The sequence below is a fragment of the Schistocerca nitens genome, chromosome 6, assembly GCF_023898315.1.
Source record: "Schistocerca nitens isolate TAMUIC-IGC-003100 chromosome 6, iqSchNite1.1, whole genome shotgun sequence".
In the NCBI taxonomy this organism is placed as follows: domain Eukaryota; kingdom Metazoa; phylum Arthropoda; class Insecta; order Orthoptera; family Acrididae; genus Schistocerca; species Schistocerca nitens.
In genome coordinates, this window is record NC_064619.1 from 600,478,886 (window position 1) to 600,623,064 (window position 144,179).

The following is a 144,179-nucleotide window of genomic DNA, read 5'->3' on the forward strand; positions in this document are numbered from 1 at the left end:
TCCCGTTCTTGCAGAATCATTTTCCGGCCGCAGAAATGTCGAAGATTTGATGTTTTGCCGGATTCCTGATATTCATGGTGAAATGGTCGTATGGAAAAACCCCACTTGATCTCCATCTCGGAGATGCTGTGTCCCATCGCTCATGCGCCGACTATAACACCACGTTCAAATTCACTTAAATCTTGATAACCTGCCATTGTAGCAGCAGTAAGCGATCTAAGTGCGCCAGACACTTGTTGTCTGATACTAGCGTTGCCGACCGCAGCGCCATATTCTGCCTGTTTACATATCTCTGTATTTGAAAAAGCATGCCTATACCACTCAGAACTGGGAGGACACTCCCTCAGCCCCGCTCCTCCACACGCCTTCCGCATTCCTCATGCCAGACCCTCTTGTCACCGCTAACCACGACTCGCTAACATCTGTTGGCAGTCTCCTCGGGCAATCAACACCCGAACGCACCAAGCTGCATATTGCACATGCAAATGTCCATTCTCTGCCAGCTCACTTCGACGAGTTCAAATATATTTCAGACTACTGATATACACGTAATACTTTTGTCAGAGACTTGGCTGAAACCAAGTATTCCTACAACTTCCGTAAACCTAGATGGCTATATCTTTCTCAGGCACGACAGATGCAACAGACGACGGGGTGGAGTAGGGGCGTACATACCCTCTGATTTGTCACCTACTGTACTACATACATCCGACAACAATGTAGATAAACAAGAGGAATATATGTTCATAGAGATCAAATCCCTTAACCGAAAGTGCTTAATATGTGTCCTTTACAAACCTCCCAAAGTAGGTGGGTTCGCCCGCTTCGAAACTGCCCTTTCTAGTCTCGAATCGTCATATTAACATGTAATTATAGCAGGTGACACTAACATTAATTTTCCGCGCAATAGTCCTTCCACTGGGAAATTTAAGAGGATGCTTTCTTCCTCAAATATGACGCTACTTCAGCTGGCACCTACTCATCACACGACTACCTCTCACACTTTCATATATATATTCGCAACGAAATCTCCAAACAGAATAATTCGCACCTCTCAAACATCTGCGCATGGCATGTCTGCCCATGACATCATTTTCATGACGTATTCACTAGAATGTCCTAGAAAAAAACAAAAACTGTTTATATACCGAGACTTCAAACGCATAAATTTGCCTGAACTCGAAATGAGACACAAAAAATAGTTTGGGGGATGACCTCTACTCCCCTCATGGACATAAACGACAAACTCCAAGATTTCACTAACAAAATTACTCAACTATATGACAAATACGCTCCAATAAAGACCAGAAAAGTAAAAAAGGAAACCTGCACCTTGGCTGGCTGATGAACTAAAACAGCTCATGAATCTCAGAGACGCTGCACATCGAGCATACAAGATACACCCTACACCTGAAAATCACACTGTATACAAGCAGATGCGACACAAAGTCAGTCAAGCGGTGAGAAACGCTAAGCTCAGGCATGCCTGTACATTAGCTGACAATAGATGTAGACCAGTTATCCTGTGGAAAAATCTCCGTAGTTCTCCGTTCAGGCAAAACAAAAGTTGCAGAAAATCCCATGGTCCCAGTTGAAGAACTGCAACCACAATTGAACCGCAAAAAAACAGAGAATCATTGATTACTTCATGGGGATGAAGGACTGTAGCAAAGAAAAATTCTATCTACAGCACGTCACTTGCAATACTGTCAAGAAAGCCATAATGCGGATTAGATCAGCATCTACTGGACATGATGGCATCACTATCTAGATTGATCAACTACTGCCCTCTATAACAGACATTTTCAACGATTCATTAATCACAAGTGTTTTCCCTGAGGCCTGGAAACTGGGACAAATTAAGCCACTGCCTAAAAAGGACATCGCCACAGCACCCTCTGACTACCGCCCCATTCTGCCTTCTTCCTGCACTATCAAAGGCCTTAGAATACATAGTCCACGACCAGCTCACCAACTACCTTACTACTAACAACCTACTAGACGAATACCAATCAGGTTTCTGTAAACATCGAAGTACAACATCCGCACTGATAAGGTGACAGATGACCTGAAACTTTCCATGGACAGACAAGAAGTGACTATCATTTGCTTCTTAGATTTCAGCAAAGCATTTGATACTGTCGACTTCGACATCTTACTAGCCAAACTTAGCGGTCCAAATTTCTCACCAAGTGCAGTGTAATGGTTTCGCTCATACATGACGTCTCGTCAGCAACGCGTCCTGTCTGGGAATATAAAATCACAATGGGGGCGTGTAGTGTCAGGCGTCCCCCAAGGCTCAGTACTAGGTCCCATACTCTTCTCTCTGTGTGTCAACGATGTGTCATCGGTTCTGACCTATTGCAAATATCATATGTATGCTGATGACCTTCAGTTGTATCTAAGTGCGAAACCAAGCAACCTTAAGAAAGCTATTGAAAATTTTAATACTGATCTCGATGCACTATCAAAATGGGCACAGGACATAGGACTAAAACTAAACCCATCTAAAACCCAAGCAGTACTTGTTGGTCACTCTAAGCTCATTAGCCCAAAACATCGGGAATCCGCACCATCTCTTATCCTAAATGAAACAAATATTAACTTCTCTCCCTCAGCAAAGAGTTTGGGAGTAATAATAGACGAAAATCTCAATTGGACAGAGCACGTAACTGCAGTGTGCAAAAAAGCATCAGCATCCCTTCATGTCCTACAAAAATATAAAAAACTCTTCCCTTTCGATCTGAAAAAGAAATTAGTACAAACGCTTATACTCCCAATCACTGACTACAACGATATTATCCTACAAGGTCTCTCCCAGGGAAATTCGCGACGTCTGGAACTGGTCATGAATGCCTGCGTCCGATATATCTGTGACGTTCGACTTTTTGATCACATTTCACCAGCATATGCAAAATTGTCCTGGCTGTGTGCAGACAAACGCAGAGATTTCCATACACTCTGTCTCATCTACTGCCTTATAAATGTACACTGTCCCTCATATCTCTCCTCGTCCTTGACGCTTATGTCGTAACAACATGACAGAAACACACGTTCCCATCATAATAAAATCCTCTCTGTTCCACTGCATCGCTCAGTCACCTTCTCCAAGTCCCTTACAGTAGCGGGAACCCGACTCTGGAATAACCTCCCTCGTTATATTAGATAACTTAAAAACATGTCCGCCTTCAAAAAACAGTTAATGATGTATCTACTTAAGCAACAGTAATGCCTTCCTCTGTACATGAATGCACTTCATCTCATTACTTCCCTCTTTCCCCCTCCTTAAATCTCCCTTCCCCAAAATTCGCTATACTAGTAAACATCTACTTTACACACCAAGATATTAATGTTGTTGTTGTGTTTGAGGTTTACGGGCGCTAAACAGCGGGGTCATCAGCGCCCAATATTAATGTACATCTGCACAAATCTTCATTACTACTGTCAATTTTTCTCATGTTTATCATTATTATTTGATTTTTTACTGTTACTATTATTGCTTTTATCATAATTTTGTACGTATAGCACCTGTTGTAAAAATACTGCCAGCACTTACTTTATTAGGTCTTAGTCATTACTCTTTATTCATATTGTCACTACAGTAATCTAATTTTCTTATTTAAACTATTGTCATGATGTAACTCTGATGCGTGAAATGCTGCATGTGTGAAACACTGGTCTGATGTAAGAGAGGGCCTGATGGTCCTAATCTGATCAGGTTAAATAAATAAATACCAGTTTTCTGGCGCTTCAGTGTAGCTGTGGCATCACAAAAGTCCGCTAGCCAGATCGCTTCTACATCACAAAAGGTGGCAGCCCATCATCATCAGCTCTGCGTGTTGCAACGGACCCAGTTGGTGTCTCATTTTCTATGTGTAATTTGTCCTTTATCTAATACTGATGTTATTTCTGGTTAATTCTTTTATTTATATGAATGCGCATTCATACAATTGATTCCCCTAGATGGACAATGTATCCACCTTCTTCACTGCGGATGCACAAGTATGTCCGACCTCCAATGGGAATCTCAGAGTAGTGAACTGGATAAAGTGGAGTGGACTGCGTATAAGTGGTGCTCAGTGAGAATGTGTGACGGCTGGGAGGCGTGCGGATGGCGCAGTGGATAACACACCTGCGTACCAAACAAGAGATCTCGGTTTCGAATCTCAGTCTGGTACACATTTTCACTCGTCGTCGCTGATTCTGCGCAATGTCCCGATGCTGCTGATATCTGTAATCCCTTTCTTTTCCTTTCTCCCCCCCCCCCTCTCCACCTTCAATTTACCTCCCCCCCCCCCCTCCATCTTCAGTTTACATATAATATTTCTTTTTGTTACTTTCAATTAAAATCGAATCTCTTGTTATTAAGCATCACACGGTCCTCTAGATACACAACTGTATCTATGTTAACTTTTATTACTATGTCTTTTTATGAATGTGCACATACCAGTGCACCTCTTTCTGTTCCTTCTTTTCATTTCTGTCAAGCCAGTACGAGTACATGTATACCTCACATACGGTCTGACATTGAATGGGCAAGTCAAGGCAGTCCAGTTGGACATACAAGCATTTTATTTCGTTGTCGATGAGTTACGTGATGTAACGATGGCCATTTTATATTGTATGGTCGGCTAAGTTTTTATCAACCAACGTATATTCTTCACATCTACAGCTACATCCACATGGCTGCTCTGAAAATCACACTTAAGTGCCTGGCAGAGGGTTCATGGAAGCGTCTTCAAACTAATTCTCTGTTATTCCACGCTCAGAAAAAACTAACACGTATATCTTTCCGTACGTGCTCTGATTTCCCTCATTTTATTATGATGATTTTTCGTCCCCACGTTTGTCAGGTTTAACAAAATATTTTCACATTCGGAGGAGAAAGTTTGAAATTTCGTGAGAAGGTCTCACCACAACGAAAAACGCCTTTGTTTTAATTATTTCCACTCCAAATTCTGTATAATGTTGGTGACTTTCTCTCCCCTATTTCTGATAGTACAAAACGTGCTGCCCTTCTTCTAATTTTCTCGATGTACTCCGTTAATCCAATCTGCTAAGTATCTCACACCATGCAGCAGTACTCTAAAAGAGGACGGACAAGCGTAGTACGATGTTAGAGGGACATTCAATAAGTAATGCAACACATTTTCTTCTCGGCCAATTTCGATTGAAAAACATCGTAATTTTTTTGGGCCGACGTGTAATATTGCAGTTTCAGCCCTTATAACTCCATGAAGTTCCGTTTGATGGCGGCGCTATACGTAGCCTTGAAAATGGGTCTGCAACGGAGGTGGGTTCCAAACAAAGAGCTGTCACTGAGTTTCTTTTGGTGGAAAGCCAAAGCATCACACATATTCATTAGCGCTTGCAGACTGTCTACGCTGACCTGGCAGTGAACAAAAACAAGTTGAGTCGTTGGGTGCGGCATCTGTCATCAGCGCAACAAGGTCTCATAAACCTGTCCCACCTCCCGCCTGCTGGGCAGTCGCACACAGATGTGACTTCTGCGATGTCTGAACATGCGGACACTCTATTTCGAGGTGATCGACTGATCACAACAGAACGTCTTTGTTGGTAGTGCCGACACACTCGTCCACCAGTTGGGGTACTCAAAGGTATGCGCCTACTGTGTTTCACGCCGCCTAACAGAAGACCATAAAGAGGAACGAAGGACCAACTGTACGGAATTGCTCGCGCTTTACGTCGCTGATCGTGACAATTTTTGGACGAGCATTGCCACGGGTGATGAAACATTGGTTCAGCACTTCAAACCGGAAACAGAAGAGCAATCCATGGAGTGTCGCCACACCACCTCTCCTCCGAAGAAAAAGTTCAAAGCTGCATCCTCATCTGGTAAAATGATGGCGACGGTTTTCTGGAACTCTGGAGAGGTTATTTTGTCTGATGTTCTCCCTCACAGTGCAACCTCTGCAGGATAGTATACTGCGCTACGCTACGAAAATTGAAGAAACGACTTCAGTGTATTGGTCACCACAAAATTGCAAACGAATTTCTCCTTCTGCATGACAACATAATTCCTCACGCAAGTCTGCGCTCACTAGAGGAGCTCACAAGACTTAATTGTACTGTTTTTCTCATCCACCCTACAGCACGGTTCTCGCACATTCCAATTTCGATCTCTTTGGCCCAATGAAGGATGTACTCCACGGGAAACAGTACCTGGATGATGGGCAGTTTATAGATGCAGCAATTGGTTGGCTCCGACGTCGAACATTAGAGTGGTACCACGCTGGGGGACAGGCCCACCCAGAAACGTGGAGTAAGGGCGTCGCACTGCACAGAAGTTATATTGAAAAATAATGTTTTCTACCAAGGCGCTTTCACAAGAAACGCCTCTCGTATATACCGCTCCATTTTACTAGAGTCTACGTTTCACCTTCGTATGGTAAAGCCACATGCTCCAGTGCCTTTTGTGCCCTACAACCTGCACGAAGACTGATCTCCTGCAAGCCACTCCAAGCGCCTTGGAGGTTGCAAAGTACTGGGCACATGTAATATAAATACAATTTGTGTGTATGTATTTACATATTTATTGATGTGTATGGCTATTGTAAATTTGTATGTTTCTGATTCGAGAATATATATACCTTCGATTTTTTGCTTTCTTCAAACATTTTTATCTTGAATATTATGTTGTAAAGAGATTTTTCTAAGGTGATTTTGTGTATTTTGATTGTTTACGGGTCTGAGGATGGTTGTCGCCTATAACCGAAACTAGCTCATGGTCATATTTTGTCTTACGTAAATGCGATCTAGGCATTAATAGATAACGGAATTTTTTTTTTTTGAAATTTTAACAAACTACATGAAGATAGATTTCTCCATTCCTAGTAATTCCAGGCATTACTAAATATTAGTATGGCTCCTTGGAAGAGGAAACAGATGATTCCCGTTGCTATTGTTTCCCAATCTAAGCTTCTGTCCATTTCTACCGACATTATCAGCGACAGGACGCTCTGCCTCACTGTTTCTTCTTCCCTGTAAAACTGTGCTCAAGAGCAAAATTTTGGTATGTGTTTCTACAGGTTACAGTTTGAAAATTTCAATATATTACTGTTTTCTATAGTGTCAACAGTAATGATGGCTCATAACGTGGTCTATCTTGTTCTATTCATCAGAGGTAGCTAATACTTAGTTTTCATAGTGACCATAATGAATGTCAGAATATATGTAGAGTATAATATTTTGAATAACAGTAATACTTCATTATCAACACCTAAAACCAATATATATTTTCCGTCCTGTATGGCACTACTAATGAAGAACTCTTTCCCGTCTATTTCAAGAGCAGAATTTACGTGTGGAAATAACATGGATTTTAATAACGACATATATGCATAGCAAGAGCTGATTACATAATGGTCACAAAGGAAATTATCTTTAAACATATGATCCTGATTAACATATTTTGCAAGATGTATCAGACAAAACATAAAAGAACTATTGATGTACAAATACAATAGAATACATAGCACAACCATTTGGTGTAAACATTGTATAATACTCTGAAATAGCAAACAATGTGAAAAATAACTTCCATTAAGTCCTCCCAATGACTAGCATTTGTAGCAAGGTTTTGGTAATTTTTATATAGTCCCGTTTATAGGAAGTGCTCATACATGTGCCACATTCCGCAAGGGCGTGATTATGTCTGTGAGAAAGTCACATAACATAAGCATTTCTTATAAAGAACAATTTGTGGTACACCAATATAGCGACTGTGGAAGACAAGTTTCTTTCTTCAGGGTCTGCTCCTTGACATTCTTATTAGTTGGGTTTTAAGGATTACTGCTATCATTAGTGTTTTTAAATGTTCCTTGACTGTACAAGTAAAAATAGGATTTCCAACCAGAATGACAGTACACAGCAATGTTCACATACAGAGTTTTTTCTGCTTTTACCATCTGATCTTCAAAAAGTGGCAGATGACCGTACTACAATTCTCCTCTGTGCATCCGAGGAAAACATTCCAAAGAAATCAAATTTACAATACAATGGATGGTGGCTTGGACGTTTTGAATCAATTGTGTCATATGTATTCATGTATCATTAAGAGGCTATTTTACAACAGTTTGGGTATTACTAGAATAAATTATTTTGTTGTGTTGAATAGATCACAACATACACAAATAGAACAAATAGAAGACACAACAGACATAAGTAAAGAAAGTAAATCAATATACTATATCAGTAAAAAAAAGCTTTAGTAGGCAACTAAAGACAGTACCTCTAATGGTTATTATAATATAGAAGATTTCTCGCTTGAGAACGTGTGATTCCCCACATGAAGTTGCATCTACGAAGTCCTACTTGGCAGTCTTCACTCTAAGGTGTTCTGCAAATTGGTGTAGCGTCAGAAGCACTATCTAGTAGTTTACCTTCAGCTATTAGTTGCTGATCCTGCAGCCAAAATAATAGCACTTCATATAAAATTCGTATGTCTTGAAGACCCAACACAAACTACAAAATATTCTCTGCTCACTCACCAAACAAATATATGTTTCATGTGATTATTTACTAAAATTACAATTAAAGCATGAGCGAAACGTAACGGTTTCTTATTGTGGTTCTCTTACATCCTTGTGTAATACTGACTACCGTATCTTTTATGTATGCCAATAGCATAAAGGACATGGAAGGATATTACATGGCATTCACCTGCTGTGTCAGAGGAATTCTATGTCAAGTAAGTTACTTAGTGACACTCTCAGTAACACGGGTTTGTCTGAGTAGCTGGAATGTGTCATAACTGTAGCTTCAAAAAGTAAACTGTATATTCAGTGACAGTTGTTGTCATCTCCGGGACATAGGGGGGAAATCTCACCCTTATTTGTCTCGCTACCACAGTGGAGAATCTGCCACATGCCCTTTTTCGAACGCGCCCGCAACAACGCCTCGGCAGCCCCTATGTGGCCTGCCATCACCGCCCTGTGCAGCGGCGTCATCCCGTCCACATTCCTCGCGTTAACGTCGGCCGAGGCGGCCACCAGCTGACGCACCACGGCTGCGTGCCCGTTGTCGGCGGCCAGGTGCAGTGGCGTCTGCTGCAGCTCAGTCTTGGCGTCCACCGCCGCCCCGGCCTTCAGCAGGCACCTCACAGCGCCCTTGTGGCCCCTCCAGGCCGCCCAGTGCAGAGCGGTGGCCCCGTCCTCATCCTGCGCACTAACGCCAGCCCCGCCGTCCAGCAGCGCCTGTAGCTCCCTCGTGGTGCCACTCTTCGCCTCTTCGAGCACCCTCTTCTGCATTTCTCTTGCCTCTTCTCCATATGTTAATCTGCACAGAGCAGTGAAATCCTGACATTTTTACAGGCACGTCGTGATGTAGAAATCGTACAAAAATAAAAACTAAAACTGTCAAAGCCATATGGCATTCCTATTTAGAAAATCGCATAGGTTGTGAAACAGGGCAGTGCATTGTCGCCTCTCCTTCATTTTGGTCTTGGATGAGACAACAACTAAGTGACAGAAAAAACTGGGGAAGACAAAATGAAAGCATTGGTGTTTACGGATGACTTGATGATCTGGGCAAAGAGGAGGAGGAGATTCAGGAACACCTGGATGCTTTGGGAAAAAACTGTGAGACAGTACTAGAAACTAAGCTAGCGAAAAGATTGGAGGTGCACAATTGAAGCAGATGGAAGGTGTTAGTTACTTGGGAAATATGATACAGGAAAATGGAAGAAACGAGAAAGAGGTCAGTAAACGTGGTAGACTAGCAAAAGCATTCCTACAAAGTGTTAGGAGCCTAGTTTGGAATAAAGACATTCCACAAAAAAGAAAAGTAACATATAGAAGTTTTATTTCCCAGTACCGATCTATTAATCTAAAACATGGGTAATGAAGAAAAGAGATGTAATCAGGTTACAGGCGTGTGAAATGAGGTTCCTCAGAAGTAGGATAGGAGTATCAAGGAGAGATAGGATGAACACAAGAGGATTCCCCGGAAGTCGCATGAAATAGACACGAGATGGAAACCACCAAAAGGAAGTAAAAGGGACAGATTGCTCAAAGGTGTGGAGGATTGTCTTGAAAAAGTAGGTGAGGACTGGACTAGAGTGAACACAAAAGATGGTGGGAAAACAGGACTAGATGGTGAGGCTTATGTTCAAAAGACACCCAGCCAGGGGCTGGAAACTTTTCAAGATGATGATAATGATTAGAGCTTCACAGTTAACAGTCTTGATCGCAAATTTCTTTTAATCATAGTGACCGGATTCAATCCTTAGGGATCATCTTCAGACTCTGAAATAACATACTTACAGAAAGACGGATCCTTGCAGTATCGTATATACATTGAAATACAATTGCAAACTACATATACCCAGAACGGCAGGTGGACTTCCATGGAGCAAGCTACGCCGACACATGGCGCTGAACTGACTGCTAAATGGATAGGCAGGGAGTGGTTTTAAGTAGCACTAGTCCCGCTCGCCGTTCTGTGTATGACATCAGTGCTAACCAGTCAGAAGCATAGTGAGTCCTATTAGAATAAAATGTATTACAATAGTCTATATTACTAAGATTTGAAGAAGAATTATAGTTAAAATACATCGTAAAGTTGCTATGAAGTAGATATTCGTCAGAAAATATAATCTGTAGTAAATAATTAGCTTAAAATAAACTAGTCTAGGCTGCCCTCTATTATCCGTTCTGTAAAATACGTGCTGTTGGCAAAGATATATGGAATAGCTGTCAAAGGTTGCTATAGCGATAAAGAGAAGTTACTAACAAAGATAATCTACATAGACGTTGAGGGTTGCCGTAGAAATGGCGTTCTCTATCGATGCGATATTCTGAAAAGCTGGCACAGAGTGCTGTAACGACAGCAAAGACGATCTATTTAGACGTTAAGGGTTACCTTAAAGACGGCGTTCTCTTTCGATGTGGCACGTCAAAAATAAATAGAAAATATAGTAGTGAATATAATAGTCGTTAAATATTATGTATAGTAATACGAATGGCAGAATAGCGAAACACGGGGCGTAAGTTAACAAGCAATCTTGCCCAATACGTAGGAAGGAAACACAGACACAAAGGGCAGCATACGGTTATAGATATACGGAGCTCCGTTACATCTCATGTTAAACACGGCCAGTTTCCGCGGAAAAAATGCTGCATTTGTTGCGAGACATCATGGACTATTCCACTTCAGCTGAATGGGTTGAAAATAAATAAATCACCAGGTCCTGATGGAATTCCAATACGGTTTTACAGAGATTTATCTACTGCATTGGCTCCTTACTTAGCTTGCATTTATAGCGAATCTCTTGCCCAACGTAAGATCCCGAGCGACTGGAAAAAAGCGCAGGTGATGCCTGTATATAAGAAGGGTAGAAGCACGGATCCTCAAAATTACAGACCAATATCCTTAACATCGGTTTGTTGCAAGATTCTCGAACATATTCTCATTTCGAATATAGTGAATTTCCTTGAGACAGAGAAGTTGCTGTCCATGCATCAGCACGGCTTTAGAAAGCATCGCTCCTGCTAAACGCAACTTGCCCTTTTTTCACATGATATCTTACGAACCATGGATGAAGGGTATCAGACGGATCCCATATTCCTTGACTTCCGGAAACCGTTTGACTCGGTGCCCCACTGCAGACTCCTAACTAAGGTACGAGCAAACGGGATTGCTTCCCAAGTATGTGAGTGGCTTGAAGACTTCTTAAGTAATAGAACCCAGTACGTTGTCCTCGATGGTGAGTGTTCATCGGTGGTGAGGGTATCATCTAGAGTGCCCCAGGGGAGTGTGGTAGGTCCGCCGTTGTTTTCTATCTACATAAATGATCTTTTGGATAGGGTGGATAGCAATGTGCGGCTGTTTGCTGATGATGCTGCGGTATACGGGAAGGTGTCGTCGTTGAGTGACTGTAGGAGGATACAAGATGACTTGGACAGGATTTGTGATTGGTGTAAAAAATGGCAGCTAACTCTAAATATAGATAAATGTAAATTAATGCAGATGAATAGGAAAAAGAATCCAGTAATGTTTGAATACTCCATTAGTGGTGTAGCGCTTGACACAGTCACGTCGATTAAATATTTGGGTGTAACATTGCGCCGGCCGCGGTGGACTCGCGGTTCTAGGCGCGCAGTCCGGAACCGTGCGACTGCTACGGTCGCAGGTTCGAATCCTGCCTCGGGCATGGATGTGTGTGATGTCCTTAGGTTAGTTAGGTTTAAGTAGTTCTAAGTTCTAGGGGACTGATGACCACAGCAGTTGAGTCCCATAGTGCTCAGAGCCATTTGAACCATTTGTAACATTACAGAGCGATATGAAGTGGGACAAGCATGTAATGGCAGTTGTGGGGAAGGCGGATAGTCGTCTTCGGTTCATTGGTAGAATTTTGGGAAGACGTAGTTCATCTGTAAAGGAGACCGCTTATAAAACACTAATACGACCTATTCTTGAGTACTGCTCGAGCGTTTGGGATCCCTATCAGGTCGGATTGAGGGAGTACACAGAAGCAGTTCAGAGGCGGGCTGCTAGATTTGATACTGGTAGGTTTGATCATCACGCGAGTGTTACGGAAATGCTTCAGGAACGTGGGTGGGAGTCTCTAGAGGAAAGGAGGCGTTCTTTTCGTGAATCGGTACTGAGGAAATTTAGAGAACCAGCATTTGAGGCTGACTGCAGTACAATTTTACTGCCACCAACTTACATGTCGCGGAAAGACCACAAAGATAAGATAAGAGAGATTAAGGGCTCGTACAGAGGCATATAGGCAGTCATTTTTCCCCCTTTCTGTTTGGGAGTGGAACAGGGAGAGAAGATGCTAGTTGTAGTACGAGGCACCGCCACGCACCGTATGGTGGATTGCAGAGTGTGTATGTAGATGTAGATGTAGATGTATAGTTTCATTAAGTGCCAATAGGCAGCTGCGCTACACGTAACCACAAAGAGGCGTCTGTAGTGCAGGTGTGTTCCAAGGAGAGAGCTGATTTTGTGTTTGTTTTGGCGGAAAGCCAGAGCATTGCAGATACGCAGAAGCGCTTGTAGAATGTCTATGAAGACCTGGCATTTAACAAAAGAACGTTGAGTCATTGGGTGAGGTGTCTGTCATCAGCGCAAGGTCACGCAAGCCCGTCCGATCTCTTGCATGCCGGCAATGTTGGAATGTGCGGACGCTCTCACTCGAGGTAAGCGAAGGATCACAGTCAAAAACCTCGCTGCACAACTGGACGTCTTCATTGGTAGTGCTGACACACTCATCCACCAACTGGCACTCAAAGGAGTATGCCCGCTGCGTCCATCGGCGCGTAACAACAAAGGACCAGCTGTACGTAATTGTTTGCGTGTTACAAGGCTGATCGTGGCAATTTTTTGTCGAACATCGTCAATGACGTTGAAACGTGGATTCATCACTTCGAACTGGAAAAAAAAATGGCAATTCATGAAGTGGCGTCGTATCATTTCCCATCCGACCATGTTCAAAGCTGCACCCTCAGCTGCTAAAATCATGCTGACAGTTTTCTGAAGGACTTATTCGGTTTGGTGTCCTCCCTCATGGTGCAACCTCAAGTCTGAGGTGTACAGCACTAGCCTCAGGAAATCGAGGAAACGACTTCAGTGTGTTCGTCACCTCAAAAATGCAAACTAACAAACTGAGTCCGGCCTTCAATGTGTTGCTTTTAATTGGTTTAATACATAGTGTTTTAAGGTGTATGTGGCGTGATCATTATATATATATATATATATATATATATATATATATATATATATATATATATATATATATATATATTTCCCTGGGTATATATTTGTCTCTGAATTGTAATAACATTACTGTTACGTTTCTGTTTGAGCTAACAGCGTGTCTGAGCGACACGTGTATAATTTTGAAATCAGTAGTTTCCTAAATTCTTACCAGTTATTGAGAGGCCAGTTGTTGTGTGTTTAATGCCCTGAAACGGACTCTATTGATGGTGGTACTAGAATTGCTTCAATGACAGTAATTAATTTCATGTATTAATTTTACTGATGTGTTGTAATGAGTTATTGTGTTTCTAGTTATTTAAGGCAGATGTCAGTCTGTTGTATATTTCCCTGGATATATATTTGTCTCTGAATTGTAATAACATTACTGTTACGTTTCTGTTTGAGCTAATAGCGTGTCTGAGCGACACGTGTATAATTTTGAAATCAGTAGTTTCCTAAATTCTTACCAGTTATTGAGAGGCCAGTTGTTGTGTGTTTAATGCCCTGAAACGGACTCTATTGATGGTGGTACTAGAATTCCTTCAATGACAGTAATTAATTTCATATATTAATTTTACTGATGTGTTGTAATGAGTTATTGTGTTTCTAGTTATTTAAGGCAGATGTCAGTCTGTTGTAGATACCCACTAGTTCTGGGACTTCCTCGTGCCCATTCGTGACCGTTGCTGCTCCAGTGTGGGGGTCCATGTCGAACCAGTAATGGAAATAGGTGAACGGGCGGGCGTCCGTTTTCTGAGTTTAGTTGTTGAATCTCATGAGTTTGTTTACTCAAATGAAATTTTATATGTTATATGCTAAATTAACTGAATTATTTTGGTAGTAACAATCGCTGTCGTAATGAAAGAGTACATCAGTTATAAAATTTAACTCTTTCCAGTCAATGTGTAATAGGCCCTAAGTGCCGCATTTTTATGAGTGTTTAAAATTGAACTAATTCATTTTCACATGAATGGTAAATTTTAAAGATGTGTTGTAGTTTTAGACATGTGATGCTTTTATTTATCAAGTTCTCTTGTTTAAAAGTACCAAATAAATGTTAGGTGTAACTGTCGATGGTGATTGCCTGATGTATTACTTTGGTCCAGTCCTACCACCCTATAGCCTGAAGTGCTGAGTTTGTGTCGTTGCGTAAAAGGTGTAATTACATGTTGTCTCGACACTACAATGTCTTTGTAATAGTGTTTTTTTTTTGTCATCAGTCTATTGACTGGTTTGATGCGGCCCGCCACGAATTCCTTTCCTGTGCTAACCTCTTCATCTCAGAGTAGCACTTGCAACCTACGTCCTCAATTATTTGCTTGACGTGTTCCAATCTCTGTCTTCCTCTACAGTTCTTGCCATCTACAGCTCCCTCTAGTACCATGGAAGTCATTCCCTCATGTCTTAGCAGATGTCCTATCATCCTGTCCCTTCTCTTTATCAGTGTTTTCCACATATTCCTTTCCTCTCCGATTCTGCGTAGAACCTCCTCATTCCTTACCTTATCAGTCCACCTAATTTTCAACATTCGTCTATAGCACCACATCTCAGATACTTCGAATCTCTTCTGTTCCGGTTTTCCCACAGTCCATGTTTCACTACCATACAATGCTGTACTCCAGACGTACATCCTCAGAAATTTCTTCCTCAAATTAAGGCCGGTATTTGATATTAGTAGACTTCTCTTGGCCAGAAATGCCTTTTTTGCCATAGCGAGTCTGCTTTTGATGTCCTCCTTGCTCCGTCCGTCATTGGTTATTTTACTGCCTAGGTAGCACAATTCCTTAACTTCATTGACTTCGTGACCATCAATCCTGATGTTAAGTTTCTCGCTGCTCTCATTTCCACTACTTCTCATTACCTTCGTCTTTCTCTGGTTTACTCTCAAACCATACTGTGCACTCATTAGACTGTTCATTCCGTTCAGCAGATCATGTAATTCTTCTTCACTTTCACTCAGGATAGCAATGTCATCAGCGAATCGTATCATTGATATCCTTTCGCCTTGTATTTTAATTCCACTCCTGAACCTTTCTTTTATTTCCATCATTGCTTCCTCGATGTATAGATTGAAGAGTAGGGGCGAAAGGCTACAGCCTTGTCTTACACCCTTCTTAATACGAGCACTTCGTTCTTGATCGTCCACTCTTATTATTCCCTCTTGGTTGTTGTACATATTGTATATGACCCGTCTCTCCCTATAGCTTATCCCTACTTTTTTCAGAATCTCGAACAGCTTGTACCATTTTATATTGTCGAACGCTTTTTCCAGGTCGACAAATCCTATGAACGTGTCTTGATTTTTCTTTAGCCTTGCTTCCATTATTAGCCGTAACGTCAGAATTGCCTCTCTCGTCCCTTTACTTTTCCTAAAGCCAAACTGATCGTCACCTAGCGAATTCTCAATTTTCTTTTCCATTCTTCTGTATATTATTCTTGTAAGCAGCTTCGATGCATGAGCTGTTAAGCTGATTGTGCGATAATTCTCGCACTTGTCAGCTCTTTCCGTCTTCGGAATTGTGTGGATGATGCTTATCCGAAAGTCAGATGGTATGTCGGCAGACTCATATATTCTACACACCAACGTGAATAGTCGTTTTGTTGCCACTTTGCCCAATGATTTTAGAAATTCTGATGGAATGTTATCTATCCCTTATGCCTTATTTGACCATAAGTCCTCCAAAGCTCTTTTAAATTCCGATTCTAATACTGGATCCCCTATCTCTTCTAAATCGACTCCTGTTTCTTCTTCTGTCACATCAGACAAATCTTCACCCTCATAGAGGCTTTCAGTGTATTCTTTCCACCTATCTGCTCTCTCCTCTGCATTTAACAGTGGAATTCCCGTTGCACTCTTAATGTTACCACCGTTGCTTTTAATGTCACCAAAGGTTGTTTTGACTTTCCTGTATGCTTAGTCTGTCCTTCCAACAATCATATCTTTTTCGATGTCTTCACTTTTTTCCTGCAGCCATTTCGTCTTAGCTTCCCTGCACTTCCTATTTATTTCATTCCTCACCGACTTGTATTTCTGTATTCCTGATTTTCCCGGAACATGTTTGTACTTCCTCCTTTCATCAATCAACTGAAGTATTTCTTCTGTTACCCATGGTTTCTTCGCAGCTACCTTCTTTGTACCTATGTTTTCCTTCCCAACTTCTCTGATGGCCCTTTTTAGAGATGTCCATTCCTCTCCAACTGCACTGCCTACTGCGCTATTCCTTATTGCTATATCTATAGCGTTAGAGAACTTCAAACGTATCTCGTCATTCCTTAGTACTTCCGTATCCCACTTCTTTGCGTATTGATTCTTCCTGACTAATGTCTTGAACTTCAGCCTACTCTTCATTACTACTATATTATCTGAGTCTATATCTACTCCTGGGTACGCCTTACAGTCCAGTATCTGATTTCGGAATCTCTGTCTGACCATGATGTAATCTGTGTTGCTTGAGGCTTTCCCGACGGACATATTGTATATATGGTTCTCGGGCGAGACGTCGGATGTCATAGTGAAAACTCCACAATATTTCGTCCGCGCAACTGGCCGACATCTTCAGGTGCGACGAACACACTGCTAAGGCAGGATTTTTTTTTACTTTATTGTTATTTTCACACCTGAACAATCAGGTAGGCTGGCAGCGGCATGCTACGCCGCTCTTCAGCCAGAGAGTTGACAATCACAGTACAATAATGGAGAATGAAAATGAACATAGTGACGGGCAAAAAATAGTAGGCACAGACACACAAAAAACACGGAGCCGTTCACACTCGACGAGAAAGACACTGAAAACACGTTGGCACGGCGCACATAACACTGATGAATCCGATGGCACAAGTGAACGTAGAAGCGTGACGGCGGACACTAAAAACACAAACGACGTCACACACACGAGACACAGATGGCGATGATCTCCGGCGCGCGAAAGTCCACGTAGCGTGTGCGAGTCCGGGGACCTGCCAAGAGGGGAAGAAGGGTGAGGGCGGGCGGAGAGGGTGGAGAGGGGAGAACAGAGATGCCAATGGCTGAGGAGATGGGAGGAGGAGTAGAAGGACAGGGGAGGGGAGGCCTGGGGGAGGAGTGAGGAGAAGGGGAGGAGGGATGGAGGGTCCCCAAGGGAACAGAAACAGGAAGAGGGAGGGAGGATCAAAGTTGGTAGGAGGGGTAGATGGAGGGGAGGAGGGCATCATCAGGGAGGGGGAGCTGGCAGAAGCCACTTTTTACTCGTGTACCATTGCAGGAATCGTTGTTGCTCATTAGCGAGAAGCTGGATGGGGAACTTTTAGAGTTATTCCAACATGTGCTCACCTCGACATACTTTTTATTTAATGGACAATACTTTGAACAGACTGACGGCGTCGCAATGGGTAGTCCCCTGTCTCCCATTGTGGCTAGTCTTTTCATGGAAGACTTCGAGGAGAGAGCGCTTCAGACGTCGGATTTGAAACCTACGTGTTTCTGGCGATATGTGGACGACACCTTTGTTATCTGGCCTCACGGCATTGCATCGGTGAATGTTTTTCTTGGGCATCTTAACTCGCTTCATCCCAACATCAAGTTCACGATGGAGATGGAGAAAAACGGCGAACTTCCATTCCTGGAGGTGTTGGTACGGAGAAAAGAAGATGGCACGTTAGGTCACTCAGTGTACCGTAAACCAACACATACGGACTTATACTTACAGGCCACCAGCTGTCACCATCCTTCGCAACGAAGTGGCGTACTGAGGACGTTGGTCCACAGAGCACGAGCCATATCAGACTCAGACAGCTTATCCTATGAGCTACTCCATCTGCGTACCATTTTCCAACAAAATGGATACTCCGAACGGGAGATTCGCCGTGCCTTACAACCAAAGCGGGTTACCCAACGTGAGGAAGTAGAAGAAGGCGAAGAACAAAGGGGAATGGTCATCTTGCCATACATCGGCGGTGTCTCTTCAAAAATAGGAAGACTATTGAAGAGGCATAAAGTTAAATCTGTTTTTCGTCCGCCGGCAAAACTCAGAGCTCTCTTGGGCTCATCTAAGGACAGCCTTGGCCTAAGAAGACCCGGTGTTTACGAGATTCCTTGTAGCTGCGGCATGTCGTACATCGGACAAACTTGTCGCACTGTAGAAGAGAGATGCACTGAACACCGACGCTACACTCGTCTGGAGCAACCAGAAAAGTCTGCAGTGGCCGAGCATTGTCTCAGTACAGGCCATTCTATGAATTACCTACATACAAAAATTCTCGCATCGACGAGTTCGTACTGGGACAGTGTTATTAAGGAAGCAGTGGAAATACGTAGCTCGACGAATCTTGTAAACAGAGACACGGGCTTTCAGCTTAGTTCAGCATGGGATCCAGCACTGGCCATAATGAAGTCGCTTCGAGCAGAGAGGAATACTTTTGGTCATAAGACGGACGACGATTCGCCAGCAACATAAATATTCTGTTAAAAATGGGAGGATAATCAAGGCGCCTACGTGGACGCGCGGTACTGCTTGCGGCTTCCGACAGAGGTCGCTGGGGCTGCCGATGGCAGCGCAGAGCAGCGGCGGCAGCCTCCGCGCGTGCGCCGAAGTATTTGGTTCTTCATCCTGTAGGTGGCGTTACTGTCCTTCCAGCTATCAGTTGATTTCGTCGCTATTGGCCATCGAATTTGGCGCCTCCACGCATGCGCACTTCCTGCCTAAAACTGGCATAAATGGGGAGGTCCTGGTCCTGCCTTAGCATCTAGAGGGTTGGATCCCCTCCTTCGAAAGCGTCAGATTGCAAAGCCTGGGCTACTCTCAGGGTGGAATCTCCGTCTTCGAAGATTATGTTTGTCTGTCTGTCTGTCTGTGTGCCCGCTGCTTGCTGCTGTCGCTGTTCGTTCGTTCGTTCGTCCGTCCGTCCGTCCGCCTGCCTGCTCGCTGTCCATCGCCGTCGTCGTCACCGCTGCCGCTGCCTCTGCCGCCGCCGCCGCCGCTACCGCCGCCTGCTGTTCGTCCGTCTGTTCGCCGCCGACCATCGCCGACGCCGACGCCGCGCTGCCTGCTGCACGTCCGTCTGTCCGTCGCCGTCTGCAATGAGTACTCCCACCTCCACCGTCATCTACACCTCCCCCTCCCCCTCTCCCACAGTCACTTCCTGGAGTGCCGCTCCTGGCCTCCCTCCTACCACCTCCCCTTCCCTTCCCCCACTTAACCCCCCTATCCCCTCCCCTGCTGTATACCCACACCTCTACACCCTTCCTCCAGCCTCCACACCCTCAACAGCTCCCACTCCTACCCCCGCCCTCATGTACGCCTCTGTTGCCGCCTCTGCTGCCGCCCCTCAGGTGGTTGGCTTCCCCTGTCTCACCGACCCCGTCGCTTCGTCTTCTGCATCTCCCGCACGCATCACGTCGCGCCGAGCCACCATCGCCACCACTGAACCAGCTGCTTCTCCCGGTGCCTCCACTACGTCACAGGGATCTGCCTCCCGCCACCTCCCTCTCCTCCCCGTCCCTCTCCCCTCCTCCCAGCCTCCAGTCTCCAAAAAACCCCAAAAGCGCGTCCTTACCGACTCTGCTCCCGCCACTTCCGACAAAAAATCAACACCACCTCCCCCTCCCCCTGCCGTCACCATGGACACCACCCCTCCTCCTGCCACCCATACCTTTGCCCCCATCCTCCACACCTTTGTCCTGTCAACTTCCGATCCTAAGTTCCTCGACGCTCGTACCCTCACCAAGGAAATACGAAAGTACTTACCTGGTGCTCCCATTTCCCAACTCATTCCCCGCAGGGACTCAGTCCTTATCAAGTCCCCGTCCCAATCCTTTCACACAGACCTCCTGCGAAAACTCCCACGAGTTATGTTTGGCCCCCACGCCTCTCTGACACCCTTCCTTTCCGCTTCCACTCCTTGTCAGCCCCAGCCTCCCCGTCGCCAACCCCACCTACACCGCTGTGATCACCAAGCTCAGCCCGGTGATCACAGAGGATGAAGTGTTGGTAGAACTGAACTCCCACCCGGACTTGGAAATCCGCTCTGCCCGCCATATCCACAATGCCTCTGGTCCCACCTACCTCATGCGGGTATTCTCTGAATCCGCCCCATCCATAGACCATCTCCTCACCCAGGGTGCCCTGATATACCACCGTCGCCACCCTGTTGAATCCTCCAAATCCCCTCCCCAATCGTACCGTTGCCAGTGGTGCCTGATGTACAATGACCACCTGACTCCCAACTGCAAAAACCCCCCCACCTGTCCCCATTGCAAGGCCTCCCACTTTCTTAAGAACTGCCCCAACCTCGCTGCTCCTCCTTCCTGTAATACCTGCAATGGCCCCCATCCCACATACTCCCACAAGTGTAAAGCTAAACCCCCTCCAGCCACCCCTGAACTTACAGTCCCAGTTCGTCCCGTCGATCCCCCTGTCCACGCCAACAATTCCCTCTGTCCACCCCCCACGGCCGAGGACATCATCCGGTTCATTACCGTTGTACTCCAAAACATTCATCCTTTTCAGTGCCCCCACTCCTTCCAACAAATATCCCTTGCTGCTCGCTCTGTTTTCCACCTGAACGCCTTCGCCACTTACTCCCAGAACCAAGCCCACTTCACCTTCACCCACCTCGACACCCTAGTTTAAGTCTCTTCCCTTCCCTCTCTTCCCCCCCTCCTTCCCGTCATGGCGCGGCACGAGTCTCGCATCCTCTTCCAGAACATTCGCTCCTTCCGCTCCAACAAATACCTCCTCATGCACACCCTCTCCCACCACCAGGTCGACACCTTCCTCTTGAACGAAACCTTTCTCCAGCCCCGCCATTCTATCCGCACCTCCCCCTATGTCCTCCACCACACTGACGCTCCTGGTCCTCGTGCGAAGGGTGGAGTCGCGATTGGCCACCTTAAGCATATCCCTGTCCGGCCACAACCTCTCCTCAATGACCCCACTGAACACCTTATCCTTAGCGTCTTATTCCCCTCCCTCACCATTACCTGTGCCACCATCTATGTCCGCTCCACTGCTACTCTTCCTTATGACTTCATCTCAAACATTGACCACACCTTCTCCACCTATGTGATTGCCGCCGACCTCAATATTCATAGCCGCACTCCTGCTGCCCTTCGGCGGTGGCATCAGTTCCTCTCCGCACTCCAAGTTGACCTTGTTCCTCTTCCCCAGCACACCCGACCTGAAAGTAACACTACCCCCGATGTTGTCATTGCCTCCGCCAACCTCCTTGGGCGTATCACTGTCGCCATCCTTGACCCCACAGGTAGCGATCACCTACCTGTCCTTCTCACCATAACGTCTGCAAACCGCCCCCCTCTGGCTCCGCACCCTGCACCCCCTCCCAAGGTCGTCCATGACTATCGCCGTGCCAACTGGGATGCCTACCGGGACTCCATCTCCACCCAGGTCGAAAGCCACCCTCTTACTTATCGCCATCCTGACGACATCAACCACGCCTCGTCCTTCCTTCAGCAGGTCATTACTGACGCCGTGGAGGCCCATGTTCCAACTAAAACCATCCTCCCACACCGTCCCAATCTCCCTCCACGGGCTGTCCTCCTCCTCCGTTAATCCCGCCGCCTCTATCGCTCCTTCCTGCGCACTCGTGACAGGGATACACTCCAACGCCACCGGCAAATACAGCGACACGTACGGAACCTTATTACAGCAACGAAACGCCGAGACTAGCGCCAGACCTGCACACGACTCAACGCCACCCTCCCTATCAACTCCTCCAAGTACTGGTCCGCCTTACATCGTCTTACTGGTTCCCTTTCTGCTCCCCACTACCCCCTTCTCCATAACGATCGCTCCCTTCCTGACAACCTCAGTAAGGCCAACCACTTCGCTTCCCACCTTTCCGAGGTCTTCTCCATCCCCGATGATCCCCAATTTGATTATTCTCTTTTCCCCACGGTCATGGAATGTGCCGATACCTCGGTCGCTCCACTTGCTCCTAGTCTCCAGTACTTGGGGCAGTTGCCCCCCTCCGACGTAAGCACTCCCATCACAGCACAAGACATTAAACTTATCCTCCGGTCCAAACGCAACACGGCCCCTGGTCACGACTGTGTCACCTACCATCACCTTCGCGAAAGCCCCTATCCCTTCCTGACTGTCCTCGCCCATCTCTATTATGTCGTCCTCTCTACTGGCTTCTACCCTGACCTGTGGAAGACCTCCCGCGTCCTCTTATTCCTCAAACCCAACAAACCCCCTTCTGCCGCCTCTTCCTATCGTCCCATCTGCCTCACCTCCGTCTTCAGTAAGGTCTTTGAATCCATCCTCTCCCGCCGTATCCATCAGCACCTTGCTCAACACCACCTCCTCGCACTTACCCAGTGTGGCTTCCGACCCTCCTTCTCTGCTGACGACCAACTCCTCAACCTTGTTCACCTTATGTCCCTCCAGCTCAACTCCCGTCACTCCGCCATTTTTGTTTCCCTTGATCTCCAAAATGCCTATGACCGTGTATGGCATCCCGATATCCTCTTTAAACTCCAAACCTACGCCCTGCCTATCAATTTTGTCCATCTGGTCGCTTCCTTCCTCTCGCACCGTCCTTCCTATGTTACCCTCCACAACACCAACTCCCGTATCTTTTATCCCACGGCTGATGTCCCCCAGGGTTCTGTCCTCTCCCCTCTCCTTTATCTCTTGTATACAGCTGATATGCCCAAGCCACCCCCACCAGCCCACCTTCTCCAGTATGCTGATGACACCGCCTTCCTGGCTCTCTATCCTACCCTTCAACAGTCTCAACATACCCTCCAAACCCACCTTAACCAGTTCACCGCTTGGTGTAACCAGTGGTTCCTCCGTCTCAACCCCTCCAAAACCCAGGTAATCATCATAGGCCGCACCACTCGCTCCTTTCGCCTCCATGATTTCTACCTCACCCTTTATGGTCGTCCTATCCAACTCACCCCCACCCTGAAATACCTTGGCCTCACCCTAGACCGACACCTCACCTGGACCCCTCATCTCCTGACCATCCAGCAGAAAGCCCATTCCCGCCTCCGCCTTCTGAAACTCCTGTCTGGCCGGACATGGGGATTGCATCCTTCTACCATCCTCCACATCTACAAATCCCTCATCCGTCCTATCCTCTGTTATGCCAGCGTTGCCTGGATCTCCGCCCCCACCCGCTTTTACAAGGCCCTCCAAATCCTTGAACGCCATGCGCTCCACCTTGCCTTCCATATCCGCATTCCTTCCCCCACACGGCTCGTGTATGAACTGATCCCCTTCCCCCACCTCCTCCTGTTCCTCCAACATCTCCGCATCCTTTACATTGTTCGCAGGCTTGATCCCCCCCACCCTCTGGTTTCCTCCTTCCTATCCACCCCCCGCCCGTTGCCGTGCCTCTATCGCTGTATCCCTCCCTCTCTCCACCTCCACACCCTCCATCTCCTTCATCAGGGCAATTTCCAACGCCTCCCCCTCCCGGATGACGAACTTCTCCGTGACATCTACCCTTCCTTCCAACTATGACCTGGCCTTGTCCCCCCCCCCTCCCCAGGGCCACCTTTTCCTCTTTCCTCCTTCTCCCAGAGCGGATTTTCCTCCGTCCCCCCTCCCCTGAGACCCTGCACCCCATACTTGCCTCTCTCCTTCCCACATCCCCCCCTACCCGGCCCTCTTCCGTGCGCCCCCCGCTCACCTCCCCCATCTCTTCCCCTCCCTCCCTTCTTCAGGTCTCCCTCATCTCCTAGCGCCTAGCAGATCCTCTGTATTGCTCTTCATCAGTGTGCCACATCAGTGTTGTTTAGTGCTGTTTCTTGTGTGCGTCTAGAGGTGTGATTTTAATTGTGTCCTGCCTTGAGTTTCGCCGTCAGTGTTACGTTATGTGCTATGCCATCCGTCGCTACCTTTATGCTCCAGTCATGCTGTGCCTTGTGTTTCTTTTAACCGTTGCAGTGTGTGGCTTTTTGTGTGTGCTACTTTTTAAACAGTTTTTTATCTCCATTTTACAGTCACCCCGTTTTTTGTCTATTGCCTTCCATGATGTTCCCCTTTTTTATATCTATGTTCACCTTATTCTCTCCTTTGCTGTTTTTAAATGTCTTCTATTGTTTTGTTCTATGTCTTTCGGCTGAAGAGCAGCGCCTATGCTGCTGCCAGCCCGCCCCGATGGGGAATTGAAATACAATAAAGGAAAAAAAAAATCCTGCCTTAGCAGTGTGTTCGTCGCACCTGAAGATGTCGGCCAGTTGCGCGGACGAAATATTGTTGAGTTTTCACTATGACATCCGACGTCTCGCCCGAGAACCATATATACATGATGTAATCTAATTGAAATCTTCCCGTATCTCCCAGCCTTTTCCAAATATACCTCCTCCTCTTGTGATTCTTGAACAGGGTATTCGCTATTACTAGCTGAAACTTGTTACAGAACTCAATTAGTCTTTCTCCTCTTTCATTCCTTGTCCCAAGCCCATATTCTCCTGTAACCTTTTCTTCTTCCCCTACAACTGCATTCCAGTCGCCCATGACTATTAGATTTTCGTCCCCCTTTACGTACTGCATTACCCTTTCAATATCCTCATACACTTTTTCTATCTGTTCATCTTCAGCTTGCGACGTCGGCATGTATACCTGAACTATCGTTGTCGGTGTTGGTCTGCTGTCGATTCTCATTAGAACAACCCGGTCACTGAACTGTTCACAGCAACACACCCTCTGCCCTACCTTCCTATTCATAACGAATCCTACACCTGTTATACCATTTTCTGCTGCTGTTGATATACCCAATACTCATCTGACCATAAATCCTTGTCTTCCTTTCACTTCACTTCACTGACCCCTACTATATCTAGATTGAGCCTTTGCATTTCCCTTTTCAGATTTTCTAGTTTCCCTACCACGTTCAAGCTTCTGACATTCCACGCCCCGACTCGTAGAACGTTATCCTTTCGTTGATTGCTCAACCTTTTTCTCATGGTAACCTCCCCCTTGGCAGTCCCCTCCCGGAGATCCGAATGGGGGACTATTCCGGAATCTTTTGCCAATGGAGAGCTCATCATGAGACTTCTTCAATTACAGGCCACATGTCCTATGGATACACGTTACGTGTCTTTAATGCAGTGGTTTCCATTTCCTTCTGCGGGTACACCACTAATAGTGTAGCAATCCAAAATAGCTTCATGCCTCTTGTCGGGCATCTGGCAGAATGACCTGATGGAAACCAGCCACGATGACTGCAAGACTTGTACACTGTTTCACAGCCCCAAAAAGTCATCTGAGTTTTGTGCTTCCGCTGGTGTTCGTCATATGAAAATAACCCCACAGGAAATGAACATTTTGAAGGTAGACTCATGGGACAGCATTACAAATTCAAGATATCAGTGTTAAGAGTCTGGACCTATGTGATGGACGACAGTCATTCGAATGCCAGATCACTTATCCAGGATTTTATTTACCTTGATTCTCCAAATTACTAAATCAGACTACTGGAATGGATAATTTAAAAAGGCTATGACAAATTTCCTCTCTGAATATCTCGTCGTCGACAGGGCGTTAATATCAAGTCCTCCTTCCCTCTATCCTCCCTTCCTTTCTTAGTGTAACATTCTCCTCAGTCACCTGACGGATACGGTGGGCAGCTGTTTGCTTATTATGGTGTGGTGCACGGGAAGGAGTCGCCGTTGACTGAGTGCAGGAGTGCACAAGATGACTTAGAAAATTTTCTTGTGGGTGTGATGAAAGGCAGCTTGGTCTAAACGCAGAGACGGAAATGTAGAGAAGCATCTCCAAGAGTTGCAGACAAATAAGTCTCCATGTCCAGATGGAATCCCAATTCGGTTTTACAGGGAGTACTCCGGGGCATTGTTCCCTTATTTAAGCTGCATTTATCGTGAATGTCTCACCCAGCGAAAAGCCTCAAACGATTGCAAAAAAGTGCAAAAGACTCTTGCATATGAGAAAGGTAAAAGCACTTACACGCACAATGACAGACCAATATCCGTGACATCAGTTTGTTGCTGAATTCTTGAATACATTTTGAATCGGATATAATCAATTTCCTTGAGACAAAAAATATTCTCCACAACTCAGCAGGGATTTAGAAAGTATCACTCAGGCGAAACTCAGCTTGCCCTTTCCTCAAATGATAGTATACGAGCTATGGATGGAGAGCAATCGCTGGCTTCTACACTCCTGCATTTTCGGAAAGCGTTTGGCGTGGTGTCCCAATACAGTTCGTTGACGATGGTCCGAGCAAATTGTTGAGATTCCCAGATAGTCGCTCGAACAGTTTTTCTACATCTACATCTACATCTACATCTACATGGATACTCAGCAAATCACATTTAAGTGCGTGGCAGAGGGTTCATCGAACCACCTTCACAATTCTCTATTATTCCAATATCGTATAGCGGGCGGAAAGAATGAACACCTATATCTTTCCGTACGAGCTGTTATTTCCCTTATTTTATCGTGGTGATCGTTCCGCCTTATGTAGGTCGGTGTCAACAAAATATTGTTGCATTTGGAGGAGAAAGTTGGTGATTGGAATTTCGTGAGAAGATTCCGTCGCAATGAAAAATGTCTTTCTTTTAATGATTTCCAGCACAAATCCTGTATCATTTCCGTGACACTCTCTCCCATATTTCAAGATAATACAAAAGTGTTGATTTTATTTGAACTTTTTCGATGTACTCCGTCAGTCCTACCTGGTAAGGATCCCACACCGCGCAGCAGTATTCTAAAAGAGGATGGACAACGTAGTGTAGGCAGTCTCCTTAGTAGGTCTGTTGCATTTTCTAAGTATCCTGGCAATATAACGCGGTCTTTTGTTAGCCTTCCCCACAACGGCGTATAGGAAGCTAGTACGACATATTCTTGAGCACTGTTCGAATGTTTGGGATCCCCACGAGGCAGATTAAGGGAAGACATCGGAGCAATTCCGATGCGTGTCACTAGATTTGTCATCGTAGGTTGATCAGCACACAATTATTATAGAGAAGCTTCGTGAACTCAGACTGGAATCTCTGGACGGAATACGACGTTCTTCTGGCAAGACACTATTACGGAAATTTACAGAACCAGTATTTGATCTCTCCTTTGGCAAGTATTAGTCCCTCATTCGCATCTGTGAGAGGGGACTGCTAAGGAAAAGATGACCATGAGAAAAAGACTGAGTAACCAATGAAAAGTAGTGGCATGTCACATCAAACAAGTCAATCGACTGATGGCCCAAAAATAAAGCAGATAAGCATAAGAAATCTACATAACTGTCGTTATTTTGTACTCAATAGTACTTTCATCAGCGTTTTCTGTTATTATTGATAAGTGAGAAGGTTGTTTATAGATCACACAAACATATCTTATAAAAGCTCGACAAAGTATTAAAGCAACGTCTGAAATGGTTTGTTTTGATTTTTTTAAGGTTTACTTTTTTGAAAGAATTACGCCTTCTGGCGCTCTGTGATAAATCTGTGTTGTTTCTTTTATTTTTACTATAACATTCCTCTGTTCCACATTAGTAATCAACAGTTATTGAATAAAACATGAATTAACATGTGGCAGTTTCAATTTTGCTAAACATAGTATTTAGTTTTAAGTAACAGACATGAAGACAACTACGCAGAACAAAAGTGTTCCGTAAATTATGTGGCCGTTTACTTGCGTACATCTTCATTCAGTTTATAGATGGTCCATCACTTCGGGTTTCTAGGAGAATTAGCTAGACACAGATCACATGCGAAAAGCGCTCCAAATGAGGTAACGCCCGATAGGTATGCAATACACCTAATGCACAGGTAACACTCTTACGATCTTAGCTGACTAAGGCTACTAGGAAAACTACCGAAGTCCATGCTTACTTATGAAACTCTACAGTAGCCTATGGTAGTTTTACAACTCTAACATTGTCACATGTTAGCGTAGTCTGCCCTCTCGTCTTTTGTCATCCCAGTCAACTGCATCTTCTTTTGTGTCACTGTGTGACCCTTCTGTCGTCTTCTCACTGCAGGTTGTGACATAATCAACTATGTATCTTCCCACAGCTTTAACAAACACTGACGTCTGCACCCACCTCTATTCCAGTCATGATGGGATATAAACAGTCACCTCATATTAATTATTCCTAAACATTCTTCATATCATTCCCACTTACCCTGCCACTATGGTGTCTTTCTGTCAAGTCTAGTATCATATAGTACTGTGGGGCATAGGAGAAAAACACCATTGAGTATAACGTCTCGTCTTCGTTCCTAAATATTGACGGCATTCTGAATAGCAATTGCTACATCAGGAACTTTCAAAGCTCAAAGTGACGCTCCTCTGTCTGGAATCTCCTCATGCCATATTTCAACATGACAATACCCACCACATGCAGACCTTCTCAGGCGACTGACAGATGCCACAATGCCTCTGGTCTGTATGTTCTAACATACTCCTCAAAAACATGAGTGGGATATGCTCTTCAAAGTTCCAAAGCAAACATTGCCGATAGTTGGTGAACTCAACACACTAACTGCAAGGCCAGTCATTTCCTTAGGACATACAAAGGTCTTCCTTTGACTCCATGCTACGAGGTTCTGACAGCAGCACAGGAAGGCTTCACACTGCAGTGAATTCTGAGAGTCACTTCTGCAATCCAAAAACCTTTTATACTTTCCTGCACCCAACTGGTGGTAAAGTTTATGTATGTCATGTTAATCCATTTTTATTCAAGTACCTAACCTGACCTGATCAGGTCCATCAGGCCCTCTCTTACATCAGACCACGTTTCACACATACAGTACCTTTTTTACCCCATAGTTATCTAAGAAATAACAATGACTAGTATTAAAATGATTTGAGTGTCTGAAGTGGCAGTGTGAGTAAATTATACTGACTATGAATTAATAGAGTTGATGTTGGCAGTACCTGTATCTCTGCAGCTGCTGCCACTAATAGTGACAATAGTGATAATAATGATAATAATAATAACAATAATGACTAATAACACAAAAGATTGTGACAGATATAATAAGACTTTCAGTGTAGAAAATAGATGTTTTCTGATATAGCAAGTTCTGAGGAAAAGAAATTTAAGGAGACAGTATCAGTTAAGACTACTGGAAAATGAAGATCAAGTTGGAAAAAGGGACAAATAAGTGCAACGTGTACACACAGGGACAATGGTGATCCTTATTGTTGCTTGATAAGACAGTAGAGAAGACAGAGGGTACTGAAATCTCTGAGCATGTCTGCACGAAACCAGGATAACTGTACATACGATTATCAAAGGTGATCAAACAATTGAGCTTCACAGAAACAACTAACACACATAACCAGTTCCAGACACCATGAGCTTTCTTGAGAAAGACCTTGCATGATAACATCACTGTAATCAATAAATGGAAATGCATGTAAGGGAGTGTAGCCATGTATGGAAGTGAAACATTGGCGATAAATAGTTTAGACAAGAAGAGAATAGAAGCTTTCGAAACGTGGTGCTACAGAAGAATGCTGAAGATCAGATGGGTAGATCACATAACTCATGAGGAGGTACTGAATAGAATTGGGGAGAAGAGGAATTTGTGGCACAACTCGACTAGAAGAAGGGATCGGTTGATAGTACATGTACTGAGGCATCAAGGGATCACCAATTTAGTATTGGAGAGCAGCGTGGAAGGTAAAAATCGATGAGGGAGACCAAGAGAAGAATATACTAAGCAGATTCAGGAGGATGTAGGCTGCAGTAGGTACTTGGAGATGAAGCAGCTTGCACAGATAAGGTAGCAAGGAGAGGTGCATCAAACAAGTCTCCGGACTCAAGACCACAACAACAACAAGTGTTTGTACGAACTTCTTTTTGAAGTCAAGAGGAAGAGCTTTCTATATTTTTATAGGATATATGAAGATGCTGATGCCTTCTTGCACACTGAAGTTATGTGCTCATTCCAATTTAGATTTTCATCTATTATCACTCCTAGAGTCTTTGGTGAAGGAGAGAAGTTGATATTCGTCCCATTTAGGGTTAAAGATAGTAGGGATTCCCGACATTTTAGGCTAATGAGCCTATAATGACCAAACAATACCGCTTGGAGTTTGGATGGGTTGAGCTATAACCTTGTATCCTGCGTCCATTTTTATAGTGCATAAAGGTATTAAGATTCTCGATAGCTTTCTTCAGATTTATTGGTATTGTACTTAGATACAACTGGAAATCATCACTGTACATGTGGTATTTGCAATGAGATGAAACTGATTACGCATCATCTACACACAATGAAAAGAATATAGGATAAAAAACAAAAACCTGTTACCACCCACCTCCATTGTGATTTTACTGTGTCGGACATGACGCACTGCTGGTGAGACGTCAGGTATGAGCAAAATCATTGCACTGCACTTGGTGAGAAATGTAGGCTGCAAAGTTTGGCGAGTAAAATGTCATAGTCGACACTTTCAAAGTCTTTCCTGAAGTCTGAGAAGCGCATGATAGTTGCCTCTGTGCGTCCACAGAAAGCTTCATGTCATCTGTTGCCTTTATTAAGGCAGATGTTGGGCCGTTATATTCACAGAAGCCTGATTGTATTCTTCTAGTAGGATGTTTGTAGTTAGGTGGTTTGTTAACTGGTCGTAGACTACAAGTTCTAAGGCTTTGGACAGTGAAGGAAGAAGGAAAATAGGTCGGTAATCATAGGGTGCTGTGGCAATGTCCTTTTAGGTAATGGAATTATTGGTCCCTGTTTCTAGGCCCCAGAGGAAACACTGGTGGTTAAGGATTGGTTGAAGATACATCTTACAGTGGGCGCATGTGGACTGTGATATCATTGTATCCGGTAGATGCTAATCTATTAGGCATGATGGCTTTTTTGACGGTGTTGCAAGTAACATGCTTTCAATAGAACTTTTCGTGGCTAGAGTCGTTTACCGCCATGAAGTAACAATGAGTCTATGTTTCGTTTGTGTTTCAATTGTGGTTGTTGCTAATGTGACGTACCAGGTGAGTTCACAAGCTGGGACAATGGGATGCACTGCAGCTTTTACTTCGCCTGTACCAAGACCACGCAGGTTTTTTTCACAAGACAGCTGATCTGTTTCTGTTGTCGATTAATACGAGTATGTGGGCATACCTGAGTTCTGCATTTCTCACAGATTGACTGTTCCACTTCTGCTTGTAAGTAATACAATTTTCTGGCGTGGGACGTAGTTTGTATGCCGATGTGATGCATCTCTGAGATTCTGGCATATTTGTCATATAGTGGAGTACATTTGTCCATTTGTCAATAAAATCGTGAAGGTTTTCGTTAATGTCCGAGAAACGAACAGAAGACATCCTGCAGCCTATTTCTTGCTCCTCAATTTCAAGTACACATAAATTAAGACCCAGTAAGCAACCATTTGTGGTTTCTATCGAATACTTCATGAAAATTATGTCATGATCGGACATCGTAGGCGCAGATACTTGAGAGATACGAGTCACTCTGTTTGGCGATTTCGTGCAAATACATCTATGGTAGCTTGACTATTGATTGTGTGAATGGTAGGTGTAAGATGAAGTACGACGCACTTGAAGAAAGAGAGCGCTTAAATTTCACACTGAATGGACGATTGTAGTGACAATTAGTGACAGTATTACCAGCTGTAATCATATGCTCGTACGTCAAATTGAGACATGAAGGAGCAGTTTCGAGGCAGGCAAACACGCTTACTTTTGGTATTGCAGTTGAGACAAACATTAGTGTTTTGTCGTCCTGCTATGTGTATCACAATTTCTAACTTACTTCTGTCATGTATAGAAAAGTGGTGTTTCATTTTGATTTCATCATACACAGCAAGATCTCAGCAAGTGTGTCCCTTTCCTTTGTATCCGCCATCCTCGAAGGACGATGGTGTAACATATTTCGTTCAGAGCGTGCAACATCCACTATGGTTTAAAAGTCCCTCATGAGAGTGGCAGTCCTTACTGCAGTTTGAGCAAGTGAAATGTGAGGCACTTCGAACAAAAGCCGCTCTCCCTTTCCGTTTTCCTGATTTGTTTTTGTGTGCGTTCTTCCTCTACAAGCTTCATCGCATTTCCCACAGTTATCACCACTTAATAGGGTCATCAGCAGTACTTTCCTAGTGACTTGAATTAACACTGACATTGGTCAGGTTTCTCTTGTAAACATCCTTGAAGCGAAGATACTGTCTTCCCGCTGGCATCACACCCCCCTCAACTTCTCTGCACAGAGTCCAAGTGCCTGAAATTTACCCACCATCTTAGACTTCAGTGGCTCAGGAGTACATGAATGCTGGTTGTGCTTACGAGCTATAGGACTTCAGTGTTGAGTACTCTGTCCCACAAAGAGATCTAAAGCATTGTCTGGATTGAGTGGACATGAAAGCTGTTCAGCCGAGATTCTTGTTTAGCAGGAGTTGTCCATGTCTCACAGCTCTAGAGAAGGGCGCTGGTAATACAAGCATCATATGCTTGTAATAAGTTTTTATTGTGGGGAGCCCATTGTTCCATACCCCAGTTTTCAGTCTAGCCATGATAGACGATGATTTTGCAATTCTGTTATTAATCTCAGGGTTCACATCGAAGTTACTACATATTGTAGATCCCGAGTACATAAGGTCATAAACTATTTGGAGAGAACTGTCATCAATTCTGGTAGATGGAAGTCTGGTGGTGCCTGTGCCATGACCTTAGTTTTGTGGAGGTTGATGGTAAGACCAAATTTTTAACATGCATGTGATAACTTGTTAATTAGATACTGCAGCTCATCTTCTGTGCTTGCTACCAGAGATGCATCGTCTGCAAGCAGCAACTCACGAATAACAATTGCGTTTATTTTGGTCTTGGCCTTGAGGCAGGCTATGCTGAAAAGATTTCCACCAGAACTAGTGTGAAAATACACTCCCTCCTCACAGTCTTCAAAGGCATGTCTCAGCAGAATGGAAAACAAAATCCCAAATAGAGTAGGAGCCAACACACACCCCAGCCTTAGACTGCTATCAACAGGGAATGCTTCTGGTGTTTTATCGTTGAAAAAGCCTGTTGCTTGTGTGTTTTAACGTAAAGAGGCAGTTATTTATAGTAGTTTAGGTGGGCATCCAATCTTCTGCAGGAATCTGAAGAGCTCATTTCTGCCAACTAAATCAGAAGGTTTAACAACTTCAGTAAGAGCAATATAAAGTGGCCTCTGTTGCTCATGGCACTACTCTTGCAATTGTCTTAGACAGAAGATCATATCCGTGGTTGATGGGCCAGGTCTAAAACCCATTGAGATTATGGGTAGATCCTGGCATCTAGGATTTATAATCGCATTAGGATGACTTTTGCATATGCTTTCCCAGCTACACTTAGCAGTGCATTACCTCAGCATTGCTGTTGTCACTTCGGTCCCATTTCTCTTAATTCAAAGTAACAATCTTCGAATTACACATACCCAGTGGGATATAACCTTCTTCCCTGCTGCTTTTTGTGAGAAGTGGGTGTAGATGTCTCAGAAGCACTGACTTATTATGCTTAATAACCTCTGCAGGGTTCCTATCCTCACTTGGAGCCTTTCTATTAGTCCAGGTGATGTATTGCTCTAAAGAGTTATCCCATAGTAGGCATTACATTGGCTCCCTCCATAAGTGGCATTTGTTTGATGGCATCAGGACATCTCTGCTAACTTTATTCTCAGCAGCATACCACTTGAAGTACTGTTCATCCCAGTCTTCCATTTGCTTGCCTTCATTGGTAATGACTTCACCTCTCTTGTAATATGAAAGTATACCTCCGAAACTTTTAACGTACATATATTGACATATAACTTCTAAGAAGGGTCTAACTCACTTATTTTGTATCTAAATATCATCCTTTTGTACCAAATTAAACTTACAGATGAAGAAAATTTCGTTTTTCACATTTTCATGCTGAATTTCAGTATTGTCATGTTATATTTACGGTAAAATGTGATAAATCTTTAGAGGAAATACACTAAAACAAAAAATGCAAGTTTAAAGAAGTCTCAAAAAGAAAATTACCTTGTAGAGAAAAATGTAAACTTCAAAAATGAAAACTAACACACTAAGAAAATTCGATTTCATATGTAGATGTTTTATTCCTCACATTCATTCTATGTTTGTTTGTTAAGAAAATAGGATTATGATTTTGTGATGTCAAAGTATCTTTGTCAGTCTTTTTAACCTACCTCTGTTGTAAGCAAATTCGAAAATTATCACATAAAATATAATTAATTTTCCACCAAATTTTATCAATGATTTGATTCTCATAAACATTATATTTCTCATTAATCTTAAGCCCAGAGACTTAAATAAAGTGTCATATATTTTGCAGTTTTGTGGTCAATTGATCAATTTATATAACAAAAATTAAAAAAAACTTGAGCAACTAAATCTTCATACATTCATTTTTATTATTGAAATAAATATCCAAAATAAGGTTCCCTATTGTAGAAGGAAGTGTTCACCTATCAAAATCTTCACATGTGTAACTGATTCTCAAACAAGACACAATATATTTTCATTATAAGTATAGATTCTTTAAGCTGAATCTAAGATTATCTCATTTTATATAAGCAATATATATGAAACTTTTTGTTGAACTTTCCTGGTTTGCTAAAATTATTCCTTAGTCTCACTTGCATTAAATAATATTTAAGTGTTCCAGTTGATTAACTGTCTTTAAATTCCTTATAATAATTTTAAGATCATTTTAATTTTTTCTGTCATACATTGAAAACTGCTTACATACAGCATAAATTAACTAATATCTAATTTGCATAAAGGCAAAGAAAAATTTAAGATGATTATGAGAAAGACTGATATCAAATCTAAAATATTTTTAGAGCTTTATGAGTTGTAACTATTAATTGTACCTAAATAGTATATCAGCTGTTAGGCTGTTAAGATCACAAATCTATTACCGTGATGAAAATGATTTACACAGAGAGGTATGAAATTATATATGAATAACATACCTAAAAACATAAGGGGTTAATTTTAGTATGAACATGGTAATGTGTGTATTTTTTCTAAAAATGGAAGTTTTAAAACTCATTTATAATCATGCAGAATATGAGTTGCTTTTACTTCTACAGTATATATTGAAGTTTTTCACTTCTTAAATGTTTGTAGTTCTACACTGATCTTTATTTTTGGATAAATGATATATATAATCATGTAATAATATTGTATTGTTATATCACATTTCTCCAGATTTTGTTTTCTTGTTTGCTTCTTCCTTAATTTTATATACACATATCTTTGCTCTTAAAATTACAGGTTATACCATAATTATATGATTGCATTCATGTTTGTTATAACTCTTGTTTACTTATGACATATGACTTTTAGATAATTGTTGTTAGCAATTTTGTCTGTCATAAGCTCCTTATCTTTGCATAAATCTTCAGTTTTTTATTGTAAATGTATCAATCTTATTGTGGTAAAATAATTATGATTTGTATAATTCATTTCAGGATATTATATTGAAATTATAGTGGAGTTTATAAATCTAAAATACTCATTACTTCATAAACTGCTTTGTTAAATTTTATTTAGTTTCCCTGCATGTTTATTGCTACTGGTTTTCTTTAAATATCATTTTATTCTTTAAATTTGTTTTAGGTGATACTTTAACAAATTTATTATCATGTGAAACACGTTTTGATACTAATATCCACAATTTTCAAACATTGAATTATTCATTAGTTAGTAAATATGTTTCTCAAAATCATTGGCAGACTTTGTTCTGATTTCTGTATACAGATCAACATTCTTTCTCAAACAATCTGACGGATTATGTTTGAGTGTTCCATGCATTCTTTTTAATTTGCATCCTAGTTTTAAATTTTGTTTTAAATGTCTATAGTGTACTCATATTTAGCTATATTACACAGTCATCTCAGCAGTTCAGATTAATTTGTTTTAGGTATTATTCTATTCTATGGAGCACAGGGAAGATCTTTATACTCATCATGTAATTCTTTAGGATTTTCTACATCTATTTCCTATTTTGATTGTGTTCTCAATCATCATCAATCGTATCAAAAATATGAAATCAAATTAAGGATAATACAGTCAACTGAATCCTGCATCTGCAAGAAACTGAGAGAGTACACATCCACATATATTATCAGCATATAAATACATTAAATAATTTTATGCTTTATTTTTAGCACAACAGTTAAATCTAATAATTCCTTTTATAAATCTCTTACAACATTCTGATAATCCTATCTAATTACATTTTGAACCATCAAAACATAAATAAAGACATCGATAGAAGCTTTCGAAATGTGGTGCTACAGAAGAATGCTGAAGATTAGATGGGTAGATCACATAACTGATGAGGAGGTATTGAATAGAATTGGGGAGAAGAGGAGTTTGTGGCACAACTTGACAAGAAGAAGGTACCGGTTGGTAGGACATGTTTTGAGGCATCAGGGGATCACAAATTTAGCATTGGAGGGCAGCGTGGAGGGTAAAAATCGTAGAGGGACACCAAGAGATGAATACACTAAGCAGATTCAGAAGGATGTAGATTGCAGTAGGTACTGGGAGATGAAGAAGCTAGCACAGGATAGAGTAGCATCAAGAGCTGCATCAAACCAGTCTCAGGACTGAAGACCCCAACAACATGGCTGTGTGGGCCGCCATATTGGCGGGTGACCTTGAACGGGACGTAGCCGCAGCACGAGGCCGCCGCAGGATCGCGCTATAGTTCTAACTAAGCACGATCCGTTGGAAAAGACCTCTTCCGGTGCCGCCATTGCAGTTTATCAGCGTGCTACTTCCTGCCGCGCCCAGCGAGCTTTAATTATCTGCAGGAAGTGTGACATATGGCGCAGCTCTTATCAGTACATGCATGCAGCTACTGCTTGTTTGTACACTTTCTAGTTCATTTATATAATGAGGCTGCTGCATATGTTTTAACACGAGGCAACTGCGTGTTTTACACAGCCATGCAGCGTTCTTATTGATTACTTATATTATTATCATATTGTTAATTATTTTAGCAGGAGTTCCGACTCCTGGGGAGGTGGGTGGTTTTATCTATTAAATTCACCTACACATTGATCTTGCCAAAAGCCGAGAAGCGATTCTTCTTGGTGTTTTAGCACTCTGGGGCACGCTGCGATGCTCTCTGGGGCACTCTTGGATGGTTTTTGTTGTACTCTTTGATTTTGTTTGTACTCTTTGATACCTTAATACAGGTAGTGTGCAGTACTAAGCTCAATTTTAGTCTTACAATTTTATAAGTGATTTCCCAATGTTTTTAAATACATGAGCTAATACCATAAAATAATTTTTCTCCTAATTTCCTTATGTTCGTTTTTCACTAACTAATTTACTGTATTCAAAATCATCCTCACTTACACAATATTCATTTAGTTTAGTATAGAATTCACTTCAGATGGAAGTTCTAATCTTTTCCAGTTACAAATGTAATCATAAGAATACACTCATTTTATAATAATAGACTTGGTCTATCTCCTGGAAGGAATGTATTCCTATTTCTCATTTTATCATTATAAATTATAATGACAATTTAAATAATGATGAAGCCAAATATTTTATTTAGATATAAATTTTATTTTTAATTGTATACTTCGCAAAATTAATTGCATTTAAAAAATTTTGTACTTATTATATGCTACTTAATCTTAAAGATTGTATAGCTATTTGGGTACAAAGTCTGATAATTGATGGATCAGATTAAATAACCATATACTGCACCTTGTTGATTAACAGTTGGGTGATATGTATCACTAGCTTTCTGATTGTACCTTCTGCCATTCTGTATAAATTTCTCAGTTAAACTTCATTATTCTTTAAACTTTCCTTGAAACCCGCCAATTTTGTTATGAACTTCTTGAAAACTACAATTTTGTCATGCATTTTTTCTTCAGTTCAATAAAGAACAAAGCATTTCATTCAAACGTTCTTGTGTATGACAAAACTTTGTTTTAGTACACAATATATTTTGTTCTCTTGTTAATGATTCAGTTTTTAGAGTATTTGTGTATATTTCCCAAATTCGTTCTTCTTCCTTTTTGTCATTTATATAAACTTTTTTGCTGCTTATCTACTCTACATATAACTGGATTCTTACAAAAACAATTAGTATATTAAATCCAATGACAGCAGCTTCAGATGTTTCATGCTGTTTTTTGTTTTTTTTTTGTTTTATGTTTTAGTACGGATTTGGTTTACAAGTATCTATGTTCTGCAACGAATTTTCGAAATCTAATTAAATTGTGAAAGGTACCTTAATTTTATATTAATAATTTTTAAATGTTATCTGTTATACCTAGTTTATTCTTAGAACAATCTGCAATTTTCATATTTTTCCTTCATTATACAACATAACTTAATGCATACCATTACGATTTTTGTTGTGGAATTTTTAGTATAAAAATATCTTTCTATTTCCTTTTATTAGCAATTTTTAGAGTGTACACATAAAATCTTTAACAAATAAATATACAATAATTCACATACCAACTTTTTATTCAGTTATTGAAATATCAGTTGGATATATGTTTTAATTGCACAATGAAATGAGTTTAGATTTTCATCCATCTTGTATGACATTCAGTTAATCTACTTGGTACTTCTCTTTTAGCATTCTTATAGGAACTTTGAATATACAACTTTTGTGAGTACTAAACTCTATCATTCGATGACTTTAAGTTCATTTCTTGCATGTGATTATTATTAGGCAACCTTAAGTTACAGTGTACATTTATTTCAACTTGTCATCTATTGTGAGTCTCTAAATAGACCCTAATTATTCTACATACAGTAGTTTTATGAAAGTTGCGGAACCTATTGGATCCCTAGATATTGTGTATTAACACTTTGAAGCCTGTTCTGAAAAGCACTCTCCAATTTTCTCAGTGTTCATCACTCTTTATTCAGGTAGTTCGAAATTATACCTTTGAACAGAAATATGTTTCTTGGTTCTTTTTCTTCAGGTTTATGCCCTCCTCATATATCTACAGTTAGAAATCGTAAAACTTCAACATTCTCTATTATTCTCCCTCATAAATATTTATTCCTTCTCCTTCATTCTCATTCCATTTCCATTTCTCAATCTATGTTACAAATCGCTACAATCGTATGCAGTGTATAATCCCAGTTGCAGGTTGAATGCCTCACACCTTTCAACATGAACAAAGTGATTTTCGATATTATACATAATTACTGACGTAATTTAAATACTTATAATTAAATAATAACATCATTAAGAGGTATAAACTTCTATTAAAAGTTTAATATTAAAAGACATGTGTTAAAATTAGAAACCATGGATATGTGTTGAGGCAGCATAACTCATGACTCGAAAATATCCCAGACGATTTTCATCCAGTAGTTGAGAATGAGAGACATTAGCAATTTACAACAAACTTTACGCATGATTTCCAACCTGTGATGTCTCACCATTAATTAAATCACCTTTCCTCTTCCTGCTAAAATATTTTGTTTCCACTCACATATTGGCAGCTGCTTTCCACATGGCAGTTCGATTCCTTAAAATGTCATGGTGAGGCTTACTGACTTCTCAACATTAATAACTGAATCACCATTTTCATTTTGCTAAAAATTTTCCTTCTCTTCAGCGAATTGTGTTAGCTTATCTATTATCAAACTATTGATGTTCATTATACTTGATATAGGTGTCATAAGTTGTTCTTCACCTGTTCATTGGGATAAAAGATTGTACAAAGACTACTCTTTCGTTTATATATAGTTTATTCAACATAAAGTAATAAAATTAAAGTTAAAATTATATGTGAATTTATTCTCAGAGTATGACAATATTTTATCGCTAAAATATAATTAAGCAAAAACATTAATATTTTAAAAAGAAATTGTTTTTGTTTTTGTTGTTGTTGTTGTTGTGGTGGTGGTGGTCTTCAGTCCTGAGACTGGTTTGATTCAGCTCTCCATGCTACTCTATCCTGTGCAAGCTTCATCTCCCTGTACCTACTGCAGCTGACACCCTTCTGAATCTGCTAAGTGTATTCATCTCTTGGTCTCCCTCTACGATTTTTACCCTCCACGCTGCCCTCCAGTACTAAATTGGTGATCCCTGGATGCCTCAGAACATATCCTACAAACCAGTCCCTTCTTATTGTCAAGTTGTGCCACAAACTCCTCCCCAATTCTATTCAATACCTCCTCATTAGTTATGTGATTTACCCATCTAATCTTCAGCATTCTTCTGTAGCACCACATTTCGAAAGCTTCTATTCTCTTCTTGTCTAAACTATTTATCGCCCATGTTTCACTTCCATACATGGCTACACTCCATACAAATACTTTCAGAAACGACTTCCTCATACTTAAATCTATATTCGACATTAACTAATTTCTCTTCTTCAGAAACGCTCTCCTTGCCATTGCCAGTCTACATTTTATGTCCTCTCTACTACGACCATCATCGGTTATTTTGCTCCCCAAATAGCAAAATTCTTTTACTACCTTCAGTTTCTCATTTCCTAATCTAATTCCCTCAGCATCACCCGAATTAATTTGCCTACATTCCATTATCCTCGTTTTGCTTTTGTTGATGTTCATCTTATACACTCCTTTCAAGACACTGTCCATTCCGTTCAACAGCTCTTCCAAGTCCTTTGCTGTCTCTGATAGAATTAGAATGTCATCAGTGAACCTCAAAGTTTTTATTTCTTCTCCATGGATTTTAATACCTACTCCGAACTTTTCTTTTGTTTCCCTCACTGCTTGCTCAATATACAGATTGAATAACAAGGGCAGAGGCTACAATCCTCTCTCTCTCCCTTCCCAACCACTGCTTGCCTTTCATGTCCCTCGACTCTTATAACTGCCATCTGGTTTCTGTACAAATTGTAAATAGCCTTTCGCTCCCTGTATTTTACCCCTGCTACCTTCAGAATTTGAAAGAGAGTATTCCAGTCAACATTGTCAAAAGCTTTCTCTAAGTCCACAAATTCTAGAAACGTAGGTTTGCCTTTCCTTAATCTTTCTTCTAAGATACGTCGTAGGGTCAGTATTGCCTCACATGTTCCAACAGTTCTACGGAATCCAAACTGATCTTCCCTGAGGTTGGCTTCTACGTTTTTCCATTTGTCTGTAAAGAATTCGCGTTTGTATTTTGCAGCTGTGACTTATTAAACTGATAGTTCAGTAATTTTCACATCTGTCAACACCTGCTTTTTTTGGCATTTGAATTATATTCTTCTTGAAGTCTGAGGGTATTTCGCCTGTCTCATACATCTTGCTCACCAGATGGGAGAGTTTTGTCAGGACTTGCTCTCCCAAGGCTGTCATTAGTTCTGTTGGAATGTTGTCTACTCCCGGGGCCTTGTTTTGACTTAGGTCTTTCAGTGCTCTGTCAAACTCTTCACGCAGTATTGTATCTCCCATTTCATCTTCATCTACCTCATCTTCCATGTCCATAATACAGTCCTCAAGATTATCGCCCCTGTATAGACACTCTATATACTATTTCCACCTTTCTGCTTTCCCTTCATTGCTTAGAACTGGGTTTCCACCTGAGCTCTTGATATTCACACAAGTGGTTCTCTTTTCTCCAAAGGTATCTTTAATTTTCCTGTAGGCAGTATCTATCTTACCCCTAGTGAGATAAGCCTCTACATCCTTACATTTGTCCTCTAGCCATCCCTGCTTAGTCATTTTGCACTTCCTGTCGATCTCATTTTTGAGACGTTTGTATTCCTTTTTGCCTGCTTCATTTACTGCATTTTTCTATTTTCTCCTTTCATCAATTAAATTCAGTATCTCTTCTGATACCCAAGGATTTCTACTAGCTCTCGTCTTTTTACCTACTTGATCCTCTCCTGCCTTCACTATTTCATTCCTCAAAGCTACCCATTCTTCTTCTACTGTATTTCTTTCCCCCATTCCTGTCAATTGTTCCCTTATGCTCTCCCTGAAACTCTGTACAACTTCTGGTTTAGTCAGTTTGTCCAGGTCCCATCTCCTTAAATTCCCATCTTTTTGCAGTTTATTCAGACTGTTGCCCCTGCAACTACTGAAAAGCCTGCTGCCCCTCTTCAGGAACCACACGTTTGTCTGGCCTCTCAACAGATACCTATCTGTTGTGGTTGCACCTACGGTATGGCTATCTGTATCATTGAGGCACGCAAGCATCCCCACCAACTGCAAGGTCCACGGTTCTTGGGGGGGGGGGTTTAATCATTTATAAATCAAGAAACTATGTATGAATTTGTATATAATGACAAAATCTTCACTGATAAAAGTCTGTTTAGGATTTATGTTAATATTTTTCGATGAACTTAATTAATTTTCATTTTAAAAACTGTATGTTACAAGTTACATAAATACAGAAATAATTTTTGTACAAATATACAAAATCAATACCTGGACAAATGCGTTGAAAGTTCAAAAGAAGCTTTATGAAAGAAGTTTAACATTGTTTTAAATATGTATAAATGGTGATGTAGGGAAAGATATAAACTGAAAAAGTAACATGTACCAAACGAAATAAAAAGTAACAACTGAAAAACATGTAATAAACGTAAAAAACATAGAATGTTGTGGAATTTGGAAGAAAATTAGGAACTGTGCAAATGTATATATTAAATATTATTGTAGTGAACAAAACTCACATATAATAGATGAAGAATGTAAAACGATTCCCAGTTTTTAGGAACATTAAAGAAAACAAAGTGTAAAAAATTTTAGAAGAAAATTAGTGAAAGCAACAGCTGCTTGTAAGAAATGTAAAAATGCTTAAGCCAGGAAAAAAATTGTAAATGGTTTTTTAACTTGTGGTGTGTGTAAAGAAATAAAATGAAAGGAATTTTCAAAACTATTAGCTACACTGCTATGTGTTTAGAGGTATATTATGCAAATTTAAGAGAAATATTTATTCAAAACTATAAATTTGTTCTTTTCAAAAGAAAAAGTTGGATGTCCAATACATAAATATAGTGATTTGTAAGAAGGAGAGATACAGTTTCAAATAAATGAACATGGTAATGGAGAAGAGGTAAATGAAATTAATATTGTAACAAAGTGTGAACATTCTGTACATCTTAGTAATATAGATGTTAGACTTGAAATACTGTTAGAAAGACATATGACTACACAAAATGCGGAATGAGATATTTAAATAAGCAACTGAAGTGTTAAGAATGTTTTTTGATGGTGGCATAAAGAAAATTAAAGTGTCTTCTCTGTTTCTGGTAGTAAAGTTAGTGATTAGGTTTGTGTCCCATATACATACTTTATAGCTATAACCACAGATGTTTAAGACATTCACCTGAGTATTTCTGTTAAACAATCAAAATTGACCTACGAAAATCAAGTTTTTTTAATTTAAATCCTTCAAAGTCTTAATAAAAACAGACTGAGTATGAAGTAAATTTAAGGAAGCAATTTAGCGAAACCTAATAAATTCTACCAAAAAATAAAATTATTCATTAGCTTTTTAATATGAATTTAGTACAATTATGCTTAAGGAAAAGTATGTAAATAGCCAAGTATATGACTTTATTTAAATAAAATGCAGTAAAATACAAATCTGTTTTTCTATATATAAGGAGTTGATTAGAGCAAATCACTGATGAATAGCTTTGAATTCATATATCAAAAGTCTTCTTATATTAATTTAGGTTCTTGGTATAAGGATAACTCAAAGTAACAAAATTTAAACAAGTTAATTTTTCTCTTAATTTTTTGTTGTTTACAAATGTCCGTGCCATCATGATGAAGATTATAAAACTATTTTTTCTTTAATTTCAATGTTTTAGTAGTAATTTAAAATATTCACTTTTACAGACACTAACATGAGCAAATATTATGTTCAATAACAAGAAAAGGTCTTAAAAATTAATGTTTACAAGCACAACATTTCAAATTATATAAACAGACATATATAAAAGGCTACTATTTTGTTTGGAGAGGATTCAAATAAAAAATTAGCACATCAATGGCTACTTTGTTAGTGTGGCATTCTCTCCATTTCATGCACTAAACCCAAATACATCCCCAACCATACTTCTATTGGTGTATGTAAAGAAATTAATAAACAGCAAATCAGTTCCAAAATGGAAGGTTTATTTAAAACCCTTTATGATGGCTTCTACATTAATAAAACCATCTTCTTCAGAAGGCAACTAGTAACAAACTAACAGGTTACCAGCGATTATGTCTTAAGCTATACATATACAGGAACAATAATAACTCATTACAAATACAAAAAATATTCAAATTTACTGGATTATTTAGTGTAGTGTAGGTACATTAAAGTTCATTTGAAAGGCGTCTGTAAAATGTAAATTTTCACCACCAAAATATTAAAAATATGCACAACATTTTGGACATCATTGTGTAGTGCCTTACTAATGTAGAGTTAAGGCACTAGCATCTCATGTGTAATGATCGGGCTAAGGAAAGCTTCTGGTGAGAAAAGGCACTAGTAATATACACAAGGAGAGTGTACAATATTGACTGAACGTTATTATTCTAAACTTGCTTAAAGAGTGATAATAAAAATTGAGAATTTGCAAACCAGATCATATCCAACTGTGTACAAATGTAAAATTAACAAAATAGAAACGAACAGTAAGTTACCACCATGAAAAGGTTATTGAGGTCAAATCAAACTACATAAACTGTGAGATGGTGTAAATAACAAGCAATACAATAAGGTATGGCATCTGAAGGAGGGGTGAGATAAGGAGAAAATTAAGGACGGTAGGGGAGGAAAAGGTTGTGGAGAGAGGGTAAGATGGCAAAACATGTGTAATTAAAAAATACAATTTATCTGACAAATTGTGTACATCAAAACATTATAACAGAGAAGAAACAGAGTACCACCAACATTAACAGATGAGGAAAATGACATCCAATAGCCATCTGTAAGACAGGGCCACTCCTCTTCTATGTTCTGTTTTTGAGTTGCACCTCCTCATTTCAAATGGATCCATCTCTATGAACAACATGTTTTAAAATTACTAATTCTTCTGACAGGTCAAACCTGTAATCTTTCTTTACGTCAAAGTTCAAAGTCTTCTAGTCTCTATGGTGTGTGTGTTCAAATTAAGATGCAAAGATCTTTTACTTCTGCTGAACACCTGCTTCTTCTTCAACACACATCACACAAACTAAAAGACTTAGAACTTTTGTGTAAGGAACGTTACATTGTCAAAGATGGATCAGTTTTAAATGAATGGGTGCAACTCAAAAATATAATTTTTTAGTTAGTTTCAACCTCTACATTCGTCATCACAACAGAGAAGTGGCTGAATCTTCCAGGTGTCCCTTGGATATGTCATTTTCCTCGCATGATAATGCTGATGGTACTCTGTTTCTTGTGTGGTATGATGTTAATGCATTTGTTGAGGTTTTGATATTCGCAATATCTCAGATATGTTGTATTTTTTAGTTACACACGTTTTTGCCATCTTGTCCCCTCTTTACACTTTCTTTTTCTTCCCCTTCCTCCACCCTCTCTTTTCCCCCATCACCTCCTGTCCTTCACGCCAGTCCTACTGAACTGTTTATTATTTAGACCATCTCATAGTTTACATAATTTCATTTCACCACAATAACCTTTTCTTGACGATAAATAATTATTTGCTGCCATAGTGTTCATTTTAGTTATGCATATAGCAAAGTATGATCTAGTTCTTACATCATAATTTTAATTTTTATCTTTTAAGCAAGTGTAGCACAATAATCATCATTCACCATTGTGCACCCTCCTTGCATATACTACTAGTGCCCTCTCTCACTAGCAGGTTTCCTTAGCCCATCATTACATATCCTATGCTAATGCATTAACTGTACATTGGTGAGGCAGTACTCAATGATGACCAGCATGATGTATATATTTTTAATACTACAGAGGTGAAAATTTATATTTTACTGATCCATTTCAACTATATTGTTTTATATATATATATATATATATATATATATATATATATATATATATATATATATATATATATATATATCCTTTAAATCTGTTAATGTTGTCACTATTTCATCCCCTGGTTCCTTCTCCAGCCATGTATAAAATTTTAAACCTTCTATGCTATATTTTTCCAGTAGACCACATATCTGGGAGAAAATGTTCAACATGTTCCACGTTCTTAACTCAGACCTCCCAAATTCTGATTAAATCAGTATGAGAATCGAAGGGTTTTTTAGTTTTCAATACAGTGTGGAGCCCATCCACACCCACACCAGCATGATGGTCAACACAAAAGGTCTGCGTAAGGGTTAGTATTCACTAAGTGAGGGCTTACAGGATGTGGGTGCTGCAATGTTTGCTTACATTTGGTTAAGATTAACCATTAACAAACGCTCATCTACAGATAAATTGGATCAAAAATTGAACGAAAGGTGGCGGTTTGAAGGGCAGAGGAAAAAATGTGCCAAGACGAGAGCCAAGGGAAAAAAGCCTCTGTGATAGTTTGGTCGAGTAGTAAGAGATGTAGCGGATTTCTTACTGCCTGCAACATGTCATGCAAGGGTAGGTTTTGTTAGTAGTGGGTATCATGCATCGATACCATATCAGAACCATAGGTCATCATAGTGAGGGAAGTCCAGTACTGCAGCCCAGTGCACAGCTTGAACCCTCTGCTGCGCTGTGTTGTTGGAGACTTGGTGCAGCATCTGGCTGAGTAGAACGCCGGCAGCTCGCTGTTGGCCGGCGTCTCTTGTTTACTGTGTGGCGCATTTTTTCTGCAGTTGCTGCTCGAGCAGTTCTGCTTGCTCAACGAACCTGCTGCTGATTCGTTGAAGAGGTGCAGGCCGTTCCCTTGCGCTTGGACGATATATACTGCCTTCTTTTCTTCTGGCTTGGCGCTAGTCATCCCCTTGGCTTTCAGAGTCGCTGCCGTTGCCGTTGTGAAGATGGATGTCTTTCTGATGCCCTTCTCCTGAAGTGCTCCTGGGGCAGTTACAAGGGCAGGCACGCTTATGCTGTTCCGCAGGGGTGCAGGAGCTTCACCGGAGTTTGCGCCCTTGCTGTTGATCCCTCTCTGTCACCATGACGGCTTTAAGGGGCCGCTGTGGCTTCCTCCACGATGGCACGAAGTTCCCCACTGCTCCTATTCTCAGGGATGGAAGCTGCATCACGACCGTCTGCCTTTGGGTGGTTGTCCAGGCTGTTAGGGGGGAGAGCTGTCTCCGTGCTGTCCCTCTATTGTACTGGGCTGGTATTAGCCCGCCATTGTCGTCGTCGTCCTCTTCTTCCCCACTGCCACGCTGCCTTTGGCCCAGCTTTGGCTTGAAAAACTGGACATCCACGCCAGTTGGCCACATGTGACCCACCGCACAGAGGAGAGGTCGGCTGTACTATTCTGGCGCAGGACACCTCTTCTCGATTCTTCTTGGCCTGGTCGGCAGACTCAGTGAGCTGCAGAACTGATGGCCCCTCGTAGCGCTTCTTCTGCGCAGATTTCTTCCCCATCCTGTGACACAGTCGGGACGACGATTTGCATTCGTTGTTGAAAGAACGTCCGAAAATTTGCGTTTCGCTGCGGCCACAGCACAGAACGTCTTCGCGAGTTGTCTTCGACCCAGTAGGTGTAGGGCACAGTAGCAGCGATCTGCGCACCCCGCTGGATCAGGCCGAACTGATGTGAATTCATGTGGCGCATTTTGATTGACATTCTGCATCCAAGGGCACTGTAGCTTTGAATTAACGCATCTTTAAGGACCAAGTAATTCTCAGTTCCTTTCTTGCCTAAAAACCCATGCACCACCATTCTAAATTATTCCCATGTATTACGTTCTTCTAGAGACATTGCTTTCTCCAGAACTTTTGATTGTAGCGTGAGCTGCACTTGAGGTCTAATAAAAATTGCGCCTTTCGGTTTTCCATAAGATAGCTGGGTAAACACTTATCCTATGAAGTGAATAGCTACAGAATCACTGGTCAGATCTTTGATGGTAAATTTCGCTAGTCAAATTTTAATATGCAGAGTGGATGAAAATTTTTTTCTCTGGTTAAAAGAGGTTGTCAAAGTACATTAACTGTACCTGGAATTCGCTCTTCTTCTTGTGAAACCTTTTTGACCCCTTAGGAGGAATCCAATAATCATAAAAATCCACATTTTGGGAACATTATTATAATTCTACACTTAAGTGTTATCTGGTAGTTACTTATGGTTGTAACAAAGAGCATAGACATAAAAATAATAACAATCATTACAGTTGGTGCTATCTAGTGATTATTTACAAAAGTAAAGGAATGAGCGGTATTTCTGTTCTAGAAGTTTTAAGAACAAGAATAACTAAATACTTAAAATATAATTGTTATTTGTGCCAAATTGTAGTTATTTTTGGGTTTGTTGTTTCAGTTTTAATCTGATAGTGCAGTTAAATGACATAAAATTTGTTGTTACGTATTGCAGTTTCTATCATTTCTTTAACCAAAACAGTGTTTTGATAATTAATGGTGTTTTGTGTTTGATATATAACACTTTAGGGGGTAAATGAACTCCTCCTCTGATAAACTGAGACCATTTAAGAAATATCGTGTAATTTTTTAAAAAAATATGAAGTTGATTAAATTGCACTAAAATATGACAATCCAGAAATGATAGTGTCAGTATATATGAAATTAAATGAAAACACCTAACAATTTGGTTCAAATGAAATAATAGTTAATAGTAGGTAGTTCCAGGAAATCAGTAATTACTCTTGATATAAAATAATGAAAACAGGCAAGGAAGTAATATATAACAATACAGAAACTCGTTTTTGTTTGTGTAAAGTATGTGAGTCAAACTGAAGAAAAGTTTAAATATGAAAAAAATTTAAGATAAACAAACAGAAAAATTCAGAGATACACTTGCTGATGCAGTTCGTATACCTCATGAGAAAAATGAAAAAAGAAATGAAATAATGTTGTTTGATATTACTCTGGCAGTTTAAAATGTTACTTAATAAACATGGTTTTTATTTTATAATTATCTATGTTATTAGATGTCAAAGAAGAAAGCTTGAAATATCATTATAATTGCTTAAAGACAGATATCAAAATTCTGAAAAATATTGAGGATGAAGTATAATTCTAGCTCAGTTTATATACCAATATATTCCTCCTCTGCCGGCCTTGGTGGCCGAGCGGTTCTAAGCACTTCAGTTTGGAACCGCACGACTGCTACGGTTGCAGATTCGAATCCTGCCTCGGGCATGGATGTGTGTGATGTCCTTAGGTTAGTTAGGTTTCAGTAGTTCTAAGTTCTAGGGGACTCATGACCTCAGATGTTAAGTCTCATAGTGCTCAGAGCCATCCCTCCACTGAGTTTCAGTCCAGCTCACAGTATTAGTCTGCCAAGAAGTTTCAAATGAGTGCACACTCTGCTGCAGAGAAAAAATTCATTCTGGAAATAATCACTTAGCTGTGGCTACACTATTTTCTCTGTAACATGCTTTCTTCCATGAGTGCTAAGCATATAAGGTTTGCAAGACAATTTCTGTGAAGTTTGAAAGGCAGGAGAAGAGGTAGTGGCAGAAGTGAGGCTGTGATGGCAGGTTGTGACTAACATTCAAGTGGCTCAGTTGGTAGAGCATTTGTCTATGAAAGACAAAGGTCTCAATTTTGACCCAATGTCCAAATCACAGTCTTAGTCTGCCAGCAAGTTTTATTCCTTCTTTAATTTGAAAACTTAATTTGATCTGAAACCATCAGAAAATAATTTTAAAACTTATGTACTCAAATGTTTACAAAAATATTCATCAATGTTTTGAATTCTGTGTCATTATAATATTATTCCTCTGATCAGAAATAATTAATTAAAACTTTTGATATGTATTGTCCAAACCAAACAAGTTTCTTATTACTATTTATAACAACAAAACCAACATGCTTCAAAATGATGTGAAGCATCCAAATTAACTATCCTATATTCAGTTTTACTTGCTTTTCCTAGAAGTTTATTAATCCTAAAAATCTTTACATTCTCAGCTTTTAATTTCTTTAATAATTTTTCTCTATTCGCTTGAGAATGTGTATAATTTATAATTATTTTATCAAATACCTTAATTTTTCTTATTCTTCATTTCCAAATTTTGTTTTTTCAACAAGTAATTCAGCATCATCTTTTTGCTTCTGATGAACTGCAGTTGTAATAGCTGTATCTCCATCAGCCAGAGATGCTAAAGCTCTAAATGCTGCAAACAGCATTGGAAGAAATCCACCTTCATGAAATTTTTCATTCTTCTTTGTAAAATATTCTAGAATATTTCTACTAACTGGAATAGATTGTGCTATAAGCAAATTACCATCATTTATAGACTGCTTTCCTATAGATTTTCTCTAAGTATATTGTAAGTAACTATCATAATTGTATTTCTATAATTCATCTTTTGCTCATTCTTTCCTTATAGTCTTTACTTTATGTTTTAGACTTGGAGTAATATAATCAGGAGAAAATTACTTCATTCATAAATGCAAAAATTATAACACCTGAAACCATTATCATATTCTTCAATACCGTTGTGCCACCATGTCTCTGAACTGACTTCACAACCTGTAGTGAGTTGGGCCACCTAGCCAACTGCAAAATTTCACTGAAAGGGCCATAATTTTGCAGAGATGTCATGTGCAAGGCCTCAGTCTGCCACAGTAGCGACCTGAATTACCTCATACCTTAACCTCACACCACACTACTTCAGCCGCTACACCAGTAGAGATGGGAGCCTGCTTATATTTAAACTGGGCATATCTACCAGAAATCCTCACAGTCAAGACCTAGCAGTATGTTGTCTACTGTCCTACTGCTGTCAAAAAATACTCCATGCCAGCCAACAGCCTGATATGTGTAACCTAGTGTCATATACATTCAGCCACTGCCTTTCACTAGCTGCTGGCCTATGTGCTACTTCTAGAACTGATGGTGTCAGAACATGAGCTAGAGCCCTGCAACTGCGTCCACCTCAGGATCACACCAACCAGCCTCTGGGTGTCTCCAGCAGAGATCTCAGATTCAGAGCCTGCAGACTAGTGGACCTTGCATTTGCACACTGCTGAGCCATCACCTGTTCAGTATACAAGCACCCTACCTTGTTTACTTAGGTCCTGGGTTTGGTGCACCATACCACCTCACCTTTACATCACTGCCAGCTTTCCAGTCCTCACTCACCAGTGACTGTCACCATTGGCTAGCATTTCTGGAACTTAGCTTGCCATGCCATTTCAGTCTCTGATCCAGTGCCACTGTGGAATAGTTTTCCACCTCATGATAATTCGTAATATATTCACTTATTTCTATTCTACCTCATTACTTTCTCTGATGCATAATGTGATGCAACAGATTATTCATCTTCCTTGATTTATTTGATTCATCTTCTCTTGATTTATTTTATTAATTTTCCTTTTGTCAATCCCCTGTAGGTATACTATTATTTGAATTTAATTTTCAGTTTTTGGTTTTACTATGTGTTTTGACTTATTACTCTTAATGGATTTAAGAATATTTGGGCTTTTAGACCCATATAATACAAGTGAAGATATTAATGCATTTGCATACTTTGACAAATTATCACCATCAAATTTATTACCCACTGCATCTATAACAATTTGTTTTCTGGTTAATAACTTCATTAATCTATCTGTAGCTTCATAAGTTACTCCACAAATTTCTTAATCATCTCCACCCAATTCTGGTTGTAAATTAAAAATATAGTTTAGTATTCCATCAAGTCTTAAACCATAGACTTTATATTTGCTTATGTTAATATACTTTACCCACCCCCTTGCCACTGACGGGATGGCTTGCATGCCTCAGTAATACAGATAGCTGTACCGTAGGTACAACCACAATGGAGGATTGCCTGTTGACAGGCCAGACAAATGTTTGGTTCCTGAAGAGGGACAGCAGCCTTTTCAGCAGTTAAAGAGACACAAATCTGGATGATTGATTGATCTGGCCTTGTAACATCAAGCAAAATAGGCTTGATGTGCTTGTACTGGAAGAGGCTAAGAGCAAGGGGAAACTACAGATACAATTCTTCCCAAGAGCACACAGATCTATTTATGATTAAATGATGATGGCAGCTTCTTGGATAAAATATTTTGCAGTTAAATAGTCCCCCATTCGGATCTCTGGGTGGGGACTACTCAAGAGTATATAATCTTCAGCAGAAACAAAACAGGCGTACTAGAGATTGGACTGTGGAATGTTACATCCCTTAAGAAGGCATGTAGATTAGAAAACTGAATAAGGGAAACAGATAGTTTGAAATAAGACCTAGTGGGAATCAGTGGAATTCGGTGGTAGGAAGAACATGACTTCTAGCCAAGTGAATACAGTGTTGTGAATACGAAATCAAATACAGGTAATGCAGGAGAATATTTAATAATGAATAAGAAAACAAGAATACAGGCAATAGTGAACACATTATCATAACGAAGACAGACACAAAGTCCAGACCCACCACAATAGTGCAAGTTCGTATGCCAACTAGCTCCACTGGTGACAAAGAGACTGAAGATCTGCATGATGTGATAAATGAAATTATCCAGATAGTTATGGGAAAACAAAATTTAATTCTAACTGGAGACTGGAAGTCAACGGCAGGAAAACGAAGAAAATGAGAAATAGTAGGTTAATATGGAATGGGTAAAGGAATGAAAGAGGAAGCTGTCTAACATAACTCAATCATCGCTAACACTTGGTTTAAGAATCATGAAAGAAGGTTGTATGCATGGAAGAGGCATGTAGACACTAGAAGGTTTCATATTGATTATGTAATGGAGGAGAGATGTCAGAACCACATTTTAAACTGTAAGATGTTTTCAAAGAAAGATGTTGACTTTGACCCCAACTTATAGATTATGAACAGTAGACTAACATTGAAGAAATTGTAAAAAGATAGAAAATGAAAGAGACAGACCCTGGATGAGCTGAAAGAACTGTAAGCTTTTGAGTGTTTTAGAGGGAGCATTAGGCAGCAATTGATTAGACAGGAGAAAGGAATACACTAGAAGACGAGTGGGAAGCTTCGAGAAATGAAACAGTGAAGGCAGCAGAGGATCAAATAGGTAGAAAGACAAAGGCTGGTTGAAATCCTTGGATGACACAAGAGACATTGAATTTAACTCATGAAAGGAGAAAATATCAAATGCAGCAAATGACACGGATGAAAGGCGAATACAATTTCTAAAAAATGAGATTTATAGGAAGTGCAAAACGGTTAAGCTTGAATTTCTAGTGGGCAACCATAATGGTTTAGAAACATGTATAACCAGGCAACATTATGACAGAACTATTTACACCCATGGGAGAGGCAGCTATGACAAAACTCGTCCATCTGGTGTGTAATACATATGGGACAGGACAAGCGAATAATTCCAATTCCAAACAAAGTAGGTGCTGCCGCATGTGAATATTACCGAACTATCGGTTTAAGAAGTCATGGTTGCAAAATATTAACAAGAATTCTTTACAGAAGAATGGAAGAGCTGGTAGCACCCAACCTTGGTGAAGAAATGTAGGAACACATAAAACAATACAGACCCTACGACTTCTCTTATTAGAAGATAGCTTAAGGAAAGGAAAACCCACATTTGTGGCATTTGTAGTCTTTGGGAAAACTTTTGACAATGTTGACTGGAGTACTCTCTTTCAAATACTGAAGGCAGCAGGGGTAAAATACAGGGAGCAAAAGGCAGTTTACAGATTGTACAGAAAACAGATGACTGTTATAAGATTTTAGGGGCACGAATCAGAAACAGTGGTTTAGAATGGAGTGAGGCAGGGATGTAGCCTATCTCCAGTGTTATTCAAGCTGTAAATTGAGCAAGCAGTAAAGGAAATCAAAGAAAAATCTGAAGTAGGTATTTATTACAGGGAGTAGAAATAAAATGTTTGACATTTGCTGATGATATTGTAATTGTTTCAAAGCTAACAGAGGAGATGGAATAGCAGTTGAATGGAATGTACAGTGACTTGCAAGGAGGATATAAGATGAACATCAACAAAATCAAAACAAAACTATGGAATGTACTCATATTAAATGTGATGTTGAGGGAATTACATTAGGAAACCAGACAATTAAAGTACTAGATGACTTTTATTATTTGGACAGCAAAATAAATGATGAGGATCGAAGTAGTGATGATGTAAAATGTAAACTGTCAATGACAAGAAAAGCATTTCTCAAGAAGAAATATTTCTTCACATCAAATATAGATTTAAGTGTTAGGGAGTCTTTTCTAAAAGTATTTGTATGGAGTGTAACCAAGTGTGAAAGTGAAACAACTAATGAGGATGTTCTGAACAGAAGTGGGGAGAAAATAAATTTGTGGTGCAACCAGAAGAAAGGATCAGTTGGTACGACACATTCTGAGATGTTAAGGGATCACCAGCTTAGTATTGGAGGGAAGTGTGTGGGAAGGGTGAAAATCTTAGAGGCAGACCAAGGAATACTGTGAGCAGATCCAGAAGGATGCAGGTTGCTCTTGTTATTTGGCAATGTGGAGAGCCACATCAAACGTGTCTTCAGACTGAAGACCACAACAACAACAATAAATTTTAACTTTCATTTACTTATATTTACAATTTTGTCACATTTATCTCTTCGTTTATATGTCATTTTTTTATATTTGTAGCTACTTCTTCTTTCTTACTCAAAACATTCTGTACTTCTGTTCCAATGAATGTATTATCATCTGTTTCACTAATATTTCTCTGATATCCCCTAGATGATAATAAGAAACCATATTCCTTTCTTTTTTCTGTTTTCTTCAATTGTTTTTAGCACATTTTCTACAACTCCTTCAAACCTCTATGTAACTTGTTTGATTGCCCCAATAACACAGTGATATTCCTTTCTAATTCTCATATTATGTCTTTGGTTGTTTCTTCCACATTTGTAAAGATCAATCTTCTGTTTTTTTCTAATTTCGTTCTTTTCCTCTGGGTCATATTCTGATAACATTTTTTTAAGAAAAAATAATGAGAAAGGTTTAATACACACTATTAGTAATATAACTGCGTCACATTTTTCATTATGATTAATGTTTAAACTTATGAAATCTTTATCCCTTATTTCAGTATTTTACATCATTAAATTTCCTTGCTGAATTTGCTGTAATGAAACCAAATCCAGTATTCCTACTGCACATTTCTTTAAACTAACCAAATTTAAAATCCCAGCCTTCAAACTCATAATAAACATGACACAAATTTATATCATCCTCTCAAAATATATTTGATAATGTAGAATTATAACGCACAAGTTGTTTAGGAATCTTTTAGTAAGTGTGAACGAAACAAAGACAATCTGTTCCCCTCATGGCTTTCACTAGTAAATAATTTTATCACCACATTCACATTTCAAATGAGATGTTGAGTGTATCCATATAATTTTGTTATAAATCACCTTATTTATATCATAAATTTGACTGCTCTAAAGACCATGTAAGTAACTCACAACTATGAAAATGGGTGCTTTATTTAATGATAAACTATGTGAAAATGTTTTTGGGTTATGTAATGGCCAGACACCAAAACATTCACAAGACAAAATGTTGACTACAAACATCTAAGATCTGTTTGTTCTTTTTCCTTGTATAAGTGGGTCAATTTTTCACAAAGTAGAATAATAATTTCAGTTTAGTAAACCATCTGAGCTTAAAATTAATAATACATATAAAGCTCCTTATTTTAAATTGATGACACAAATTGTGGTAAGAGAAACAATTGTAGATAACAGATTTAAAATTTCTTGCCTGACAGATGCGTTAAAAAGATTGACTCAGTTGTGTTAAAAGTACTAACAGGTAAGTTATAAAGTTATTTTTAATACAGAATTGTAAAAAGATTATGAAATTGAATTTCGTTAATATATTAACTTTCTTTTTAGAAATTTAAATTTTAGTTTTAAAATTAATTGAATTTACATTTTTTATTCTAGTATGTTTCTTCGAAAGATTTACTTTATTTTACCTTAAATTTACATTTTTATTTTAGTATATTTCTTCTGAAGATTTATTTGATTTTATCTTAAATTTATCATAAGAAACCTGGAATTTAGTGTGAGATTTTTGAAGTTAAAACATTAGAATAGTTTAATTTTTGTCATTTCTAAATTTAATTGTTTTTAATAGTGGAGGGGGGGTTTTAGATTCAAAGCAAGGGCATTTGAGATTTTTTACAGAATTGATGAAATTCAACATGTTGGCTGACACACTCATTTCTTCATTGCTTACATAATACCTTCAGAGATTTGCTGATTAGCTATGTATAAACAACTAGATGGAATGAAACCATCATGAGAAAAATGGGATGCAGAAGTTGATTTGTCAGTGGTGAATGTTGGAGAAAATAGAGTGCCAGAGGAGCATTGGAAAGTATGGAGTAATGAAATGGTATATGGTCGTATTTGTGGTGAATGTAGGGTGCAGTAGAACAAAGTCCATTGATCAAGATATGGCGGCAGTGGAAATGAACAATGGTATCTACGCGGATGCATGAAAGCACCTTGGGAGAGAACTTTGGCGTATGTGGCAGGAGAGTTTAGGTGAAATACAGAGTGTGGTCACTCACAGGGATGCACCTTTTTTTAAAGACAATGATAACAAATCAGATAATGTCTTTAGCGATAGCAATTGACTCCAGGGAATTGTCAGACTGAAATGGTATGTCAGTGGTGTGGATGAGCACGACCAGGTCAGAATTTTTGGAAGAGGCATTTCCCTTACATTTATACACTGACGGGCCGAAATATTATAACGATCTGCTTAACAGCACATTGTTCCACACTTGGAATGCAGTACAACTGCACTTCTAGGCGGCATAGATTCTTTACATCCTTGCTATATTTCCTCTTAGTACCAGACGTCTATGCTCAACACTCATAGTTGCCATTGATTACAAGCAGCAATTTGTGAGAACGGAGCTGGCACCCAGTTGTGTCCCACATATGCTCCATCACATTCAGATCAGACGAACTTCGTTTCCAATATATCAGCATGATTTCTCTATCACGATCTTTAGACCACTGTAACACGACTCTGCTCTTGTGACACCACAAGTCCCATAGAAGCCCATGTGACTATTTCTCACAGCATCTTCATAGACCAGCGGCCATGGCGGAATGCATGTTTCAAACAGCCATTCGCCTGGATGTCCGCATATCAGGTCACCAATCATCCAACCAGGCGACAGATTTTCAGTGATCTACTGTCGAATTTTTGTGGTCCCATGCCCACTGTGATCGTGACTGATGAAGTCGTTAGATCAAGCATGTGAAGACGTAATGGTCGTTTGCTGAGAAGCTGTATGTTAACAACGGGCTCTGAATGGTGTACCCTAAAGACAATTGTGCTTGCCAAACATTGTTCAGTGTTGGTGCATGAACACCCGAATAGCTTCGCCATTTCCGAGACGCTCGCTCCCATGAGCTGGATTATAAAAATCTGCTGTTTGCCACAGTCTCATTGAATTTTCCGATTTGCAGCCCCTTATCGTCGGAAGAATGATTCCCCATTCATCTCTACTTTGCTTGCGTACTTTCCTCTCCATGTCACGAGTCCAAAACACCACCAGCTGACATTCAATCTGATGGTGTGCAGTGGTCGTAGTGTTTCACCCGATCATTGTATGTCTGGTGGGATAGGTTACAAGTGGTGTATAGGGAGGGGATTTCAGGTTCGGAAACTGTTTTAGAAAGGTACTACATTTGAATTGGGATTCATTGGGCGAGTTCGCTAGTTCTCATAGTCTTGGATTAGATGATTATTCCATACAAGACATTGTTGACAATATTGTCTTTCGGCTGTTGATAATGAATGTTATACATGGTGCCTACAGTGGCCAATGGCGCTGCACATTACAAGATATACCACTTGTAATGCAGACTTTGAGAAAATATGGTTAAAGAAAGTAGAGCTGGAATTCTAGCTGGTTACTGATGAGTTTCTGCAAGTGGAATTCAGGACTGGAGCTCCCACTCAACATTCTCTACAGTGTCTTTTGTATCAACAGCGCTGTCAACCTCCATAAGGATATTCAGACACTACAGGTGGAGGATCATGAGGAAGAAGGGGTGCAGGATGACTAAGGGTTATGATGATATCAGGGTAGAGTTGAATCTGGGTACTGAAGTCTTTATGATAACAGAGTTTTTGAAAGGTATGAGTTAGGTATCAGTCAGTGCTGTGTCTTTTGATAGCCTAATGTATAAATGTACCACAATAAATCCAAAAGTTCGAGTTTCAATGTTCAATTGGTCATTCATCCCTTATTTCATGTCTAGTTATATTCTGAAAATGTGAAAAATGCCAAGATCAACCATGCTTTGAAATCCAGTTAAATCATTTTCCCCTTGTAACTGGCTAAGTAAATCAGGTCAACGGTCAGAAAATGGTAAGGGAATGCTCCCTCTAATCTGAGTATTTATAGTAACATACTGCAGCACTCAAACAAGCTGTTAAGAACAGCTTTACTTTATTTATTTATGAGTGGCTTCGCAGATAGATTTTAATTTCAAATATTTTCGAAGAACTTTATAGGCGAGGTAAAAAGACATTTGTAACAGCATGCTGCCTTACTCAGACTGTGGTCTGGTTGATGAGAAAATGTTGTCACAGAGGAAGCTGATGCGGATACAGATGAAGCTGGTGTGGTGATGGATGGTGTGGGCATAGCTGTTGCTGTTAGGTTATGTAATGGAAAGGGTGTTGGTGGCAGTGATGGGGCTGTGGAGAATGAAGGTGTAATGGCGACTGAAATAGAAAAGGCAGATGAGTTTGTTAGGTGCTCATAGTACGCGTCATTTCGCCTCCCACGGTGGTGCAGTCACACTGTACTTCACTTGCCATCATGTCAAGTATGCTGCTTTAGAACATCGATTTGCAAAAGACTGACGCTGCCAGTTTCCATGGCCAGGTGTTGTTGACAGTTGTGGCTGTAGACTATCAGGAATTTTATCAGTGGACAGGATACAATGCACCAAATCAAGCCCCTATTCAGTTCTTGAGTTTTTAAAGAATGTGCTATTCATAGCACTCAGACGATACTTATGTCATGTGATACAGATCAAAGTGCTGCTTATGTGTACCTTTCCTCACAACACGTCACAGAGCACAGAAATTAAACTGGGTGTAACCTCGTGGCCATTGATCATCTGGAGCACAGAAATAGTAGCCTGGACTGATGAGTCCAGGAATATATTAGTACATACCCAGAAAACTTGTCCAGGTTTGTTTAAAGGTATATGTTCCATTACAGTATCGTTGATAGAACGCAAGCACACCAAAGACACAATCTATTGCATTTGCCAATGGAGCGCTAGTGAGGCGGGAGAAAATGGTATTGTTGTTGGTGATGAACTGATGCTTGAAACATGTCTGACATCGTCTCATCCCAGTGAACAATTCAACAAGTTTCTCCCCATTTATGAATGTTAACTTAACTCGTCTGCAGACGCTGTTGGTGTCTTGCAGTTTGAACAGGAAAATGTACAGCTCAATTGCTTTCAAACCAGGTCGTTGCAGCAACACGCTATGTAGTAGATTAGGTTACCGCATTTCTGTCCTAATGAGCAATTGTGGAATGTCACTGACCGTGATGTGTTTGTCTTTATGGCCATTCTTTATTATGCGTATGTGCTTGTCAACAGATCATGAATTAACTTGGATTCCCAACCCTTTACGTGCATCCTGGTGTCCCAGCTATTTTACGTCATCAAAACGAAATTGGGTACTACACGTTACTAGGCAGGAACTTCTAATTCATTTACTTGTGAGTGTACTGGCAGCTGATCTCACATTTACATTTCGTCTGACACGTCTTTACTCAACCATCTTGGCTTAAGACCTGGTTTTCGAGTTCACACAGGGCAGAACCATATTTACACTCTTTCCATCTTGCAAGCCATTATTAATCAGATTTATTTAAGATTTTGACTGAGTTTCTGCCTAAGACACTTTGGATTAAATTCAGATAAGAGGGACCATAGTTCATAACTAACTAAACTCCTTGTGGTTTCATCCTATAGAACACGTTCGTATTGTTGCTTAGCTTCAACATAACTAACAGGAATATGTTACTGAAACACAACTCGATAAGTGTAAGTTACCCTATATAAAAATTTATTTTTGTTCAAAATACAATGATAACAGTCTCTGTACTGAAATCAATCAAATGTTGCAGGTAATCATTATCTACTGTCACTAATGTACCACCACAGAGTGATTAAAATTTGTCACCTATAAAAACATTAGCAACAGATACTCTAAGAGTGGTCTAAGCTAGATGAAATTTGATGATCACTCTAAAGTTAATTTGATAATTAGATTTTTCTAGTTCAACTACATTTGGTTAGCAAACCTGTCCACACTTTAACCACTATCAGTTAAAATTACTTAATTGCTAACTCATTAGCTTTGTTTGGTTATGATAGCTTTATTGAAGAATTAATTATTCCTGGTACAATTGTTTACTCATTGAGCATTGCAAAGCGAGCATCTTTGGCAAACTCTTCTTAGCAGATTGTTCTTTAATTCCTTCTAAGTACGCCAGTAGAGTGTTTGCCTCTCAGCACACCATCAACGCTATGTGTATAGATTTATTGTCGTTCAATACATCGACAATGAGTTTCACTTCCCCCACTGTCTTGTTCAAAGATGTTATTTTTTCCCTGAAGCACAAAAATTTAGACTTCTGTGTTTTAAAAGGTGTACTGATGTGGAGGACGTGGCACTCCTACAGTTTCTCGGTAATTTTAATGACTTATCGTTGGTACACTGTTTTACACTCCCTCTCTGCTTGGATTCTGTCACATTATTCTTTCCATGTGTTTCAATTTTTGCAGAAGTTAATACGTTATTTCGACCAGTCCTTGTGTATAAGTACAAAAATATAGAAATAGTTACAGTATTATTCACAAAAACAAAACTACCTATACCTTTCTGCTGAAGCCACACATTTGCATATCTTCACCATGATTTCCAGATCATTACGTAATGCCATTTCCCAACCAGCTGTGTCCATCACATCGAAGATTCGACTCCTGATGAAATCAACACAAGCTCTCTTGAGCGCCGTGCAGGAGTGTTTTGTTGCGACCACAACCAGGGACACTGCGTTGTTAACAGAGATTTGGTCTGCCAACTGCTCTTCACAGTATTTCTTTAGAACACAAAGCTCATAGTTGTCGGCCAGCACTAGGAGCTTGTCACTGACGCTTTCTGGGTGTGGCAATTGGTCACTGTACATGTAGAGCAGGGCTTCGCCCAGCTCCTTATGTGGTTCTCCGTCCATCTGCAGGGTACCATTTGGGGTGTCCTTGAGCTTCTCAGCCAAGACAGGGCTGCGTGCTGCCAGCACTGCCATATGGGCCGCCACTGGCACCCCGCCCACCATGAGTGTCACGTCACTGCTGTCAGCAGACTCAAGCAGTGCCACCAGGTCGCCTTCCAGGTCACCCCTATCCTCTTCTGTCTTTTCTGGTGTTTCATTCTTGCTGAAAAGGGGAATTGTGGTATTTAAAAGAAAAGCTATTAAGTTTGCAGCAACCACAGCAGCTATAGCTAACACCTGCACAAAAAAATCAAACAATAATGAACTGGCAAGGGAACCTTAATGGATATTGAATAAAAATTTTCGATGAGCATAGTAATTCTGTATTTTTCATTAATGATCATATAAAAATAAATTAAAATTGAGCACAGACATTCGAAATGTCTTATTATTAAATAAAGAAATTATATACATATATCAGTAATACTGTTGAATACCTAGAAATAAGAAGGTATTTTATTTTCTATTTGATGTTTCAAACTTTTTTTAAAAAAATTAACTGATAGCATTTTCATATGTTGAGTACATAAGATAGAAAAATAATGTTGTTATTGTTAGTTACCAGATGCATTCGACGATACATTTGTAATTTAAATAAAAATTAAAAACGTTGCTACTAGTAACATTCGAACAAATGACTGTGATTATGAGACTACTAAGCCATGCAGACAGCTACAAGTAACAAAACTAATGTACCTGTATTGTTTTATACTTAACAGCAATTGGAAATCTTCTAATCTCCAAAGGCAATTTTTTCGTTGTTATTGTTCTTACTGCTCTACTAAATTTAGGTTCCTTGTGAGGTAATATTCAATTAACATGATTTCAGTAGGGTTACGCTATGAGATAAGGTTCAGCACGCAACACTGTCCAAAATTCATAGTTAACAACTTTCTTCAATGGAAGAAATATATCAAATAGGAAAAAAATAGCAAGACTCGAATATTGTTTATCAAACCATAACAGAATTCCAAGTGCATCTTTATAGAACTTGCCTATCACAGACTGTGAAGTCTCGTGAAATGTGGCTCATCTGCCACATTGTAAATTGATTAATTCCTATAAAAGCTCTATGCACTCCAATTACTATTCATACTGTTATGAAAAATTACATAATTGTTTTTATTAATATGTTGATTGGTATTATTTTGCATATTATGTATTTGCCATATTCTAACTTTCGGTTCTGCCAGCCCTCTAATTAGGGATTATATTTTCTAGGCCTGGTAAACTGCCACCTGTCACTGGTACTGATATGGTACTGAACTGTTCCAGGGACTTACAATTACATGACATTGAAAACGACTTAAGAATCGAAAGGCGTGAATCAAGCAGTTATCTCCATTAGTGAATGATGGACTGTCATACAATACGTAACAGCATCAACAGTAAAAATCATGAATTGTCTCCTTGTAATCTAAGAAAACATAAAAATTTTAAATATTTATTTCGTTTCTCACTTCATCATCTGAATTAAGTCTTTACTATAAGTAAATTTATTAGTACAAACAGGGCTGTAGTATCAACATTTTACAGAATCATACCCATAACACTGTAATTGTGGCATTCTGGGGGCACTGTAAAAATATTTGCTGGTATAGGAGTTTGTTATGTTGGTTATCAGCCTCTTCTTTTGTTTTAGCGATTAGTGTCAATAAATTAATTTTGTCATTTTCCTGATATAGGACTCAGTTTTATCTCAGTAAACTCTTTTTATACTAATTCACAATTAGATATGAAGTTTATGTGTAGCTGAGAACAGCAATAAACTTAAAGGACATAGTATTTTACATTCGACGGAGAAGTGGAAATATCTTTAGGTTTGCCCCAGGGAAGTGTTGCGGAACCCTTGTTATTCATATCATATATTAATCACATGACAAATAACATTAATAGAGTTCTTAAATTTTTACAGATGATGCAGTTAATTGCAGCGAAGTACTGTCTGAAAAGAGCTGCACAAATACAGGATGAATCGCCTAGAACAAAGTGGAATGTGCTGTTGATGTTCTTTTTTCATAAAATGAATTAGTAGCCGGGCGCTCGTATTGTTAGCCAATCTACAGATTGTAATAATACGTAGAAAGTATATTTTTATACAAATATATATTTTTAATGGAACAATGCCTGTTTACACTAACAAACTAAAAGTAGGGTAAATTAGGATGTCAGTGGAGTTTATTGCAGGATTTTAGTGCGAGTCGTTTACAAGACATCGTATTTTGGAAACGTTCCACACTAACACTTCTGCAATACCTGTGGTAGCACACACCAAAGAACAACACAGCTGCATGCACTAGTTACGTGGATTCTGGCCAGTAACGAGACAACTGACCACCGACAGCGGCAATACACGCTTCCTATCTGGTAAGGAACAACTCTTGCACACATGCTGGCATTTCAGCAGATATGTCCGAGCGGGCGGCAGTAATATGTCGTTGCGTATCATCAGGTGAAGTTGCTATGTTCTTGTAGGCGACGTCTCTCAACATTTCCCACAGAAAGAAGACTAAAAGCGTTAAATCCAGGGAATGGATCGGCCAAGGTACAGGTGCTCTGTGTCCAATCCAACGATTTGGAACCAATTCGTGAAGACGTGCGGTAGTACTTCGTGCACTGTGCGGTGGGCAGCCATCATGGTGGTGCCCCAAGTTCCACCTAGTCTGCAGAGGAACTTCTTTTCACACCCGTTTCACTCCATGGATGTTGACGTTCCACCTGACGGGAACTGTCGGGAGATCAATAGTGCATGTTTCGGGGGTTTACATGGCCCCGATTGGTACATGTGGCTGCTTCATTAAACAAGACACATGAAACATCTGGAGTGTCATGTCTTAATGTCCTTATACGTTTCCATACAGATCTTTTGGAGAGAGACGTGATACGGACAGAACCTATGTCCATGGAAAATGCATAGGACACTTGCCTGACTCATGCAACTTCCTCGTGTGATTGCATGGGAGCTAACTCGAAGATGAACTGCAACAGCAGCAAGAACGTTAGTTTCCCACTCTTCTGTCTTTACTTGTTTGCTTCTGTTACGTTTTAAAGGTGTTGTCCGCCCCCGGTAGCTGAATGGTAGGGGTGACGGATTGTCAGTCCTCTGGGCCCGGGTTAGATTCCCTGCTGGGCCGGGGAATTTTCTCCGCCCAGACACCGGGTGTTGTCATCCTATCATCCTCATCGACTGCAGGTCGCCGAAGTGGCGTCAAATTGAAAGACCGGCATCCGGCGAACGGTCTGCCCGACGGGGGGCCCTAACCATGCGATTAAATAAAGTATAGGTGTTGCCGCACCAAATAGGTCAAATGGCTCTGAGCACTATGGGACTTAACATCTGAGGTCATCAGTCCCCTAGAACTTAGAACTACTTAAACCTAACTAACCTAAGGACATCACACACACCCAAGCCCGAGGCAGGATTCGAACCTGCGACCGTAGCGGTCGCGGTCTTCCAGACTGAAGCGCCTACAACCGCTCGGCCACTACGGCCGTGTTATCCTACCACTTTCACATAACTGGCTGAAGAGGTTTATAAATAATTGCCGTGATGGTTAACGTTTATTGGGGTACCTTGCCGCACATACCATATAAAAATAAACTGCGTTTTTCCTACACACCATCAGCTTGTCCGCTTTTTCTGTATTCGTAAATTCCATCATCTACTCACGATCTAAACTTGGACTGCCACACGCTAACTGACTAGCAAGTTGCAATGCATTCAAGGCACACACAAATACACAGTAAGCAAACATAATAACATCGTACCCAGCAATTATGCTGGTGTAATGGCACACACGTGTGTCGGTGTAAAAACTTTTCAAAATACGATATCTCGTAAACGATTCGCATTAGAATCTTGCAACAAACGCCACTGACATTTTAAGTTATCCTTCTTTTAGTCTGTTAAAGTCAATAGACACTGTTCCATTAAAAAAAGTGTATGTCTGCACAAAATGGAAATGAGCGTATGGCATTGTTGGCCGGGAGGGCCCATGAGGGGGAGTTCGACCGCCGTATTGCAAGTCCTTTTTAGTTGACGCCACTTCGCCGACTTGCGGGTCAATGATGATGAAAATGATGGTGATAGACACACAACACCCAGTCCCCTGTCGGGAATCGAACCCGGGCCCCGTGCGTAATAAGCGGAAACGCTACCGCTACGCTACGGAGGTGGACTATGTCTGCACAAAAATACACTTTCTACATATTATTAAAATCTGTGGACTGGCTAACAATGCGAGCCCCTGACCACCAATCCCTTTTGTGAAACCAGCACATCGATAGCACTTACCATTTTCGCAGCATTTGCAGTGCCTGTCTTAGGTAATTCACCCTGTATATAGTCAGATTTCAAAGCGCAACAAATATAGTCAACGTTTTTTTAAATATTAACAAATGTAAAATTGTGCACCAGAAAAGTTTTTTCTTATGACTAAAACATCACTGAGTAGGAATCATTCAGCCAATCATACGATACCCCTAACAAGGCACCCCTTAAGTGCATGGTCGAAATGGCTAATTACGTGTACAATACTCGGCGCCTAGAATATTGTCTACCATTCACCCGCAGTAAAAAAATGGTTCAAATGGCTCTGAGCACTATGGGACTTAGCATCAGGTCATCAGTCCCCTAGAACTTGGAGCTATTTAAACCTAACTAACTTAAGGACATCACACACATCCATGCCCGAGGCAGAATTCGAACCAGCGACCGTAGCGGTGGCGCGGTTCCAGACTGAAGAGCCTAGAACCGCTCGGCCACGTCGGCCGGCACCCGCAATATTGGCTGCTTATCGTACAGGGGCTGGTACTGGAGGCATCCAATGGTGGGCATAGCATGAGTCTACAGAGCGTAGCTGAACTGTTTAGTCGCCGAGTAACTAAAATGGTTCAAATGACTCTAAGCACTATGGGACTTAACATCTGAGGTCATCAGTCCCCTAGACTTAGAACTACTTAAACATAACTTAACCTAAGGACATCACACACATCCATGCCCGAGGTAGGATTTGAACCTACGACCGTAGAGCCGCGTGGCTTTGGACTGAAGCGCCTAGAACCGCTCGACCACAGCGGCCGGCCTCCGAGTAACTCACAACATTGATAAGGCGCTAGTGGTGTTGATACAAAGCAGAGTAATGGCAACGATACACAAAGCAAACATTGCACTTTGTCTACAACAACAGTTGCCGAAGTTGACATTTCGTCAGAAAGGAACCCACGGAATTTTACAGAGTGAGAAAGAAGTGTCAGATGGAATGTTAGCGTTTCTGCAAGATGAGTCAGTGGCTTGTGTGGTGTCGTATATGTTCGAACGTGCGGACAACGTACATGAGGCATACAATTATGACAATACGTGCTTAAAAAGTGAAACATGTTGAAACATGTCGAGCTATGTAGTTCATCATCCTTGTCGGACAGGGAGCCACAAAACCTGTCTACAGTAGAACGTAGTAAACGCCAGTCGTTGTCCAAGGAGCGGGTACTAAGCATAATTACTAACATGGAAGAGCATCCACAGTATTATGAAAAGATTTAGAATAAGGCTACAGCAATATGATCTTGTAGTGCATGAGAAAAACTACGGATAGTCAAGGGAGGACAAAGCGCACTTGTTACAAAAACTGGTGCTTGCGCGTTTCAATAATTCTTAATACAATTAACAGGATGTGCATTGAGCCTAGTTTACACGACGACATTGGGTTGCGCCACTCGTTGCGTGGAATGAGTTGCACGCAAGTGGTTTCATATATGACTGTAGACACGGCGACACCAGTATACACTTCAGCTTCGTTTTGTGGGTCCCTGAGTCGTGTCTGAAATGAAAGTTTTGGCAGCTGCACGTCGCACGAGTTGTGATGGAGTTAAAGCTTCTTTCGTGGAATCGCTGCATAAGAAAAAAGTAAGAAACGTGTTTCGATTCGTGACTGGAGAAAAAAAGACGTCAGCTCGGTTCCTCAGTAACCTTGCTGAAATAATTTATAACGGAAGATCCAAGAAGTTCTTTTAATTATCTTAGAATGTCACCAGAACTGTTCACGTTCCTTCTAAATAGAGTTAATTATGTGATAAGGAATAAAGGTACTGTAATGGATGAAGCACTGTCACCAGAACTGAAGTTACATATCATACTGCGTGCAATACAATCGAGAACACTCGGCATGTTATAAGACACGGTTTTAGTTGGTGATGACGCTATTTCATTAACACCAATAATTATTAACATTAACAGTCATAATTATTAACATTAACAGTCATAATTATTAACATCAGCAACAATAATTACTCGAAGCAGGCCGCATTAGGAAGAGAATAGTTTGCAAACTACTGTCTTGAAGATAGATCTTTACAGTGGCAATATTTCAAAATTCAAACATATGTGAATGGGTAGCACTGCAGCGACGTTTTAAATAGATGAATATGGAATAAAGAATGCAGCTTCTTGAATTGTATAGCCTTTACTCCTGTCAACAATATTCCTTAACAAAGAGATGGCCAACTCGAACGATGGGATTTTAGTCTTGTAGACGATAGCACTGCCACAGCTAGAATTACACTTGCTTTTATCTTTCTTAATTCAGTTGTATAGAAGTATGCGCTCCTAACTCAAATTTTGCCCTGCAGCTCAGATATTGTCACACCATCTATGTTGTGATCGCATATGACGGTCTCCGCGGCAGCAATATGTTGCTTATTTTTGTAATCGCTAAAGGAATGCTTCATCCTCCGAAAGGCGTTCCTGCATGTTGAGTGCAAACTCTGTCCGTTTTGGCTTGTCATTTGACTCAAGTGCCTGTAACAGTTGCGCTTTGCAAGTGTAAATCCATAAGTTCTCGTGGAGGACCTTATGCAAAGTTGAACGTGGTAGTTGGAACTGTCTGACAGCAGTGTGGATGGACTTTGTAGGTGAACGAGTGAAAACGTTTAGCCGCCCAGGTGGTCGAGCGGTTCTAGGCGCTTCAGTCCGGAACCGCGCTGCTGCTACGGTCGCAGGTTCGAATCCTGCCTCGGGCATGGATGTGTGTGATGTCCTTAGGTTAGTTAGGTTTAAGTAGTCCTAAGTATAGAGGACTGATGACCTCAGATGTTAAGTCCCATAGTGCTTAGAGCCATTTGAACCATTTTTTGAGCATCACTGAAATCCCACAAACACCTGTGCAAACCATAGATATCCAAAAAGCGAACATTATTCTCCGTTCCCCACTTCATATTTCAGTTTGTCTACACTCTACGAACACACATAACCTCAAAACTCATGCAACTAGTGTCGCCAAAGTTGGAACACGCCGAAAGTGTTTAGTTTCACCAACGAGTTGCGCAACGCGGGGCGCGCATGCGCAGTGGCCGGTAGCCTGCAACCTAGTGTCGTCGTGTAAACTAGGCTTCATAGTGACCTAATACCTTTGCACATCATATTGTGCGCGTCATAGATTACAGTAATTTCATAGGAAGCAGTGGATGGTTGCATAACTTCAAACAGTGCAACAGAAACGGAAGACGTAAGGTAACGAAATTTCAAACAAACTGTCAACTTGACAATGCACAGCAAGCTGCGGAAACGGCCCGAAAATATGTAGATGAGATAAACAAACTAATCCTAACGTTCCGTGAGGAAACTGTTTTCAGCTTCGACTAATCGGAATTTGAAAAAGAAATGCATTAAGGAACCCTGGAAATTAGAAGTACCAAGAGATTTGCATCAAGATCAACCAACATCGATGTCTTAACGCTTTCGTATACAATTGTTCCGACTGTCAATCTGGATGGTAAAATGGCTGGAAAGTCATTTATTGTGCTGCGAGAAGTTGGAGGTGCTCTGCCCCCTACCATTCATTTGTGTGTGCGTGATCTTACAAGGGCAGTAGGGAATATTTACGTCACAGCAATGAAGAGTGGGAAAATGGGCGCAAGGGAACTACAAATGTGGTGTAAGCATTGCTTTTGGCCAATACGTGGTCAAAATAATTTGCTTTTGCTTGATTTATGGTCTGTGTATAAAAATCATACTCTATTAGAGAAAACTATTCCTCCTGAAAAGCGTGTGGCATTTGCAATTCATACCACCCAGAACCACTGGACATATTCATGTGTCCGGATGTTTGTTTTTATCCTTGCCTATAAAAGATATCGCACTATCTGGAGGTTTGCCTTAAAGATTAGCCAGTTTCACGATAAGCTCCACGACAGACTGTTTCACTGTCGGTTGCATGCCATCACATTCCATCAGTTCTTATCACCCCGTTACACCAGCCTGACTGCATATGCATTCTTGAAGGATGGATACCTAGCTCAACGTGCTACACGGTTTGTAACTCCGAAGGAGCTCGCCTTCGATATTGATGGTGTGAACCTTTGTTATCACTGTGGGGCGGAATTTTTCATTCGGCGTTCACGGTGCAAGTTAATGGTTTTTTTTGTTTTTTTTTTTTTTTTCAAGGACGAGGATGTCCATTTTGTGACCTGTAATACATAGATCCCATAGATACTTGATCTCTGTACCTCCCGGACGTTCATTTCCTGTCACCCTCCTGATGCACATGTTGAATCATTAGCAGCTAGTATTTTTGCTGTCATAAGTGTTAACACAACACTTTCAGATGAGCCTTGCTAAAGATTGAACTTGCAACCGCGCGCTGAAGGGGTTCCTTGTTAGCTTCTGCATGCCTGCAACCAGGCGTCAGAGTAGCAGCGGAAAGCCACCTAGCTGAATGGCTGTCGACTTCTGCACAGAGGTACATTTTTAAACGGTGTTACTTAGGTTTAAGTAGTTCTAAGCTCTAGGGGACTGATGACTTCAGCAGTTAAGTCCCATGGTGCTCAGAGCCATTTGAACATTCAGTGGTATATGTGCATACTGTCTGTAAATTTGTCTCGAATACAGTTGCTAGTAACGAAGCAATAATTTATAACGTCAAGTCTCGTGCAGTATCTTCGATGCATGGTCAGCGGAAAAAGTAGCAAGCGATAAACATTTTTCCTTTCATAACTTTGTACGGGAGTCAGCGAGAAAATTTTTGTAAGGATTTGATGTTATCTGTGAAGTTTGTTGCAAGTCGCTAAGTGCTCTCATTCACAAATATTGAATGAATGAAGTGTGGGAACTCACGTATCACAGTCTACACGACTTTTTCACTCCCCACCCCTTTGACAGGTACGTGACTCTTATCCCACAGTGGTTGTCACCCGACAGTAAGAGATATGTGCACCAAGCTTGTTAGAAATCGGTCCAGTGGTTTAGAAGGAGATGTGACACATGCATACATACACACAAATATACATACACAGTTTTATAATATTATCGATTATACGGGATATTCAAAAAGTCTCTCCGCAGTGCCGTATGATTGCTAGCCGTGCGTGTCGTATGATTGTTCGCCAGCCTGTGTTACTTCCCTACAAGTTGACTCTCCCAACATTCCACTGTTTCGTTTATCTCGGCCAGCGTCAGTAGTATCGTTGGTGTGTGTCGTTACGTGTCGACGTGAACGTTTAAGTTTAGTTCCTTTGTTCGTTTGTTTCGCTTTCGTCTCTGTTAAAATGCTAACCATTGAAGAACGTGTGCTTTTAGTCGAACAAGTGTTCAAAGCTGGAGGTAAATACACAGTTTCAGTTCCTCAAATATTAAATTCAGTTTTCCCAGAGACAACACTCCCACATCGCGATACTGTGCGAGATTTGATTAACAAATTTCGAAGTACGGGTTCAGTGAAAGATGCCCCGAGAAGTGGTCGTCCTAGCGTTTTGTCTGTGGATAAACTACTCGATATTTCCGATAAAACGTCCATGAGACCGAATAGGTCAGTAAGAAAACTCGCCCAGGAAATCGATGTTAGCGTCGGAACGGCACACACAGCTGTAAGGAAAAAATTACAATTTTTGCCATACAAAGTGACAGTCGTACAAGAATTGAAAAATACTGATCATGGCAGGAGACTGCATTATTGTCAATGGTTCAAAAATTTCGTTGAACAAAATGGAAGGGATATTCTTAATGAAACGTTTTTCACTGATGAGGCGTGGTTTCATGTATCCAGGTACATGAACTCGCAAAATTCTCGTATGTGGAGTACTGCAAATCCATTCTGTATTCATGAGGAACCACTTCATTCTGTGAAAATAGAAGTTTGGATTGCAATTCCTAGACGTCGGATTGTGGGTCCCATACTTTTCAACGAAACAATAGACGCACAACGATACTGCAGTGATATTCTGTACCCATTCATAGGAGAACTTGCGTTAAGTGAAATACTGAACGGTTATTTTCAACAAGATAGTGCAACCGTGCATACAGCTCGCGATTCAATGTCACTGCTTGCTGATGTTTTTGGTGATCGCATAATTTCGCAGGGACTTTGGCCTCCACGATCGCCTGACCTAACACCACCTGACTTTTTCTTCTGAGGTGCAGCGAAAGCAACTGTCTATAAAAACCGTCCAAAAATCCATCGATGAATTAAAAACTGCAATATCCACTTTCACTGCTTCTGTTACAGACGAAATGTTACAGCTTGTGTTTGCAAACATGATTAGACGGATTGAACTGTGTATTCAACAACAGGGGGGACACTTTCTACATTCAATGTGAAAATTTGGAAGTAAAAATGAATATTCAATAAATTAATAGCCGGCCGAAGTGGCCGTGCGGTTAAAGGCGCTGCAGCCTGGAACCGCAAGACCGCTACGGTCGCAGGTTCGAATCCTGCCTCGGGCATGGATGTTTGTGATGTCCTTAGGTTAGTTAGGTTTAACTAGTTCTAAGTTCTAGGGGACTAATGACCTCAGCAGTTGAGTCCCATAGTGCTCAGAGCCATTTGAACCATTTGAACCAATAAATTAATAACTTGTATTTCACTGAGTTTCATTTCGTTATATCCACTGCGGCATACGGCACGCGAAGCTAACAATCATACGGCACTGCAAAAAATGGTTCAAATGGCTCTGAGCACTATGGGACTTAACATCTGAGTTCATCAGTCCCCTAGGACTTAGAACTACTTAAACCTAACTAACCTAAGGACATCACACACATCCATGCCCGAGGCAGGATTCGAACCTGCGACCGTAGCAGTCGCGCGACTCAGGACTGAAGCGCCTAGAACCGCTCGGCCACCGCGGCCGGCACGGCACTGCAGAGAGACTTTTTGAACACCTCATATATCACCCTTAAGATAACATGATTAAGGAGCTCATAAATAAGAAATGAGACAGTTAAAGTAGTAAAGGAGTTTTGCTATTTGGGGAGCAAAATAACTGATGATGGTCAAAGTAGAGATGATATAAAATGTAGACTGGCAATGGCAAGGAAAGCGTTTCTGAAGAAGAGAAATTTGTTAACATCGAATATAGATTTAAGTGTCAGGAGGTCGTTTCTGAAAGTATTAGCATGGAGTTTAGCCATCTATGAAAGTTAAACATGAACGATAAATAGATTGGATGAAAAGAGAATAGAAGCTTTCGAAATATGGTGCTACAGAAGAATGCTGAAGATTAGATGGGTAGATCACATAACTGATGAGAAGGTATTGAACAGAACTGGGGGGAAGAAGAGTTCGTGGAACAACTTGACTAGAAGAAGGGATCGGTTGGTGGGACATGTTCTGAGGCATCAAGGGATCACCAATTTAGTATTGGAGGGCAGTGTGGAGGGTAAAAATCGTAGAGGGAGACCAAGAGACGAATACACTAAGCAGATTCAGAAGGATGTAGGTTGCAGTAGGTACAGGGAGATGATGAAGCTTGTACAGGACAGAGTAGCATGGAGAGCTGCATCAAACCAGTCTCTGGACTGAAGACCACAACAGCAACAACAAATAAAAAACTGAAGACAGTAAGGGATAGAAAACAAGCACCAGGCAGTCATACCATTCTGACTCAAGGCGTGTTGCATCCCTCAGCAGACGGCAGATCTCCACAGTGTCTTCTGTGTGTTCCCTCATGGCACTAGCCCAACCATCTGTAGCCATAACTTCTTGGTAGTGGGAATTGATGAAGCTGATAGCTGCCGCCTTCAGCTTCGCACACGAGTAGACCATTGCAAGGACGGCGCTGGCTGCAGCATTTTCCACACACAGGTCCATAATGACCTGTTGCTCACACTGTTGCTTCAGTCTGGTCACACCGTACTTCTCCGCTGCCGCGAGCAGCTCCGGTGCGACGCATTCCAGCAGAGGCGCTTCGTCAGTGTACATGAACTGCAGCAGCTGCTGCAGCACCTCCTGGTTGATGTCTGCAATGTTCACACTGCCCTCAGATGCTTCCAGCACATCGTGCCGGAACATGGCGGCGAAGACAGGGCTGCGCGCCGCCAACACTGCTCTGTGCGCCGGCAGCCAGACGCCGTCCGCCATGATGGTGACGTCAGCAGCATTTCCGGACGAAAGCAGCGCCCCCAGGTCGGCCGACAGGGTCCATCTTCTGTTCGTTTCCATCGCAGTTTCACCTGCAAGACACAGGTATGCCATCCTTAAGTTGCAGCCTCTGTGGCTCAGTGGTTAAGTGGCTGACAACAGATCCTTAATGGCTTCAGTCTGACTGTGCTTCGTCCTCTCATGTTTCTCATTTATTTATTTATTTGATTAATACTGTTTTGTGGCACAACTTGGCCAGAAGAAGGGATCGTTTGGTAGGACATGTTCTGAGGCATCAAGGGATCACCAATTTAGTACTGGAGGGCATCGTGGAGGGTAAAAATCGTAGGGGGAGACCAAGAGATGAATACACTAAGCAGATTCAGAAGGATGTAGGCTGCAGTAGGTACTGGGAGATGAAGAAGCTTGCACAGGATAGAGTAGCATGGAGAGCTGCATCAAACCAGTCTCAGGACTGAAGACCACAACAACAACAACAATACTGTTTTGAATTTGGATCACTTTAATTACCACGAATTTGATTTCATGGAGATAACAAGCAATTGTAAGGTTCATCTGTAGTTATTTTCTCTGTTTATTTCGTTTCATCTTAAATACGTTAGACCTATGTCCACGACTATGGCAATACAGGATGCATGTTTTCTGGGAATATGTGTGCGTGTCAGTGTTAGTCGAATGAAGAGGTATTTGTAGCTGTAGCCTACCTGTCGCTCCACAAGAAGCCACAGGTAGGACACAGCCAAAGAGTAAGAAGGGGGCGAACTCTGAAGTTAGGGTGCCACGACGTCGGGGTCAATAGGGAAGCTGCTAGCCAAACAAAAGAGCTGCAGATTCCACGACGCATTGCAGACAATACGAGATAGCCAGGCAATGTAATGTCTTTTCATAGGACAACCTACGACGAGAGCGAACACAAACAGCACCCCGTTCCTAAAAAATGCAACTCTCTGATTTGTGAATAAAGGACTGTTTTTAACAGATAACATCTTTCCTATGTTTCGTGAAAGCAAACAGCACTTGGGGCTACATGTTTTCTCTCAGCTTGTGAGAGTGGAACAGGATCACCTGTGACGTAACGGGTAAGCCGTGGCGCCCTGAAAATATTTTAAGTTCAGAGTTGGCGGCCACCGCTCGGCAAGAAGCGGCTCGTTAGCAAGCGCTTGATGCCGCACAACGGCCGGACCACGTGGTCCATCGTGCATGTGGCTGGGAATTCCTTGGTGACGCTGTGCGCCGGGAGGGCCAAAGATGGTGGACTTGTGAAACCATCATGGCAGACATTTCACAGTTCCTATAGTAGCCAGATGAATCATGATACAGTAGAGTCTCGATAGTTCGAGTTTCCAATAATCCGAGCCTCTTAAAAAAAAAATGTTGCAACGATCTACTTTTTTTACTGACATGATAAATAATGAAAACGTCATTGCAAAAGATAGATAGGGAGAGTACAGCCCAGTGACAAAGCAGACAACAATGCAATCAACACCGACGATTAGTTCGCTGTCCTGTTGCACGAACATCTGTTGTCAGTATGGCACGAAATACCCCGACTTCTGCCGGCTGCTACCAATCAAAACTGGGGAGTTCATACGCTGCTGTAATTCCCAGTACCTGTACTGTACAGTGTTGTGTGTCGTTTTGTTTGTTGACTGTGTGTTCCGTTGTACACCTTACAAAGACGAGTGCTGTAAGAAAAAAGAGGAAATTTGTGCCTTTGCATCTAAAATTAGAAGCACTAAGACGACTTGACAAAGGAGAAACAATAAAAAAACTTGCTCTCGAATATGGTGTCGGTGAACTTACTGTAGGTGACTGGCGAAGAAACCGACTTAAATTGGAACAGTTTTCTTCACAGAAATGCTCACACGAATCTCTCAGTCGAAGAAGTATAAAGAAGTCAGACTTCGAAAAAACAAGTGAGGCATTGTTCATGTGGTTTAGCCAACAGAGACAGAAAGGTGCTCCGATTTCTGGCCCAATCTTGCAAGAAAAAGCTTTGTTTTTCAGAAACCAGCTGCAGGAAGGAGATGACAATTTCGCCGCTAGTGTGGGCTGGCTCGACAAGTGGAAGAAAGAAGTATGGAGTGCGTCAACTATACGTATGTGGAGAATCTGGTGACGCTCAGGCCGTTTCAAAATTTATCGTCGAGTTTAAAAAAATCATAAATGACGAAAATTTGTCTAAGGAACAAATATATAACTGTGATGAAACTGGGCTAAATTTTAAAATGTTACCAGCGAGAACACTTGCTTCTTGTGAAGAAAAAGGAGCTCCTGGGCACAAAAAAGCAAAGAGCGGCTCACAGTTATGGTAGCTTAAAATGCAACTGGGAACCACAAACTAAAACTAGTTGTGATTGAGAAGTCTGCCAAGCCAAGAGCATTCAAGTATGTATCCATCTCAGCTCTTCCGGTTGTCTATACACATGAGAGTAATGCTTGGATGAATCAGGAAATCTTCAAGAACTTGTTTTTTTTTACTCATTTGTACCTGACTGCAAGATTTTTTTAAAAGAAAGGGAACTGCTATGCAAAACAATTTTGCTCATGGATAATGCGTCCTCACATCCAAGTGGAGGAGAACTGCAGTGCGACGGTATCCGCGCCTTGGTTTCCCACCAAACGTTACCTGTCTCATTCAGCCCATGGATCAAGGCGTTCTGGAATGTCTAAAACAAAAGTATCGACGGCGATTGCTGCAGTCAATCCTGCATTCCGAAGACAACGAAAGCATTGTAGGAGCTTTCAAGAAAGTGACTTTGAAGGACGTCGCGTACTGGATAAGCGAATCTTGGAGCGAAATAAAGTCAGACACAATTCTAAGTCATGGAGGTAAATTCTACAGGAAAGTATACCAGACACAGAAACTGAAGATTTAGCAGATGAGGACGATCAACCATTGTATAATTTAATCAGAAGGTTGCCAGGGTGCGAAGAGGCAGAAGAGGTGGAAATAGGCGAGTGGTTAAATTCGGACGAACAGTTGGAAGTGACAGACTCTTCTATAATTGACATGGTTAACATTCCATCGCAGTGTGAGAGTGACGAGGATGACGAGGCAGAGGCTGCACCGATGGTGAGTCACATCGATGGCTACGCTGCTCTCGAGGCCGCCATATGCTACGTGGAACAGCAGCGTGAGGCGACACCAACTGACCTACTGCTCCTGAGACGGTGGCGTGACATTGCCGCGAGGAAACGCTGCAGCTTCGTCAAACAAAAGACACTTCACTATTACTTGTTTAAATAAATAACTATTGTTATTCTGCCAATGCAAATGCATGTGTAAATACTTTTATTTTAACAAGGTTCATATTTTGACCTGTATTACTTGCAATATCATAATATTTCTTTTTCCCATTTAAATTTCGATAGTCCGAGTTTTCGATAGTTCGAGGTGGTTCCGGTCCCGTTCACCTCGAACTATCGAGACTCTACTGTACCTCAAAAAGAAACATGTTCATTAATATTATTTGCACGACGATTCTGATGGTGTAATCAGATTTCCAATATCTTTATTAGTCTAAAGTTTAGTATCTGAAAGTAAATTATACAAGTAACACCCAGAAACGAATTTCCAAAATATAAACGCTTCATCCGATTTTGTCGATCGCCGTGTCTTTAGAAAGCTATGAGTGTAGACCTAAATTGGTATGAATTATAGGCATGTAACTTTAATATTACATGAGTTATCGGAGGTCAAAGTGGCCGATTACTATCGATCGTGTCAGGCTATAAGTACTCCACAGTTACACGATAAAACGGGGAGCAGCATGCTTATAAATATACACTCCTGGAAATTGAAATAAGAACACCGTGAATTCATTGTCCCAGGAAGGGGAAACTTTATTGACACATTCCTGGGGTCAGATACATCACATGATCACACTGACAGAACCACAGGCACATAGACACAGGCAACAGAGCATGCACAATGTCGGCACTAGTACGGTGTATATCCACCTTTCGCAGCAATGCAGGCTGCTATTCTCCCATGGAGACGATCGTAGAGATGCTGGATGTAGTCCTGTGGAACGGCTTGCCATGCCATTTCCACCTGGCGCCTCAGTTGGACCAGCGTTCGTGCTGGACGTGCAGACCGCGTGAGACGACGCTTCATCCAGTCCCAAACATGCTCAATGGGGGACAGATCCGGAGATCTTGCTGGCCAGGGTAGTTGACTTACACCTTCTAGAGCACGTTGGGTGGCACGGGATACATGCGGACGTGCATTGTCCTGTTGGAACAGCAAGTTCCCTTGCCGGTCTAGGAATGGTAGAACGATGGGTTCGATGACGGTTTGGATGTACCGTGCACTATTCAGTGTCCCCTCGACGATCACCAGTGGTGTACGGCCAGTGTAGGAGATCGCTCCCCACACCATGATGCCGGGTGTTGGCCCTGTGTGCCTCGGTCGTATGCAGTCCTGATTGTGGCGCTCACCTGCACGGCGCCAAACACGCATACGACCATCATTGGCACCAAGGCAGAAGCGACTCTCATCGCTGAAGACGACACGTCTCCATTCGTCCCTCCATTCACGCCTGTCGCGACACCACTGGAGGCGGGCTGCACGATGTTGGGGCGTGAGCGGAAGACGGCCTAACGGTGTGCGGGACCATAGCCCAGCTTCATGGAGACGGTTGCGAATGGTCCTCGCCGATACCCCAGGAGCAACAGTGTCCCTAATTTGCTGGGAAGTGGAGGTGCGGTTCCCTACGGCACTGCGTAGGATCCTACGGTCTTGGCGTGCATCCGTGCGTCGCTGCGGTCCGGTCCCAGGTCGACGGGCACGTGCACCTTCCGCCGACCACTGGCGACAACATCGATGTACTGTGGAGACCTCACGCCCCACGTGTTGAGCAATTCGGCGGTACGTCCACCCGGCCTCCCGCATGCCCACTATACGCCCTCGCTCAAAGTCCGTCAACTGCACATACGGTTCACGTCCACGCTGTCGCGGCATGCTACCAGTGTTAAATACTGCGATGGAGCTCCGTATGCCACGGCAAACTGGCTGACACTGACGGCGGCGGTGCACAAATGCTGCGCAGCTAGCGCCATTCGACGGCCAACACCGCGGTTCCTGGTGTGTCCGCTGTGCCGTGCGTGTGATCATTGCTTGTACAGCCCTCTTGCAGTGTCCGGAGCAAGTATGGTGGGTCTGACACACCGGTGTCAATGTGTTCTTTTTTCCATTTCCAGGAATGTATTTATTCATCTATGTCTTTGTTTATATCCCATATATATTATTCATGAAGAAATTAGTTAAAAATTTGTTGCTAGGCTGCTGGCCTACCTTTTTTCTATTCCTTTGATATATGTTTATTTAATTTGTTTATGTATCTAATAATGTGTGTTAGAGCGTGTTTATGGTCCAGCCGTAGAAATATTTGTTTAATTCCAAGATGTTTAAATGTAAATCCAGCACTTCGTACGTGTTTCAATACGTTTGTGAGCTTGGAGACTTGGAGGTAGCGCTCTAGCCAATCACAGCGGTCGTGAATGGGGAGATTGGACACGTGAGTGAGCGCTGGACGCGGACAGTACAGCGCGACAGTCGCGGGAAGGACTTGGAGAGTGGAGCGGTTTGCGCGTGATCGCGGCAGATAGAAATACCGGGTGACCAAAAATTCAGTATAAATTTGAAAACTTAATAAACCACGGAATAATGTAGATAGAGAGGTAAAAATTGACACACATACTTGGAATGACATGGGGTTTTATTAGAACAAAAAAAAAAAAAACAAAGTTCACTAAATGTCCGACGGATGGCGCTGGACAGCAAAACTGCTACCGTGACGCGTGAGAGGTACGCCGATATGTTACAGAATCGCATCATCCCCAGCCTGGCTGATAAACACCTGCTGGAACGTACGATGTTTACGCAGGATGGCGCTCCACCCCATATTGCTAGATGCGTGAAAGATCTCTTGCGCGCATCGTTTGGTGATGATCGTGTGCTCAGCCGCCACTTTCGTCATGCTTGGCCTCCCAGGTTCCCAGATCTCAGTCCGTGCGATTATTGGCTTTGGAGTTACCTGAAGTCGCAAGTGTATCGTGATCGACCGACATCTCTAGGGATGCTGAAAGACAACATTCGACGTCAATGCCTCACCATAACTCCGGACATGCTTTACAGTGCTGTTCACAACATTATTCCTCGACTACAGCTATTGTTGAGGAATGATGGTGGACATATTGAGCATTTCCTGTAAAGAACATCATTTTTGCTTTGTCTTACTTAGTTGCTATTCTGATCAGATGAAGCGCCATCTGTCGGACATTTTTCTGAATGTTTGTATTTTTTTGGTTCTAATAAAACGCCATGTCATTCCAATCATGTGTGTCAATTTGTACCTCTCTATCTACATTATTCCGTGATTTATTCAGTTTTCAAATTTATACTGACTTTTTGATCACCCGATACTTCGGAGTGCCGACTTGTGCACTTGTGAGGTTTCCGTGGCTTCTACAGTGAAGACGTAGTGAGCGTTTAGAAGTGAATCCCTCGCGAGCTATGCTGTTGTTCATAGCTAATTACGTGCAGTAGGAGTCTATTGTTTCCCTGTTATTCAACTTACATTTTATTTCATTGCTGGACCATCGACACCAATAGGTATTTTGCAGAAATATACCGCATCCTCAAAAGTACTTCTACTACCGTACTCATCATTTAAAGTCGTTAAGATAGTACCAGCAGATTTCATTTAACTGCAATCTTTCATTTACAAATTTATATGTTACTTTCATAATTCGCAACTACCGAGTGATAGAAACCTTCGACCGTTCGATTCATGTGTGAATTCTTATCGTATACCGTAGATTCAGCAGTATTTGGCCTGTAATGCGGCAACTACGTATCCCAGCCCCTAGTCAATGAAACCAGTCAAAACTTTTAATATTTGAACACTGACTCTGTGGGTGCGCAGACAAGGGCCACCACCACACCAGTACACATTTACTGCGAAAGCCAGCACACCTGAGCGCAGAGTGTGGGATCAAATTTGGGCCTGCTTTCTCTAATCGTGGGAGCGCTTCTGATTGGTTTATCCTTGCATATGCAGTATGTGGGAGCTGAAATGTTATCGAAGAATATTTTCATCTTTTTCATCTTTTTGATCCAACTGGCTCTGGGGGTTGCAGGAATTGCCGCACAGAAAGCAAGAGAAGTGAAGTGAGCAAGTCTTCCAGGCTAGTAGGTCACCAGTAGAGTTGGGGATCCCTTTATTGCAATTGCTGCTAGCTATCCTTGCCTAGTAAGGCGGCGCCGGTCTCCCGCGTCGCTCCCCTACGCTCTGTAAAGGAGTATGGGATTCATCATCATCATCATCATCAAACTGTATACGGGTTTTTGACAGTGCGGACTTCAAAAGTCTAGGTTTCTTCCATTTTGCTTAGCAGCAAGATGCTTTTTAATAGGAGTGTAAGTTCTTTCAGCTCATGGCTATGGCGCGTTATTCCACGTCGCCATATTTTTCCTCACTAAATTGAAATTTGCATGCCATTAAGGGAAAGGAAAAAAATCCATTATATGAAGACAGAATACTGTTGATGACCGTGCAGCTTTTCCCTGGAATAAATGATGACTAACTGAAACCCTCAGCTGCCGACAGGTGTTGTTGATATATCTCGATGTGGACAGCTGAAAATGTGTGCCCCGAACGCGACCCGAACCCGGGATCTCCTGCTTACATGGCAGACGCTCTATCCATCTGAGCCACCGAGGACACAGACGAATAGCGCGACTGCAGGGACTTATCCCTTGCACGCTTCCCGTGAGACTCGCATTCCCAACTGTCCACAATTCTACATATGTAATGTACCTTATAGACATTTGCACGGTCATCGACAGTATTCTGTTCTTTCGAGAACAGTTACTGTCTTCATGTATATAGTTAAAGGCTACCCAGCCATTGACCTTCGTCTGTGCGAATGCGCACAGGTTGCCCAAAACTCTTACGGGAATCGCCAAAGCGTGCGCGAGTAATGAGTGGATGGGCAAATGTCTATAAGGTACATTACATATGTAGAATTGTGGACAGTTGGGAATGTGAGTCTCACGGGAAGCGTGCAAGGGATAAGTCCCTGCAGTCGCGCTATTCATCTGTGTCCTCGGTGGCTCAGATGGATAGAGCGTCTGCCATGTAAGCAGAAGATCCCGGGTTCGGGTCCCGGTCAGGGCACACATTTCCAGCTGTCCACATCGAGGTATATTAACAACACCTGTCGGTAGCTGAGGGTTTCAGTTAGTCATCGTTTAAAATCCATTATGTTTTACGGTTTATGCATAAGCTTTAAGTCGCCGGCTTCCAGTTAAGAGTTTTACTACTGTTATGTGCTGTACCTGTTCAGTATATTCCTTTACACTCATAATGTACTCTTAATGCTTTTCATGCAACTTTTTTGCAATGCTGTTTTCATTTGTATTCTTTCTTTCTTGGGGTATTATGATGGGGGTTTGGATTTTAACCCAACACAATGGCACCAACTTTTGGGATCACAAACTGTACTGCACCATCTTGCCACCGCTTAAAGGCCAAACAATAGCGAAGAAAATTTATTCTACTCCCAGTGTTCGGACTGATTACCTGCGAGCTGAGCACCACAGCATAAGCAGGCATTTGCGATCTCAAAGACAAAAGCAGATAACTACAGGAAATTGCACTCTGAGAAAATAATCAATCAAACTTTCCCCAGGAAATAACATTGCTCCCTAAAAGAAAAGGTTGAGCACAGTGATTTTACTGTGATGTGCAAGACAGTTACAATAAAACAAACTTTACAAATATATAATGGATTTTATATCAACAAAATTTTATCTTATCGTCAGAGAGATTAGTTATTAACGTCAAGAAGCAAACTCACAGCTGATAAGGACACTGAGAAGGTAAACACGTAATCGCTACATTTGCCTGATGTTGTGTTTGAAAGTATGTCGTATGTAATGAAGTACTTGCTAAGTTAAATTAGCTTTTAGTCTATTAATGAGAAAACTTTGTTATTATGGATGCAGCAAAACTATTTTAAGGTATTTAATTCATAAGAACTCGCACATTACACAACCTTTTCATTGTTGCATAGCGATCTATGCCATGCCGTTTCAGTGGCCATGCATCTGTGGTCGAGTAAGCAACGTGCATTTGTTGTAAAATCATTTATTTTAAAACAGCCGATTATTCTGTTGTTACATAGCATTAATTCCGCCAACACTTCGACATGGAACGAAAAAGACGTGCTCCGTTCCATAACACAATTTTGTTATAGGTGAAAAACTGCGAAGAAACAGTTTCAGCCCTAAAACGAAAGTCAATAGAACGTCCATAGTACGTCAGAACACCTAAAACCATTTAACGGATAAGATACCCTGTATAGATTAATCCATACTGGCAACCCTGTAAACACACTTCTGCTACACATCTCTTTGATCGAATCATGAGGCGAATAGGCTACTTCATTATAATCCATAATTTCATACTACAATATGATCCGGAATCAGCAAATTTAAATGACACAAAAAGCGTAAAATTTCTGAAAAAAAAACTTCAAGTGATAACATCTACATCTTCATTTATAATCGGCAAATCACTATGAGGTACATGACAGAGGACACTTCTCATTACACTACGAGGGCAGTTTGAAAATATCTCGGACTAGAACGGAAAGAAACGACTTACCTCAGTGAACCTTTTTTTATTTCTCAGTATAGTCTCGCTGTACAACAACACACTTTGGCCAGCATCGATGTTACAACCCCCTTGAACCCATCTCGAAAACTACGTTGCTCCAGGTCTGCAAAATACCCGTCAAATTCGGCTGTCATTCTTTGTTTGAAGAGAATCTCCCTCCACCGACGAAAACGTTTGAGCTTGGGGAAGAGACGGAAGTCTGATGGATCCAAATCAGGCGAATACGATCGGTTTGGCAACAATTCGTTTCTTGGTTCATGTATTTTTGCAATGGCAACGATACTTGTGTGTAGGTGCACATTGTCTTGTTGAAAGATGGCCTTCTTTCTTGCCAAACCTGGCCTCCATTGCAGTATATTTGCTGTAGTTGGTACGGGAGGTTGGCGTAGTATTTTCTCGTAACTGTTTGACGAATGGGGAGTGAATGTATCAGCACAATACTTTTTGCATCCCAGAAAACTGACGCCATGACTGTTCCGGCTGATCGTATTGCCTTTCCTTTTTTTGGTGGTGGTAAATGAAAATGTTTGCACTGCTTTGACTGCTGTTTCGTCTCTGAGGTACAGTTGTGGTCCGACGTTTGCTCTGTAGTCGCAAACCAGCGCAAAAAAATCTTGTTGGTCGCTCTGAAAACATATCAAACATTGTTCGGACATCTCCATTCTGATGCGTATCTGATCCTGCGTTAAGAGTCGTGGCACCCATCTAACAGATAATTTTCTCATAGACAGTTCCATTGTTAAATGCGATGTGCCAATTCACATGTCATTCCTACAGCTTCATCAAATCCTCGCACTATTAGCCGGTGATCCTTCATGGCCACATTACGCACTTGTACAAAAATTTCTGGTTAGTGACAGATCTTGACTAATCATGTAAGCTCTCCCGACCACATTTAACCTCGTTTGGCCATCTAGCAACAGCTGAATATGAAAGAGCAGGGTTCCCCAATGTGTTTTGAAAATCGACATGAATTTCCTTAGCTATCGTACCTTTTTTATGAAGTATTTAATCAGTGCTCTCATCTCGATTTATTCTATCTTAATATACACTGAGGTGACAAAAGTTATGGGATTCCTCCAAATATCGTGTCGGACCTCCTTTTGCCTGGCGTACTGCACTAACTCGACGTGCCATGAGATCAACAAGTCGTTGGAAGTCCCCTGGAGAAATACTGGGCCATGCTCCCTCTACAGCCGCCCATAAAGCGAAAGTATTGCCGATGTTGGACTTTGTGCACGAACTATTATGTCCCACAAATGTTTGATGGGATTCATGTCCGGCGATCTGGCTGGCCAAATCATTCGCTCAGACTGTCCAGAATGTTCTCACACCAATCGCGAACAAATGTGGCCCGGTGGATGACGCATTGCCATCCATACAAATTCCATCGTTGTTTGGGAACATGAAGTCCATGAATGGTTGCAAATGGTCTCCAAACAGGCGAACATAACCACTTCCAGTCAATGATCGGCTCAGTTGGACCAGATGATCCAGTCCAGGCAATATAAACGTAACCCACACAATTATTTGATCACTACCAGCTTGCACAGTGCCTTTTTGACAACTTGGGTCCATGACTTCGCGGGTTCTGCGCCACACTCGAACTCTATCATCAGGTGTTACCAACTGAAATCTGGACTCATCTGACCAGGCCACGGTTTTCCAGTAGTCTTGGGTCCAACCGATAAGATTACGAACTCAGGAAACGCGCTGCAGGAGATGACGTGCTGTTAGTAAAGCCACTCACGTCGGTCGTCTGCTGCCATAGCCCATTAACGTCCTAACGGATACGTTCGTCGTACGTCCCACATTGATTTCTGCGGGCATTTCACGCAGTGCTTCTTGTCTCTTAGCACTGATAACCCTACGCAAACGCTGCTGCTCTCGGTCGTTAAGTGAAGGCTGTGGACCGGTGCGTTGCCTGTGGTGAGAGGTAACGCCTGAAATTTTCGGCGCACTCTTGACACCGTGGATGTCGGAATATTGAATTCCCTAACGATTTCCGAAATGTAATGTCCAATGCATCTATCTCACCTACCATTTCGCGTTCGAACTCTGATAATTCCCATCGTGCGTCCACAATCACATCGAAAACCTTTTCACATGAATCACCCGAGTACCAATGACAGCTCTGCCAACGCGCTGCCCTGTTACACCTTGTGTACGCGATACTACTGCCATATGTGTGTGTGTGTGTGTGTGTGCATATCGCTTTCTCATGAGTTCTGTCACCTCAGTGTAGGATAATAGTTATTTCCGCTTTTGTGAGGTGCACAATTTTACGTTTCTCAAAATGAAAAGCAAGTTTTCGATCTTTAGAGCAGTTCGAAATCTTTTTAAAGCGTGTGTCTATGTTTAACTTTGTTTCTGACAGTATGTCGATGTAGGTAACTGCACCATCTGTAAAAGTCAGGGGTTAGTGTTTACAACGCCCCTCAGGTAATTGAAATACAACATAAGCAGCAAGGGTTCCAGCGTCGGTTCCATCCCCCTTTCGTTTTCCACTCCTCTCCCTTTTCTCCCCCTCATCTGTCCACCCCCGCCCCCCATCACCCCTTGGCTGTTGTGTGTCATCATCGTGCCGACTTTTTAGTGCAGTGTTTCCAGTGATTGTTAAGTGTTCTGTGTCTTTATAATGTTACATAAAATCTGTCTTGATTTCAAATTTTTTTTAAATTCATATGACCGGTTTCGGTTCATTCAGAACCATCTTCAGATCTGATATTTCAGTTACAGGAGTAACCCGTCCAAATACAGCAACTTTCACATGCTACGTCACATCATGATGTAGCATGTGAAAGTTGCTGTATTTGGACGGGTTACTCCTGTAACTGAAATATCAGATCTGAAGATGGTTCTGAATGAACCGAAACCGGTCATATGAATTTAAAAAAAAAAAAAAATTGCAATCAAGATGGATTTTAAGTAACATTATAAAATCACTGATTGCTGTTATCCCATAAGACATTATGTCTGTTTTTGCAAAGTTGTGTGTCTTTTCCGAAGTGTTGCAAATGGACATCATACCGTCGCTGGGTGTGAATTTTATTTCTCTTGCGAACAGAAACCAGACTGTCGCCGTGTTTTTTAATTGTCTGTCTACTATTCTACCTGGCTGCATCCTGTGTATTTTATTAGCATCGCCCACCCTTTGTTTCATGTTTTAAATTTCCACAATTTTCCGCCGTTTTGCAATTTAAGTCACCGTTTTCACCGTTTTATCGCCTGCTTTTATTGTTTCTTATCTGCTTATGTTTTGAAAATTCTGTAGGCTGACGAGCAAGCATACCAAGGGAAAAAAAAGGGTTCCAACACATTTTCCTGTGGCACACCTAAAATTACTTATGCTGTCGGTGACTCTACACGCAAAATAATAGTTTGCTTCCTTGCTAACAACAAAACCTCAAACCAGTCACGCAAATTCTTTTATGTCCCACGCGACCGCACTGACGTTGTACCGGCTCAAATGCTTGTCGGAAGTGAAGAAACTACTGTACCTATGTGAGTTCTATGATCCATGGCTTTCGCGAAGTCACGTGAGGACAAGTCGGGTTTCGGATGAATGATGATTCCGGAATACATGCTAGTTTCCATGGAAGAAATAATTCTGTACAAGATACCTCAGTAAGCCATTTAATAAATCACAATACGAATCAAGAAACAGAACAACATACTATAAAATAACAGTAAGGAATAAAAAATTGGAACCCAAGTCAAAACTACAAGCAGACAATATTATAAGAACAACAGCCAACAAATAATAGCATAGTGTGGTTCATGGATACAACGAAACTCATAGAAACGAATAAACAACATAAAATGTTGTTTGGTATGTATTAGCTGGAAATCAATGCAGCAATAACAGCCTACTACAAGATTCATTTCATGCGCTATAAATACATGTAAAAATATGCAGCACACAGTTTTATGCTGAGACTAATACTGATTTATTTGAAACAAACCTAAAATATTAAGCATGAAATGCCAGATATTCATGAGGGTGACAATCCCATCACATCATTACTGAATTACAGTCCAGCACTCGGATGACTCCTGACAAAACAACAACAGTCAATGAAAATCCACAACTATGAACTAAAAATGATCTAACAGTAAGAAATACAATTCAGAGAAAACGCATAAGTAAATAAGTAAGTAATTAACCCCCATGAAAATTCCATGCATAGTAGGATTGCTTTCCACTGTTGAACGTGAAGTCATCTACAGTTGCATTTCAGTAAGTCAAAAGATATAGATACTTCCATAGGAAGCACACAGAAGAATCACTAAAATTACTAGTGTTAATAAAGCAAAAGAATTATTTTAAATTCAAACATGATGAATGAATAAAAAAAGGAAACTTACAAATAATTTTCAAGAACAGGCGTGAATTCTAGATGTAGTGTATTGGTTAGGGACTGCAGATTAAACCTGAAGAAATTGTTGAAAATCAGGAAATCAAGAGATAGGATCTAGATAAAGTGAATAAAAAACAGAGGTTGGTGAGATTTTTCAAGGGAGCAGTAGGCAACGACAGACGGAAATAGGAAAAATGAATACAACGGAGAAGGATTGAACAGCTTTCAGAGATGAATTAGTGAAATCAGCAGAAGATCAAATAACCAAACTGAAAAGGCTCAGTGGAAATAATTGGATACTACAAGAGATATTGAATGTAACTGACGAAAGGAGAAAGTATGAGAATATAGCGAATGAGAACGGCAAAAGGCAACAAAGACGTCTAAAAAATGAGAGTGATAGTGCAAAATGTCTAAGCAGGAATAGCCAGAGGATTACCGAAAACCTGTAGAATAATGCGTAACTATGGAAAAAATAGATGCCGCGAATAAGAAAATTAAAAAGATCAATAGAAGAAAGCGAAGAACCTGTATGAATATAACGAGCTCAGATGGAAAGCCCATTGTAACCAAAGAGGGAAAGACTGAAAGGTGCTAGAAATATACAGGGTGAGTCACCTAACGTTACCGCTGGATATATTTCGTAAACCACATCAAATACTGACGAACCGATTCCACAGACCGAACGTGAGGAGGGGGGCTAGTGTAATTGTTTAATACAAACCATACAAAAATGCACGGAAGTATGTTTTTTAACACAAACCTACGTTTTTTAAATGGAACCCCGTTAGTTTTGTTAGCACATCTGAACATATAAACAAATACGTAATCAGTGCCGTTTGTTGCATTGTAAAATGTTAATTACATCCGGAGATATTGTAACCTAAAGTTGACGCTTGAGTACCACTCCTCCGCTGTTCGATCGTGTGTATCGGAGAGCACCGAATTACGTAGGGATCCAAAGGGAACGGTGATGGACCTTAGGTACAGAAGAGACTGGAACAGCACATTACGTCCACATGCTAACACCTTTTTATTGGTCTTTTTCACTGACGCACATGTACATTACCATGAGGGGTAAGGTACACGTACACACGTGGTTTCCGTTTTCAATTACGGAGTGGAATAGAGTGTGTCTCGACATGTCAGGCCAATAGATGTTCAATGTGGTGGCCATCATTTGCTGCACACAATTGCAGTCTCTGGCGTAATGAATGTCGTACACGCCGCAGTACATCTGGTGTAATGTCGCCGCAGGCTGCCACAATACGTTGTTTCATATCCTCTGGGGTTGTAGGTACATCACGGTACACATTCTCCTTTAACGTACCCCACAGAAAGAAGTCCAGAGGTGTAAGATCAGGAGAACGGGCTGGCCAATTTATGCGTCCTCCACGTCCTATGAAACGCCGTCGAACATCCTGTCAAGGGTCAGCCTAGTGTTAATTGCGGAATGTGCAGGTGGACCATCATGCTGATACCACATACGTCGACGTGTTTCCAGTGGGACATTTTCGAGGAACGTTGGCAGATCATTCTGTAGAAACGCGATGTATGTTGCAGTGCTCTCCGATACACACGATCGAACAGCGGAGGAGTGGTACTCAAGCTTTAACTTTTGATTACAATATCTCCGGATGTAATTAACATTTTACAATGCAACAAACGGCACTGATTACGTATTTGTTTATATGTTCAGATGTGCTAACAAAACTAACGGGGTTCCATTTAAAAAAACGTAGGTTTGTGTTAAAAAACATACTGCCGTGCATTTTTGTATGGTTTGCATTAAACAATTACACTAGCCCCTCTACTCACGTTCGGTCTGTGGAATCGGTTCGTCAGTATTTGATGTGGTTTACGAAATATATCCAGCGGTAACGTTAGGTGACTCACCCTGTATACTGTAGACAAACTTACTTAGGGAACAATCTTAAAGACAATGTTGTAGAAAGGGAATACGACGTGAATAAAGATAAGACAGGAGTTATAATACTTCGAGAAAAATTTGACAGAGCCCTGAAAGAATCAAGTAAGGACAAGACTCTAGAGTAGAATAAATTCTCTAAGAACTGTATAGATCCTTGCGAGAGTGATTTTGGACATACTATAGTCTCATAAATTACTCAGAGTGTTTCACAATTCATGTTACACGCTTCTAGAGGTTGTAGAGGGGACTTAGTAGTTCAACAAGTGTTACGTAGGAACCCATATCCTGAAACATCATCCAACGATACTACAGAACGTCAAAGTTATAGGCCACCGCCTGTAAGTGTATGTATATACAGGGTGATTCCGTGATGACGTTACAGACTTTCAGGGGTGATGGAGTCGGATAAATATATCAATTTGAAGAAACGATATATCAATTTCAGGAAACGAATGAGTCGAAGTTACAAGAGAAAATCAGTCTAATGCTTCTGACAGTACAACACATGTAACGGTTCTGTTGTTGCTAGGAATGTAGGGTATGCAATTTTCACAGGTATGGACCAAGACAAGAAAAGATGTCCAGTAAACATGGGCTCTAAAATTCACACCTGAGAAGATATAAGCACTTCTTCATCTTTGTTAGGGTCACTTGTGTGAAATACATCTCCTCTATTAACCAAGTGCTCGTAGTTCTTAAGATATGCGTTTTAGAAGCCATGTTTACTAGACATTTTTTCTTCTTTTCTTGGTTTTGGTCCGTATTATCACCTCTGAATGTTGTATACCGTACATTCGTAGCAACAACAGTACAGGTACATGAATTTCACCGTCAGAAATATCAAAACATTTTTCGCTTATAACTTTCGAGTCGTTCTTTTTCGGTACAGGGACCTTACTTCAAACTGATACATTTATCCTTCTCCACCACCCTTGAAAGTTTGTAACATCATCATCGAATCACGCTGTATATACATACATTTACAGGCGCCGGCGCCTATGGCTTTGACGCTCTGCAGTATCGTTGTATGACGTTTCCGGATATGGGTTTCTATGTAAAACTTGATCTACTATGTCTCCTCTGCAACATCTAGAAGTGTGTAACAGGAATAGTGAGACGCCGTGCATAAAGGGATGTGCAACAGAAATTTTGTCCAATTGACTTTCGATAGAATTATTTCTTAATTCGGCACCCAAAAGTATTGTACTACAAAGATGAGCACTGCAAAACTCCAACAACATCATAAATTAATAACGAAATTCTTGAGTGACTGGGGAAAATTGAATCCCTATACAGCAGTCTGCTCATGTTGTGTTGATCGTGATTTAAAAGTTGCACTGTGGCAGCTCCGGTATAAACTTTTGGAACAGCATGTCCCAACTACTGCTCACGCGAAAGAGAACCAGAAATTAATAAGTTCAGATTTCCGCGAACGGCTACCTCCTATTCTGCTCGACGGTACTCCAATACCATATCAGAAAACAGTGAAGAACTTGGGTGTAACTTTGGATGAGCATCTCAACTGGGCGGAGAATACGGTCGCAGTGTGCCGAAAGACGTCTGCTTGTCTCTATGCTCTCAAAAAGTTTCGGAACATATTTCCACAGGACTTGAAACTCCAGCTCGTGCAAGCACTCGTTCTACCGAACCTCCACTATTGTGATGTGATTCAACAAGGCATGAGTAGTGAAAACAAAAGACGGCTAGAGCTAACCATGAATGCCTGTGTGCGTTACACCTGCAACATTCGCCGATATGATCATGTTAGTGCTTCATACTCAGAGCTAGGGTGGCTGCGGCCGGACAAATTGCGTGACTACCACACTCTATGTCTACTCCACCGACTCCTCGTCGCGCAAGCACCCCAGTACCTCGCTTCAGAGATTAAAAACCTGTCATGTCATCATAATCGAAACACGAGGTCACTCTTATTTGGTATCCTAACTGTGCCCACTCACAAAACAAAAACTTTTGCAAACTCCTTCTCAGTTGCCGCTGTCCGCCTCTGGAACAAACTGCCCCTTACCTTCCGCAAAATTCAATCTCCTGCTGCTTTTAAGAAGAAGTTGAAGCATTTCCTACTATCATCCTCATAAAGTTCTCCACAAAATTAATGTACAAGGGCAATCCCCTCATCTGTCAAATAGCAAAGCTATGTTGCTCCTGAGATGCCTTCCTCTTCATCTATCTCTATTAGCCACGCAATCTTCTTTTCCTTTATATTTCCTTAATTATGTTTCATCATGTCTCTATTCTTCTCCTCCCTTCACCATGAGTCTCCCTCATACTCCCTGCTGCCAGCACTCCTATCTAAAATCTGTCTCTTCAATAATGCCTAATTATAACAGTACTTGTGATCTAAGAATATAAACTCTATATGTATGTATTTTTCCAGGTGTACCTTTCAAATTGTTTATTTCACTTTTTGTACTAGATGTAGTTTAACATGCCTACTAAAACATATGAATGTAAAATAAGTAGAATGCCTGGTTAGATGTAAGAGAGGGCCTGATGGCCCTAATCTTGCCAAGTTAAATAAATCAATAAATAAATAAAATAAATAAATAAACCAGTAAACAGAACAAATAAAACCTTTAGACAAGGTTGGCACTGTCATGAGATACAAAAACATGATTATATTGTGATAAAAACACATGCCGCGCACGAACCGTGGACCTCCCCCTGACGTGGGATGTCTTTTATGTCTCTACCTTACCGTAGTTGGAACCTTATCGGACGAGTAGCTGCAAAGGAACCATACAAACGTATGGATGCTGAACAGAGTCAATAGCCTTTTCAGCAGATGCAGGGGCAGCAGTCTGGGTGACTGACTGATCTAGCCTTGTAACATTACAACAACCATGGCCTTGCTATATTATCGCTGGGAACAGCTGAAAGCATGGGGAAACTAGAGTCATTATGTTCGAAGAGATTTCAGGATTGCAAAAATCATGCAAATGGCTCTGAGCACTATGGGACTTAACTTCTGAGGTCATCAGTCCCCTAGAACTTTGAACTACTTAAACGTAACTAACGTAAGGACATCACATACATCCATGCCCGAGGCAGGATTCGAACCTGCGACCGTAGCGGTCGCGCGGTTCCAGACTGTAGCGCCTAGAACCGCTCGGCCACTCTGGCCGGCTCAGGATTGCAGCCGGTCGTAAATTTCACTCAACGATATTTCGACTGGACACGTGCCAGTCATCTTCCCCCGAATGGGGAATACGATCATTTCATTTCATCTTCAGGTAAGCCATCGAAGACTAACGAAGACGCTCTCCGGTCCGCCCTACATATCGCGCTGAGAGTGTTGCCGCGCATGCGTCAGAGTCACGGTGACAGAAGGACCACAATATTAGTATTCTGTACATCAACAAGCTAACTGCCTGCTTATCCTCTCTAGAGCAAGAACTGAAAGGAAAACGATACATGTTCACACTGCGCGATAACCACTTCGCTAACAATGGCAAATGCATGTAAGTGGCACAATAACAGGTACCCGATGGATCCGCCGTTCGCTAACGTCACATAGAGGACTTTTCTGGAGCACTTAATGCCGACTCGCTGTATTTTTCGTTTCTGCAAACGCTAGCGACCCAGCAGTTGTAGTGTCAAAATTGCGTGGTTGCTTGGTTAGAGGATAAGGTTGTTCAGCGAAGGGACCAAACAGCGAGGTCATGAGTCCCATCGGATTAGGGAAGGATGGGAAAGCAAGTCGGCCGTGCCCTTTGAAAGGAACCATCCCGGCATTTGCCTGAAGTGATTTAGGTTCAAATGGCTCTGAGCACTATGGGACTCAACTGCTGTGGTCATAAGTCCCCTAGAACTTAGAACTACTTAAACCTAACTAACCGAAGGACATCACACACATCCATGCCCGAGGCAGGATTCGAACCTGCAACCGTAGCGGTCGTGCGGTTCCAGACTGTAGCGCCTTTAACCGCTCGGCCACCCCGGCCGGCTAGTGATTTAGGGAAATCACGGAAAAGTTATATTAGGATGGGCAGACGAGCGTTTGAAACGTCGAGCTCCCGAATGCGAGTCCAGTGTGCTACCCACTGTGCCACCTCGCTCGGTAAAAAAATTGCATCCTGAAGCTAAAGATTGTAGTTTCCGTTGGTAGCGCCGAGCGTCGATTACATCAGCACATCCCCTCACCGCCAAAAACCAGTCTTGTCATTTAGATTGTGGTCATTTTTTCAGCAACTGTTTTTGAAGACTGTCGATGTGACGAAACAGCACTATAGTTCGGTTACAAAATTGTTCTTTATCGCAACTGATGTGCTGTTTCTCCACATCGGAAATCTTGTTGTTCCATTCACACCACCATCCCCCAGTGGAGTTGGACTACTTCTTTGTGCCACCTATACTTGCTTGACACAGTCAAAGAGATAGACTGGACGTGGTGGGAGCTCAAAAAATAGCAAAACTCCCCGAAAATTGCGAAAAAAATTTAAAATAAAATAAAAATATCGGCACTCGATATTGCCTCTTGGATATCGTTATATAGGGGAACAGATATAGTCAATATGTATTGATATTGGTTGGTTTTGGGGAAGGAGACCAGACAGCGTGGTCATCGGTCTCATCGGAGTAGGGAAGGATGGGGAAGGAAGTCGGCCGTGCCCTTTCAGAGGAACCATCCCGGAATTTGCCTGGAGTGATTTAGGGAAATCACGGAAAACCTAAATCAGGATGGCCGGACGCGGGATTGAACCGTCGTCCTCTCGAATGCGAGTCCAGTGTTGTATTGATATTGTTTGAATAAATATTTCGATATTTTATCAACAGTCCTAGACCACACCGCCCAGCGGCAGCACCCTCGCTGGTGGAACCGCAAAAATCAGGTGTCTTCGGCGTTGCAGCTCGCCGCACTCATCGGAAGACTGTGGAGTCTTCGTCTGGAGAAAATCTCGGAGATGACGGGATTCCGCGCACTATCCAGCTGGTAACCGGTGTCACGGTTCATTAGATTTTCCACGATGCCTATTTCAACGTACTATTTTATAATGGAGTCCCGAAAAGATTTTGCCCTCCCCAAAATTACTGTTTTGTCGTACTCCATTGAATGTCCGTTAGAGATAGAATATTCCGCAATTGCACACTTGCTGGGTTGCGAAAGGCGAGTGCAACGTTTATGTTCTCTGCAGCGTTCTTCCACTGTGCATTTTGTTTGTCCTATATCCGCCACACCACACTGGCAATGTATTTTATAAATTCTCTTCTTCCGCATAAACAAATTATCCTCCACTGATCCCAGCACGTCCGAAATCGTAGATGGTGTGCGAAAAATCACTTTCACCTGAAAATTACTCAGGGCTCTCACCATTTTGAAGGAAATATTTCCAACGACGGGAAGAAAATATAGGGACTTTGCTGACGCGTTCTCCTATTTATCCACTTCCCTGGTCCTGGTTTTAGTTGAGAATGCCCTGTTAGCTTGCAGGGTAGAGTATCCATTGTGTCTGAACACTGTCTTTAAATTTGCAAGCTCGTTAGGCAAACTATCTGCATTCAACACTGTATGGGGTCTGTGTACGAGAATTTTAAGCATACTCATGGTTTGTTGAGATGGACGATGGCAACTTCAAGAGCGTAAGTACAGATCAGTCTGAGCGGCCTTACGACAAACAGAATGTCCCAGAGGCTGTTAGTCTTCCGTCTAACCAAAACATCCAGGAATGCGAGACAACCATCTTTTTTCTAATGTCATAGTAAACCGAATGTTCTCATGAATGCAGTTAAGGTGATGTAAAAACTATAGTAACTTATCTTCTCCGTGGGGCCACACGATGAAAGTATTATCCATGTACCTCCAAAAATGGATGGCCCATATGAAGGTGACTGTCAGGTGCCCAGTCAAAATATCGTGGAGTAAATTTTACGACAACCGGGTGCAATCCCGAAATCTCTTCCTATATTTAATTCGCCGGGAAAATGTTAAATTTCACAGAGTGTCTTTATATTCTCCGAGGACATGTGGCTCTATTGTATTGCTCAATGATGATGACATACTCCCGGGAAAAATATCCGGGAGGTGTAGGAGCCCCCCATCTGGTCGGAGACTACTCAGGAGGATGTTGTCATCAGGCGAAACAAAACTAGCGTTCTAAGGATTGGAACGTGGAATGTTATAACATGCAATCAGGTACACAGGTTAGACAATTTATAAGGAGAGGTTTGATACAGTGAGAATTATTGGTTCTTCTGGCCAGGAGATTACAGAGATATCAGCACAAAATCAAACAAGATAATGCAGAAGTAGGGCTGATAACAAATAAGAAAACAGGAATGCGGTTAACCTGCTACGATCAGCACAGAGAACGCATTACCGTTACCAAGCCGAAACCCACTACAATAGCACAAGTTTATATTACAGCTAGCTCCGCAGACGACGAAGAGACTGAAAGAAAGCATGATGAGATAAAATAAATTAATCAGATACACTACTGGCCATTAACATTGCTACACCACGAAGATGTGCTACAGACGCGAAATTTAACTAATAGGAAGAAGATGCTGTGATATGCAAATGATTAGCTTTTCAGAGCATTGACACAAGGTTGGCACCGGTGGCGACACCTACAACGCGCTGACATGAGGAAAGTTTCCAACCGATTTCTCATACACAAACAGCAGTTGACCGACGTTGCCTGGTGAAACGTTGTTGTGATGCCTCGTGTAAGAAGGAGAAATGCGTACCATCTCGTTTCTGACTTTGATAAAGGTCGGATTGTAGCCTATCGCGATTGCGGTCTATCGTATCGCGACATTGTTGCTCGCGTTGGTCGAGATCCAATGACTGTTAGCAGAATATGGATGGAATCGGTGGGTTCAGGAGGGTAATACAGAACGCCGTGCTGGATCCCATCTCCAGAATCACCTTGACCTTTTTGCTGCATGGTGTAACCAGTGGCTCCTGAAACTCAACCCTTCCAAGACCCAGACAATCATCGTAGGTCGTACCACTCGCTCCTTCCGGCTCCTGGATTTCTCCCTTACTGTCTGCGCCCGTCCTGTCCGCCTCACCCCTACCCTCACCTACCTTGGCCTCACCATTGACCGTCACCTCACCTGGATCCCTCATCTCCGCTCCATCCAATCCAAAGCCCACAACCACCTCCGACAGCTCAAACTCCTCTCTGGCCGGACATGGCGGTTGCACCCCTCTACCATCCTCCACACCTACAAATCCTTAATCCGTCCAATCCTCTGTTATGCCAGTCCTGCCTGGATATCTGCCCCCCCCCCTCCAAATTCTATAAGTCCCTCCAGATCCTTTCCTTTCCCCCATCTGCTCCTATTCCTCAAACATATCCGCATCCTCTACACCTCCCGCCGTCTTGAACCCCCTCACCCGCTGGTAGCTCCTCTCCTCTCCCATCCCCGCCCCCTGACACGTCTTCACCGTTGTGTCCCCCCAACCCTCCATCTCTACACCCTACATCTCCTTTCCCAAGGTGGCTCCCATCAACTCCCCCTCCCGGATGATGCCCTCTCTCCCTCCATTTATCCCTCCTATCAACTCTGATCCTCACTCCCCCTCCTTTCCTCTGTCCTTTCCCTGGGCTCCCTCTTCCCCCCTTCCGTCTGTTTTCTCCCCACTAAACCTCTCCCTACCTCCCTTCTCCCCCCCCCTTAGTCCTTTTGTATTCCCCTCCTCTGCCTACCCCACTCCCTGTCGCGTCTGCCCAGCGCCCCCCACACCTCTTATGGGTCCTCATCCTCCATCAGCTCCTTTCCCGTCTCCCCCCTTTTTTACTTTCCCATCATCTGTCCAGTTTCCCCCCACCTGCTCTCGGCTGTGGTATGTCACATTTGCCAACTTTTTAGTGCAGTGTTCCAGTGACTGTTCAGTGTTGTTCGTCTTTCTCGTGTTGCGAACAGAAACCATGCTGTCGCTGGGTGTGAATTTTATGTCTTTTGCGAACAGAAACCAGACTGTCGCCGTGTTTTTTTTAATTGTCTGTCTATTGTTTTACCTGTCTGCTTTGTATGTATTTTCTTAGCGTCATCATCCCTCTGTTCCTTGTTTTAAGTTCCACAATTTCTTTTCGCCACGTTACTCTTGAAGTCTCCGATTTTATCGCCTGTTTTTCTTATTTATTCCCTTCATCTTTCTAACAAAGTCTGTAGGCTGAAGAGCGGCATACTAAGCTGCTGACAGCCCGCCCCCTTCGGGGGGAATTGAAATTCAATAAGGGGGGAAAAAAATGCTGGATCCCAAGAGCCTCGTATCACTAGCAGTCGAGACGACAGGCATCTTATCCGCATGGCTGTAACGGATCGTGCAGCCACATCTCGATCCCTTAGTCAACAGATGGGGACATTTGCAAGACAACAACCATGTGCACGAACAGTTCGACGACGTATGCAGCAGCATGGACTATCAGCTCGGAGACCATGGGTGCGGTTACCCTTGACGCTGCATCACAGACAGGGGCGCCTGCGATGGTGTACTCAACGACGAACCTGGGTGCACGAATGGCAAAACGTCATTTTTTAGGATGAATCCAGGTTCTGTTTACAGCATCATGCCGGTCGCATCCGTGTTTGGCGACATCGCAGTGAACGCACATTGGAAGGGCGTATATGTCATCGCCATACTGGCGTATCACCCGGCGTGATGGTATGGGGTGCCATTGGTTACACGTCTCGGTCACCTCTTGTTCGCGTTGACAGCACTTTCAACAGTGGACGTTACATTTCAGATGTGTTACGACCCGTGGCTCTACCCTTCATTCCATCCCTGCGAAACCCTACATTTCAGCAAGATAATGCACGACCGCATGTTGTGGGTCCTGTACGGGCCTTTCTGGTTACAGAAAATGTTTGACTGCTGCCCTGGCCAGCACATTCTCCAGGTATCTCACCAATTGAAAGCGTCTGGTCAATGGTGGCCGAGCAACTGGCTCGTCACAATACGCCAGTCACTACTCTTGATGAAGCTGCATGGGAAGCTGCACATGTACATGCCATCCAAGCTCTGTTTGATTCAATGCCCAGGCGTATCAAGGCCGTTATTACGACCGGAGGTGGTTGTTATGCGTACTGATTTCTCAGGATCTATGCACCCAAATTGAGTGAAAATGTAATCACATGTCAGTTCTAGTATAATATATTTGTCCAATGAATACCCGTTTATCATCTTCATTCCTTCTTGGTGTAGTAATTTTAATTACCAGTAGTGTAGTTAATGGGGACGAAAATTTAACTTAATTGTTGTAGGGCACTGGCATTGGACAGTGGAGAAAGGTTGAGAAGGAAATAGGAGAACATGGACTGTGGGGAGTAGAATGGAAAGGAAAGCCGCCTAGCAGAATTTTGCGCAAATCATAATTTAATGATCGTAAATACCCGGTTTAAGAACCACAAAAGAAGATTGCATAAATGGAAGAGAGCTGGAGACATTGGAAGGTTTCAGAATAATGTTAAGACAGATACTTCGAAACAATATTCAAACTGTAAGACATTTCCAGAGGTGGATGTTGACTCTGACCATAATTTATTGGTTATGAGCTGCAGTTTAAGATTGAAGATCTTGCAGGAAGGCGGAGATTAAGGAGAGGAGATCTGGATAAAGTGAAAAACCCTAAGGTCGTTGAGAATGATCAACGGAGCATTCTGCAATAATTGAATCAAACAAGGGAGACGAATACAGTACAAGACGAATACGTAGCTTTAAAAATTGAAAGAGAAGGCAGCAGACGATCAAATAGGCATAAAAAAAATAAAAAAAAACGAGATCCAGTAGATATCCTAAGTTAACAGACGAGGAATTAAATCGATGTGACGAAACTGTTTACACTGTACCGTAGCGGTATAGGGGAAGTTGACAAGAACTGTTTGATACAAGACACTTATGGTCTACAAGCCGGGAAACAACCTCAAATTAGTATAGATAATTCACCTAAATAGCAGAACATCCGAGCCGCGCGATATTTTCAATTTTCTATCGCCTTTCTACGACATCGGCTTAGTCGTGCACTTTACACGTTGTAAAATGGACGTTTGTGTAAATCTTACCTCACAGTTTGATGATTTTCAGCAGCATAAAATTAACAAAAATGGCTCTAAGCACTATTGGACTTACCATCTGAGGTCAGCAGTCCCCTAGACTTAGAAGTACTTAAACCTAACTAACTTAAGGACATCACACACATCCATGCCCGAGGCAAGATTCGAACCTGCGACCGTAGCAGCAGCGCGGTTCCGGACTGAAGCGCCTAGAACCTCTCGGCCGCAAGGCTGGCTCAAATTACCAATTAAATCGTTTTATTTCTCTTGTCTTATTAGGACTAGAGTACTGTGTTTGTGCCGGCCGCTGGTGGCCGAGCGGTTCTGGCGCTACAGTCTGGAACCGCGCGACCGCTACGGTCGCAGGTTCGAATCCTGCCTCGGGCATGGATGTGTGTGTTGTCCTTAGGTTAGTTAGGTTTAAGTAGTTCTAAGTTCTAGGGGACTTATGACCTCAGTAGTTGAGTCCCATAGTGCTCAGAGCCATTTGAACCATTTTTTACTGTGTTTGAAAGGCTTCAATTTACATTGAATTGTATGCGTAATTCGTTTTCGTGTAAAGCGAACAAAAGTCTTTTCCATTCAGTACCTTCACAGGAAAAGTTAACTACTAGTGTTAACGAAAGCTGGTGTCACAAGAGGGCGACAGGATACTAAAAATCCCGCACGGGGTGCATGAGCTTTCGCTGCTTGCTAGATCACAAGTATCGTGTATGAAATTGTTCTTCTCAACTTCCCCTACACCGCTATGGTACGTTGTAAACGTTTATCGTTTACTTCCTCTATAGAGAGTATATAATAAGGGAAACAAACTTGAAGATAACTTTACAGAATGGGAAGTAGATGAAGGTAAGATGGAGAATTGATACTGGTAGAAGAAGCTGACCGAACATTGAAAGAGCTAATTCTAAATAAATCCTCTGGAGAGAGTGACATTCCCTCAGAATTCTTGACATCCTTAGGATAGCCAGCCATGACGAAACTATTTCACCCGATACGCAAGAAAAATGAAGCATCAGAAGTCCCCTTAGACTTGAAGAAAAATGTAATAATTCCTGTTCCAAAGAAGGTACGTACTGACAGGTCTGAATATTATCAATACTTTAATAACTCATATTTGCAAAATATTAACGCCAATTATTTACAGAGAAAGGGAAAATTGATGTAAGCCGAACTGGGGGAAGATCGGTTTAGGTTTCGGAGAAACGTAGGAACTAACGAGGTAGTGCGGACCCTACGACTTATCTTAGAAGATAGATTGAAGAAAGGCAAACATGGTTTTCCGATGTTATTGTAATTCTGTCTTATTAGTCGGAAAACGACTTGTGTGAGCAGTTTAAGGGGATGGATAGAGTCTTGAAAAGAGTTTATGAGATGAACATGAACAAAATGAAACAATGTAATGAAGTGTAGCCGAACTAAATCAGGCGATACTGAGGGAAATACTCGTAGATTAGATTTTTTTTTTAAATTTGTGGCAAGGTCTTATGGGACCAAACTGCTGAGGTCATCGGTCCCCAAGCTTACCCACTACTTAATCTAACTTAAACTAACTTACGCTAAGGACAACACACGCACCCATGCCTGAGGGAGGACTCGAACCTCCAAAGGGGGGAGCCGCGGGGACCGTGACAAGACGCTTGAAACCGCGCGACTACCCCGCGTGGCAAAATTACTGGCGATTGGCAAAGTAGACTGGGTACAAAATGTAGAACGACGAGCGCAAGAAAAACGAGTTCCTGGAAAAGAAAAATTTGTTAATATTAAATGTAAATTTAAGTGTTAGGAAGTCTTCTCTGATATGGAGTGTAGCCTTGTACCGAAGTGAAACGTGAATGATAAGCAGTTCAGAGAAGGAAAGATTACAAGCTTTCAAAATGTGGTGCTGCTGAAGAATACTGAAGATAACTTGGGTAGATCGAGTAAATAATGAGGAAGTGTTGGATCAAATTGAGGAGAAAAGAAATTTATGGCCTGGCTAAAAGAAGGAAACGGTTAACGGGACATATCCTGAGACATCGAGGCAATTTCGTAACAGAAGTAAGTACGTATGTGAGGGGAAGGAACGGATGGGGAGTGTTATGGGGAGAAAAGAGAGGGGAGCGGGGGGATGGAATTTTTTAGGGATACCACGTACCTGACTACAGTAAGCAGGTTCATATGGACATAAATTGCAGTAGTTATTCAGAGATGAAGAACCTAGAACAGGATAGACTTCAACGTGGACAGTTGCATCAAACTACAACAACAAACATACAGTGAAAGACGTCCGTTTATTTGACCACATCTTTCATTAGAGTCTAGCCTATCAACTAGATACGGTATTTTATCATTTTAACGTGCCATTCCTATCATTTTCTATTCGAGCCCATTTCTACAAGTAGTGATCTCTAGGATATGCGTTTTAATTTAATGCTGACTTTTCCTTTATGATCAGCAGCCTCTATTTCATTGAACACTCCCTGTCTTGTATGAAACCCATTCTCCTAGTATGGCTATGGGCTAAGGCGAATTTTCTGCTCTCTCCAAGCTTAAAACGGAGAACTGAACCGTTATAATGTACGGGACAGCAGCAGGAGAAGGGATCGAAGAACAAGGAGAGCAGTGATGGCAGAAGACACCAGCCCTCTCTGTCTTACCGTACATGAGTTGGGAAACAAATGTGAAACAATCTTTGCCGCCTAATTCGTGGATATATGTTTCCATTGGTTGCTGGTAGTTCGCGTTAGAAGTTCCGAGATCTTTCGAGAGAGTCTTTCCGTTAAAACGGGCAAACAAGTAATCCGTAGGTCGTGCTTCGGACGCAAGCCGATTGGGCCATTGTGTTGTGCCCGGAAGCTAGAGCTGTGATTCGCGGGAAGGTGTGCCAAAAAGTGGGTTTTCTCTCGGGTGTTGAGGAGCCAACGGACTGTTGAGGACTGGACATGCTGCAATCTGAACGTGATAGAGATTCCATGGGCTACTGGGCAAATGTGTAGCTATTCGTTATTAAACGAATACACTACACTCTGCAAGGGCACACTATTTAAGACATTAAAGGAGCTTTACAACTAAAAACAGTACAAACATATAAAGTCCACACACACGCACACACACACACACACACACACACACACACACACACACACACAAGAAAAAAAGATACACTAAAATCTGCAAAGACGCACCATTGATACACAAAAGGAATACCATATAAGAGACAACACACACAGCTAAGAAGGGCGCAGAAAACACACACACACAAAGATAAAATGCAAACAAAATTCAGATTTGGCGCCGAACTCTCTGGTTTGGCGCCGAACTCTCTGGTGAACAAATGAACACTGACTGGGCTGGGACACACAACAAACCACAATCACACTGTGTTTTGGTGAAGTGAAAAGCGTTTTGGCTATGGTTCAAATGGCTCTGAGCACTATGGGACTTAACTTCTGACGTCATCAGTACCCTAGAACTTAAAACTACTTAAACCTAACTAAGGCCGACCGGAGTGGTCGAGCGGTTCTAGGCGCTACAGTCTGGAACGGTCGCAGGTTCGAATCCTGCCTCGGGCATGGATGTGTGTGATGTCCTTAGGTTAGTTAGGTTTAAGTAGTTCTACGTTCTAGGGGACTGATGACCTCAGAAGTTAAGTCCCATAGTGCTCAGAGCCATTTGAACCATTTGAACCAAACCTAACTAACCTAAGGACATAACACACATCCAGGCCCGAGGCAGAATTAGAACCTGCGACCGTAGTGGTCGCGCGGTTCCAGACTGTAGCGCCTAGAACCGCTCGGTCATCCCGGCCGGCGAAAAGTGTTTTACTACGTTATTTGTGGAAAATACTTGTTATAGTTACGTGTGCATCACAAACGCTGAGCATGATGCGGAGAATGGAAGTGCTTACCACACGAAAACTTAAGCAAAAACGAATATAGGCGCAAAAACATCGCAACAAACTAAATTACATTCTAGAAGATAGGTTAACTCAGAGCAAAAAATTTTCTCATCAACATCGTTTGCTTGCAGATGACAAGCTTACCTGTAGTAATTAACACACAAGTGATCCAAAAAATTCATGCACACCAAATGTAAAGGTATTTACAAAAAGAAATGATCTATTGTCTGAACTAAAGATGCACATAATTTTATAATCATTTAAGAAAAATGTTCACATTGCAGAATAAATAAAAATGTAAACCCACTGATGATGGCCCAGTGGTTCCGAAACATGTTTGCATAACTGGCGGACCTCACATCCAACAATTCCAAGATTTAATTTAAATCTTTTACTTCAAGCTTTCTAAGTCATTTTCAGGTGCATCAGGCAATAGACCAAGAATTATATGAGATACTGCTCAACTTTGTTTCGTCTCTATAAGACCACACTGTGCTACTTGGTTCCATTGCGTCAGGGTGAAAAAATTCTTTCCCGTTTTTGCCTATTCTTCACTAAAATCACAGATTAAGATCACGAGTTTAACATCAGATTACTCTATACTACGACATATAAAAACATAGCCGGCACCTCATAAGATGACAGGTAATCTAAAGTAATCGTCGGCAACAATATGACCCTGCGCTACCTGACATGTACGTTTATCACATACCTATCACGTTTTTGTATCTTGTGACGGTGTCAGTCGTGGGTACAAGCTTATTATTTTTTAAAAAAAGGGAAAAATTTGATCAGTTTATTTGTTTTGTTTACTAGTTTAAGGAGTCAGACGAATCTGGTGATGACCCAACTGACCGAAACTAGTTGCTAAATTTTCGATAAACGTGTGTTTAGGATCCCAAAAGTTCTTAAACATTGGGTCTCTGTATTCTTCAATGTGATCACGTCACGATTATGTGTCTAGCCATTCTTCCTTTGCGCTGAATCGTATCTCAGAGGTCATGACATCGTTATCATATTTTCGGCATCAGGCATTTTGTAGCATGCACAAAATGTTGTTTTCAAATGTTTATGTCAAATGCGTATGGAGTACTTTGACAGCATGCATCTGTTACGCAGTAAGAACAATTTCTAGATGCATCTAGAGACGTACATCACTTATTACGTTGCTGTAATTTGCTGTTAACCAGTGCAAGACGACGCGTAATCCTCTCGTCTTAACGATGACTTCCGAAAACGCATCACACGTGCGTTCCACAGTTGCAAATGGTTCAAATGGCTCTGAGCACTATGGGACTTAACATCTGTGGTCATCAGTCCCCTAGAACTTAGAACTACTTAAACCTAACTAACCTAAGGACATCACACACATCCATGCCCGAGGCAGGATTCGAACCTGCGACCGTAGCAGTCGCGCGGTTGCGGACTGAGCGCCTTAACCGCTAGACCACCGCGGCCGGCTCCACAGTTGCAGTACGTTACGTAAAGCAGAATGAAATTCATCTGATTATGTTGGTTTGGCCATCGAAGAACATAACGAACGTAAACAGAAAATCGATGTAATTGTGACACTATCAGCGTTGTTGCACATCAAAATATTAGTTTGCTTCCCCGTCGTACCGCCTCATAAACTTAGTAAAGTGGTAGCTACATTTTAGAATGCACCTAATCTGCAATTAAAGTAGCAGACTTATACAACTACAAACGAAGTATTACATTCGTACTTACGCGTTTGCCCTTGAGAACTAACTGCGCCTGCAGACGCCTTCGGCTTCAGACGCTGTGCGGACTTCGGTGGGGATAGCGCAGGACAGCCAACTGATGAATCTAAATGCCCCTCACGCTGTGGAGTCAGCTACGAATCCAGTGAAGAATGAACAAAGCATTTCCTTAAAGAGAAACAGACGCGACATGCACAGCCACTTGGGAACCGAGGACGGGCGAGCGTGCCGTAAGAGTAATTTTAGCGGCAGAGACTTGTGTTATCAATGTAGGCAGCATTTGACTGCAGCACCGCGCCAATACTGCAGCAGCTGATAGTCGCAACGGTCAGTTTCGCAATCACTCCCGCTGTTCTTCACTTCTGTAACAGGATCGGCGTTATCGTATCAGTTCACCGTCTCATTTGCCCTACGTTACAGCCTAGTACAGTAGACATGGATATTTGTAGGAAAATTAAATCCGTTGGAATAGTTGTGCACAGTGTACATGCAATAATATGACATCTAATATACTGACAAATGCAGTCAAATGGTATCGCATTTGATGCCAATATTACAGTATATAACAAGACATCAACGATTTAGGAGTTACAGGGTAGAAGTCCGCATAAAGGCAGTCGGCTACGTGCAGTGCTGAAGTGCGCATCATTTATGTTGGCGGCCGAGTTTAGGTTCGTTCTGCGCATCTGACGTCACAAAACACAGTCAGCCAATGAACAGAGAACGACGATGCCAGATCTCGACTGCAGTGCAGAGCACGGACGAGTGTCCTGTTTTAGAAACGTTCAGTCATAAATAAAGTAATAGAACAAAAGCAATGTCTTGATAGCAGACTTTCTTTTATAGAATGTTTGTAAAAAGCATTCTTTATACCAATTGCTTCATATCTATTAATCAATTAAACCAAACAAGCAATTCCTCTTCTGCAACTGTAATAAGCGACTTATTTAGACCAGACGCTTTTCTCTCTTTTGAAGCATCATCAGTGGACAGTATTTTGTCTCCTCCATTGTCAAGTCACCTTTCGTAGTTTTGTGATGCGGTAACACAATATTCAACGTTTGTGTTGGCTGATCAGTGTTTTAGCAAATAAATGCTGTTTGTGTGTGCCACACACAAAAATTATGTTTGACATAGCTTAGAGCACTTCACTGATAGACGGTATGTTCAAGTCCTAATGTTTTTGTAAGTCCACAGTTTTGTTTAATGTATTTTGTCTACTTCCTTTTGATTGATTGAAGTGCTTTAAAATAAAGCCAAATGTGCCCGGTGTAAATAAAACTTTTGTTACAGTCGCGAAAGAGGGAATATTTCTCAATATTACATACGACACCTATGTGGTACTTAAATTAAATGAGATATTGTTTTCCCGGGTTCGATTCCCGGCGGGGTCAGAGATTTTCTCTACCTCGTGATGGCTGGGTGTTGTGTGATGTCCTTAGGTTAGTTAGGTTTAAGTAGTTCTAAGTTCTAGGGGACTGATGACCATAGATGTTAAGTCCCATAGTGCTCAGAGCCATTTGAACCATTTGAGATATTGTTATACAGTAAATTTTATATGAAATTTACGTATCTTGTCCACATTTCATTCTCAACATTGTGGCAACTAAAATCGACCATACGGAAAGTATATGCTATGGACTTTTACCTCTGCAAACTCTTCAAAATTTCGTGCAATGGTTTACTATATTTAATGCTCCATAATAACTGCGTCGAACACCGAAACAAAATTAAGTCATTTATGGGGGGAAGGTATCAGTCAAGAAGATGTGTGAAAAACTAATTTTTGGGCCAAATAGTTTTTGTGGAATCGAATGATAAGAGTGTCAAAGCAGTCGGAACACCATGTGTCTGCACAGGCGAGCAGTGCAGTGACAAAATGGCGCACAGCGCGGAATGCGGGGAGCACGTCTGTGTAGCAGCGAAAGGGTTAATGCGGCCGTGGTGCCTTTACTTCATAAACTGCGCGCTCCCCCCTAAACGTAAGCTTGCGAACTATGCTATACTATGGCGCTGCTTCTCTTGGCGCGTGCGTCGTGTGCAACTGGCAATGCAGCAATCTCCCGCGTCTGGGCAGGCATGCGCGAGCCGCAAAGATAAAAGAATTGAACTATAGTGTGTGCGTACGTGCCCTTACTGCAGATAGGAAACAAACGCCATTAGTGATAGTCCGTGTAGTGTACACAAACCACAAATGTGACAATGCCCCGCGGAGAACATTTACCACGTGGTTACAACACAAAATCGGTGATTACAATAAAATGGGACTCTCGAATCATCAAATCGCCAAGATGTCGAATATTTCGGGCACAGTGATCGTTAGACTGTTCGCAGATATGGCACAACGGAAAAGATGGGTAAAGCAGAATGTTACCTGCGGCAACATAACGGTTACTTTCGGACAAAGCAAATACCATAAACTGTTATTCTTCTCAACGTGTTGCTGAGTTACAGTTGCTAATGACTGCCGAACGTGGATGTCAAGTTTTGTCAAACGACAAACACCTTGCGCTCAAGGAACGGCTGCAGAAACCTGCTCTAACACCCAAACATAAACAGGCTAAATTGGTATTTGCTGAAAAACATGTGTCATGAACTACAGAATGGGTTGAATAGATCTTCAGTAATGGGCCGCATAGTTTTCAACATTATTGGCATGATCTGAGAACTGAACAGCAGGTAATGATGAGCAGAAATTTTGGCGGTCGAAGTGTTATGACCGCGCAGGATTAGCCGAGCGGTATCAGGCGCTGCATTCATGGACTGTGCAGCTGGTCCCGGCGGAGGTTCGAGTCCTCCCTCGGGCATGGGTGTGTGTGTTTGTCCTTAGGATAATTTAGGTTAAGTAGTGTGTAAGCTTAGGGACTGATGACCTTAGCAGTTAAGTCTCATAAGATTTCACACACATTTGAACTTTGAACATTCATTTGAAGTGTTATGATTTGGGCAGCCTTCTACACTAAACGTTAATCACTCATTGCTTGGCTGAACACTAGAATGAACTCTAATTGTACACTGAGGTGCTGGAGACAGAAATGATTAGAATGTATGAAGACTATGACGGTACCTATCCAACGGCATCCCATACGAGCAAACAGTTGCGCCTTTACCTGTGATCACTCGTCTGCTTTCATTCCTCACAGCCAATTCTCTGCAAACAATAACTTGTAGCTGTGATCCTGCTGTCAAATAATCTACGCGTTAGCTAGAATTGCGAATTGATAAAATACACATAAATACAAAATAACAGTTAAATGAGTAATTTAATAACAAGGTTTCTATTCTAACGTCTGTCAGTAATGTGGACAACACAAATTGAATAATGTTTATTCAAGAAAGGACATCTTAGATAAATGGGAAGTGGCCCTACGATATTCAATTGAAATACGGACAGAAAATACCCTTATCAAGTGCATTTGAGAATGACAGCAAAATCCCCAAAACAAATGATCATCAAAGATACGTAAAAACAAGACCATTTCATGATGACATTGTGCGAAAGATTCACCGGCTCAAAACGGTTCAGAGTTCAACATGACGGTTCACAAATTAACACAGCCAATACAAAGAATTACAACTCATACTCTGTATATTCTCAGTTCCGTAAATCAAGTGGCAAAAGTTGAGAGTCCTACAATGGAGCACATTCAGACCTCTAGAAATATAGCCTAAACTCCCGCCAGAAGTTAATGTACGTTTGCTCACTGTTCAGAATAAAACACCTCCACAATCAGATATTCCTCATAACTACAGGCAGCTCTGCCTCCTTCCAACACTCGACATAAAGTGTCCAGAATCATTTTCTGAGTTCTGCACTCGAAAATTCCCAGCCTCCATTTCACTCCCATAGTGTTCTACTGTTGTCTACTTCTCCATTGGCTGAAGGCCATCCTCACCAAAAACACATCGTCCGTAAGCTCTATAGATATTATTTGATTCAACCTGACCACTTCCCAGACTAAACTAATATATTACAACAATATTTAAATAAAGAAATGTTGTAAATGTTCTGTCACACTCAGATAATTTACAATTATTATAAATAAAGATTTGCCCAAACATAAATAAGCCAGTATTCTTGTGGAAGTGCATTAATGATAAATGACAACAAATTGTCCTTATATATTGTTTAAAAATTTATGTAGGACTACTTGACAGAAGCATCTATTGGTTCTCTGTTCAGTTGCGGTGTCCACTAACAAATGCGACTGACCACTTTTAAATTATCACAGTTTTTAATAGCACATGCAATGAATATTTATATAAATTTATTGGCAAAATAGTAAACTGTTCATTGAATAAACACACAAATATGACAAAATATGAGGTATTCATGTTGGTTTCATTTGCTCTGTAATTGTAGAAGATACGATGTTCTGACAAACATCTGAATACTGAAACAGATATAAAAGTAGATACAGATACTAGTTTTCAAGGATGATCACTATAATGCAATGAGATAACTATAGCGCATCTGAGATAATGTTTGTTGAAATTCCATGAAGTGATTAAAAGTTCTTGATGATGATGACGATGATGTTTGGTTTGTGGGGCGCCCAACTGCGCGGTTATCAGCGCCCGTGCAAATTCACAACCTTTGCTCAGTCCAATCTCGCCACTTTCAGTAATGATGATGAAATGATGAGGGCAACACAAACACCCAGTCATCTCGAGGCAGGTGAAAATCCCTGACCCCGCCGGGACGAAAGTTGTTAATTCAGAAGGTAATTGTGAAATTGTTTTTTTAGCTGTGAAATATTGACTTCTGTAGTTTTAAAAATATCGAAACATTGTTTTGTCATTGGATGCACCTCATTTATCTGCGGTCTCCGGCGTAGCTAGATTTGCTTTAGTACTAGATGTAAATTATTATAAACTTTCAGAGAGCTGTAAGTTAGCCATCTTTAAGATTGTCTGACACTGCACCATTACTTGGAGCATCTCCTGCACGAAGGCCATCCGAGTAACAGCCGTCCACACTCCCAGCTTAGGGATTTTTCCCGTTTCCAGCGACGCGCTCCTTGTCTCTGCACCTGGACTACGTCGCACCCGTCACCTAGCCGGAACTGCTGTGGCGTGCCCTGGGACCTGAGCCCACTAGCATTCAGCTGTACCACAACTTCATCGTACCTCATACTAGTTACAGCGTGCCAGTTAGCTCATCTACATGTAACTTTACAGGGCGTAGTGGACGAAAGTCTAATGCTTCAGTCAGTGCTTTTTTTCAAAAAAAAGTTTGAGGGTACTCCGACATTGGATATAATGCAGCGAAAATTACTCGTAACTGAAGCATGGGATACCACCCGTCTGCTTTTAGCCATGACGTCATCAACATTTCGAACTACAAAAAAATGGTATCGGACTCTCCAGTTGACTTTACAGCTCAAATGAAGCATCCGATTCCCACCAACCCCTGAACAATAAAAGAAAATGGTATTATACACTTCAATTGACCTATAACACACCTCAAATGAAACAGGCGAGCCCAATCAACCCTCCGACATACAATACAAGGAAATATTATATATATATATATATATATATATATATATATATATATATATATATATTTCAACCTATAAAACACCACTAAAAGACACAATACAACAAAAACCATCCATCCACACCTATCATGAACAACAAAAGAAACTACACTACAAAAATCTTTTGTAACCTTGTTTGGCTCCTGAAATGGCATAGATGATAGGTGGTATCCCGTTCTTCAACTGACCCAATTTTTAAATCAGCTGAAAATTTATTTAACTATAAAACTACAGTGTAACTTACATTAATAGCATTACAACAGTTTCCAAACTGACTTAATTCATGGCTGCTGTAGTCATCACGCCTTCTTACTTTACTCGTGCTATCAGTAGCAAGATGTCTGCCTTTCAGGAACCAAGAGCGTACATAGTCCATGGGCTGGAACAACATCAGTGGAGGACCAACCAACTTTATGAACAACAGATTTCTGACTGGAAAGATTAAATGAAGCTCTTGTTGGCGAGACGATCATATTCATTTGGGAAAACCCACGTTCACATTCACTCGTTGATATAGGAACACATTTCAGTACATTCTGAAGAGGAAGGAGGGATACTGGAATTTTATTCTCCATCAAATACTCCCGAACTGGCTGCCAGGGATTCAGTTGTCGAGAACTGTTGCTGCAGCTTCGAAATGCTTGAAACAGTCAATGGCATCGCTTTTCCCACCAAAAACTTCACTTGTATCGTTCGTATTGCAATTACCAACACGAAAAAATGAAATAAAAAATTTAAATCCATGAAATAAATCTTTGGTACTCTTCCAAGTTCTCAACATCGTAAAAAAATTACTTTGTCGACGAAAAAGTTTACGGGTACGCATCCCCCAACGTTCCCCCAGAAAAACAGTACTGGCTGCAGTAAGACAGTTCATCTGTGCATGCTTCTGCTGTAACCAAAAAGTGGTTTGAAGATAAGGATATCGAGTATTACCCTGGCCTGCAAGTAGCCCGGATTTGTCCTCCGTGGAAATCCTTTGACAAATACTTGCAAGACGCATTTATCACAATGTAGTTGATTTGAGGACATATAACGGCTGAAAAGCGATGGAAGAAGAGTGGGCGACAATGTCAGTGCAAGAACTACAAACCCTAAAGAATCAACGCCCGAGAAAACCTTTGAGGTAATTGGGAAGAACAGAGTCTGGAACAGTACTAACAATGCAATAACATGACAGTGAGTGCCTTCACGCCAATCTCCATCCAGGAAAAGCAGACGCCACGTTTTGTTACTCGTGTTATAGAAGAAACTATGTATTTCCATCATGATTGTTTATGTATTATGTATCTACATTTTCATAATACATTCAATGCATGTATGCTTCAGACAAAGTACAATAATTTTCATTGTAACTGTGACTTTATACTGATTTCCACTACCGTGTTACTCGACAAACAAAATTTCAGTGGTTGCGGAATTGGAATCCGGGACCGAGGACGTTTTGATTACTAATCAGAGAAACTACCCCTAGACTAAGGGTGCATGAAATAAATAGCAAGTGCAGGGAAGCTAAACCGAAATGGCTGCATGAAAAATGTTAAGCAATCGAAAAACAAATGATTGTTCGAAGGACTGACTCAGCATACAGGAAAGTCAAAACAACCTTAGGTGAAAATAAAAACAAGGGTGGTATCATAAACAGAGCAACGGAAATTCCAATGCTAAGGGGACCACACCGTGGTTCAGGTCGAAAAAAATCGATTTTCAGTTTTCATCATATTTCGATAGATTAATGTTTTATTTTAGTACTCTGAAAAGCATTTGGCTGAAAAAAATTAATTTCGAGGATTTAAAGAGCATTTTGCTACCACATGTGTTTATGTGCCACGCCCACTTTTGTGTCACCTTTTCTGCATATATTTTAGGTCTTCACACCCCTGCCACTGCATTAAAGACACGTAACGTGTATCCACAGGACATGTGGCCTGTAATTGAAGAAGTGTCATGATGATCTCTCCATTGGCAAAAGATTCCGGAATAGTCCCCCATTCGGATCTCCGGGAGGGGACTGCCAAGGGGGAGGTTACCATGAGAAAAAGATTGAATAATCAACGAAAGGATAACGTTCTACGAGTCGGGGCGTGGAATGTCAGAAGCTTGAACGTGGTAGGGAAACTAGAAAATCTGAAAAAGGAAATGCAAAGGCTCAATCTAGATATAGTAGGGGTCAGTGAAGTGAAGTGGAAGGAAGACAAGGATTTCTGGTCAGATGAGTATCGGGTAATATCAACAGCAGCAGAAAATGCTATAACAGGTGTAGGATTCGTTATGAATAGGAAGGTAGGGCAGAGGGTGTGTTACTGTGAACAGTTCAGTGACCGGGTTGTTCTAATCAGAACTAAATGCTCGGCTGTGATTTCATTTATGAGTTCTTCAAAACCAGATGCAAGTGACCCTTATGAAATCAATACTAGATTAGTTTATACCTTACGATCCATTGGCAAGGGCATGGCTGCAGGGAGAACATTTTGTTCAGTGATGAACTTACATCAACCACCAAGTAAATTTGAAAAACTGACTGCAATATTAGAGAAATCTGTATGTGAGGTCAGTGAGGAAAGCATGAAACTGGCTTCTAGGGAAGCAGTGGAAGAAAATGATGGATGTTGCACTTGATGGAAGTTGGCAGAGAAGAGGACATACTTCTCTGAATGGAGTAGTGACTGCCACGAGTGTAGACACCAGTAATGTGTTAGATGTGGATAATCCTAAATATTGCAAATGTTGTAAAGTCAATGAACATAAAGAACACAACTGTGTGGCTAATTTTAGAGGAACAAGTGGTGGTATGTAATTTCCTGGAGTACAACAAATATTTCATCGCTCCATAGAAACAAGAGGCGTATGGTACACCAAATATTTGGGCGATGGTGATAGTAAGACATACAACAATGTGGTGAACTCTAAGCCATATGGAGATGCCATTATTAGCAAAATAGAATCTGTAGGCCATGTTCAAAAACGTTGGGGAACAAGGCTGAGAAAACTAACTGTTGATATGAGAGAAAAAAAATTAGAAAATGGAAAATTGTTGACCGAACAGGGTCAGTTAACTAAAGCTGAAATAGAAAACTTGAAGGTATACTATGGGCAGGCAATTAGGAGAAATAAAGAAAATATGGAGGCAATGAAGAGAGATGTTTGGGCCATATTATTCCATAAGCCCTCTACTGATGATAAGCCATGTCATGGATTGTGTCCATCAGGAGAAAATTCGTGGTGCAGATGCAATAGGGCTCAGCCAACTGGAGAATCTTATTATCACCAGTATTCTCTTCCTGCTGCTGTTATTACAGCAATTAAACCTATTTTTGGAGACTTGGCTCATCCTGACCTTCTAAGGAAATGTCTGCATGGGCAGACACAGAACCCAAATGAATGTTTCAACAGCATAATTTGAAACCGCCTTCCTAAAACTGTATTTGTAGGCATGCATACAATGAAACTAGGAGTTCATGATGCTGTTATTACATTCAATTGTGGTAATATTGGAAAGTGTTGGGTACTGAAAAAGCTGGGAATTAATCCTGGTGAAAATATGATCACTGGGCTACAACATTGCGATAAAATGAGGATAGCCCATGGAGGCAGGTCTGCATCTAATATGGCCAAGAAAGCAAGACAAACATCCAGGAAGGTGAAAAAGAAGCTGGAAGATCTGCTAGAGACCAAAGAAGGGCCATCATATGCAGCAGGACAGTTTTAATCAACTGTAAGTAACAAATTTTTAAAGTTTTTCCTTTAAAGTCAATTTCCCGCAAACTAAAATTTTCAGTACATATGCCCCATTATATCAGAAGCTATCATAGATAAATGAATAAAATTTTCAGAGACTCTGCATAACATAAAAAGCCACCTCTGGTACTACATTCATTAATATTTCCCCAATTAGGAAGTTTACAAAAAATATTTTCCGCAGAAAAAGCTTAAAGTTTTTTGTTAATAAATTTAAAATAGTATTTCCTAAAAACTATAAAATTAATACAGTAGACTTTAGTACAGTTGACTCTACTAGCATCATGTAACATACAGTAAAAATATTAAGGTCCTGCATCACATAGTTTTTTCAGAAATGGGTCAAATACCTGCCTAAATTAACATGGGTTAGATAGGCAGGGTGTGGTCCACTTAAATGCAGAGGAGAGAGTAGATAGCTCGAAAGAGTATCTCGAAAGCATCTACGAGGGGCAAGATTTGTCTAATGTGATAGAAGAAGAGACAGCGGTCGAGTTAGAAGAGATAGGGCATCCAGTATTACAGTCAGAATTTCACAGAGCTTTGGTGAACTTAAGATTAAATAAGGCAGAAGGGAAGCACATCAAAAGTTCTAAAATCATTTGGGGAAGTGGCAACAAACGACTATTCACGTTGATGTGTAGAATGTATGAGTCTGGCGGCATACCATCTAACTTTCAGAAAAATACCATCCTCACAATTCCGAAGACTGCAAGGGCTGACAAGTGGGAGAATTATCGCACAATCAGCTTAACAGCTCAAGCGTTAAAGTTACTTACACAGAAGAATGGAAAAGAAAACTGAGGATGTGTTAGATGACGATCAGTTTGGCTTTACGAAAGGTAAAGGCACCAGAAGGGTAATTCTCACGTTGTGGCAGATAATGGACAAGACTAAAGAAGAACCAAGACACGTTCATAGGATTTGTCGACCTGGAAAAAGCGTTCGACAATGTAAAATGGTGCAAAGATGTTCGAAATTCTGAGAAAACTAGTGGTAACCGGTAGGGAGATATGGGTAATATACAAAATGCACAAGAGCCAAGAGGGAATAATAAGAGTGGACGACCAAGAACGAAGTTCTCTGGTTAAAAAGAATGTAAGGCAGGGATGTAGCCTTTAGCCCCTACTGTTCATTCTGTTCATCGAAGAAGTAATGATGGAAATAAAAGAAAGGTTCAGGAGCGGAATTAATCAATGATATGATTCGCTGATGGCATTGCTATCCTGAGTGAAAATGAAGTATTACATGATCTGCAACATGGAATGAACAGTGTAATACGTATAAAATATGGTTTGAGAATAAATCGAAGAAAGACGAAAGTAATGAGGAGTAGCAGAAGTGAGCACAGCTAGAAACGTAACATCAGGATTGATGTCACGAAATAGATTAAATTTAGGAATTCTGCTAGCTAGGCAGCAAAATGACCAATGATGGATGGAGCAAGGAGGACATCAAAAGCAGACTAGGAATGGCAAAAAGGACATTCCTGGTCAAGAGAAGTCTGCTAGTATCAAACTTAAGCCTTGATTTGAGGAAGAAATTCGTGAGAATTTACGTTTGGATCACAGCATTGTGTGGTAGTGCAACATGGTCTGTGGGAAAATTGGAACAGAAGATAATCGAAGCATTTGAGATGTTGTGCTATAGACAAATGTTGAAAATTAGGGACTGAAGAGGTTCTGCACAGAATCGGAGAGGAAAGGAATACGTTGAAGGGACAGGATCATACGAATCCTGTTAAGGCATCAGGAAGTGACTTTCATGGTACTAGAGGGAGCTGTAGAGGACAAAAACTGAAGAGGAAGACAGAGATTGGAATACAACCAGCAAATAATTGCGGACGTATGTTGCAAGCGCTATTCCAAGATGAAGAAGTTGGCGCAGGAGAAGAATTCGTGGCGGGCCTCATCAAACCAGTCAGAAGACTGATGACCAAAAAAAAAAATACTCCACGAAGCGAAAAGTAGGCGCAGCCTGTGTTCTACATCTGGATCTATAACCAGTCTTACGGTGTGTGGTGGAGGGTATTTTGTAAAGCACTTCAAATGGTTCAAATGGCTCTGAGCACTATGGGACCTAACTTCTGAGGTCATCAGTCCCCTAGACTTAGAACTTAAACCTAACTAACATAAGGATATCATACACATCCATGCCCGAGGCAGGATTCGAACCTGCGACCATAGCGGTCGCGCGGTTCCAGACTGTAGCACCTAGAACCACTTGGCCACTCCGGCCGGCTGTAAAGCACTTCCCTGTGCCAGTCGGGAATGGTGTGTGGAAGGAAAGTTTGCTCTGAGCGGACCCGAATCTCTCCATTAAACTTCATGGTCTCATCGCGAGATATACGTAACGGGAAGCACTCTGTTGATTGACTCTTCTAGGAATGTACGTCTCCCCTGCAGAGTCTGCCACTGGAGTTGGACATAGATCTTCGTCACGCTTTCGTGCTTATTAAATGGACCTATCAAGTAGCGCGCTGCTCTTCTTTGGATCTTGTCTATTTCTTCAATCACTCTTTTCTAATACATGTTCTAGACTGTCGTGCAATATCAAAGTGTCGATCGGACAATGATTTCCTTCGCTACTCCCTTCGCAGGTGGACTATACTGTCTAAGGATTCTTCCGGTGACTCCCGGCCCGGCATCTGACTCACCATTAGTTTTACGTGGTAGTTCCATCTCAAATTGTTCCATGCGCTCGCGCCCCATTGGAAGTGACTGCTTCTTGTGATTACCTCAAACCCGTGTAATCATACAGCAATGGCTCTTTCCCCCCCCCCCCCCCCATTTATGAACAGTAGATTGGATTTGCTTACCTTGAGGGTCAGCTGCCAACCCCTCGAGCTCTTCCTACATTTCGCTGCAGTTATAACTTATTTGTTATCTCGCACTCTTTGCCTGCAAGATTACGGCGTGAGATGGCTTTTTTGGCAGCTACAACGAATTGCTGTTAACTTCATTAAATTTATTGACGATGATAAGGAGGCAGGAGAAAGAGTGCTGACGGAAAAGATAACGGAACGTTGGTGCACAAATTACAGAAGGATCGATCTACGTTGTACGTCTACATACAGGTTTCGCAAGCCACCGTATGGTGCATGGCGGAGGATACCCTGTTCCACTCCTAGTCATTTCCTTTGCTGTTTCACTCCGAAATAGAGCGAAGGAAATGTGACTATCCATTAGCCTCTGTACGGGCCCTAGTCTCAGTCGCTTTGTCTTTGTGCTTCGTATGCCAAATGCACCATGGCGGCAGTGGGATCGTTCTGCAGTCAGCTTTAAATTCCCGTTCTCTAAATTTCGTCATTAGTCCCCTGAGAAAATAACGTCGTCTTCCCTACAATGATTCACTAATCATCACCATAATACTTACGTGCAGATGGAACCTACAGTTAACAAGTGCAGCACCACGCCTCTGAATCGATCCGATGTCTTCCTTTAATCTGCACTGGCGGGGATCTCAAACACTCGAGCAGTACTCAAGAAGGGATCGCACTAGTGTTCTATAAGCCTTCTCCTTTATAGATGAGCTGTACTTTCCCAAAAGTCTCCTCATAAGACGAGGTCGACCATCCGCATATTTTGACCTGTAAGTACACCAAGAAGTGGGTCCTCTCACGGGTGTAGCGGAGCTAACATGGGCGGTTAAAGACTGGTCAAGACTGGCCATGCATGCTAAGGTTGGAAGCGTTGGAAATGCTGTAGGCCAATGAGACACACTGTGCAGCTGTACCACAAAGCAATGTTGGTGAGACGCAATGCTTGTTGCGATCACAGCTTGTAAGTAGTCACAATTTTTCTGTATCAAACTCTTTCTGGATTGCTGAAGTCCTTGCCACGGGTGTCGTAAGCAAAATTCTTTACACCACCCTGTTTCAGATTGAGCAGTGTGCTCGTCCTAGGCGGCCAAGGTGGCCGAGCGGTTCTAGGCGCTTCAGTCCGGAACCGCGTTGCTGCTACGGTCGCTAGTTCGAATCCTGCCTCGGGCATGGATGTGTGTGATATCCTTAGGTTAGTTAGGTTTAAGTAGTTCTAAGTCTAGGGGACTGATGACCTCACTTAAGTCCCATAGTGCTCAGAGCCATTTTAACCATTTTTGAGCTCGTCCTCTTGTTTCAATGACTGTAACTAGCACCAGCTTTTCTCTCGCTGTGCTCTTGTCTATTGCAAATCCGTTAATCAAGTTTGGCTGGCTCTGAGCACTATGGGACTTAAGAGCTATGGTCATCAGTCCCCTAGAACTTAGAACTACTTAAACCTAACTAAGGACAGCACACAACACCCAGTCATCACGAGGCAGAGAAATAAGTTTCAAGTTTATCAGCATCGCGAATTTCTGTGAATGGTGTAACCTCCCTGGAGAAATTTTGAAAAAAAAAAAAAGACAATAATCAAATGTTAATGGGAATAGAACCTAGTGTAACTTTCCCACAAAAATGTAAGATAATATTCAAAATGTGAATGGACATAGAGCCAAATGTTAGCTTCCCACAGTAATAAAAGTCAATGATAATAAAAATGTGCAAAAATGTTAAGTCCCTACAAAATTAACGTTAAGATCAACGTGCTAAATTGATTCTGGGAGGAAAAGCAAAGGAAATATTGTTTCAATTGTAATGATTATTTTCTTAAAAAAATGCTTTAAGAACAAAAATTATTATTGGGGCAATTCTTGAACAAATTAATTACAGTTAATATACATTACATTATCAGATGTGCGCAATGCTGCTTCATTACCTTATTTAAAAAATATACCTCGTCCTGAACGTTGACCAGAGGCCCATGTCGACGCCCGCCGACTCCTCACACACAACTCCGACTGTCTCGCGCGCGCTACAGGCACGAACGAACTACATGCTCTCGCGACTCGCTACATACAACAACTGCCTCGCAACTGAACTGAACTCTCGCGCGGTCAAGTGCAGACTAGCAACGATAAATAACTCTCTGGTCAGAGATTCTGTCATGCCCTGCCATCGCTGCTACTGAATACGAATACATACGTGTTTCATAACCCTCCACTGGGGGGGCAAAAATTTGGCAGTGATGGTGAGTCATTTGGACTTGTCATGAGCAACAATTTTTTTCTTAACTAATTAACTTTACAATTACAGCATATATACAGATATAAAACATGAAGTAAATGTGGTGCACATGCATCAAGTACAAAACATATTAGACAATGACAAAATGTGAGTACAAAACAAATGACATAAGTGCACACGCACTGAAAGACTCTTTAGCATTTTCACAACAAATAAACATAATGGCAAAAAAATCATGTTGATAAGTGACATAAGTGCCTATGTGCTGCAGTTCAGCAAATCGAAAAAAAAATGTATAGTCCATGAATATATAAATGATGTTAGCAAAAAAAATGATTTTCACTATGTTACAAGAATTAGGATAGGAAAGGGAAGGATTGCGTCATGGTTGTAGCACTTTAGGTTGCACGCAGCTGCACTGAAAGTCCATATCTTTCCACAGAAGTACAACACCAAGTGAGACAATTTGAAGTTCTTTTCCCAGAAGTATTTATCAGCGTAGCCAAGACACTGAAATGTCGTAGTAATATTCCATGTTTTCATTTTGGCAGTACATTAGGTACACCAAACAGTGGGACCACAATAACGTCTCCATCGCTCACGGTGGTGGACAGCATGTCGTGTCAACACCACGCTCTTACAAGGCACACCAACGTAGAATTAGTGCAAAAACCAAATATAGTGCTCCATGATCAGGAGGATGTACAGGACAAATGGATATTGCAGTAATTCAGGGTAGTGAGGTCAGAAGGTGAAGGACATTAAGTCACATACTAGTCTTTATTAGGAATTACATTAATAGTTTACGGCATTCATAGCCCAGTTATTGAACATTTCTGTACCATGTATGTAGTATTACAGAAAAATGTTCATTAATTGTTTTACATAGAATATTTGCACCCATTCTCTAATTACAAATCATCAGAAGTCATTACTTAAAACAGGAGGTAGTCAATAATAATGTTGATACTCAATCATTGGTCATCCCAATACAGTCATCATTTCTCAGTTACAAAGCATTATTAATTAATCATTTGTCGTTTCAATATAGTAATAATCAGTAGCCTTCTTTTCCTAATTACAAAGCATTATTAAATAATCGCATTCTTTTCCCAGTTACAAAGCATAATGAATAGCATTCATTTTCTAGTTACAAAGCATAATTAGTAGCATTCTTTTCCTAGTTACAAAGCATTATTAGTAGCATTCTTTTCCTAGTTACAAAGCATTGGTCATCTCAATACAGTAATTAGTAGTATTTTCCTAGTTACAAAGCATTATTAACTAATCATCATTTTTTTTAGTTACAAAGCATAATTAGTAGCATTCTTTTCCTATTTACAAAGCATATTAGTAGCATTCTTTTCCTAGTTACAAAGCATTGGTCATCTCAATACAGTAATTAGTAGTATTTTCCTAGTTACAAAGCATTATTAATTAATCATCTTTTTTTTAGTTACAAAGCATAATGAATAGCATTCTTTTCCTATTTACAAAGCATTATTAGTAGCATTCTTTTCCTAGTTACAAAGCATTGGTCATCTCAATACAGTAATTAGTAGTATTTTCCTAGTTACAAAGCATTGGTCATCTCTATACAGTAATTAGTAGTATTTTCCTAGTTACAAAGCATTATTAGTAGTTCTTTCTAGTTACAAAGCATTGGTCAGTAATTAGTATAATTCATTTTTCAGGTGACATATTATTCATAGCTGATCAGCATTACTCAGAACTCTCTTAAACTGGTATCATTATTTGGGACTGGTAATACATTTTTTTGTTAGCAATGCTTTGCGTTGGGTAATTATAAGGAAAAGCAAGAGATAAAAATTTGCTTCTGGGTTGTTGGTGTACATGAAAATGTGTAACGTCATTCGTCATAAGTCAGCTGCAGCAAGATTATGAAACAAGTAGAGTATATGTAATCACATTCATAGATGACATAGATTTAATGAACAACTGCTTATAGTACATTAATTTCGTAAATAATTTCTCCTGCAAAAATATATTTAAAAAATGGATTATTAAGCTGAAAGAAGAAGCGCATTTTATGCTGAAAAGTAGTGAACTTCGAATTAACAGGTAGTGAAATGTATATAAAAATGTGTTCCATAGCTGTCCTTTCCAAAACTTTCCGTCATGATACTATGCAATATAACACCTGCTGTCAAAACGAACTGCAACAAATACTTAAATAACTATATAGCATAAATGCATAACTTCAACAATATCCTCATCTGTAAAGAAAATACTTCATTATCCATCACTTCATTACTTATATTATCATAACTCCATTATTATCATCACCTGTAAAGAAAAACTTCATTATCTATAGTAGCATATTCTTCATCATTATTCATCAGCATTCATTATCATCTCCAAAAAATCACTTCATTACTCATTACACAACTATTCCTTATCTCTAGCATATTTCATCACTAAAACTAAGATGTGTAGTTCTGTCTGACAGCCTGCATCAATCGCCTTGTATTCTGAAAGAAAAAATTAGTTAAGACTGCTATTCTACGATGTGTATAGTATATTCTTGTTAATGCTTGTTAATTCTGATCCATTTACCCTTCCTCATAGGGTTTTTTTGTATCTTCTTTCGTTTATTCCGTAGGTGAAATTCCCATTTCTGTTTAATTTATTTCCTTTACACGTTATTTCTTTCTGAAAATGATGAACAAATATTGTCTTGCATTTAAATCATATACCCATTAAATAATGACTGGTTTATAGTAACATAATTAAGCATACAGCATAACATGACAGAAAACGTAATATGTCAAAGACATTGACAGTGTTCAGAGGCAAAAAGTGTACACAGAATATCACAATGCAGCTGCAATAAAAAAAAATGTAAAACAGTCACGATGTTGAGATATCATAGGGCAAAAAATGTCAAAGTCAACAGGTGTTTGCTGTATCTTAACCATTTCATAGTGCATACAAACAAAACATGAAACAATCATAAGAAGGACAAAATATGACGTTCGTTGTGTTCAGCTTGTATGTTGTGTGGTTAATAAAGGCGAGAATTAAAGACTTTAATGGAGAGAAAATTTAATAAAAATTGATATGTCACTAGATAACATTGCATAATTATTCATAAGATACGTGAGTTTCTCTAAAAAAAAATGTACACAGACTGATATGTAACGACAAGACGAGCGACCTGCTAGCCTTACCATGCCGGGCGCTTGCCAAGAAAAAATACGATAATCATCAATAGGTAGTCACATAAATATAATTGCATAAGTGGTTATATAATGTGTAAGTTCATCTGAAAAAATGTGCACGGTCAGATGTGTAACGACAACAAGAGCGACCTGCTAACCTTACCTTGCCGGGCACTTGCCAAGAAAAAATACGATAATCATCAATAAGTAGTCATGTGAGTATAATTGCAGAAAATAGTCACAAAATGTGTAAATGGCATCATAGCATGTTAAATCATAAAGTGTCTTCATTCAATAAAGGGTTCAACGTTAGAGACATGGTGGTTGCCTTTACTTTTTCTGGTTCTCAGAGTCTCGACGTGTACAACATTGGGGTGAGGAATGCTGCGAATCCGATATGGACCTGCGTATAGAAGTTCAAATTTACTGCACTTACCTTTTATTCTGCTGGATAAATAGTGTATACGTACTAATATCTTCTGTCCAATGTGAAAGTCTCGGCGTGTACAAACCTGTTTTTGCTGTCTTCTCCGGCGCTCTGCGGCACGTTTGATGTTGTTCAGCGCAATGTCAATTATTTCGTGGTGTCGTAATCGACGAGATGTAGGAAAATTTACTAATTCTGTAATTTTGTTAGGTGGTTCAACATTTTTCAGTATAACAGACGGAGATAGCATAGTGGATTCATTTGGAATGGAATTAATTACATCTTGGAATGAGAATATGTGTGTGTCCCAATCAATATGTCTTCTGTGGCAGTATATTCTACACAGTTTACCAATTTCTTTCATTAATCGTTCACAAGGGTTCGAAGAAGCATGGTACTTGGATATATAGATCGGAGAAATGTTTCTAGCTCGTAACATGCGTGTCCATATAGCAGAACGAAATTGTGATCCATTGTCAGAAATTACTTTCATCACATGCCCTACATGAAATAGAAAATGTTTTACAAATGCTTTCGAAACGGTTTTAGCAGTAGTTTTGCGTAACGGAGTGAAAGTAACAAATTTTGAAGTGAGTTCGACAGCGACAAAGATGTAGCAAAAACCTCTGTTAGTTCTCGGAATTGGACCAAAAATGTCTACTGCGGCCATGTGTCTTAATTTAACAGGTACAATGGGATATAATGGAGGAATATGTGAAGTGGTGTCTGATTTAGCTTTCTGGCAAATTTTACATGACGCTAAAACTCATCGTATACGTTTTTCCATGTTGGTAAAATAACAGTTCTGTCTCAGTATAAGAAAACATTTTCTGGCTCCGTAATGTGCATAACTTAAATGAGTATACCATATTAATTTGTTAACCAGTTCGTCAGGAATGCATAATAACCAATTGTTGCTGTCAGGATGAGAGCGGCGAAACAGAATGTCATTGCGTACAGTGTAATGGTTTCTAATGGTAACATTATGCTTATCTTGCCAAAGGTGTTTAATTTCTTTCCACACGTTGTCTTTATTTTGCTCTTTTGCTATGTCCTGTAATGACGATGAAATAAAATTTTCAAATGCAACTTGCTGAATGTACATGACGCTGAAATTTGCTTTGCAGAAGTTGGTTGCGATGTCTTGCTGATTATTGCTGAGAGAACGGGATAGTGCGTCTGCTATAACATTTTGTGTGCCGGGAATGTGAACAATTGTAAAATTAAATTCCTGTAAGTAAAGCTTCCATCTGCTTAATCTGTCGTGAGTGAATTTAGCCGAAAGGAAGAATTGTATCGCTCTGTGATCTGTGTAGACGCTGGTACGTCTGCCATAAACAAAGTGCCGAAATCTCGTAAAAGCCCATACAACACATAATGTTTCCAATTCCGTAACGGAGTAATTTCGTTCAGCAGGCGACAGAATGCGACTTGCAAATGCGATGTTTTTAATTACTGTTGAGCCATCTTCTTCAATTTCCTGAAAAATATGTACCCCTAAAGCGGTGTTAGAACTGTCGGTGGCAATGGAAAAATTTCTGGTAAGATCTGAGTGCGATAAAAGTGGTGCATTAAACAAAGCATGTTTCAGGTTCATGAATTCAGAATGTGCTTGCTTATCCCAGGACCAAATAGTGTTTTTACCTGTTAATTGGCATAATCTAGGTGTGTCTAAAGCAGAGTGATGAATAAATTTACGAAAAAAGTTAATTAAGCCCAAAAAACTGCGTAGTTACTTTTTCGTCGTAGGAACAGTAATGTCACGTAGAGCTTGAAGTTTTTCCGGATCAGGCGCAATGCCTTCTGCTGAAATTACGTGTCCAAGAAATTTTATAGAAGTTTTACCAAAATGCGATTTACTGAGATTAACTGTGAGTCCTTGTGCATGAAAAGTTTGCAACAGTTGTTCTATAATCAGATTGTGTTCAGTCCAGTTAGCTTCTGCATTAAGAATGTCGTCTACGTACGTCGTAATTCTGTCCTTAAGTTCTGTCGGAAGTATTGTGTTCAAACCGCGAATAAAATCTGCTGAAGAAATAGTTAAACCGAATGGTAATTTGCAAAATTGATAACAGTCGCCAAAACAGAGAAAAGCTGTATACTTTCTGCAATTCGGATGAAGCTGAATTTGCCAAAAATCCCGATTTTTAAATCTAATGTAGAATAAATAGCAGTACCATGAAATTTCTGTAGTAGTTCTTCTAGTGTCTGTGGTCGATCGGTTTCATTAATAATAATGTCATTGATGTGACATGAATCAAGTACGACGCGAAGTGAGCCATCCTTTTTCTTGACAATATGTAGCGGGTTTATGTACGGACTAACTGCTGGTTCAATAATTCCTTGGTCGAGCATATCTTGCAATTCTTTTTTAACTTGTTCTCTGTGGATATATGGAATGGGATAATGCTTTGCTTTAAATGTGTCGTGCTGTTTGACTTGAAATTCATACATAAAACCGGACATAGTACCAGGAATGTTGTCGAAAACTGGAACTTGCTGTAAAAGAATTTTGTGTAGTTGCGTGCTTTCGTCGTCTGTATTTGCACTGCTTTGTTTAGCTTTACCAGAAATCATTTGCATTACGTCGTAATCAGCTTCGTCTGGAGTGTTATAGTTATGTACGTACGTATCAGTGAACAATGTGGAATTACAGTCTATGTTACGTGATACGGAAATGACCTCTGTACAATTAATTGTTTCTTCTTCTGCCGATTATGAGTGCTGAAATTCTAAAGCCAATTGCACATTTTCATCCTACAACATTAAATAGGAATTCTGAAAATCAACCACTGCGTCGTGTTGTACGAGAAAATTCGTACCTAAAGTAACGTCTGTTGTCAATAAGCGAACAATCCAAAAATTTGAGGAAAAGTATGACCTGCAATACAAAATTATAAATGTGTCTGTAATTTAACGTCTACTCCTTTACTCGACACTGCTCCTTTCACTTTCGTTTTGCCTAATGGTAATGTAGGATACGTATTCTCTTTGTTACACTCGTTGAAAGTCTCCTCATTTATAACTGACATAGGTGATCCAGAATCGATTACTGCTGAAAATTTCTATGAACCAATTTTAATTTCGATGACAGGATGTGAAATAGTTTTCTGAACAACTGGTCTTTCCTGTAAAAGAGTGTCTCGGATGTCGTCAAAAGTAATAACATTTTCGTGAACAACATTTTGCGTGTCAAAAGTAGTGCTTGTGTTACTGGAAGATGCGACCTGTACAGTATCTAGTCAGATTCCATCTGAGGTGTTATTATTTTCAGGAGGATGTTGTGGCATTTCTACTATTTGGACTGTTCTATTACTTCTTCCAGACGTGTTACGCTCTGGATGATACCTACTGTCGGGTTCATTCATGAGAATATGTTCTTGTGGATAATTTTGCTGCTCGTAAGACCGACTGTTATTATACGTACGCTGATAATTGTGCTCATTGTTTTTACGTCTGTCGTGATAGTCATTCCTATACGGTGCATTGCGATAGGAATTGAAATACTGTGTTTTCTGTACGTAGTTGTTCCTTTGCTGCCGTGCGTTACTATTTGTTGTACCAGGGACTATACGTCCACGCGGCGAAACATTAAAGCTTGGTTGACCTTGTGCATTACATTGTTGGTTAGGTATGCTAACCGGATGACTTTCATGCTGTTGCGGTGTAAAACGTCTATTGTTACCAAAATGTGGTTCCTGTTGCTGAAAATTTTGACGATATTGATAATTAAAATTTTGTCTGTTATTAAAGTTCTGTTGGTTGTCATTCCTAAAGCGTCTATTACCTTTACTATTGAAATTACGTGCCTGATCATAATTGCTGTACGTTTGTTGGCCTTGGTTGTTATGTGAAAAATTTTTGTTCACGAAGGAATAATCCGATTGTTGTACTTCCAAGAGCTGTAACAGATCTCTGAATGCTGAAATATTTTCTTTTTGCTGACCCGTTAGAAGTGACACTCTTAATGATCATGGTAATTTAGAGATACATAATTGAATAAGTGCAGATTCACTGTACGGTTCACTTAGGTACTGGTTTTGTTGCACCATGTGCTCAAAAAATTGCGTCACACTGGGAAAATTTGAGTTCTCATAATTCGGTAAGCTAATTAGTTGATCTTTAATCCCGCGCTGTGTCGTCTTCGACCAATACGCTGATAGAAAAGCATTCTGGAACTCTTCTACCGAATAGCATTGCCTTACGATCGGTCTCATACGAGTTGCCGGTTCGCCTTCAAGTTTGTGCGTTACAGACCAAGTCGGTGGAAAAGCAAAGCTAAACTGTTGTATCCAATCCAGTGGGTGAATCTGTGTTCTGTCATTTTTAAACACTTTAAATTTTCTCACTGATAGAAAATGTTTATAATCGAAATTATCGTCTCTGTATGACGGAACAGGTTCTGTATTCTAAGAGAATCTATTTGTCTGTGTCTGTTCTGAATCTAAGTCCCGTACTCTCTGTAGATTACTCAAATTATACGCGCTGCGTGAGTCTGACAAATGTTCACAAAGTGGCGTCTGCTGTGATGTGTTAAACCCAGAAACATTTTTTATCTCTGTTACCTCTTGCTGTAAACTTGACAATTTTTTACGCAATGTGTTATTAGACGAATAGATCTCATTGATTGTCTGCTGTAGATTTTGAAATTCAGGTGTTTGATTAAATGAAACTGGTGAAGTATCGTCTGATTTGCTGTCATTATTACTTTCAATAACGTCAATATGACTGGCCAATTCATCACATTTTTCAGTCAGTATTTTTACTTGATCATCGCTTTTAGTGTCAGAAGTATTAATCTGTTTTTGTAATTTACGTGTGGTTTCGTTCAATTTTTTAACGTCAGCTTTGATGACATCGCAATCCTGTGTTAGTTCTAATTGTTCAAATCTGTCTGTCACTGTCTGAATATCTGCCGTGTGTGTATCTGTTTTTGATTTAAGATCGGAAATTTCATCACGTAATTCGGCGTTCAACTGTTTGATGGTATTAATTTCGTCGGACACTGTAGCAATATTATTGTCTACGTATGTTTTTGCTTTCGCGAACAATTTACGTTTGTCTTCCTGTCTCTGAGCAGTGATTGTTTCCATGACTTGACGTTTTACTTTATTTTGATCCTGAATAAATTTGCGGAAACGCGTATCACTGTTTTGTATGTGAAGACTAAAACGTTCGTCAATTTGAGTGTTCTGTTGGTCGAATTTCGCGTCAATCTTTTCATCCATTGTGCGCGAAAGTTTTGCTGTCATTGCTTTAATCTCGTCGCGTAATTGTGTAGCCTTTTCAGAGCATTGTTTAGCGACTCCGCTAATTTCGTTTCTAAGTGTTTCTGTTGTAGCTGTTTGCATTTCCCTTAATTCTTGAGCAACAGATCTAATTTCTTCGCTACTTTTTCTTGAACAAGCCTCAATTTCCTCGTGTAACTGTTCCTTAGTGTCATGACACTGCGCGGCAACGGCTCTAATTTGTTCACTAAGCTGTCTGGAATTGTTGTCTAATTTTTCATTTAACTGTCTGGAATCGTTGTCTAATTTTTCATTTAACTGTTTGTTCTGTTCACTAAGTTGTTTGTGATTGTTGTCTTGTCTTTCATCCGACCGTTTTGAATTGCTGTCTATTTTTTCATTCAACTGTTTGGAAGTGTTGTCTAGTTTTTCATTAAGTTTTTGTGTGAAATTTTCACTAAGTTGTTTATTCGTTTGTAGCAACAATGCCATAATTTGATCCAAAGTAACATTACCTACTCTATTCTCTGTGCTTAATTTACAAAAAGGATTGCCAGTCGAATGTACACTGTCAGTCACTATTTCGGAATTAAATAAATCCGTCGTACTTTGTGTATCCTGTTCATTTTCATTAGAAAAATTTGTCTGAACGTTACTTGAATTTTCCAAACCGGGTGTGTTAAGCTGGGCAGCGCTCATTACAATAGAGCACCCCGCGTCATCAATTGTCGTCAAATTAACAGAGGACACAATTAAGTTCGCTTGTTCATCATTAAGATCTACATCATTATTAATGGTTGGAACGCACTGATTGTCAGTGAACGCAGGATTATCATCATTACACTGCGTGTCACAAGTACTATCGGTGAAGTTGTTTAAGTCGGTAATTTCATTCATTATACTTCGCGATACACTATTCACAGTCTTTCGCGGCATTTTTACAATAGTCACAATTATTCACAAATGAAATAAGCACAATGCAAAAAGCAACAAACACAAATACAACAGAGCAACGAATTGCCGATGATCTGAGGAAAGAAAGTCATAGAATTAGTAAAAGCGTTGCGCCAAATGCTAATTATATTAAGTAAATAAGAGCAAATATCTGACTACTTCTCAGAAGATTCTCAACGAAATACGATCCTGGCCCGGATGTCGCCAAGTGTAACCTCCCCGGAGAAATTTTGAAGAAAAAAAAATGACAATAATCAAATGTTAATGGGAATAGAACCTAGTGTAACTTTCCCACAAAAATGTAAGATAATATTCAAAATGTGAATGGACATAGAGCCAAATGTTAGCTTCCCACAGTAATAAAAGTCAATGATAATAAAAATGTGCAAAATTGTTAAGTCCCTACAAAATTAACGTTAAGATCAACGTGCTAAATTGATTCTGGGAGGAAAAGCAAAGGAAATATTGTTTCAATTGTAATGATTATTTTCTTTAAAAAATTGCTTTAAGAACAAAAGTTATTATTGGGGCAATTCTTGAACAAATTAATTACAGTTAATATACATTACATTATCAGATGTGCGCAATGCTGCTTCATTACCTTATTTAAAAAATATACCTCGTCCTGAACGTTGACCAGAGGCCCATGTCGACGCCCGCCGACTCCTCACACACAACTCCGACTGTCTCGCGCGCGCTACAGGCACGAACGAACTACATGCTCTCGCGACTCGCTACATACAACAACTGCCTCGCAACTGAACTGAACTCTCGCGCGGTCAAGCGCAGACTAGCAACGATAAATAACTCTCTGGTCAGAGATTCTGTCATGCCTCGCCATCGCTGCTACTGAATACGAATACATACGTGTTTCAATCGGTAACAACCACTTTCTCCCTTGTTCTTTGCCCTCTGCAATTCTTATCTCTGTTGCAGCACGTTGGATCACGCACAAGTTTATAAAATATTCTCCCACATATAATCAACGAATATGGATGTAGCTTGTTTTCTTCCCACACTGAATATGAGCTTGAATTCCCAGAATACGCTGTACAGTCATAAACATGCAATATCTCAGCGTAGAAGTTACATACCACAACACCTGACTGGTTAAATATTATTTGAGATGCCACGCCACTTTTGTTAAAATCAGCTGAGTGCAGAAACCTGGGCGAATTTACATGTGCAGACATCTGGAAGCTTGCTTTTCTTCTTACACCCCACTTAACTGATCCATGCGACACAGTGATACAACCACAGTCACGCTTACAACCAATGCATACAATGAAATATATAAATAGATACAAATACACATCTTCTGTAAATGCTGGCGTAGTGGTGGTAGCTGTTAGCTACCGAAGTCCATGTGTGAACAAGAAACGCAAATATGTAAATATGAAAATGTTATTCATAGATTAAGTGAACAGAATGTATGCTCAGACCGATTGTACTAATAAACGTTAATTGCTGCTTGGACTGAAAGTATATGGTAATATAAACAGCAACATGAATTAAATGAATTGGAGAACTGAGTAGTACGTGTATGACATAAAGAATAAACTACATCAGTACGCAATTTTAATTTGAAGTAGCTGACAGATGGACGCAAAAATACCGGGTGATCAAAAAGTCAGTATAAATAAAAAAACTGAATAAATCACGGAATAATGTAGATAGAGAGGTACAAATTGACTCACATGCTTGGAATGACATGGGGTATTATTAGAACCAAAAAAATACAAAAGTTCAAAAAATGTCCGACAGATAGCGCTTCATCTGATCAGAATAGCAATAATTAGCATAACAAAGTAAGACAAAGCAAAGATGATGTTCTTTACAGGAAATGCTCAATATGTCCACCATCATTCCTCAAAAATAGCTGTAGTCGAGGAATAATGTTGTGAACAGCACTGTAAAGCATGTCCGGAGTTATGGTGAGGCATTGGCGTCGGATGTTGTCTTTCAGCATCCCTAGAGATGTCGGTCGATCACGATACACTTGTGACTTCAGGTAACCCCAAAGCCAATAATCGCACGGACTGAGATCTGGGACCTGGAAGGCCAAGCATGACGAAAGTGGCGGCTGACCACACGATCGTCACCAAACGACGCGCGCAAGAGATCTTTCACGTGTCTAGCAATATGGGGTGGAGCGCCATCCTGCGTAAACATCGTACGTTCCCGCAGGTGTTTATCAGCCAGGCTGGGGATGATACGATTCTGTAACATATCGGCGTACGTCTCACCCGTCAGGGTAGCAGTTACAAAACCAGAATCACGCATTTCCTCGAAGAAAAAGGGCCCGATAACGGTAGATTTGGTAAATCCAACCTATACCGTGACTTTCTCGTCGTGCAATGGAGTTTCCACGACAGTTCTAGGATTTTCGGTAGCCCAAATTCTGCAGTTGTGGGAATTGACAGACCATCGGAGCGTGAAATGAGCTTCGTCGGTCCACAACACGTTACTCAACCAATCGTCATCGTCCGCCGTCTTTTGAAACGCCCACACAGCAAATGCCCTCCACTTCACTAAATCGCCAGGTAACAGTTCACGTTGCCGATGTATCTTGTACGGATGGCATCGGAGGGTACGCTTAAGTGCCAACCAAACAGTAGTGTATGGAATTCCGGTGCGACGTGCGACAGCACGAGCGCTGACTTCCCCGTGCATAGACGAACCCGCTACAGTCTCCATTTCTTACTGAACTGTCTCAGCGGCATTACGCCTTCCGCTCGGTCGGCCACTACGGGGTCTATCGTGTAAACAACCCGTGGCCTCGAACTTCTAAATCATTCTCGCCACAGCTGCATTTGTCAACGGACATTTACCCGTTCGAATCCCCTTCCTATGGCGATAGGGTCATAACGCTGAACTAGCACATTCCCCATTCTGATAATTCAGCTTCACTAAAAGCGCCTTTTCAGGTAACGTCAACATGTTGCGACTGCTGGCGCATCTCATTCTCTCTCTCAGTACAGCTCCTTTTATACACGATTGTCATGCGCAGTCACTGACGTTTTGCTGTCCAGCGCCATCTGTCAAACATTTTGTGAACTTTTTTTTTCTTTTTTGTTCTGATAAAGCCCCATGTCATTCCAAACATGTGTGTCAATTTTTACCTCTCTATCTACATTATTCCGTGGTTTATTAAGTTTTAAAATTTATACTGACTTTCTGACCACCCGGTATGTTATGTTTCAAAACAAATATGCTTTAAATTCGGGAATTTCTGTAAATTAACATCATTGTTACCACCTTAAGTAATATTTAAACTGTTTTACCGTATGGTACTCCTTAGGCGGATGTCAGGCAATCAGATTTGTTTTTGTATGACCCAGCAATATAAATGGATGTGGGCTGTTGATAGGTGAATTACGACACGTGACCTCTTTTTCTTTTTTTTTCTTTTTGTTGTTTTTGGTTACACACCACCGTCATTGCTGTGTAATAATAAATATTTTGTACACTCAATATTCTCTTTTTTGGTACAGATTAACTTTTAATGTCAATTATAGTTTATTACTGACCTTTGTATCTTGATATGACAATTACATATAAATTCGATTTTTCTGTTGTATGTCATTATGTTGGATTCGTATAACAAAAATTTGGTTGACATTGGCCGTGGTACATTATTCTTGATGATAGACGATAAAAACTTATTCCTCGCTTCTCGATATTTCCAACAATGAAATGAAATGAAATGAGTAGTACCATCACGCTCTCAGGCAGTTGTTTGGTTTATACGGAACCAGTATATGTGATTTGGGAATGTCCGGAGGGTGAATGTTATGTAAGTAAATGTCGCAGGTCGAAATCCATAAACAAATGGAAGTCCTTTCGCCGGCCGAGGTGGCCGAGCGCTTCTAGGCGCTACAGTCTGGAACCGCGCGGCCGCTAAGGTAGCAGGTTCGAATCCTGCCTCGGGCATGGATGTGTGTGATGTCCTTAGGTTAGTTAGATTTAAGTAGTTCTGAGTTCTAGGGGACTGATGACCTCAGAAGTTAAGTCCCATAGTGCTCAGAGCCATTTTTTTTTTAAAGTCCTTTCGGAATTCTTGGTTGTTTTGTAAGTACTCATGTCCTTTGTGCAGAAAGCTCTGCGTCCATTCATACTGCCCGGAGTCGAACGCTCTTTAGCGAATGAGTTGACCATAATCCGTGTAGGGAAGCTTTATGTGTGAGGAGGGTTGCAATAGATTTTTGTTTATAACGGATTTGATGGTGAAATACCGTTGATGAAGGTGACAGGTGTCCCGTTGCTTGCAGTGTGCTTTGCCAGTTCATTTGTTTTTTCAGTGCCTGAGATTCCAAAGCGAACTTGCACACTTGCACTCACATAAACGTGATTTGTTTCTGCCTTCTCAGGTATTCATGGCACCAATAAGAAGTGGTCAGGTGCGAGTAGGATTCGCGCACCTAGGGTTCAGTACGAACTATATATATATATTCCGTGAATCGAGAATAGCGACCATTTTTGCCTGTTATGAACATTGATACTGGCTAGGTACCAGTCACAGGTATCCCAAGATTTTCGAGAATGTTTTAATTTCAAATGATGTAAATATGACCAAAGTCATGTAGGAGGTAGGCGACTGTTATTATACTAATCAGTAGTTCTCGATTCAGACTGACTCGGTCGCAATGGTAAAAGTCAAGAATCATGCAAGGAATGACTTCATGACGCTTTTCGGAATTTATCCATCATCAGATATCCAGGAGCGATTAGTACACATAAATGCGGTGTTTCAAGCTGTATGTGCAACAAGTGAAAGTAACATTCGCAAACTAATGTGAGAATGTTTGTTTCACATCACCCATCACCAGATATCCAGGAGCAGTCTGTGAATGTTTGTTTCACATACAACTTAAAACACCATACCTACATGCAGCAATCGCTCCTGGATTTCTGATGATGGATGAATCATGAAACGCGTCATATGAGCAAGAAATTCATTTCTTGCCTTATGCTTGACTTTTAGCATTACAGCACAGCCAGCCTGAATGCAGAACTATTTTATTATTTTACGGGGTGTGACAATAAAGTAATGAGACTGTTGTTCTTTGCAAGATGTGGCAGCCCTGCAGGCTTGCGTAGGCACAATATCTCTGACCTTGGTCTATAAGCTGCTTCTAGTCCAAGCGGCACATCGATGCAACAGCTCAGTTATGAGTTGTACTGTAATAAGTTAACACATGTTTCTGTCTCTCGTCACGGAAATGGAACCGCATAATATTGTGCAACGATATGCCATTTCATATTTCGTTAAATTGAGTGAAAACGCGACGACAACTTACGGTAAGCTTCAGAAGGCTTTTGGAGAGGAGGTTATGTCAAGAGCGCAAGTTTTTCGTTGGCATAAAATGTTTAGTGAAGGCAGAACGAATGTTGAAGATGAAGACCGCAGTGGACGACCATCAACCTCATGGACGGATGTCAACTTCTCCAGGGTGCGTGAACTCGTACAATCTGATCGAAGATTATCCGTGAAAATGATTGCAGAAGAACTGAACATCAATGGAGAAACGGTTCGCCTAATAATAACAGAAGACCTTGGTATGAGAAAGATTTGTGCAAAAATGGTCCCCAAAAATCTGACAACACAATAGCGAGAAACACGGAAAAATTTGGTAGCCGATCTGTTAGAGCAAACGGAAATTATTTCAGAGCTGTTGAGCCGTATTATCACTGGTGATAAAAGTTGGTTTTTCCACTACCATCCAGAGACAAAACGCCGAAGTTCGCAATGGTGCTCAAAGAGATCACCGAGTCCAAAATAAGCTCGCATGTCAAAGTCAAAAGTGAAATGCATGCTTCTGTGCTTCTTTGATTCCAAGGGAATTGTTCATAAGGAGTGGGTGCCTCCTGGACAAATAGTTAACCAATATTACTACAAAGAAATTTTAAAAAGACTTCGTGAAAGAGTTCTTCGTGTCCCTGCCAACATTACTGATAATTGGATTCTGCATCACGATAATGCGCCATCCCATACTGCTCTATCAGTACAGTAATTTTAGCCTGAAAACAAATTTCAGTACTACCACAGCCACCTTATTCACAGATATCGCTCCATGCGACTTTTTTCCTATTTCCAGGAGTCGAAACGGCAGTCAAGGGACACCATTTTCAAACAACACAAGATGTCCAAAAAGCTGTGACGAGGGTCTTGGAGGATATTACAGAAGATGAGTTCCAGAAATGTTACCATCAATGGCAGAAGCGCTGGAAAAGTGTGTGCAATCAGAAGGAAACTACTTTGAAGGAGGAAACACTAAACGTGACTAAAAAGGTAAGCAACATTTTTTTTCACATCAGTCTCATTATTGTCGCACCTCGTAATTTCAAGTTTGAAGTCGGATAACAAACGACAAAAAGAAATATTTTTTCGTGTGATATAATTACAAATCAACACTTTTCGGATTTACTTTCCTTTATTTGTACTGTGAAACTTTACCTATTGCCAAATTTTATCTTTGTAGACCAGCAGACCCTATAGGTTTTGATGAGTGAAATTGCGAGTATCAAAATATGTGACTTAAAAGGCCGTACCTTTTGACTGCATCGACTTAGAAGCTAATGTTTATTATACAGGTACCGACAAGAGACCATAGACCTCTTAGTATGTGACATAAAGTCCAACGCGTTACGTCCACCCGTTCCCGAAAATAACGGGTCTTAACAGACGGACGAACGAACCGTCACTCTGATAAGAAATGACAAATTTCTTTGGTGTGATGTAATTACAAATTCAAAGTTCTCGTATTTTTTCATTTGGTTGTGCTGTGAAACCTTGCTTCTTGCTCAATTTCATAATTTTAGGCCAACGGAAAGTACAATAGGTTTTGATGAGTGAGTTTCCGAGGATCAAAATATGTAACATAAATGGCCGTAACTTTTGACTGCGTAAGTTAGAAGCTTCAGTTCTTTTACACCGCCAACAGACCGTAGGATTTTGTGTGACATAAATTTCAAATTTATAGGTCTACCCGTTCCTGAGAAAAAAACAGTTTATAACACTCAGACGGATCGATTGACGAACGGGCAACAAAGCGAGCTTATAAAGCTTTTGTTTTTACCGAATGAGGCACGGAACCGTAAAAATGAACTTGGAGCAGGTATTCACTGGTGACTTTTGATACTTTTGTATTTAATATCGCTTTTAATACAATCTCGCAGTCTGATAATATTGCAAAAGATGAGTATTTCTGAGACATTCAGCAGTGTAACGGCTTTGAGACAGCGATGATCTCAGCCAGATAGATTAAGCTATTTGTCAGCAACTTAAATTTTTGCGTTATCTTCAGTTGTGAAATGAATACAGCGCATCCCTTCGTCTTTGAACAATCTGTGTATCTGTGGATTGCCCAGTTTCCTGTTTCCTCCATTTTTCCGTCTATCGTTTCGAATAAGAAGTGATCCCTGAGGATGAAATAGTCATACTGGCAGAAAAAAAAATGGCTCTGAGCAATATGGGACTTAACATCTGAGGTCGTCAGTCCCCTTGAACTTAGAACTACTTAAACCTAACTAACCTAAGGACATCACACACATCCATACCCGAGGCAGGATTCGAACCTGCGACCGTAACAGTCGCGCGGTTCCGGACTGAAGGGCCTAGAACCGCTCGGCCAACGCGGCCGGCTCATACTGCCAGACTGGCCACTGTATGTTCGAGGCAATATCTTTACATGTAACACCGAATCATTATGTATAGAAATGAAATCACATGACTTTTTGCCCCGATTTCCTTGGGGTTGACGGGACAATCATAGAATCTGATGTCTCGGATGTTGTGAACGTGATATTTTGTCTACTGTGCATCATTCCATGTGCATTTTCCTCCTTATACGAAGGGCTTGTAACATTACATGAGTATATCCAATATAGTAGGATCTACGTTGCGTCAAGTGAGTGTAGGGGAGTCGAAACTAGTAGCGACCCATGACGTCATATCAGCTTGAGATTTTTTTATACATGTAATTAACTACTAAATTTTATTGATTATTTACAGAGTAAAGAATTTAATTATGTACAACATTTAATAGGTAATGAATTTTAATGAGATAGATACAAATATGTTTTGACATAGCAGATCACCTTGTTACATTATGCATGATACGTTTTCTCTTTGTAAGAACAAAAACTTCCGTGTTGCTCGAGAGCGCGATCAAATAGTCGTCGAGTGCGGATCTTCTGTAACTTTCATGAATGGGCATAGAATTGTTAATTTACAACCCTGAGTTGATTTAAAAATTATCCTAGGGAACCACGGCCCGACTTTGGTGCGAACAAATCGCGCGTGAATTCTCAAATATCAGCGTGGAGTTTAAAATACGCGGCTGGATATCGGGTGTTATCATCGCGTGTGTGATTCAGCAGCATTAATCGAATTTTACGGACATTAGCTTGATAATAACTATGAAAGACTTATATGAGCGGCATAGTAATCGTCTTGATGCTTAAAGCAAGCGAGAAGCGATTTACTGTCGGGATACGACAAACATTAGTCATTGTATAGTCAGCTTGTTCAAATGGTTGAAATGGCTCTGAGCACTATGGGACTTAACATCTGAGGTCATCAGTCGCCTAGACTTAGAGCTATTTAAACCTAACTAACCTAAGGACATCACACACATCCATGCCCGAGGCAGGATTCGAACCTGCGACCGTAGCAACAGCGCGGTTCCGGACTGACGCGCCCGGAACCGCTCGGCCACCGCGGCCGGCACGTCAACTTGTTGATACGTTGCTTAGCAACTCATAAACGGACAGTGATACAATTATTGAAACATTCTTTCAAGTATCAATGACCACTTCTCACCCATCAGAAACTAACTGTGAGTGACTTCAGGATTGGATGAGTCTTTCTTTTTTTTTTTTTTTGTTTCAGGTAATTGGTATTAATAAACTTCCTTCGAGGATGAAACTTCATCAATGATGTTGCGCTCATTCAGTTTAGAAGAACTATAGATAGTACTAGCTACGCTACTATTTATAATTTAAAAAGAGAGAGAAAACATAATTGTTTTTCTTTTGGGAAATATTCATACTTCAGTCATGTCTTCTCAAACCAGAGACACGAGTGACGCTCCCTCACAGCACTACGGTATCGTGAACCACCACACACATGTGCCACCTTCTCACTACATTTCTGCATTGAAAACCCTGAGATACAGCCGCGATACGAAGAAGGAAGAAAGAAGAGGAAAGATCAGCGAAAGAAACGGAGGAAAGAGAGATGGGGAGGTCGCAGGCTGTTTCTTGTGCCTCAACCAGTATTGCATTTTTTGGTGTGAATTTCATCACCCTTAAGAAAGTGAGTATGCGACGGTACTGAAATCTATCTAATTTTCTAACTGCTTGCTGGTTGTGTATTTGTGGTGTACATATCCTGAATGTAGTCTGGATCTAATGAGAGAGCGGTACAGGAGTAACGGTACTAAAGTACGTACCCCCCACCATGTTCTAGCACGGCATCTAATAACACTAAGCATTTGCTCACTCTTTTCAATGTGCGTATTAATACGCACAGCTCAAGTACGGTTGCTGTCCCGTGTAATTCCTAAAAATCGAATATACGCCTTCACCTTTAATATCATCCACATATATTAACCAGTCATGAGACCATTTGCACAGACCCATCTACTTAAGTCCTTTACCGACGAGGTAAGTTTGTATATCACCTCCTGCAGTATATAGTGGGAAGTGAACACACATATGTCATCTGCAAACTGAATAATACTAACTGGTTTGGTTAATACTCTTTCCATGTCGTAGGTATATGTTGCATATAATAGTGGGCTGAGTACCGTTTCTTGCGGTATGCCGTTGTTCACAGTACCGGACCCTTGAGTCCATTATCCTTTCTAATACACCGGGTGTTTCCGTAAGAGCGTGCAAAAGTTTAACAGGGCATAGAGGAAGCTCCTCTGAACAATTTGAGGCAGGGAACCTGGAGTCGGAGAAGCCAGCTTACGGGGATATGGAAGTAAACTTGTCTACCGCTTTGTCTAGCATTAAGTTTTCCAGCTTATCTACAATTAACATGCGTACAAGTTTACACATGTTTATTTACATGTACATTCTTTATTTCCTGCAAGGAAACAAGGAATTGCCAGAATTGTACCGGTGATTGGAAACACACCAGGGATATTCGCCAGGGTGCGTCAGAATCCTGTTCGCCGATGTCATGCTTGCATCGCGGTTGATGGCCGTCAGTTTCAGCACATTTTGTAAGATACAGAACAGATGTTGCGTTCACTATGTCAGTGATGGCATTTGCAATTAGTTGTAACTAACGCAAATAAAAAAGTACACAGTAATGTGATTTTATTCCTATTACCTCCTTAAGCTGGCTTCTCCGACCGCAGGTTCGCTACCTCAAATTGTTCAGTGGAGCATCCTGTATGTCCTGTTAAATTTTTGCACGCTCTTACGGAAACACCCTGTATAAAATTATTTCACTGATTAATGTCGACATTCCTTCTATGAATTGAGATAGTGCTCCTAATTGTAGTAACTCATCTAATAGGATGTTTATCTGAACATTTTCATAAGCTTTTGAAATATCCAAAAATAGGACTGCTGTATACCAGTTATCATAGAGGAGATTAATACAAAAATGAATCCTTCTGCCTCTACGAAATCCGAATTGCGAGCCAGCTAGTAAGGACGAAGATTCTAACCATCCTTCCAAACGCCTCTTTATTTTTCTTCATTGTTTTAGTAATAATGATGACAGTGTAATCGTTCGTTAAGATGTGGCTAACAATGGGTCTTCCCGTTTTGTATATACGGGCTATGATCTGCGTCTTCCATTCTTGGACTAATTCTTGAGTACCCAGGTTCCATTATATACACTCCTGGAAATGGAAAAACGAACACATTGACACCGGTGTGTCAGACCCACCATACTTGCTCCTGACACTGCGAGAGGGCTGTACAAGCAATGATCACACGCACGGCACAGCGGACACACCAGGAACCGCGGTGTTGGCCGTCGAATGGCGCTAGCTGCGCAGCATTTGTGCACCGCCGCCGTCAGTGTCAGCCAGTTTGCCGTGGCATACGGAGCTCCATCGCAGTCTTTAACACTGGTAGCATGCCGCGACAGCGTGGACGTGAACCGTATGTGCAGTTGACGGACTTTGAGCGAGGACGTATAGTGGGCATGCGGGAGGCCGGGTGGACGTACCGCCGAATTGCTCAACACGTGGGGCGTGAGGTCTCCACAGTACATCGATGTTGTCGCCAGTGGTCGGCGGAAGGTGCACGTGCCCGTCGACCTGGGACCGGACCGCAGCGACGCACGGATGCACGCCAAGACCGTAGGATCCTACGCAGTGCCGTAGGGGACCGCACCGCCACTTCCCAGCAAATTAGGGACACTGTTGCTCCTGGGGTATCGGCGAGGACCATTCGCAACCGTCTCCATGAAGCTGGGCTACGGTCCCGCACACCGTTAGGCCGTCTTCCGCTCACGCCCCAACATCGTGCAGCCCGCCTCCAGTGGTGTCGCGACAGGCGTGAATGGAGGGACGAATGGAGACGTGTCGTCTTCAGCGATGAGAGTCGCTTATGCCTTGGTGCCAATGATGGTCGTATGCGTGTTTGGCGCCGTGCAGGTGAGCGCCACAATCAGGACTGCATACGACCGAGGCACACAGGGCCAACACCCGGCATCATGGTGTGGGGAGCGATCTCCTACACTGGCCATACACCACTGGTGATCGTCGAGGGGACACTGAATAGTGCACGGTACATCCAAACCGTCATCGAACCCATCGTTCTACCATTCCTAGACCGGCAAGGGAACTTGCTGTTCCAACAGGACAATGCACGTCCGCATGTATCCCGTGCCACCCAACGTGCTCTAGAAGGTGTAAGTCAACTACCCTCGCCAGCAAGATCTCCGGATCTGTCCCCCATTGAGCATGTTTGGGACTGGATGAAGCGTCGTCTCACGCGGTCTGCACGTCCAGCACGAACGCTGGTCCAACTGAGGCGCCAGGTGGAAATGGCATGGCAAGCCGTTCCACATGACTACATCCAGCATCTCTACGATCGTCTCCATGGGAGAATAGCAGCCTGCATTGCTGCGAAAGGTGGATATACACTGTACTAGTGCCGACATTGTGCATGCTCTGTTGCCTGTGTCTATGTGCCTGTGGTTCTGTCAGTGTGATCATGTGATGTATCTGACCCCAGGAATGTGTCAATAAAGTTTCCCCTTCCTGGGACAATGAATTCACGGTGTTCTTATTTCAATTTCCAGGAGTGTATTTGGAGAACTAGTTTTAAGGCATTCCTAGACATATTTTGTCTCACGTGATAAGTGATCGGATCGATTCCTGAGACTGTGTTGGGACTGTCATTGATGATGAATCTCAGCTCATCGATACTGAACGGCCGGCCGCTTAGGCGGCCGAGCGGTTCTAGGCGCTTCAGTCCAGAACCGTGCTGCTGCTACGGTCGCAGGTTCCAATCCTGCCTCGGGCATGAATGTGTGTGATGTCCTTCGGTTAGGTAGGTTTAAGTAGTTCTAAGTCTAGGGGAATTGCGACCTCAGATGTTACGTCCCATAGTGCTCAGAGCCATTTGAACCATTTTTGATACTGAACCGCGCAGTTGGTACGTGTTGAGCTGCTGGTCTCTACCTTTGCCTCCGGATGACTTGTTGCGAACACTTGGTGGAGCAATAAGGCTGCAGAATTCTTCTGTACAGTCATATGATTGTAAGCGATTGGATGTAGCCCCAATATTCCTGAATCTGTTAATCTTGTTCAATATCTCTGACGTGTTGGTATCTTAGTTATACTGTTACAATGTTTCATCCAGCTGATCTTCTTGACTGATTTCAACATCTTCTTGCTTCTAGCTGCTGCTTGTTTGTAGATCAAGAAGATAGTCATGTTATGTTGCTTCACATATTCACTTAATACTTTTCTCCTGTCTTGTGTTGAGTTAGCGCAGTCTTCATTCCGTCATGGATTGCCCAGTCCTCTTGCTTTTGTTGTTAAAGGTCTTTTTGGAGGGGTTCATTTGCCGTATGGTAAATATTGGTCCGCAACTGCGTATATTCTCTGCATGCAGGTTGTTTCTTTTCTATTAACTTTAACTCTAATTCAAGGATTTGGCGATATTTATACCAACCCACTTTGTCCATGTTCCAAGTCTATTTACTGGAAAAATTTGCTTGTTTTTTTTCCCAGATTGTGTATTCAAAGTTATAGGGAAACGATTTCATCTCATGGTATCCGGTTGAACAGACCATACTGCCTTTTGGTTAATACAGGGAGCAACTAATGCTATATCCTCTGCGGTTGACCTCATCCACAGTCCTTGGTTGAAAGAGATACATCGTTGTACATGATCATATTGTAGTTATCAGTTCAAAATGGCTCTGGGCACTATGGGACTCAACTTCTGAGATCATGTCACCTAGAACTTAGAAATACTTAAACCTAACTAACCTAAGGACATCACACACAACCATGCCCGAGGCAGGATTCGAACCCGCGACCGTAGCGGTCGTGCGGTTCCAGACTGTAGCGCCTAGAGCCGCTCGGCCACCCCGGCTGGCTAGTCATCAGTACAAGACGACACTCTCCTCTGCCTTATTATTCATATGGCACCCACATACCGGGTGGTGGGCATTGAATTCACTGCAAATTGAGAATTGTTTTGGTATGCGCTGCAACAATGTGTTCATGTGTTTTCCAGAATTACGACATGTTGGGGAAAGATATACAGATGGAATGGAGAATCGTCAGTTGTCAGTTATTGCTTCTGTTGTTATAGCTTGATAGTCAAGGTTAGGCAATGGAGTTGTAACTGGCTCATGAGTCACTTTCATGCTAAACAGTACGACTATTCCACCTTTACCGTCCTCCCAGCATAATTTTCCTATTTCATATCACTGACGTCTAATAGCCATATTTGTTTTAATCCTGGTCACAGTTACTACAGCGGCAGAGTCGTCATTGTAATAAAGTTCGTGCATGAACGACTCTCTATTGACATGTAATGATAACGCATTCTACTGAAGAATTTTTATCTCCATTATTTTGTTTCTATGTGTAGGAAGGAAATATAGACTATTTCTGTGCTGATCTATATTTATTTTTTAGGTACTACTGAG

The 144,179-nt window shown here is 41.2% G+C and overlaps 1 protein-coding gene across 1 annotated transcript; it reads right to left on the minus strand.

Annotated features, from left to right (window-relative positions):
* Positions 1-8,786: 8,786 nt before the first annotated feature.
* LOC126262412 (inversin-like) lies at positions 8,787-106,208 on the minus strand. The gene is made up of 4 exons (XM_049959039.1): positions 105,925-106,208; positions 73,811-74,387; positions 61,551-62,108; positions 8,787-9,297 (listed from the first exon to the last, which is right to left on the minus strand). The coding sequence occupies exons 2-4, from the start codon at positions 74,374-74,376 to the stop codon at positions 8,802-8,804; spliced, it is 1,620 nt and encodes a 539-aa protein (XP_049814996.1). The 5' UTR covers positions 74,377-74,387; positions 105,925-106,208; the 3' UTR covers positions 8,787-8,801.
* Positions 106,209-144,179: the final 37,971 nt, after the last annotated feature.

What these genes read in the sequence shown, in the direction of transcription:
- LOC126262412 (XM_049959039.1), bottom strand. Translation starts at nt 74,376, where the DNA reads ATGGAAACGAACAGAAGATGGACCCTGTCGGCCGACCTGGGGGCGCTG. An exon ending in ACACGCCTTGAGTCAGAATG is followed by an intron (nt 62,109 to 73,810) that starts GTATGACTGCCT and finishes TCCCCTTTTCAG; the next exon opens with CAAGAATGAAACACCAGAAA. An exon ending in TGTGTGGCTTCAGCAGAAAG is followed by an intron (nt 9,298 to 61,550) that starts GTATAGGTAGTT and finishes TGCTCTGTGCAG; the next exon opens with ATTAACATATGGAGAAGAGG.